Source organism: Pleuronectes platessa, chromosome 6 (genome assembly GCF_947347685.1).
Source record: "Pleuronectes platessa chromosome 6, fPlePla1.1, whole genome shotgun sequence".
In the NCBI taxonomy this organism is placed as follows: Eukaryota; Metazoa; Chordata; class Actinopteri; order Pleuronectiformes; family Pleuronectidae; genus Pleuronectes; species Pleuronectes platessa.
Genome location: NC_070631.1, coordinates 14716444 through 14860622, shown reverse-complemented (window position 1 = coordinate 14860622; position 144179 = coordinate 14716444). Strand labels below are relative to the sequence as shown.

The 144179-nt window shown below is 44.0% G+C and overlaps 5 protein-coding genes across 11 annotated transcripts; 2 read left to right on the top strand and 3 right to left on the bottom strand.

Moving 5' to 3' along the window:
- Positions 1-30594: 30594 nt before the first annotated feature.
- On the top strand, positions 30595-34987 carry LOC128442719 (PPARGC1 and ESRR induced regulator, muscle 1). Its single transcript, XM_053425289.1, has 3 exons — positions 30595-32484; positions 33892-34008; positions 34185-34987. The coding sequence occupies exons 1-3, from the start codon at positions 31212-31214 to the stop codon at positions 34319-34321; spliced, it is 1527 nt and encodes a 508-aa protein (XP_053281264.1). The 5' UTR covers positions 30595-31211; the 3' UTR covers positions 34322-34987.
- Positions 34988-35583: 596 nt separating this feature from the next.
- On the bottom strand, positions 35584-49491 carry plekhn1 (pleckstrin homology domain containing, family N member 1). The gene is made up of 16 exons (XM_053425796.1): positions 49292-49491; positions 47169-47259; positions 46898-47059; positions 45470-45550; positions 44867-44957; positions 43037-43170; positions 42365-42514; positions 41084-41164; positions 40909-40984; positions 40513-40658; positions 40071-40223; positions 38735-38971; positions 38034-38189; positions 37427-37687; positions 37128-37188; positions 35584-36381 (listed from the first exon to the last, which is right to left on the bottom strand). The coding sequence occupies exons 1-16, from the start codon at positions 49363-49365 to the stop codon at positions 36197-36199; spliced, it is 2139 nt and encodes a 712-aa protein (XP_053281771.1). The 5' UTR covers positions 49366-49491; the 3' UTR covers positions 35584-36196.
- Positions 49492-56839: 7348 nt separating this feature from the next.
- On the bottom strand, positions 56840-72154 carry klhl17 (kelch-like family member 17). 7 transcript variants are annotated; one of them, XM_053423894.1, is made up of 13 exons: positions 70974-71114; positions 69930-69999; positions 69155-69413; positions 68380-68507; positions 68036-68257; positions 63562-63678; positions 63223-63436; positions 62424-62568; positions 61979-62146; positions 61744-61832; positions 61506-61579; positions 61181-61362; positions 56840-59105 (listed from the first exon to the last, which is right to left on the bottom strand). In XM_053423894.1, exons 2-13 carry the CDS (start codon positions 69948-69950, stop codon positions 58877-58879), a joined length of 1848 nt encoding a protein of 615 aa, XP_053279869.1. In that variant the 5' UTR covers positions 69951-69999; positions 70974-71114; the 3' UTR covers positions 56840-58876. The 7 variants fall into 7 exon arrangements, with proteins under 7 accessions (XP_053279869.1, XP_053279872.1, XP_053279875.1 ...); XM_053423897.1 differs by lacking the exons at positions 69930-69999; positions 70974-71114 and adding an exon at positions 71760-72154; XM_053423900.1 differs by lacking the exons at positions 69930-69999; positions 70974-71114 and adding an exon at positions 71760-71903 and having other exon boundaries at positions 68380-68501.
- On the top strand, positions 72137-91950 carry noc2l (NOC2-like nucleolar associated transcriptional repressor). Its single transcript, XM_053423892.1, has 18 exons — positions 72137-72252; positions 72664-72801; positions 72901-73084; positions 73636-73876; positions 79211-79301; positions 79398-79476; positions 79583-79693; positions 79789-79902; positions 80698-80886; positions 81428-81567; positions 81739-81850; positions 83584-83697; positions 85377-85478; positions 85815-85958; positions 88323-88436; positions 88581-88716; positions 90866-90958; positions 91643-91950. Exons 1-18 carry the CDS (start codon positions 72233-72235, stop codon positions 91765-91767), a joined length of 2247 nt encoding a protein of 748 aa, XP_053279867.1. The 5' UTR covers positions 72137-72232; the 3' UTR covers positions 91768-91950.
- A 978-nt stretch (positions 91951-92928) lies between these two features.
- samd11 (sterile alpha motif domain containing 11) lies at positions 92929-143545 on the bottom strand. Its single transcript, XM_053423891.1, has 13 exons — positions 142341-143545; positions 141069-141160; positions 129196-129371; positions 119845-119954; positions 113115-113207; positions 109611-109775; positions 103323-103476; positions 98237-98352; positions 98046-98124; positions 96980-97770; positions 96115-96248; positions 94904-95014; positions 92929-94641 (listed from the first exon to the last, which is right to left on the bottom strand). The coding sequence occupies exons 1-13, from the start codon at positions 143041-143043 to the stop codon at positions 94378-94380; spliced, it is 2988 nt and encodes a 995-aa protein (XP_053279866.1). The 5' UTR covers positions 143044-143545; the 3' UTR covers positions 92929-94377.
- Between the last annotated feature and the right edge of the window lie 634 nt (positions 143546-144179).

Below are 144179 nucleotides of genomic sequence, written 5' to 3'. Positions count from 1 at the left end.
CATGAAAGCACTAACCTCTTTCCTGTCAGCCCTTTTTGCCGCAATTTTCTCATTGGCAAAGCTCACCGACGTGGCACATGAGCAGATCCAGACTAAATGAAATCTCCTGCTATATACCTGGACTAGAAATAATTACTTTCTTTAGGTTTTCTTTCTCCCTGACATGCAATTGTATGTTTATCTTAGAGCGCTGTGTGGATGCTCTTCTATAGGATAGTCCCCTTACTGCTGGAGCCGGCCGTGCAGCGGGAACCTGAGGAGTGTTTGGGTCAAGGAGAAAGACCAAGGGTTTTTTTGTTTGGCTTCATCTCATGATTGTATGGCCATGTATAGGACCATGAAAGAAAAGAAGCCAATTAAGTGCGGGGCGGTTTGATTTTTTTGTGCCATGTTGCAATTAGGCCCAAGCTCCAAAAAACCTCCTCAAGTACCTTTTGGGTTGTTTTGTTGTCAGGCCATATCATTAAGGCCAAAACGATCCTCCCAGGTGCTCAGTGCCTGAATATGTTGAGAGATTATGTAAAGAAAAACTGCCGTCCACAAGTGATTGGGCTCTGCAATGCTCTCGATTCGTTCACAGCCACATGAGTGGAGTCCTTAAATTCTGCCAATCAAGCCGGTTCAATTGATGGCAACCATGTTTTACAAGAAAATGGACTCCTAGCATCTGTGATGTACATTCAACCCAAGAGTCCAAACCAAGTACATTCTTAAAAAGATGCTTAAAAAATGAGAGTAATTATTTTGTACTTTTCAAAGGCACTTCAGAGTTTCTGTTGCCTTTGATGGTGCACAGACAGGAAGTGCAGTGGCTCAAAATGTCTCGTTTCATTCACAAACAAGAACCAAAGTTTTTCACCGACAGTAATTTGTCACTGTCAGTGTCCCTGTCTGCCGCTAACAAAAATATGACAATTCCTTTATTTGCTAAAGTAATGGATAAGTTTACTGATTGACATTAAGCACATACTGATAATGTTTCTTGTGTTGCACTCAGACGCAAAATTCAAGCTTTGTCAAGCAATTGGACAAAACAGGAACCATTGGAATGCATATCCGACCAATTAATGAGATACCATGACCCCATAAACTCCCCACCCTGCCACACACACACACACACACACACACAGTCAAACACTGACTCACTCGCTGCTCACATACTCTGGGAAACCGAAAGTCCGGCAGCTGCTGTCAGAGTGGGCGGTTGAGGGAGGGGTTGCTGGGGGACATGGGAAGGATTTGAGTGTGCCATGTCAATAACTTACACGAGGGCCGGGGGCCAATGGTCACTCTGTTATTAATGTGCCACCGCTCTCCTGGCATCCGACCTAAGATACATTCCTGGTGTAATGGACAGCAGATGGACGGAGGTTTCCGGGAGGACAGCTGAGAACAAGCAAACGGGATGGGGGGCAACTGTGGGGAACACCCAGCATAATCATCTGTCCAAGGTCCCGACCTGTTTCGTCCCGGCTCACTGATGAGCCCCAACTAGGAATTCATTTCCGAATGACAAGATGGGAAAATGATTATCTGCCGTCACACAGTTAATATGGTGTACTCGGGACAAGGTGGTGGTGGATTCACCTCACCCTGGGCTCTGATTTTCTCTGGTGACATTTTACTGCTGCATTCCGTGTCTTAAAGCCACCAACCATCCTGCCATGGCCCATTGTCTGTGATGATGAGAATTCATCATGATTGTTATTTTTCATGATTTTTCACTAAACATAAGTCTTAAATACAGCTTGATAAACGATTGCATTGCAACGTGCATTTTAGTTATCATCTGGAAAAACCTGGTGTAAAAACTAGTATATGCTTATGTTTTGCATGTTTTAGAAACGTATTCCTCTATCTACATGTTTGCAGAATTATTCCACTCCCTACGTAAATATGACAAAACCGTATTAACATTTGCTTGATGTCAAAAGTTGGTTAAGGGAGTAAAATAAATATCAAAAATGTTTTAATATGTATATGAAAGGCAAAGGCTAAGAGCCACTCCAGGCGGCATATTTCAACCTATAAGCAGACAGACGTTAAAGTCGAAACCGTAATCATTAACACAATCAGTCTGCAAAAGCCACTACCTGAGAAAGAAAGCACAAACACAAAGCAAGGCTGTGTCTTTAACCACTTCAATGAGCCGAAACTCTGACAACCCTCCTCCTCCTCCTCCTGAAACCTTTGAGCTTCAGTTTGGAAAACTGACCCAGAGGAGGGTAAAAAAAAAAAGAAAAAAGACCTCTGCGGTTGAACGTGATTGCCAGGAATATATTTTTTCAAAAGCACCTTCCTTCAGTGTGCATGTGTACACAAGAAGTGGGGTCTGACACACGGACCTCAGTCTTGGCAGACGACCAGCGGCCGGAGCAGCGTTGGCAGCAAGACCGTGAGAAACAGGGGGGCGACACCCAAATGTCATCACAGCTGCAAAACTGCTGAGCATAAAAGCCAAATTACAGAAATATGTAGCCCCAGGCCTCCCGACAATGAAAACAGAGTCGTGTTTGAGCGGCTGCTGCAGTGGAAGTCGTCCTGCGTTATGTTTCGTGGGATTTACTACAAGCAAAGGAACTCCAGATTCCACAGCTGCTGGCAGACATCAGGGTGCACGTGTGGGTGGTTGTGTGGAAATTCATACGGGGTCAGCCTCGCTATTATCGTGCGTTGTTATTGCTCAGCTAGCGCGGTGCCCAATGAATGTGCTGCTCACAAACTGTACGAGGGAGGGGCCAGCTCACAATTGGCTGCATTGTGCAGATATTTGTCCTAATGGCAAACATGTTTTGATTCACAGTAGCTTGAATGTCTTAATCACCAGCGGTGCGTATTATGAAGACTTCAGGGAGGAAGCAGTCATTACTTCTTGTACTGCCAGCGGATGTTTCTGTTTCATGATTAGGAGCTCATTAAACTGGGTTTGAGAGCTGTCATCGTGTTCGCAGCACCTCTTTGGAGTGGTGAGGAGGCTGTGTAAACACTGAGTGTTGGGGGATACTTGGTGCTGGACGTGTCTATTCAAACATGCTGCACTTCAAACTTTTTGTTTGTTCATGGTTGTGGGAAAAGACCCTGAAACATCTGGACACCTCAGTCAAGGCTCGACCTCAACTGACTGCGGCAGCTTTACCTCAAGCTGAACGGAAGCGTACACACTACTTTTAAAGTGCTTTGCATACTTTCAAGCACTTGCAAAAGTAACTGACATGCAAAATGGAATTTTTTTATTTTGACCACAAATAAATAAATATTGCTGTCAGAACTGAAATGTGACAATCACTCCAACAATCTAAGTGTTTGAGCTATAAAACAGAAAAGCTCTGTAGCTCAAGATAACAATTCTCCTGTGGTCCATAATTTGCATTTCATGAGGTTTGAAAAAATCTGATTCTCATCCTCAAAAGAAACGTACTCACCATCTCTTTGTGTGCGAACGGCAAAGTTAAAACAGCTACAGTCTTGCTGTTGTGTATTTATATATACACAGGTGTGTGACTGTAAGTTTGTATGTGCAAGTGTACAACAGTAACACAGCACAGGCTGGTGTTTATTTGGGCACGAAAGTGGTGCTGGGAAAGTTTGAGAGTGGCAGCAGCCAAGCCGGTGGCTGGGAGGGAGGTAGATTTGTGGTTTAGGAGGGCTGGTGGTGTCAGTGGTGCAAGCTTAAGGAGGCAGATGAAGGGATGGGATGTGCAGAGTAGAGAGAGAGACATAGAGAGAGAGAGGGAGAGAGAGAGAGAGGGAGAGAGAGAGAGAGAGAGAGAGAGAGAGAGAGAGAGAGAGAGAGAGAGAGAGAGAGAGAGAACCCGTGCTTGTGCCTTTCAAGGTGTGTTATTTGTTCAAGGCTGTCCAAACATTTACAGAGCGCTGGCAGCCCTGGAATGCAGAGGCAGGGCCGGGGCTGAGAGCAGCAGCCGTGGGAAACCGCTGCTCTCCTCAACCTCTGCAGACTCGTTCCCCCTCGGGCAGAGTGTCAACACAGACAGTGCCAGAGATGTGTGGGCCTGATAGTGACAGGTCCCATCAGCAGACGCACACACACACACACACACACACCCACAGATGCACACGTACACACACACGCGCGCAGCTCCAGCAGGCACACAGCCGGGCTCATTGCCTCGCTTGCAGAATGACACACATTAACAGACAGAGGCAGAAGCCAGAGGCAGAAGCTAGAGGCACAAGCCCTCCTACACACATGCACACAAACGCACGCACACACACACACACACACACACACACACACACACACACACACACACACACACACACGCACACACACACACACACAGGTACAATCCCTTAATTATTTCAGTCTTGTCAAAGATAAACAATGGAGCTCAATAATTAACAAATGTTAATAACCACACATAGTCTCACATGAGGTTGAGTTCTGTTCTTCATATCATGGGTCTGTTCAACTCAACCCCTCCACCTTGTTTACATCAAGCCCATGGATTGTGAGGGATCAGTGTATCTCTGAAAACAGCTTTACTTTGCATTTACTTTACTTTACTTGAAAACCTGTAGTCTTCAGCCGTAACTGAGATTGAGTGAACAAGTTTTTAAATGCAAGTCAGTAACGTCAGTAAAATCTGAGCTTCAGGCATGTTCCAAACATTAAGGAAAAGGAAATACATTTTTTTTAATTGAAATTAATAACATCCGAATTCTTCAAACCTTTCATCAATTGCACAAACACAAGTTTCAGACGTTCAAGTCTTGACGGCTCTTTAAGGAATGCAGTCGGCAACTGGTTAAACATTCACCTGTTCGTTTACCTTTAGTTCGACTGACAGTAAATATGTCTCCAGGTTGGAACACACGGTGCCAAGCATGAGAACCATGCCTTGTTGAAACCCACACCAGGAAGTGAGCTGTCTCTGAGCACTGTTGATGTGATACCCTGTGGTAAGAGCCGACTTCAGGAAACTGCCCGGGAGTTTGTGAGTTTCCCAGGTGCAGAGCCAGTTTCCTCATATCTCGGTGTACCTGTTCTCCATTCAGGGACAGCAGCCTTACCTGACATAATGCATTAGTGACTTGTTGAACCTAACACTGTTCTTCTACACTTTTTTCTGTTGTTTACAGAACAAATATGGAGGAACACTTTAGAATTGGAAAGTCAATATTCTTAAAAGTGGATTTCATGACCCTGACTTGGACTCAGACTTAAACAGACAACATGCAACCTCAGTCATCAGGGGTCTCTCACTCGAAACAACAACAAAAGACCAAGTTTTGTGACGTCGTGAAGAAGCGTGGGATCATGGGAGTTGTCTTCACCACTGACGATGCAAATCCACCTGACACAGCTCAGGCACAAATCATGTTCACGGATGATGTCATCTATTAAAGTTTTATTCGCATTAGGAAGCAAATGACAAAGAATACTCATGATCCATTAAGGGTGACCAACACAGTGGAAGGAAGGCTACCTGTGTGCCTTTCTTTCCTCGTACGTCATTTGCCCCAGAAGTTATAGCAGAGACGGGCAAAGCCACGGGTAAAAGTGGATAAGATGCAATTTAAAGCAGCCAAAATTAAATTTCCTGTTACCTTGAATACAATTGGGATTTCTCTGGGTTTGAACATTGTTGAAAATATTTTGGATAAAGTACACAAGTCAACAAGATAAACTAGGGCTTGTCGGTTCAATTTAATGAACAATTGTTACATATTCATTTAAGTGTGAAGAATTATGTTTTTGATCTTCAACAGTCCCAGCGCAGTGAGGACAGACAAGACAAACAGAAGCCTTCATTTGACTTAAGTGGCTCATTTGCCTACGTATTGGCAAAATATCCAGTGTTTGTGTTCACCAGTCGTCAGGCTGGTGCAGCAGCTGCTGAACACAACAGTGGAGATGAAGTGAACTCTTCCCAGCGCAGACGCACAAGATGCTCACATGAATGATACTTCGAGTGTGAAGGTATGACAAAGCTGAGTGAAACTTGCTCATCAGCCTCCTCCTCCTCCTCCTCCTCACATGTCTCTTTGTCCTTGTGTCTGGCACACGCACACACATGCACACACGCACACACATACACGCACACACGCTTATCAGCCTCCTCGGCCCTGCAGCCTCATACACCTGCCTGAGCTACTGGAGGAGTGTCGGGTTTCAGCGATGAGGCAACGTCCGACCAATGAGCTACGGTGAGAACAGTTCGGGAGCGTGGTGAGAACTCTCCTCCCATCTCGCCCTGGCTCTACCTGGGAATCAACACTGCCTCAGGGAGGGGCCGCCCAGCCGCCCGCTTTCTGAATGAACACCAAACAAAAAACTCTCACCAACAGGTGAGTTACACGAGTCACTGTTGGTTTTCCTCTCGTCTGTTCTGTTTTCCCTTCATTTTTTTTTCATTCATGGCAGACACACACTGCTTTGCATTTTGGCAGGAAGGTGTGGTGTGGGGGGGAGGGGGGGGGATAGAGAAACAAAACAGTCAGAGTGTGGGAACTTTTCCCTGTGCCTTTTTTCTGCTTCCAGGAGGTTTTATCAGTATTAACTCTGCTTACACAGGTATTTGTGCACCTGTGGCAGTGGATTAGTGGATCAGTTTCTTCATTGTGTGCAAAAACAAGCACCGGCAGTTATTTTTATACCAGGTTTCTGACTGAAAACACAAGTAATCCCAAGTTGAATAGTGGCAAAAGCTTAGATTTTCAAAGTGAGCTATATGTTCTGCTTTGTTTGGATAAACTGATAGAGTACATCAACGTAGAAGGTGAACAAATGCTAATAAAAATCCTGTATTCGCATTGTTTCATGAGTTTGACTTTTCGATCATCATTCATCTCCCACTTTGTAGCCACTGTTGCTCTTGCGGGATGTTTGAAAGGCTGATCTGTGTTTCTCGGCCTGTAAGAGATCCAACAAATCCAACAGTGCCTCCCTCAGTACAGAAAAGAGTAATGCCTTTCTGAAGCAACATCCAGTTACAGTCTCCGCTTCTCCTGTTTGCTTTTGACTTAGTGTGAAAACAGTTCAGGGACTTTAAACATACTCACACCTCTACAATTATTGACATTATTTTAGACAGTCTTTTCTTGTGAATGTTTTGCATATTGTTGTTTTGTTGACATCCCTTGCATTTTCTATCCGTCGTGGTAGGGGAATCCCACACTTGCGACTCTTTCTGAGGTCTCTATTTTTTTTTTTACATGTTAAAAGTTTTTGGGGGTAGTTTTTCCTCTCTCTACTCAAGGGTAGACAAGGGAACACACATTTTGGCATCAAGTGGACAGCTATGTCTTAGATGCAAATTGTGATTAATGAATATGGGCTATAAAATAAATATTCTATACATTGTTTCATTCCTCATCTACACCACACCACCTACACCAGGACACCAAGAGTAACAAAGCCACAAGAAAAGCATGCAAACTGTAAGACGACAGAACTTTCTTGCTGCGGCGCAACAGTGCAAACCTCTGCACCCCCATCCAAACCACAACACAAGTTATTACATGCAATTTATTTAGCATCAAGCTCAAAACTAAATATATGCATCGGTGGAGCTGGTTTTATTGTTCTGCTTTCAGGTTTCAGTTCATTGAATGTGAATAAATGTGCTTGCTCTAGGATTGAGTTAAATAGCGAGTGAGGACCAGCGCAGTGCAGGTTTGGCTCAGACGTATAAAGGGATCATTGGTCTGGCCGAAGTCTCATTGGCCAAAGACAACAATAAAGACAAGAAAATTGTACTTGGTCAGGTTCATAGTGGTTACACAATGCTGCACTGTATGAGCCTATTACTGCTTAATAGCATATTACTGGATAACAAAGTCCAACAGGTTATTTTTTTTAGAGAAAAAGATACGTTTCCAAATGATCTTGTAGTTTGTCCTAAACACTGGGCAGCAATGCTGCCACATACATGTCAGAATACTGAAGTAATGCTTGCATCAGCTGATTGGCTGTGAGCTCACTGGTAGCTCCCAAGTCAGCAGTGTCCAGACCAACCTTGATAATCTGAAAATTACACCAGTGCTGCTTGCTGCTGCTGGTGCTCCCTCCATCACCCTGACCTCCTCTGTATGTGTGTGATGTGCACACCAACTTAAACTCGCAGGGAAATTACAATTACTCATGAGTTATTTTGAGAAAAATAAAGAGTCAGTGTGCAAACTCTTTGCTGATTCATCTTCTCTGGGGTTTCCAGACTTTCATAAGCCATTTTCAGACACGAATTCTGGAGAATATCTGGAAAATTGGCTCAAGACGTTTTCCGAACGTTGCCTTTCACAATAAAGCTTGCAGCAGGATATTTTCCACGTAACATGCCAGGTAAAATGTTCTGAACATTAAAGCGAGTGGTGACACCAGGGAAGAACATGCAGGAGACAGGACATGATGTGTGAATTATATTGTGGATATTCTAAAAAATGTCTTGACTTCAGAATATGTCTGACAGTAGCATTAGTTAGCATTCATAACAGTCCTGCATTAAAACAACAATATAGTGCCTGTGTTGATTTGGACAAGTCACTTAAGGTACCAGTGAGAAGACCTCTGCCAGAGCTGTTCCAGAAAACCTTTTCATCACAGCCGGTGAGCACAATGATGCACGTCTGTGTGTAAGTGAACAAGTTTGTGTACGAGTGTGTGTTCATCTATGTGCTTGACAGCAGGATAGACACCTTAGTGTGAACGATAGGTCCCTCCTCTTTTACTGCAGCCCCCAGCAGAGCTGCACCATCCAGTCCACTCCCCAATAAAACCAGTAAAAGGCTGACATTGCACTTCATTTAACACTGCATGCCCTTCACTCTGCCTCCTACTTAGGCCATTGTCATCCGGAGGGACTTGGCTTTGTTGAGAGGTTCATGTTGTCCATAAACCAAAACTCCAGACAACAATGGATGGGCAGCTGTTTCCTGGGCACACGGTGTGTTTTGTGTCCGACAGGCAGGTGCTCCCTCATGATGTCATGCTGCGGGATAAAAACCTGAGCATGAGTTTCCAGGTGACTGATGTCTCTTAATGTGCGCAAACAAAATCCAGCAGTGGCTCTGTGTCCACTTTCATTTTGTTTGGGAAAATCCAAAACCATGAGGAGAGTAATAAAAATGTCAAAATGAGCAGCTGCTGACACTTTGCGGACAGTCCCTAAATGGTTTGACGGTATGAAACTAAAGTCGGGTCTCACAAAAATATCAAGACAAGACAAGGGAAAACCCCTTAAATCATCCCAGAGGTGAGTGTGTAAATGGCTCAGTTGATTTGGCCCGGTTGAGGAGGATGTGCACTCTTTAGAGGATCATTCACAGAGAGGTGTCAGGTGTTAGAGTTGGGTACTGTCAGTTCTTTGGGGCAACACTCACAGTGGCCCACAACGTCATCCCCCATGATGCCTCTGTACGGCTGAGGAGAGTCCACAGGGAGGAAGACAGGAAGTTGAGGAAATCCATCATGATCATTGGAGACAGTTTATTCTTGCCCATAAAGAAAAAAAAATTTGGCTTACAATTTTGGATAAATTACTTTTGTTTGTGTTTGCAGCTTTTCTGAAAACGTTCCTTTAATACTGCCGGTTGTAAGGACACATACACAAAGCCTATTTATTCTCCTAGTTTCAAACATCACTCCACTTTTCTTTACCTTTGCGACCTCTCTCTTCCCCTCCTTTTGTTCAGCAGGTCCACAGGAGAAACACAGAGACATGTTTGCTCTCTCTCTCATCAGAAGGGGCCGGCAGAAAGCTGGCAATAGCAATGAGCAAATATGTTTATGCAAACTCCCCCACTGAGGGGAATTGTGGGTTGTTTGTTGCCGTTTACCGGCCGAGATGGGGGATTTGAAAGTTGGCCCCCTTTTTACAACTGTTATATTTCTGTCAAGTGTGTGCGCACACGCTGGTGACAGATGGCTCTTTTGCTGCTTGTAAACTGTAACTTTTGTATCTTCCTGAGACAAACAGATAATCTCCGACTCATCCAGTTTGCGGAGAGGCAGCATCCGTCCAGTTTTTTGCAGAACATGAGTAGACTGGACAAATACTATTGTTTTTTTAAGTAGAAAAAATAAAATAAAATAAAAACAGATTTCTACAAAACAAGTGCACTGTATCTTTTTGAACATTAATGGGAAATCCCTATAGTTTTTAACCTGGGCCCAACGTGGGAGTGTAAATCAGTGGTTCTTGCAAAAACTTTTAAATCAGTCCAGTTAATCACCTCTATCAGCAGCCGCGACACAGCAGCAGTGGCTACAATGTAATCCGATGGGGCAACTGCGACAATCCACAAAATATCCACACAAAGTTCTTTTTTTCACAAATAAAATGCCATAATTGTTATTGTGCGTCAGTCTAGCATCATTTCACATGTCTTGTCCAAATATCGCTATGCGATAGCAAGATATATTTTTCACCACTACTCCACTTTAAGAGAATAAATATTATAAATGTTATACAATATTTTTCTTGACCAGGACCATAGAGTCACAACATCCTCAACTTAAACAACAGAATATGTCACTAAGCTTTGTAATCCTGATTGACTCATATTAGCACAGATGAAGATGTTTGATATCCACAGATAAAAAGTGGATGTAACTCCAGGTCTAAAAAATGAAGCCGATGCAGAAGTGTTTAAGGATGTAGGACCACCGACTACCTGCAGGAGTTGGCCCCAAGAAATCCCAGGCTCCTTAGACAAATGGAAAACACATTCACATTCACAAACACATTCGCTTCACACATGAAATACAAAATCAGTGAGAAAAATGATGACTTGCTTTGGATCTGACACGTCGCCTATCACTACATACAGTCTATGAATGCTAGGCAGAAATAACTCACATGTCACATGACTATTACAGGTCTTATTTTTCAGGAACCCATACATTTCTGAACACTGACATTAATTCAAAAATGTGCATGAAGCAGAGCATGAAGTAAAGTTATCAGTGACATAGAAGGTGGACTAAACAATCTTAAAATCCTGTGATTTGTTATTCTGGATGATTGTTATTCCCTGATTGAAAAATGAACTGTAAGAAGGGACTTTTCCCAAGAGCTCGAAAAACATGAGCTCACTGTGCGTGCACTACCTGGATTGATGGAAAAGCCAGTTTTGCAGAAATGGATGCCAATGAATTGAAGATGAAGGTGTAACTTCTGACTGCCACAATCATTAGCTGCAACACGTAAGAGCTTCAACCCTTCGGCAACATTTTGTGCTTGAGCAGAACTCTTTTACCTGACCCTAACTGGGGTCAGCTAGGCCATGCATGAGTTCAAACCCAGCTGGTTTGAACGGGGTCACTGACAGAGACTGGACAGGACAGTCTGACTGGTTCTATTGTCTGCAGGAGCAGCAGAGCAGGTCCTGACCAGTTGGCAATAGGTCCAGGTCTCCAGAGACTGAATAAACCTACTGACCTCGCTAGAACAAACGCTTTCATACAAACAACACACACACAAACACGCACGTAACCTGTCTTCACATGCCTCTCATTCTACTTTTGATTTTCCCTTCACAGACAAATGCTCAAATGAAATGTCACCAGCTGCAGCAAGATCTTTACCTTTAATTTTCTTTATGTTTGACTAATAAACATTACTCTCCTCAGAAAATCAGAAGTATAAAAGTATAGACAACTAACCCCTGCAAGCAATGACAATGTTATTTGCTTGAGAAGTGGGGGGGCTGAGTAAACCTTGTTTTACTACTTTAGGGCACAGTTTAGAACAAGTGAGAGGATCCGTATTGCACGCCTCTGCTATCTTTGTTAGTCCTCAGGGGCCAAATGAGAGAAATGTGTCACCTTTCAGTAATGTGTGATTTCACACACTCAAATTGTTTACAGGATGACAGTGTGCTAAGTAATCCATTAACAGTGACAGTGCTAAACAGATAGAAATTATACTATTACTTAATCTCAGATTTATTTGGCACCACAAAAAATACGAGTGGTTCACAGATTCAAGTTGAGGAATTTGACTTCGGTACATTTTACAGCCCGAAGTCAAGTTTTTACAAAAGCACTCTTTACAGTTTTCAGTTGAAGAAGAATTCCCCCTTTAGACCTTTATGTGTCTTTTCCTCTGTATTTCCATGTTCCCTCCCTGTCTGCCTGAAGAGGAAGTGACTTGTTGCCGCAGCACAAAAGCCTGCGCCCTAATAAAGTCAGGGGGTAGATAGGTAAAAGAAAGCTGGGTGGACCAGAGGAGAAAGCAAAGAGAAGAAGGTGTGAAAACACTCAAGGAGAACGGTTTTATGGCTCAGTGTTAATTTAAGTGATTTGAAAAAGAATCCCATATTCCTGGAGGGCAAAAAGAGACCAGGGGAGAAAACTGAGAGCAAAAAGGAAGAGGGATGCTGTAAAACAGGTGTTCTTCACTCTAATCCCGTTGATGTCGCGGAATACAGAGGTGAAATTTGCATGTGGAAAGGTCATTAAATACATATGATACTGAAAAGAAAAGGTAAAAATTTACTGCAAAGCAATAAAAGAAAGGTCACAGCTAACTTGGAGCACTCATCTTTAACATATTGTTCGAAGTGCCCCCAAAGAAACTTGGCTGGCATACTTCAACCGTGTGAGAGGGGATCAAAACAGTTTGTCCTCTGTATCTTTGTCTTTGTCGTTTCAAGGTTTCTCTTCAGCCTCACAGCTCGGCCATTTTTAAGCCAGAGCAGCCCCTCTATCTCCGGGTTTTGATCTGTGAGCCTCCTGCTGGAAGCTGAGCCCTAAAACAAAGCCCTGTTTACACTAATGGCCCACTAGGCCTTTTGCCACAGAAACAAATAGCAGTGGGGGGAAGTCAATAGAATTTAACATTTTGACATTTTTCCTCAAGCTCTCAAAACCAATATTGACCCGGCTCCCCTGCATGGCTCTTTTTAGTCCAAGACTTTGGCATACAAATCAAGCCAATGCAGCCAGAACCACAGGCAGCCAGTCGAGGGGTGAGGCCAACAATAGTCTGCCCAGGATGGGGCTCTCCCGCTGGGCAGGCAGAGTGGCCACTGTCCCTGGTCTCAAGCTGGTCCACAGAGGCCTGATGCATGAAAGAGCTCATGCTATCCCGCCCGCTTTAATGATTCCATCTGAGAGGGCCAATTGTGTCTGTACTCCAGACCCTGCTGGTGAGTGAGGTGGACAAGTACAAGGGACAGTGGGGGCGCTCATATGTGCAGAACAACCCCATAGTGCGCCAGTACTTCTCAAAGGCCAGATTACAATCAATTAGAGCCTAATGAGCGGGAAGCTGGACTTGTAACCTGTTGCAGCAGGGTGGTTGCTTAGAAAGCGCCCACTTGGCAGACACATCAATAACCTTTGAAATAGCTCCAGACTGAAACCAAGACGCTGCAGGAAGTGGCTGAGTGCGTGGCTGCCTATATCTGAGTCCCGCTTCTGTCCCTCCACTCAACCTGACTGTTGTACCACAAGGAAAGGACAGGCAGAGTGAACAAGAACACACAGAACAACATTTCTCAACAACATACTTTGAACTTTTTTAAATCTATGATTCACCTTATCCCGGACCGACATTAGCATCAGTTACCAGTGTAGAACGCTACACGGATAATCAATTACAACTGTTGCTGACCCTGTTGTGTTTGCTAACAGCTGCTGTGCTGTTAAATTCTGCATTTTACAACGATATATCTGCTTACCTGTGAAGGACACAAGCTACTCTGCGAGCAATCTGTGAAAATTCCTTTTTCCAGCGGGATGCACATGGGCAGTCAAATGGTTTGTATGAACAGTTTTTAAAGGGAACGTTCACTGAAAAGTTTAAAATCACTCATTATCTGTTCTCCACTTGCCGATGGAGGGGTGGGTGAAGTTTTTGAGTCCAAAAAACACTTCTGTAGGTTCAGGGGTAAACAGTGTTCCAGCCAAATCCAATACAATGGAAGAAGCTGGTTATCAAATCTTCAAATCTAAAGAAACAACAACAAAAACGACGTAAAATGTCTCCATACTGCTTCTCCGGTGTCATCGAGGTGTCCGTAAGCCTCAACACTCAAAATAGTGTCATTTGAACCATGTTGTAAGCCTGAATTTAGGCTTACAACATGGTGTAAATGGTGCCCACCCCTTCCATCCTCATAGTGGTGAGAAGATGATGAGTCAAAACACTCATGTGGACAGAGATCAGTTTTCAAATGTAGTAGTATAGATGCAGCCCTCATCACATAGCCATGATAATAAGCCATGTGGCAGCAGGTGGGTGAACCAAAGGCTCACACAGAGAGAGCAAACAATAAACATCAGAACCATTCAAAAACATAGCAACCAACAGGTAGTGTTCTCCTTTCTACTGTGTGTGTGTCAGCAGGCCAGCTTTCATGCATATGGGCCCGTGACTGTAAAAGAAGGATGTTAGCTTCCAGCAGAGAAAGGACAGAAAGTATGAGCATGTGCCGCGGCCCAGCAGGAGAGCTCGTCCTCAGGCCGCTCTTTACCTGTGGGCCCCTCTTTCCACGGAGCAAGTTCTATGCATGGAAGGTTGCGCCCACAGCAGGGGGACAGAGGATGGTCATATAAGAGAAGGTGAAACAGCAGGAGTAAGAAGAGACATTCTGGCCCGAGGTGAAATCCGGATGCAGCGGGGGCAAGTGAAAGCAGAGGTCCTGTAAACCTCCAGCAGCCTTCAGTCCACACGTCCCCGTTTTCAATAACAGATTGTTGCTGCAAGAAGTGAAGCTGTGTGTTTGCAGAACCGCTGGTTTGACCGAGACAAGGGGAGTGATTCAATATGATTTATGCAACTACCACTTAACATACCTCAGTTTGTTTCTATAGCATTATTGCATTTTCATATGTTCATGCAGAGACACTCACAGCGCTCGGTTCAGGTTGGGAAAAGATCTTATTTGGTTTGATACAGAATAATTCCTCACTGTCTTCATCCTTAACCATAACCAAAGTACTATTGTTGCCTCTAATCCAACCACAGACTGGTCGTGGCCAGTCTCTGTGATAATCATGCATTTTGTGTCTCTGCCATCAACCACAACCACTTCCTGGGGACTCTGCTGCTGTCAGTCAATGTAGCACCTCATTCATTGACTCAAAAACCAACATTGCCTGTCAACATAATCCAGACAGCTATTATTTTCTCCACAGCATGTACTTGCTCTTGTAGTTTAGCTGTATTATACAGAAACTATATTTATATACACCCTCTATATAAATATAGTTTCTAGGAGTCAGGATTGGCACCACTGCCAGTGGGAGATGACAAGCCAGCCGGGGCTGTATTTTTCTTTTTGTTTTACAATTCAACAGGCTACATCGACAATACGATGTTTTCGTTTTATCACTGTTGTTCAATTTACACCTTCTAATACCTAATACAGAGAAGTTTGGAAACACTGTATGTTTCCTGTTTTGATGTTGAAACTCCTGTTCTGCGTTATAGTATAAAACTGATCAAATACTGAGACCACTGGAAATGATTACTCAGTCACCCACATTTGCCTCCTGATTGGTTCTTATCAGTCACAGCCTGACATCCAGCAGTAAAGGCAAACATCGTAAACACTTACTATCATGTCCAAGAAAAACTCTAATCCTACTTTTTACCATTGTTGTTTCTCGTTCATAGTATTTTCTCTGACCCACTGCAGAGTAGACAATCTGCTTCCTGTTTACACCGGCACACTCATGCCTAGTTTTAGAACACAAACACATTTGAGTGTGAGTTGCCTTACAGATCAGCTCATGTGCAACTCGATGGATAAAGAAATACTACTTGGGTGCATACGCCTCGAGAACCTGATCCCCGATTTGACTTTTGGTTGGCCATACCTTTGACTGTGACCATTTCATACCCTCTCATCCTGTTTCCTCTCTCTCTTTTACTTTTCTCTGCTCACTAGGCAAGCAATCTACTGTATGAACAGGGTCTTAATTGACAGGCAAGAAAGATGCATGTTATGTTCTTTACTCCTCCCAAGCTAACATCAGCGTCATAGTCTCAGGAAATTTCTCAAACTGGCCCATGTTAACGTTACAGAGCCTTTTAGGAGCCATAGGAATACAACACCAACTCGTCTATCAAACGCTTTGTGCACACTTTGGTTGATGGAGCTAACATTAACTGAATATTTGCAGTAACCAAGCTGTAAACTCACTGAAAACTGACCGAGCCTGACTCATTCCTTTCAGAGGGACCATATTAAAAAAGACCTCACCCCTTTAAATCTCCGTCTCCACATGCTCACCTTCTCATGTTCTGATTGTTGTGGGAACACTCACGGGCCCCAGCTGATTATTGTAATATATGATGCTGTTGGTTTCCTCATGGCAAGCAGTTGGGCACCACCGGTCACCACTGTGCTGAAACACTTTTAATCAACCAGAACCCACTGTGAAGGGCCGAGCCCCACCCGGCTCCCCACCTGCCAAAACCGAGACATTCACCTCAGCAACCTCAAAGCGACAGCTAGAATTTAGTAATATCGTGTGGCGGTCCGGCAGCTTCTACTATAATGTACCCACTGACAGCACTAACCTCTCACAACCCTCGTACCCCATTCTAAGGTTATATTACAACACAGTGGGGGCTCTGAGAGAGTGGAGCACTGGGAAGGAGTGATTGTTTGGAAGTTTTCAGGACAAGCTGGCATTTTCCCAGGCTACAGTGGGGGTAGGCTTTCTCCCAGCATGCCACGCTCTGTGTAGTTTGATTAAAATGTTGAAGTATGCAGAGTTGCTCAAGTACATGGTCTTTATTGTCTATTGTCTTCCAACCGCCCATCACCAGAGCTGCTAGAGTCGTAAGTGCCCACACACAAAATCGTGTTCTTGTTTTGAGCCTTTGAGACTCTTGTGGGTTTTCCCACAGTTATTTTAAGAAACATAGTGTAGGCAACATTAAGCAAAGCTGCTTGTGGTGAAACATAACACCACATGCTGGAACCATAGACTCTACATAAAAATGAATGACGCGTCTCCCCATCCTCCCACCATCTAGAAATAATACTCAAATAACCCAGATATGAACTCGACCATCATGCAGATTTGGAGCCATGTTTGATCAGGGGACGGAGCCATGGTTACAAGGTCGTGCAGACACATGCGCTCAACCAATCAGGAGTCACTCTCAATCGTGACGTCTCACCCTCTTTGTAAGCAGTCCATGGTCTCAGCCCATGTTTACAGAATCTCATAACTAATGAAAACTTATCAGAAACATGAGCATTTTAACATGCATCAGTTTGTTAAAACTACCTAAAATGATAGAAACCTTCTGTGTGGAAAATGTATATCATGTGTAGTTTGACTTCATAGTTTGTTTAATTTCCTATCCACTAACATGACCTGGACTGCAGCTGGCCACCAGGTGGCAATCGATAAGTTTCGGCTTCACTTTTGGGGGGGCGTCATGTCGTCACATCTTCAGCCTATGGGTAGAGCTGACTTAATGTTTGAGTCATTGGTTTCCATGACGAAATATAGCGGATTAAAAGCATCGTTGTGTGGATCGGACAGAGACGGCACATACGTGTAAGATCACTGACTGCTGTTGAGTAGGCGTCGACCAGGATTGCAACACTGCTGCAGTCCGCTGTGGTTTAACAATCATGGAAGATTAGGTGAAAACTAGCAGTGAACCTAGAGAGAGCGGTGACATCATCGTGGCCAGCAGCAAGGCCGAAAGCTGGCAGGTGATTCTCTCTCTCCTGGCTTCTTCTCCGGCCTTACAGGAAATCACTGGTGTCAGGTGAAAGCCTTACAACAGGGATTTCTTGTTTTTTTTTTGTGTGATTTAACTTCAGGCGGGCACTATGGTGGCTCATTGATTGGCATCGTTTCCTCAAAGCACAAAGGTTCTGGCCTTCACATCTGGTCCTGATCCATTCGGAGTGAAGCTCCACAATCTTCTCCAGTGAAGTGAAAAACTGAAATAGCCCACAGGCGGATGACAACAGAGTGTACGATGTGTATGATGTACTATTTCTCCAGCATCCTCCATATACTGTCTATTCTGAATACGTTGCATCATTTATAGGTGTTGCAAATTGATCGAAGTTGAACTATTTCTTGCTTCTCTAAACTTTCAGGTTTTTTCAAACATTCATACACGGACCAGATCAAACAAACACACTGCTTTTCTGTAAAGTAAACACACTGTAGACATAAAGAGACATGAGTTAAAATGGAAATCATCAAATCTACCCATCCTTTTATTAGCTGTAGAAAATAGGGATGTACACTATATTAATATCTTTGTTATCACTATCGTATGGTACAAACTCAAAAAAACAGTGACTCCTTCACTTTTAATGATAAAGCTCAAAGGCATCTCATCACTACACTCGGCCTGTCTGTTGAAACCCGATGACATCAGGATTCTTAGCTCCTCCAGACAAGCGGTTCATCACAGTTATCAGTCGCCCTTTAATTGCATCTCTGTCATTACTTCCGGGGCAAACATCATTTGGTGAAGGAAAAACACACGGCTAGCCTGTTGGCCAGTCGACTGTTTGTCTTGGTCCCTCATAGTGGATCGGGATTATTCATTGTCATTCGCTGTGTAACATGAACATCTCTTTAATACATTACCTCATCCATGAACATTATTTGTGCCTGAGTCGGGTCATGTGAGACAACGCTGCTTCACAACCTCATCAAACCTAGGTTACTGTTATTGTTTGGATTGAGAGACCCCTAGCGACTGAAGCCACACGTTGTATGTTTAACTCCAAGTATGTAGTGTATGTGTTAACACTGTCTATAACAGTTAGTTTTACATTACACGCCGACATGGTGTGAGAGCAGCATCAGCCTGTTTGTGTCCCCCGACTGTTGGCACTGATTACCCTGCAGTGTGAATGGGCCGTGGCTGAGAGAGGTATTAGGAGCTGACGGCATTGGCAGTGTCGACCTCTGACCATTGGCTTTTGTCGGGCCTCATTAAGCCGGGGGAACGCATCAGCCAATACTTCTCATTACCCTTTCTGTTATGGCAACTACCGAGTAAATAAGCTTCAACTTCTCCGTTGTTACCTAAGCTCTCCATTTGGCCTCTGGCGTCGCACAAGTGAAGAGTCTCTTTCCTTGGAGAGCTGTTCTCCCCGAGACCCAGACGAGCACAGCAGCACTTGTCAGGGACCCACCGTATTGTGGCGTGAATGGTCTCAATGCAAATTCTCCCACACTCTCAGGCGGCGGAGGCCAGCATTCAGTGACTGGTTGTGTTAATTTAGGAGCCTTTCAGTCCTACTTGATCCACAGCCTTCTGTACCTCACTGGAAAAAGGAGTTAAAAACATCTGAAGTGTCGGCGCAAGAATGTGCCATTCAGCCTCGGAGCGACGCATCATTAACAAATGTCAGGCCACAAACAACCAGCTGTGGTTAAACAAACCCGGGAGGTAATGCTGTGCAGTTTACCTCTCTGCCGAGGTTCAGCCATTGATAACCTTATGTGCATTGAGTGCTTTCAGGGGAGAGTCACTTTAACACAGTGGGTGATCCACATCAACAGGAAGCAAACAAGCCACAGCCTTGGAAATGGAAATATGTGTCTGTTAGACCACAAATAGGTTGTTGAGTGGCGGTTTTCTCGCAGAGAGGGATGTGTGCCCTCCCTCAGTCACTCTGCCCAGTGACAAAGCTGCTAGACGGCTCAGGCTGAGGTTACTGAGGGGACGGCCCATGCTTCCAGCAACACCCACTCTCACCAGCTGGCTGACTCAGATCCAGAGGGCAGCCAGGGCACAGCGCACACAGACATGCGTTTGACTCATACTTAGCGTGTGCAGACACCAGGCCTGAGGGTGTGAGCTGCAGGGTTGCGTTCTGTGATTTACAGGCTGGTTTTGACAAGGTCGAAACCAGTGCAGTACGCCTTTTCCTTAACTGGGGAAGAGACACCCAGAGAACCCAACTTCATGATCATATTACGGCCCAAATCCAAAGACAACACGTTTACCACGGGCAGGTTTCCACTTGTGAGGCCAGCGCTTGATGTTTTCAATGTCTCTCCTTAAGCTGAACTGGCTCCTGAAAAATGATCTTAAATCCATTTTAAACCAAGATAATATAAACAAGAAATATTTTCAACTCTGTGTATATATCTGATATGACTTATGTAAGTAATAGATGTCAGTTCGTTTTTTGGCTATCAATGATACATTTTAAAATATTTATTTTGTTATTCAGTGGCAAAGAAAGTATTCAGATTCTTTCTTCCCCAAAAAAAAAAAAAAAAAAAATCTGTACACACCAGATTTGGAGCTGAGCATCTTTTAGGATCATATGTTAGATTTTTTAATGTAGCATTTACTCTGTTTACTGTGCAGTGGAAACATCTCATCAACTTGTAACTGAACACGCTGAGCTTGTTCTGGATCAGTTGCTTGGTCCAATATTCATCCTTCTCTAGCTATGTTTTTGGTCACAAACAACTCTTGTGGGGAATCTCTGGTTGTTCACTAACATGTAACAAAAAAATTGCTTTTTGGAGCTCTCCCCTTGTAAACAGCTGCCTGCAGTAGCACTGCAGGCAAAACATCAACTTAAAGGTTTTGGACTGGAAAACGATGAAAAATGAGGAGAGCTTCAGATTCAAGGATTCTTTCTCTGCAGGTTATTTTTATGTCTTTAACATTGTTTTCAATTTGTTACCTGCAGTTATTGTAGAACTACTGATTACAAACTATTTGAATAAAACTTCACAGATATTGTCAGTAAAACAGCATTGTAGGATGATTGTTGCGAATGCAATATTTCTGAAATATTGAACTTTGCGAGTCAAGATGAAGCTCATTTAAATGTATATAATGTTGGGTTATTTAATCTGTAGCGACACATTATATATTATTTCTTATTTTAATGAGACCATTTTAGGTTTATATTTTGAATGTCAAATCTTACACAGCAAGACATCCAGTAACGATCACAGGATTGGAAACACTAGGAGAGAATAAGTGGATCTATTTGTACCAAAGTGCACTCAATTTGTAGATGTACTTTTCATAGCTGCTGAGTGGACCTAAGAAAGAAATAAAACAAATTAAGGTCAGACATGTATGATTTAGCCTACATTTTACATCTTCGTGACCTATTCATTAAATTATATATTTGCAAGTCATATACAAGTGTGCTGTCACCTCTGCAAGGGTCTCACGTTAGTCCGTGGGTCGTGTGTTCTGTACTAGAAGAGACGTTCACACCAGGCCGTGGTTGTTGTCAGCATCAGGCAGTATAGTATGTTATGATAAATGAGAGGTCACAGGGCTGCTTCACACGCCGGCTGCAGTGATGACAGCACAGGAGCCCGGTTGTGTTACATGTGATGAGAGCAGCGGACGGACAGCTCTGTTTCCCAGCAGCGCTCCGCGGAGCAGTGTGGAGGCATGCATGAGATGAGAAACAACGCTGCAGTGGGATTGGTCTCACCACTTCCTATTGTTCCCCTGTCACTGATAACCCCAGTGATCCTGGCCAGAGGAAGGAAGGCCATCGCTCGCTCTGTGGTGTTGGGCTTGTCAGCTCTTTGTCCTCAGATAACTTATTAACCCACAGAGTCTGCCAAGGGAAGAATGATTCCTCACATGGCCGGCCTCATAGTTAACTCAGAGTAAACAGCTCTTCACAAATCGGTCTGTGGAGAATCAGAAATTAGAGTGAACACAAACCTGACAGGATTAAATACAAATGTTTTCACTCAATACTAGAAAATCCCCAAACAAACTGAAGAGGAGGCTTGAAGCTACACTGGAACTTTTGTTTAGACAAGATAACAACCTGGTGGGCAATTATTTTGCAGCAGGAGCAGAAAGAATGGATGAGTCTAATGTTTAGTTCGTATAAAACCAATTATGCTCATGATATCAGACCTTTGGATTATTTCCAAAGTTATTCAGGGGGAGGACGGGGATATACTTTTTAATAGTAGAGTGATTTAGTTTTTCATCCGTCTGTAACAAGAACCTTTTGGAACTAACCTGATATCTGAGGACATGTAAAAAGTTTTGATCGTGAACACCGATTCATAACAATGAAGCTGTCAAGAAGAAGTTAAACTACCAATTAATATATTTTGGACCTGAATGCATTTGTGACGCACTTCACATTCCACAAGATAGTGATTAAATAGAATCTCTATAGCAACTGTAATCCACCAGGTCTCCTTGAATCAATCAGGCTGCATCAAATTGCACATACCTAAGAACATCAGTCCCATAAACACGACTAATTTAAAGAAAGAATCAATATCCGTTATTATTTAATTTATTTAAAATGTGGAAAATGCCCTTTTTGTTGGAAATCTGTTCAGTTGTTTTCGTGTAATCCTGCTTACAAACAAACAAACCAAACAACAAACAGGCAGACGGGTGAAAACCTAAAGGGCGAATTTGATAAAAATTGTTGTTCAAAGCATAAGTTTGGAGCATTTGCGGTCTTTAACATGAACTGAGTAGACGAAGCCTGCAGGGCTGTGGATGTGGTCAGGACAGACAGAGCAGAGACGGACCGGAGTCAGTCAGGGTCACCACACACCTCAGGCACATCGCTGATCAGACGCCTCTCTGGCCTTAATTGTGCTTTGTTCAGCTCGGCTAATGTGTAGGTCTCCCTTCCTAACAATCATTTCAGCTGTTTCACTTCAAGGCTCGAAGTGGCAACAATTTGACCACAAATTGCTTTATGTGCAAAGAGTCCGACGACTGCCTGAAGGCTGGAAACCGAAAGAAGAATTTGACTTGCTGTCTGGACATCTAACAATACTTTGACACCAGCTAATGGATAATGATGTGGTTCTGTGCCTAATTAGGGTGAAGGGCAAGAAGGAACTGAAGATTGAACCAATAGGTTTAAGTGCTGGGTGTGTGAATATGGCAAAAGATGACTCTATACACCATGAAAGAATCTATTGTGCAGCTGTAAGTTATAGCTCTCAGCCAGTCGGCTGTGTTCCATATAAAAAACAACATGGCTTTCTATTCCTGAACATGTTTCAGGGAGTCTCCCATGAAAACATACAAGTAAACAGTGTTGTCAATGAGATATTGGCTTACAGATCCACCGAGACTGAACTGGATTAGACATAAAAGCTGTGAACTGACAGTGACATGATGCAGGAGGACGGCTCTGAGTTTCACACTGATGGATCCATTCACTGGCTGAGGAGAAATAAAACATCAGCCAGTAACGTTGCATGTGATGCAAGGTTTCACAATCAAGCTTTGGAAGAGAGAAGGGAGAGATGTTATCTCCAACGAGGATTGAGACATTTAGTTGTATTCTATTTTTAAATCTTCCCCTCACAGTTTTGGTTTGATTTTACCCACAAACAGCCGTCTTACTGCAGATGGGACATGTGATGAGTTAATAATATATGTGGATATGTTATCTGACTGGGTTTAGCCTGTCAGGCCATAGGGAGCTGGAGAGTTGGGAGAAGTTTAAGACTGAGAGAAAAATAAGGACACAATACTTAGGGCTGAGTCGACATGTATTTGGGCAAACGTAAAGACAAATATGATTTAATGTACTATTTTACTTTATACCATGCAGTTATTATCGTCAAAGAAACGCAATCGAACAATGGTAGAAGATAAGACAGAGAACAGCACTGTTCTATAGTGACAGGTATCCATTGTCTGTCCCCCAGACAAGCTGAGTTTACTGAGATAAATGTTTGTTTGTATCAGTTATCAGTTCCACGTTATCTGGTTTGTACTTCTTTTTTTTTTTACAGCGGGCTATCTGCATAGTTGAGAACTACAGCACACAGAGACAGGGCAAACTACATACATTAAATCAAACACATTTTAAAGCACGACGGAAGTAGCATTGAATGAACATCAACACATCTGGACCTATCGAAAAGTATTTAAGACCTTGCACATAATATATTTATGTATTTTAGAATTTTAAAGTAAAAAAAATTCTTTCAAGTGACAAAAACTTTACTTTTCGTTCCACTTCCTTTATATGACTGTTATATACCAATGACATTTCAGATTAAAAGCCCAGCAACCTGCAGAGGCACAGGTATTTCTTTTTAATAGTCGGTGTTCAGGTCAAAGCTGGGTGGAACTATAGAAACAAGTTCACCAAAGAACTTTTATATATATAAAAACTGCTGATAATGTAACGAGTCTCTGTCTATAAACGTGTCTATAAACTACCAGTAGAGAGAAACAGGTTTGACTGAAGTCAACAAGAGAAAACTCCTGTGAGTTCACTCATTTATGAGCTGATAAAACATGAAGCTTTGTGAAGACTCAACAACAGTGAAGTCAACACAACATTCAACCAGGTAATGTTGAGTGTACTTGTAGTTAGAAAATGTAGCTTGAACACTGACTGATGATAGTGGAGTACAACTTTACTTTGAACTCAAAATCGTCTTGTATGTTATTAGTATTTATATTAGTGTTGTTGTTGTTATTGTTAGTAGTAGTAGTAGTAGTAGTAGTATGGTTATTTTTATCATCATTTCTTATATTGTGCATAGATTCGTTCTCTTATTTTCTATCTATCGATCCCTCTCTTTTTATCTTTCTGTCTGTCTGTCTATTTATCTATCTATCTATCCATCCATCCATACATACATCTATCTATCTATCTATCTATCTATCTATCTATCTATCTATCTATCTATCTATCTGTGAAGCTTTATCGACTCGTTTGGTCTGAATCAGTGGTTGTTGATCGCCATCTTGTGGTCAACATCAATCATTGCACAGCAGGAAGTAATGGAGGTCGAGCCACAGTGATTGAAAAGGTGAGGACTGATCACAGTTTTGTTTGAGTAGAGAAGAGCAGTTAACAGCGTGGGTACGGTGGCTCAGAGGTTCCGTTTAAAGTTACCAGAGTCTTAACCACAGTTTATGGTCTTAACAAGGTCCTGGAGCAGCTCTGTGCACTGACACAGTATGTGTGCGTGTGCGCCTGTGCGTGTGCGTGGTCACATTTCAGGTGAGGACAATGATGTTTTGTTCGTGCCAGTGATCAAATCTCACCATTGTCACAGTGTATAATCCCTGAGAGCCTGCAGGCTCCACACCGACCATCAGCAGCCACTGATCCAGGTACAACTGATTTAACAAATGCTGAAGAGGGACGAGGCAAAATTCTGGTGTGTTTGAAATAATCGATTTCCAAAAGTAAGTCTGATCAGGCCCGTGAATCCAAAAATGTTCCTGGTAGAAAAATGAAGAAAAGAAAATGCACTTCTCCTTTATTTCAAACTGACTTAAATGTTTTCACACATTTCACACAAACTTAATTATATAAACCAACTTGTGTGAAATGTTGATGACCCTTCCTGGAAATAAATGGGATTTATCCAAGTATTTTTTTTTAAATAATTTATATTATCTACAAGCAAAGGCTACAAATTAATAATACAACACACTTGTAATAAAATAATATATCAATAAACTTGATCCATAAGTGCTGAGTCATCATGGAGTGAGATCGTTAAATATTTAATGTGCAGCTAAAGATTTCAGTGGCCATCTTTTCACTTTTGAAATGAAAGGAAATGACACATGTTGAACAAAAAAATGTGATCAACACTATAGTACACTATATACTATAGCTGACAGTTGGTTATCCTCCAGTCAGCTCCAATTACTGAAACACATTTCAACTGAAAAAGAATAGTAAAAAGCTGTGTCACACCCAAACAATAACCTCTGAATAAACCAATTAATAAGATGGATTACAGATTTATTTTAATTACAGTGTCGTTTTTAATCATTAGCTCATTGTTTTCCAGCCTCACGGTGCCTCACGTCTGGCTCGTAGAAAGTTGAGTCCACATCAACCTGTGTGGCATCTGCAGATCTGCAAACAGCCCGTGTGCTTTCCAAACACTCTTAAAATAGGCATCTTTGTCTACTGTTTTCTGTTTTTCTATCCTTTACCATAATTAAGACTTTGACACAAAAGATGCCACCAACCCAGGATGCTTGGTAACGGGACCAAACACAAACTGCTCTCTGTTCAAACATCATGTCACCGAGCTGCTCCTGAATGCGTCTGTTTACTGGGCTTTGTTTAATTGACGATGAGTTCCCGGGGCTGACATGGAAAACAATTAGGGTGAAATTCTGTCGCATTAGCTGCCGTGAAACAGCCCAACAGATTCCAATCTTAACTCCAAGAACTGACTCATAAGAGCCTAATCCTGTTGATGGAAACAAAATCCCACCCGTGTCAAAACGGCCTGCTGCCCCAGGTGCAGTGGCCACACAGGCCCTGGCTTGTCTCCCTTTATCCCAGCTGATGAATTGAGAGGACCCTCTTGGGCAAGCAGCCCAGGCTGGGGTTTGGCTAATTAGAGGCTCTTTTTTTTCTCATAAATATCTATAGTGATGAAAATGAGGCAAATAAAGGCTGTAGTTCCCGCCTGTGAAAGAAAGAGTGAGATGCAAATTCTGAATGCATAGTGACACTCGAGGAAAAAGCTCGACAAGCCGACGTTTGTCTTTGCAGATGCAATTATTTCCACACATAGCTTTTTAATGATTATAATGTTCTGCAGAACATTAAGTTAAATTTTGAAGACTCAGACATATTCACCAGTGTTTAGTCATAAGCAGTAAAAAATATAATTCAAGGTGTTTTCCTCTAAATTCCCAGTGGGAGACTTCATCGTTGATCAATACATCCAACTGCAATTAAGGCACATTAGGCATCTGTTAAGTACAGTTTAACAGTTGGTAATGAGATCAGGCCTGATAGGTTATCTCTGTCTTTTAGTGTCAGGGACATTTTGACAGCAAGGATGGTCCCGTAATCACATTGTTCTGACTAAGTCTTACTTATAGCTGTAAACAAAGGCTCAGGTCCTCCTCAGATAAGCTGCTCCGTGCCCTGGTCCCAGTCTGACATCTGTGCCCTAATGCTGCCCACAGAGCAAATATAATGTGAATATGTAAAAGCTAGGCATTACAAATATAATAAGACCAAATCACAGATTGCTTTTTCATACTTGACCTTTAATGAAAGAATGTGACAAAATAAATCTCAGGTCAATTGTCCACTTCCTTTTCGGTGCTTTCAACAAAATATTAGAAACTCCAAAAAGCATCTAGACTCATTCTGGCTTTGAGTTCAAATGTATTAATTATCTATTTCGAAAAAAATACAATTTCAGATATGATTCCCGTGTAACAGAATGAAATGGATCAGGCCTTTAGACATGTGGTTGCTCACTTGATAGTTTATGAAGTCAGAAACACGTGAGCCTTCAACACCTCAGGCTACGAGCGGAGGACACTAGTAGATTTCTCACAAGTCTGGCAAAAGCTGTTCTTATTGCTCCATAAAGTTTTATTATGAAATTATTTACTGAACTCTCCCACCAGACATGTTTTATAAAGATGAAAATACTCAAAAATTCTTAAAATGACGGTCTCTTCTCCCTCATGGAAAAATCTAAATTTAGAAATGCGTGGGCATTTGTATTTCAGAAGTTTAACTGCTAAATAAAACTCCTCCTGCTTCATTGAAAAGGTCTATTCTCGTTGTATGTACACTGTAGTTTTCAGGTTTGCTCATCAGACCTGTTGCACAGTAGATAATTTACCTCCATGTGAAGACACATTAAACTCTTGAGCTTGGCTTAAAGCAGGTGACTGTAAACTGGAACATTAAGAAAAACCCATCTTTCAATGAGGACTGGCTTGAACTAATAGTAATGAGTTAAAACTTAAACGTCCCTTTCACAAAGAAGAGCTTATTTTCATTTCTCTCCGATGACACAAACAGGATTTGTATTGTTTGTTTCCGTTCCAGATGAGTCACATGAGTCTCACATGTCGCAGCTCCAGGGTCTCCTCCCGGCGTCTGGAAAGATGGCTCCGATCCGCTGTGGACGCGTGATGTCACACCAGTGAGTTTCAGCTGACTCCCACACGCCTCATATGACCTCAATATCTGCTCCGAGGGCTGACCGATGTTTGGGCCAACAGCAGCTGCCAGGGAAGCCATTAGCTTTCAGCGCTTTACACTGAATTCATTTAATTAAATATAATGATATAAAAAGAGCTAAAGCAAATGCAGATATCATTATTATAGATTCTATAATGCATTGATCAAGTAACACAATAGTCAAAATCAATATCTTGTAACCAGGGAAAGAGCTTGCCATAGTGAAGAGTCTATTTAAAGTCGGGAAAAGTTATGCCTCTGTTGGACGGGGCTGCTGTAGAGAATACTGCGTGTACTACGTGATCAGAAGCACCGCATCTATATTTAACAAATCATGGGGCCTGCGGCGCAGCGTGCTCGTGCAAAAGAACGCCCACCAGAGGACGTAGAGCACGGTGCTGCTGAGACTCCAGTGTCCCTCACCCTCACCTCCTGTAGACCACGATCACTGAAACCTGACAGGTAGGCCACCTGAACACATGGGCTTGTACATGTACACACAGCTAGAAGGGCAGAGATTACTAATGCTTCTGTTGATTTACTGTTAAATATTTACATTTTATTGAATCAGTGGTAGTTTCAGCTTACTAGCTAGTTTAAAATGTTTTGCCTCTAACAGATTTCTTTTCAATATTATATATCATCACATTAATAGAGAGCTAAAGAAGTTGCATTTTATTTACATAATTTAATTTTATATTAAATAAAATGTAATTATTAAGCACATATTGTGTACCCTAAAAATCAGCATGGTTGTGTATTTTTTTAAATTATTTTTTATTACATGAATACCTAGATCTGCTGGTCTAGTCGTGATGGAAGTTTGGTCTTAGTGCATGTAATGTTTATTTCTTTAGCGTCCTGAGACGATCTTTTTGAATGAATTTTGTGATTCTAAAATGACCTGTAAGAAACTCAAATACTTAAAATGTGTCTTTACCTCTTTCAATTGATTTCCCAGGTTAAATTAGACGCACTCAGTGGAAATGGAAGACTTTGAATACAGCGTGGAGATCTGTGACCGCGACTGGGAATGCTTCTTTGCAGAGTGCGAGGCGTGCGACCTGCTTCCTCCGTCGTTAGCAGGGTTGGACTCTGGGATGAGTGACTTTGATGAAACAGGCTCCAAACTAAAGAGGTTTCGCAATGTCGACCTATCGTCCGGCGTTTCAGAGGCCGACCGACCCATCGACGGCCCCCCAGACTGCGAGGGCTCTCCCGTGGAGCATTACCTCAGCAAACATGGCGCCGGTGCAATGGAGAGCGTCCTGTCAGGCAGTGAGGAGGACACACACCTGCAGTCTGTCAATATATTCTTTGAAAGACTGAAAAATCTTTCAGAGACTGAGAGGCTGGCTGAGCCATGCCAAGAGAGAGCAGGAGGAAACAGAGAGGCAGCCGCGGAGGGGGAACAGTGTAGTGATGGGCACCGATCCAGGGGCGGCACTTTGCCAAAAAACATCCCCAAGTCCAACTCTCCGTCTGCCGGGGGGGAAACAGCAGTTGGTGCAGAGACGCCGAGGCCTGTCGACGCCATCAGCAAAATAAACACAAAGAAAAAAGTCGAGTCTGGCTCCAGCGTTTCCTCTGACTCTGCAGCCAGTAACTCAGTGCTCAAAACCAACATGTCAGCCAACCCTGAAACAGAGCTATTTATGAGAGAGGAGGCCTGCACACAAATACAGTGGAATCAGATTTGTGACTTACCGGAATCAGAAACACCTCACCGAGACAAAGTGATGAAGGCTCAAACGTGCACACCTCTGCAGGATACTAAGCAGGAGCATTTCTTTATAAGCCAATTCACAGAAAGTGATAAGTGCAACAAGTTATCACCGGGCAATGCAGAAATGGTGACACGCATTAAACGCAAGGAAGAACACAACCCTGTTTTTCAGGTAGACGCAACAAGCCTAAACAAATCAGCAAGCCCACAATCCTCTCCATCGGCCTCCATCAAGAGAAAGAGGAGGAAGAAGAGACGACTCAGCTTTGAGCCGGCCGACAGCGCCCATGGCTACGAGAGGCGGTTCTCAGTGAAGCCGAGCGACTCAGAGGAGGAGCAGTACTCAGGGAGAGGAGGAGCGGGTCTGTGCTTACCTGAGGATGTGGATTTATTTTATTCAAACTCACCACAAAACAAGGTTGTGTCCTCTTTATACTCCGTCTCAAGCCGTCTTCCAGTGAGGACATCTGCTAAAGAGATCAAAACAAATGATGGCTCTCATATTATATACCAACACCCATTCAGACGGGAAAGGTGTAAAGCAGCAGGCTTGGCTGAAAATCATGCAACAAATAATAAGTCAGTTACACCATGTGTCGACAATGCAATATCAGCGACAAGCAGACATGGTAATGTGGAAACAGATTCACAGCCATGCATGAAATTACAAGTTGGAGAATCAACAGAATTGAATAAACATCCTTGGTTGGCGGTTTCCGTTCTCCACGAGGCTGATGGAGCGAGTCATTCGATCAGTGGTCGTGAAAACGGGCACAATCTTAAGTGTTGTGCAGCCGAGGTCAAATCAATCACTCGCAGTATTTCACCGAGCGCAGAGTCAGATGATCGCGCCGTGGGAGTCGGCCAAAACGACAAACTATCCGAGGCTAACTCAGTCCTGGCTGCAGAGGCTGGAAACTCAGTCAGAGAGGACAGCACACCGTGTCACGGACCGGCTGAGCCCCAACAACAGCTGGAAATCGAGCGTCATGACACAGACCAGTTTAGCTCCGCTCTGGACAACACAAAACCACAGCAATTCAACACCACAGCCCGTCCATTCATACTAGAGATTTCCAGTGAGGTGACCTTACCCGATACTTTACCTTGTGTCTCTGATTTAGACATATATAATACAGAACAGCAAACAGAGCGCCCTCTGGACGTTCAGGCTTTGTCCAAATTAGCTCAATTAGCATCACAGTTAGTGTCTCCTGGGAATCCCGGCCCATCTGTGGAAATCATCAGTCAGAGAGAAATCAAATTGTCCACCTCTAAAGACTTAATAACTTCAATAAGTCCTTCAGTTATTACATCATTATCGTCCCTGCTCACAGAATCTGGAGCGTCACTCTCAAATGAAAACCTCGCAGACCTGTCTGGTAGCTTCTCTTCATCTGTCAGACAAAATGAGTCTGGAGGTCAAACAGAAAAAAAAACACTGATATTGTTTACACACGAGGACAGAGAAGCTCAATCTGGACCTAAAAGATGGTCCGAATCAAGTTACTCAACAGAATCTAAGTGGGATTCACTGGACGGAGCAGAAGAAGCTGAATGTGAACCTGAAAACGCACCAGATTCAAAACACTCAGTGTTTGCCATGTCTTCTTTTTGGAGGGAGATGGAGAAGCTGACGATAAATGACATTCTGGGTTTACGATCCGTGCCACCTCTTCCAGAAAGTCAGGAAACAGACGCGTCTGCTTTAACCGATTCAGGTTTTTTTACACAATCAGATGAGTCCAGGCTCAAACAAACCAGTGAGCACATGCCCAGTGGTCCTGATCAGGAAAAATCAGGTTCAGGTGCTGTTGTGGCAGATGATTCTTTCATTTCGAGGAGTGTTCTATGGGAGAGTGAACCTGTGCTGATGAGTCTAGGTTCAGATACTTGCACAGATAATACAATGATGACGTCTGTGAGTAACATTTCTCAACCAGTCTTCTCTGGAAATGCAAAACAGAGCCACAGAAAGATTTCCAAAACCTTAAGTGGGCACAATCTAGCTGCTCTGTATTCTGACTCATTCAGCTCCAGGTTGAAAGGCCAAACGTTACAAACCTTAGACGAAGAAGGATCAGAAAAGTTTGACTGTGTCTTTGAGGATAAGACGCCAAAGCAAGCGGACATGGATTCTCTACCTTCCTCCTGGACAGACGGCTACAGAATCTCTGTTTCCGATATTTTCCAGTACCTCTTTGGTGGTAAGCCGTCGATTCCCAGCCAACCAGCCACAGATAACGTAACCACCTTCTACTCAGATGGAACTTCTGTTTCTGAAAATTATGATCACTTTTTCTCAGAGTACGATACAGAAACCTTCTTCTGTCCTCTCATCTCAGCGGAGGATCAGACCAAAGGTGAGCAGGGGCCTATCGGTTCCTACTCACGCTCAGCTTGTAGAAATCTACAGTTCCCTGAGGCCTATGAGGGCTTCTTTGCATCCTCCTCTTCTGATGATTCTTCAGTTGAATCTGATGAAGAGGACAACTGTGGACCTGTCAGGGTGGTGACCAGGTTTACCCACAACGCAAACTCATCCCAGATATCAACGGACATTTATGACCATTTCTTCACAGACAGTGACCTGAGAGAGAACTTCTTCTGGAAAGCAACACTCTCTTTCAGGAATGTACATTTTTCGCGAATCACGGTGCAGAAGCAGACTCTCCCAAGCTCCCGAACGTCTCATGTACCTGTGAGGCAAAGTGGCAGATCCCTTCAAAGGACACTTTATCCCAGTAAAGCTCTGGGAAATCAAGACGTGATGTTTCCGGATCCACTTCTCTACCACCTGGAGGACAGGATCTCCAGACAGCAGGCGATGCAGCCTTTCAGAAATGAGGGTTTACAGACGGCTGATTCAAATCCAAGTAAGTAAAGTTTCCCACTATTATCACAGTAATGCATGAAGGTTTAAGTTAGGGTATTAGGTTTTAGCCGGCTACTGCTATAACAGTACATTTTAGATTAAGAAACAGTGGTGAAATAAGTTGTTTTTTATTATTATGTTTCTGTTTGTTCTTAGAGTGTAACTGGAATAAGGGGATAGAATAATACAAGAGTAAATGTGTAGCTCCATCAGTATAAAAGAAGAATCAAAATTCTTTAAAACTCTACATATCAGTCTAAATTGTTGGATAATTTGGCTGCAATAAAAAGGTATAAACCCTTAGTGTGGTATTTTAATTGGTAAATGGTCTCATATGGAAAACTGGAGTGGAGAAAATGTGTGATCTTATTTTACCTCGGAAGTTAAGTCCACAGCTGATTAATTCTCTGGGAACACTATTATCTAAACTAAGCTTTACAAAATTCACATTTTATGCCTTTAGAAATTAAACCATTGCATGTTGGCCAACAACAACCTTTTGTGATCAGAGTCAGCTAAGTGGTGGATTTAGACTTTAAGGTGAATAAATAACTTGTGTGACAACTCTAAATAGGATTGTATAATTATATGGACAAATTAAAGATTGGTTCAATTCCATAGTCATGCCTAGCAGACAGTTTAGTGTTAAAAGCAACGATTGCAGACACAGACAAACATACCTCTTTTTAAAAGTTTATACAAATGAAAAAAACAATTTTTTAAATAATGTACAATATTTACAGTATGCAGTGAAGCTTCACGTGGGTAGTCGTAGTGTAAGATATGTCGTAGTGTTAGATATGTGATCCACTCGGTCAGCTGTTCCAGTCATGACCGGGTCGGACTCTCTTACCTCAGCTGTCGGAGGACACTCACTGGGCTGCGCTGGTGAAAGTAGAGAGGAATGGTTGTACGTGATAATTTGACTCCACTCAATGATTGTCTTCTCTAAGCTGCCACCGGAGCACCCTTATTTATTAGTCTAGCTTTGAAGGGATATGTCATCATCACATGGCGTCCGTATGGGTTCCCACACTGAGCTTTAATTAAGATAATAACACTCGGCATCATGACATGGCCTCTAATGATTCACACTTGTCTACGAGGATTATCTTCAAGGCCACGAGTCACACTTTCAAACTCCAGTAGCATCAAGCAGACGTGTGGCTGCAGACCTGGAATCTGTGAAGGATGATGGGATTTGATCGGGTCACGGTGTGACAGAACAGGAAGTCCCAACATATTACTGGGGGCTACTGCTCAGCTGTTGGGATGTTATTGCCAATTATGAAGCTCCGGAGCGCCCATTTGACACCTCTGTTGACCTGACGCTCTCCTTCTGTGAACTGCCTGTGTATGATCAAATAAAAAGATTCACAACACTATCTGTGATCCTCTGTCTCTCAAGGGCTGGATTCCTTGCTCCTGCCACTCCGACAGTCAGACATGTGTCTGGTTTGTATCGCCTTTGCTTCGTGGGTACTGAAGACCGCAAACCCACAAGTTGGAGATGCCTGGAAAGCTGGTATGCTTGTTCATACGTAGCAGTAATTTAGTTTCATATAACTGAAAGCCCGCATATGCGGCTTTTTTAAAGACTGAAATTACACAGTAGTCGCTTTTTTTGTCATTGTGTATTTGTGTTCATTCTTTGATAAGTAACACAATGACTCACTTTTTCGTTGTATTTTACTTTCACAGTTCTGTTGGCAAACGTAAGTGCTCTGTCAGCAATCCGATACCTGCGTAAGTACGTCAAGATGGAGGCGGCCGCCAGCGAGAAGGAATTACTCTGCTCTCGATACACGTCACCAGTGAAATTATCAATTTTCCCATGAATCCTGGATCTGAGTCACTGCAGGACCTAGATCCATGGAGGAATATGACACATGTTTTAATGTGCTGCTCCGTGATTGCACTGTAACTCCTTTATTAACCCAAGTTTCACTGACGCCTTCATAGAATGGAAAGAGTTTCGTTTAATAACAGCTGTTTTGCTTCGGCAGGGCGAGATGACACATGTGTTTTTATCAGACAGGAGACTTTACAGGTTCGAGACAATTGTAAATAAGGTTTCAGTGAGTGAGATTAGCAGCAAAGCTCGGCTGAGCTGACGATGTTTGATGAACTTGTGATAAATGGATTAACTTGAATCCCTGAAAAATAATATTTAAATGGAGCTGTTGGAGCATGTTTTGTTTCCACTAGTTTTATGTAGCAGCTGATTTGATCCAAAGTCACTGTGTTGACTATTTCATGATATGAATGAGATCATATCTGTTGCAACATTTCCCACTGTAACAGAACCCCCATAGTTGTTATTGTGTAATTGTTTGGGAGCTGTATTCTTTGCCAGAGTTCTTATGAATTTTATGAAGGGCATTTGATTTTCATGAGAGATGATTCATAGAAGACTCTACAGTATTTTATCTAAGTTGCTCTGTGAGCTGTTCATATTTCGTGGATCGACATCAGTTTGACAACATTAAATTGAATTGTGTGCATTGTGTCTGTTGTCATTCCTCAGACTATTCCTGGATGTGCAGCTTTCCAAACACTAGAGGGCAGCACAAGCTCACGTGATAATATGAATTGGATCAGCTGAGTGAGCTGCAGTTTCTAAGTAATTAATAATAATACAATTTGCCCTAGAAATCTAGTGTAGTTCAAAATACGTAGTTTGATATAATACATTATGATAAACTTATTCAGTATAATTTTCAAGGATTGAGCGGAGATCTTTCTTGACTAATAATAATATATTTTTCTCCAGTAGATGGCGTGGTGGAGCTATAAAATACATTGAGTCATACTGTCACAGTATTTTCATACAAACACTCAGCTGATTGGATTTTTATGAAGTTTCCATGCAGTTCACTGACAGTGACCAATTTTGTCTTTTAAAGCCCAGAAAGGGAGATAATCCTGCTTCAATGATATCTTGTTGGTTATTCACATCATTTCATTTCATCAGTTTCACTCATCAGCTTTTTCTTGTTTCGAAAGTGCGAATATATGCAGTAGTATACTGTATTGACTGTAATATACATAAAACAGATTTAACAGTCCCATAACAATAAGAATAAACAGATACACAGGATTAAATTATACTTTTATTGCCAAATATAAATAAACACCTCAAACAAAAATGGAAAAGAGGAAGCCATACAGTTATCAGTACCATGCTGTAGTGACAGCAGCACCTTTAAGGCAGTCCGTTAAACCCACATCTATTTGTCTTGATAATGTATCATACTAAAATAATATATGTACAACATTTACAAAAATATACATCCTGTACAATAACAAGCCCTCTTGGAATGCTTTTTATAGCTTTCAGCTCAAACAAAAAGACATTTAACAGCATGTTTGAAAATACTTAAATAATTAAAAACAGTCAGTTCTTGCTCTCGTCTGAAAGCTTTAGTGCAACCAGCTGTCTTCTCTGTTGAATGCTACATCACAAACAGACAGCTGAAGTACGAGTCTGTCACTTTCACAATATTTTTATTTAGCCTGCTGCTTTGCATGCTTGCACTCATCGTCCGCCTGCTCAGCTGCACTACATCCGACAGCGCAGGTCCCTTGATCTGCCGGCTCACACTGTACACAGCAGGAGCAGCACAGGCTGTGCCGGTTGGCTTTTATTATCCCTCCGATAGAGATCTGTTGTTTGCACACGTCCAGACGAGTGGCCCGGCTATTGTTTTGTTTTATGACCATCTTTGCTGGGTCGCCATGGCACCAAGGCCTCTGGCCCCATAGTCTAATCCTGTCCAGTGTGTCGAAATTCCAGACGTTGGCTGATTCATTCCAGTATCACAGTCGTCCTCCCAAATGTTGTCATAGTCCATTTCCTGGTCATCTGGTTCTGTTGGTTCGAGGTACGAGTGGTGATCTATAGAAGCGAGAGAAGATTCCCAGGCTTTTAGTTCTGAACAATGAAAGACAAAACATCGCCTTGACTGAATCAACTTGGACATAGCTCCAAGGCACTTATGGTGTCATTGGCTTTATTCCAACGTGTAAACAGTCAAACTGCCGAGGTAACATGCCACTGCTACTCCACCTTCATTCTTTCTAAAGGTACAGCCACATGCAGCCTGACAGATAAAACCACTTGTTATATCATAGCGTGGCTAAGCCTTAACTTAAAGTCAATTCTAGTTTTGTTTTCATAAATGACTAAATAACCTGTAGAAACCTGCCCGTCACATTGCACAGTGTTCTCTTAATTCCATCAAATGGAATTGAGAGCCACAATGGCTGTAATGGTATCGGCTCATTTGTGTGTTTCCTGCACTTTCAGTTCCGTAACTTTTGACCTTCTGTCTAGCTGCTGACAGACCAGAGGGTTAAATCATTCCAGAGCGTCTGCAGTGTTTAATTTAAGGTATAAGGGAGTGTGAGCTATGTTGTGTGTCCTTGCTGGTGCTTAGGAAGGCAGCAGACAGTGTTGACTTTCACAACTGACACTTGTGGGGAAATACGATGCTGCAGTGTTTGCTATGATTTGAAGGAGCGCTCGCCGCTGCTCAATAGATTTTATGCAGCCGTTTAATGAAAACATACAGTCGACACACGTGTGCACTAATACACACAAACAGAAGAATGTTTTATCAGGTGCATGCCTTCAGTTGTTACCTGGTGAGTAGCTGTAAGGCATCTGAGAGGTGTTCCTCGAAGAGCTCGACGGGAGAATCATCTGTCGACAGAAGAGAAAGGGCGAGAAAGTTACTTCCTGTGATCAACTAAAACAAACATTCTCATATTTCGTGAAAATATCAAAGAATGTTTCACATATGGCCCCAGATCAAATAACACCTGCTGAACAAGTGAATAAACTTGCTCTGCTACCACACAGAGCTCCATCGCTGCTCTTTGCACCTCCACATTCCAGGAACAGGAGCGTCCTGAGAGATGAGTACTGTCATATTTCTCACCTGCTCTTGCATTCGGCCGGGCACGGGCAGGAGCTTTAGCCTGGAGACGGCCTCGGCTCTCTGCTCCGCGTGGCTTGGAGGACCTTCCATATCCAGGCTCAGAGCCTGTCCCTGGGAGTTGGTCAGAACCAGGCTTCTCCTGCCGCGCTTGCCCATGGGAGGGGTGTGGAGCTGGAAGGAGGGCGGTGGGAGCTGCTGCTGCTGCTGCTGGTGGTGGAGGTGGTGGCTGTGGGGTTGAATTGGCTCTTGCCAGCTCTCCTCCTTCAATAAAATTAATAACATTTTGATTTAGTAATGATGGTGAATCTTGTTATTAAGAAATTACTTTTGAATTATTTAAGTGTGTGACAAATTTGATGTGACCAGAAACTAGCAAATATAATAAACTTAATTCTTAAAGATAAACACAGTTCAGTGATTAATTTGAATATACAAACCCAGAATAAATAATTGCTGGTTGTTATTAAGTCTCTACACTAACAGTGACTGATCATTCTTACTTTTTCACTGAAGTGTGTCTGTGTGTGTGTGTGTGCGATGCTTGATATCAGAGAAGCTGTGCAGGTGTAAATTGAACCTATGGATCCAGTATCATTGACCCACTTACCAATGGCATGGCCTCATCCAGGGAGTAGATTTCGGGACTGCAGGGCTCGTCGTACAGCGGCGATAGGGGCTGTCGGGGAGCGCACATGTCCGAGTGGCGCTGTGGGCCGTTCAGGGAGTAGCTCAGGGACGTTTGAGGTGTGCTCCAGCTGTTCGACTGATCACAAAAGGTTTCGGACAGACAGAGGCAGGAGTTAGTTTAAAACACCGGCTGATGAGAGGAATATCAATCACTTAGTTCCCATCGTCTCATCTGACTTTCTATCACATGCTCTTCAGATTCACATGAGCCAATAACACAAACCAGATCCGATTACCTAGTAGAGGATTTGGACTGATGCCAGTCCCTGATCTGCAGCAGTGCTATGTGTTGTCTCATAAATCAACCGTCAGCTGTCAGTGTTGTGTATAAAACTCTTAACTGCCATACGTAATGCACGGATGTTCCATCAGTGACTGTTTACTGATTGGTGGCTTTGTTCTTCGTAATTAAATGTAATAGAGGTCTCATTTTTGCACCATCACATAAATTATTCTTTCAGCGTCGATTCTGCACTATTATCTCATTTGTTAACACATATCATGACCCCTCTCGTCCTCCAGCTCGAATCTATTTTAGTAGCTGCACACATGACGTGTAAAATAAGTCAACGGTCTCTGAGGGAATATTCGGTTATCGAGTTAGACGCCAGACTGAATTACCTTGACAAGTGGGGCTTTCTCCAGCCGCTGCGGGCTGACACGGTGCAGGGCAGAGTACGGCGTGCTGTAGACCTGAGACGCCACCGAGCTCTCGGCAGGCTGGAGGTAGGAGTTGTGCTGCGGTGAGGAGTAGCGCAGGGACAAAGGTCGTAGGTCACGCTCGGGCCTGGTGTGGGAAGACATGCTGTTGTTCCTGCTGCCCAGGCGGGCGGTCTCGGCTGAGGAGGGACGGCTGTACTGTACGGAGAACAAACACAACCAGGGCAAGAGTCAGCCAAGAGTCATAGCCAGGGCTGGGATGTATATTCGTTACAGTACTTAAGTAAATTTTTCAAGTACCTGTACTCACATGGTTCTATTTTCAGTTACTTTCTACTTTTACTCACATATACCAGCAAATATACCGTATGTGCTTTATAAATAATCAATAACAGGAGGATTTGGTACATAGATCCAATCAGATAATTAGAATCCGCCCCTTGCTACAGCAGCATTACTGGTGATGAAGAAACACCTGTAACACCGCCTAGATTCAGCCATTAGAACTGACAATAAGTTTTCAGGAGCATCTGAAGTTTTCTTTATAAATAAGTAGTCTGTACTATTCTATCAAACTGAATAGACAGTAGGCTCAGTTAATGATGTAGTGGACTGCTGCATTAGTGAAGAAGACTTGTACTTTTAATACTATTAAGTATATTTAAAAACAAGTCTTACTTTTACTTGAGTTAAAAAGTGAATGTGGTGTAGTATATTTTTATCAATCTATATTATAAATTTATTGATTTATAAGGTTAGTGTAAAATGTTTTACGACACAGATAGAGTCCGAGATTTTAACCAGTGAGTATTTGTAGAGCAAATGTATTAAACAGTTTCTCCTGTTGCATCATTGTTCTTTATCTTCATTTTGTGTTTTTGGAGAAAAGAGTCTATCAATTTAATAGGGTGAGTGGTGGTTCAGCTGAACAACAACTTGTCTTCTGGGCATTGAGCCCTCGCCTCGCTCAGCTAATTGAGTGGGCTAGTCGACCTACACAGCGAGAGTCTCAGTTCTTCTTAAACATCTTTGCTGAATCAGACTTTATTGGCCGTTATATGGCCTGAGGATTCCCTATTCCTCCTCTGTGGGTGCAACAGGAGCCTTTAGGTGTCTTGACCTCACTTAATAATTAACTTTGTGAAGGGAATGTGTTGCTGCTCAGCTCCACCAAAACAAACATTCGTTCTATGTCTAAAGCTAAATCCTTCCACATTTATATCTGTGCTAAGATTGTACTGTGCATTAATTAGTCCAAGAACAGTTGAACGTGAGAATTGACACATGGCTGACTTACGCAGAGCGGTTCAGCATATCCTGGGGTGAGAGGGTTGTCTTCATGAATGGGTAGCTGCAGGTTGTGGAGCCCACGTCCACTTGTTGACTGGCTGAACTTAAGGGACTCACTCCGTCCTTGGCTGTTTCCACTCCACCGGTCGAATGAGGGAGCCTAGAAATAATTGGAGCAAGAAATTCAACATTTAAATAAAGATGTTTTTGACCAAGAACAAACTTGACAAATGTAGTTATTGTAAATCATATCATAGTTATGGTGATTTATAAAAAGAGTATGTGTCCTCTTTCACTTCTACTCATACTTGAACCCTCACATGTCCCTGCAGGTTCACAAACCAAGTGTAGATAGCTTCCTTGATAGTTATGGTTCATCAACAGTTGTGAACAATGTAATAGTTTGCGGTCCGTGAAAGGAAGGGGGGGGGGGGGGGGGGGGGTCTCACCTCTCTTGCCGTCGGGGTGTAGATGATGTCATACACAGGGGGCGGGGGGGTGAGAACAGGCACGTCAGCAGCTTTGAAATGCTGGATCCAGTCGCAGAACGTGGTCATATCCAGACACGAAATCACTATGGGGTTGATGAGCTTCCCTGGGAAGAGAGGAGCGGGGGGGGGACACAAAGACTGTCATTCGGTCCAGTCGCTCGCTGGAATGTGCTATAGTCAGAATGTCATTCACTGGGGATAAAACCAGCTCATTCATAGAGGGGTTATACTCTGTGACGCTGGTAGACCCATGCAAAAGGCCACTTAACATAAAGCTTGCATAAGAACACACACTCATTTAAATTCCCCTTGACATGTCCGGAGTAGAGCAGCTCACTGATTCACTCTATTTACCTTCGATCATAAAGGTGTTGGGCTTGACGTCTTGGCAGGGTGTGGTCACAGTAATCATGTTGAGTGGAAGTTTCCCCTGTAATCATAATGACTGTTAGACCCAATACACAGACATAATAATGGATACGCTTCATGCACACACCTCAGGATATTAGTAAGTGTAGGAGAGTGGTACCTTGTAAAAGAGCCCATCGTTCTCCTCTGATAGGATGATGAGGGTCGCCGGGTACATCACCAGGAGTCTGTCACTCTGTTCCTGTCGACACAAGATAAAAGCTGATATAGTGAGTTACGTGTGTCAGGACCAGTCAACCATTTGTTTACATATTCCCATAATAAAATGTCAACACCATTATGACGGATGATTCCTTGGTGGAGATGTCTGGTTCTCCCTTCAGGTGCTCAGAAAAGGTTTGGCACATTAAACTCAAAGAGAATCTAAATCATACTAAAGCTTAAATTTAACTCTCATATAAGTATCTCTGAAAAGTTCTCTTGATTCCATGTTGTATAGGAGCGAATGGCACCAAGTCCTTTAATATGAATGTAAGAAAATAATCTCCAGTCATTCTGCCCGGGTGAGAAAATAACTATGAATAACACGAAGCACAGAGGCGACCGTGAGACCCAAGGCAAACATAGAAAAAAACGCCAGTGTTTATCCTTTAATACTCTGCTGAGAGGCACAGTTTGAATCCCAGTGAGAGCTTCAGTCCGGCCGGTCGGGGGGGCATTTAAAGGTGCGGCAGACGAGCAGTTTATGTTTCCTCTCCCTCGCGGAAGGTGTGTCTGGACAGACAGCTGACATTCCAGCTGTGAGGTGAGTTGAGTCACTGGGAGCCTGGCGAACGGCTCTCACACAACCGGGGCCCTAAATCTCACTCACTCGGGCCCATATGAGAATTAATTACAGATAACCGTGCATGCTGTGTCATGACTCCTGTTTTTACTGGCTGCTATGCGAAGCCTTATCAACATTATTTATTTGTGCTCATGTCTGATCTGGTTAGCACAGAGTTGTGTTTTCTTCACAGGCTAGTTGCAGGTGTCTCACAGTGTTATGCACCTCGATAGAAAAAGAAAGAAACCAGAGTTACATCTGCAGCAGAGGCACCCTGTTGCCAAAAATATGGACTCCACCCATTCAGTCACTCCTCACACTGTGTTAAGGTAATGTGTGTGTTGCGCAATTGAAGAACTGTGAGTCACCTGGATTTTGAGCTGATGTTATTGAGGTTTTTAAATGTGAAAAATTCCCAGAGTACGAAACCATGTATCACTACAGGCGGCTGTAGTCAGGAGTCAATGTGGGACAACAAACTACCAATCACGTTCTCGCCTCTACCCGTGGCTCAACTGCACATTCCCATAAATAGTAAAGAACCCAGATCATGGGTTTTATCTCTGCGTGACCAGAAATGATGATTCACTCTGATGAACAGCGGTGACGTCGTACCTGACAGGGCAGGTGCTGCAGCCGGACTTTGGTGACATAGGTGATGGGGCCCAGGCTGTCTCGCTGGGAGCCCTCCCACTCGTAGATGGGCTCTCTGTTGATGGAGTTCCTCAGCTCCTCTCTGCCCTCGGGAGCCTTGTCTTGGTTCAGCTACAGAACGTACACAGGGGGAAAACAGAAGTCACGAAGAATCGTCAGCAATGTAGATATTAACATTCCTCTGACCCTAAGCAAATTTAAGAGTTGAATGTTTGTCCATAGAAAACGCGTCCCAGCTAAGGCTCACACAAACATTGTCAGTTCAGCTATTTCCTCGTGACACACTTTGGTTCATGTGTTTCATCAGCCGTTTCCCCACCTGTGGGTGTGGAGTCAACCCTGTGCAGATGTGATTTTGATATTGACTGTGATGTGGTCAAGGCCACTCCTTAGTATCCAGGCCTCAGGGAGAGCCAGCAGTGACCTACCTGACTCATCAGATCTACACGCTCACACACATCCTGTTTTCAGGAGCGGCTGAAGCCAAACCACTTTCTTGGCTAATCCACCAGGTGGGTTAAAAGATGATGACCACATTCTGTTGCAGCACGAAAGCCACTTTTTTATGCAGCTTGATATAATATAACAGGTTATTTCGAGGTAGGTGGCAATCGAACGTTTTGTCCAACTTACCTTCACTCTGGTGAAGTTTTCGATTGTAGTTGCAGTGCCTCCATTTGCCTCGATGTTTTCTCTCAGAAGGCCAAACCACAGGTCCAGCTCGTCTTGGTTGGCACAGTAGACAACTATGGAGTTGAGGCTGACACCTGCAGGGTGCAAAGGTCACAAGGTCAAAAAGGAAAGTGGCTTTTGGGAATTTTTCTCTCCAAGACTTTCTTTCAGGGAAATCGCTGACGCAGTGGTTAATCATTAACCGTGAGTCCACCCGTCGCGTTCTTGGCTGTTTAGCACAAGTTATTTAATAAATGTTAACACATGTTGAAGTGAGTAAACCACATGTAAGACCTACTGCGAGAAGATCCAACGTCTGACCTGCGTCATCTGGTATGTAAAAGTCAGAGCAGTCTCTCCCCCCCTCACAGTGTTTACTCAGGAGGAATGACCAGGGTCTGGGATGAAAAGAGCTGGAATCTCGTTCTATCTATCAGTCCCACACATACCACAGATAACCAGTACAGATAGTCTGTTTCACTCCAGCCCCTTGGCTTTGTGTGCTAATTCTCTGGAGAAGGCCCACTGACTGCTCCTGAAGACCTTGACCACCATGTGCTCCCCGAGTTCAAACAAGACGAGTGAAGGGAAAACTCTCAGGACTGGCAGCACATAGTCCGACATTTGCTACTCTGTCAGTTTATAGACATTATTCACTATTGTTAAAGGTAATTAAGTCTCATTATCTAACTTTCACAGCAACATAAATTCAAACTGTGTAAAGCCTTACAGAGATTTTTAGAGACCGTCTCGTGCTGTGTTTGCTACGTCACCCGTAAACTCACCAACACCACTTCACCCTAAAGCTGAATCATATTTCCGCAGCGCTCTCGGAGGAAAGCACTTGGTGAGAACCCTCACTTGACTCAGACGCTTGACACGCTTCCGCTACATATTTCCTGTCCGCGGTGAATCCCATAAAGCAAATCAAAGTCCACACTGCAACAACAGCTGGAACACAATACCACAAAATAACAAGCTTGATCCGGGGAAGTCGGATGAGTGTCAACATTGTGAATGTGGAGACGGTTCAGATGTCAGTCCGATAGAAACCATAATCAAATGCAAACAAAGAAACCGTCTACTCTTCGTGATAGGCACTTTTCACATTTGTTTTTATTCTGTAGTTTTGCATTAGTCCCTGGCAAGAACCCCGGCATCACATTTCTACTTAATGAAAAGAAATCGAGCCTCAGACTGTTTTCGTCTACCAAGAGTTCAAAAGCTAAGTGGCATTTCCACCGGGCATTAACCGGAGCAGTTTTTGGAATGTGCCATAGATTATGTGCAGTGACAAGGCTAAGAGCGGTAGCCGGGCTTTTCTGCCCGACAGCTGGGCTCACTGAAGTGCACCTGTCGTCTAACAAGCAGGGTCTTAAGGGCTGCTTTGGCCCCCTGACCCAGGGTGAAGGGGGCCCGGCTCTAGTTAGTCTTGGGGTTGAGTGGAGGTGAAGGGGGTCGCAGCACCTTTGAATCTCTGGAATGTGACAACATACAAAATGCTGCAGCTTGGAAAAAGCGTGTGATTTTTTTCCGTGAGCCGATTTTTCTACTTTGATCCATAACTTAAAACACAGCATTAAAAATGTTGACAACTGCTCTAATTCATCCTCTGTCTTTTGGTTTTGAAGTCTGGCGTTTGACACCATGCTGGGTTTGTTAATCAATCAGCCTGAGTGATTGATTAGATAAAGTCAGCACAACCAATAAAAGTCCATACAGATGATTATGACATTCCAGGGCTCGGTGCCAACAAACACTTGTTTCCTCTCCGCTGGAGTCGAAACTTACCGTTTATTTGAAAGGCGAATTCCTGGGGTTGACTGTGGTTGCAGTTCTGCTGCAGGTTACAGATGGAGAGTTCTTTCAACGGAAGAGTTCCCTGAACACAAGACAACAAAAGGTTCAGTCACGTTTCTTTGCACAAAAACAATCTCTCATTCTCTCAGTAAAAGCGTTCACTGCAACATTTCCTTTTCCAATTACTCCATTTGAGCCAACTGTTCAGCTCTTAATTGTATTATTCACCTTGAATCCCAGCATACTTTGCATTTGCCATCCTCTAAAGTGAATGCTAACTTATCCTGTATAAAGTATCACAGCTGTCTCTTCTTGACAAGAAGGTAAGCCGACAACAGACACAGTAAAATGATGATTAATGGCGGCTCACGCTTTACACATGGTGAAGCAACTTAATCATACTTTCTGTTTACAAACAATCTGCTGACTGGAAGGGTACACATGTCGAAAGGTACGATTATGTAAAGTAGAAATCTGCCCCAAAGAAAGTTTAATGAAATAAATCCTGGGAATGGTCATAAGGACAGATAAAGCGAAGCATTTGAAGGATCAGTCGTGAACATTGTGATATTGTCTAAGTGAAAGCAAACTCACCTGGTATGTTAGTCCGGTTGTGTTGTTAGAGAGAAAGTGAAGGTGCGTCTGGAAGAGATCCAGGTAACAATCATGTATATCCTGCAGAGATAATAGAGAACGTCATAAAATGTCCTGTCTAAGAAGTAATACACTGTAAGAAAACTACAATCCTCATATTACAGAGCCATCACGTTTCACCTACTCTGTGTTCAGGTTTCAAAACACACACAGGAGCTGATTTAACATGAAACAGCCCGAATTGGAAAACTGAGAATCGGTAGAATCAGCTGGTTTAGTGTTGAGGAAATGAACCCTCACACATACAGGCACATGTCTGGACGCCCATGATCTTCAGCAATGTGTCTTTTCCTGATGTTGGTCTCAGATGAGAATCATTTAATCTTAAGATCGATTGTTTTTAAGGTTTCTCACTTCCTGTATTTATTACCTCGACAAGGGGAGTTAGGTTTTGTGTGCGTCTGTTTGTTTGTTTGTTTGTTTGTTTGTTTGTTAATCAGATGCTGTATGATGCGTGGAAGGACTCATTAAACTGTGTTGCAGATCTGGATCAATGGATCTTGATGAAAAAATCCGGCATAGCTGAAATGGATCTAGTTAATTTAAATGTATTTCCTTAAGCTGACTGCCATTTCAATTCCTTATTCATACCACGGGGAACTGTTTTTAAGCACTTGTGTTTGTATCAAAAGTCTCACACAAATTGAGTCATCGGTTGATCAGAATGTCTTGTTCCTGTATCACCTGCCGATTCATGGAGCGCCTACGGGAGATGTTCTGATTTAGCAGAAAGGACAAGGATTTCCGGGAAGGTGTGTCTTCTTTGAGCGTAAAATGTGATTTTAAAGTAACTCGTTTAGCAATCGTCTTCGTCGCTTGTCAACACTTTGGACAGTCATGCCTCCTCTCTGGAGTTCTTCTAGGTTGCACACTTTGTGTTCTTTTGGCATCATGACGCCCTTCCGTCCAGCACTCTTTCCTTTCTACTTTTTGACAGAGCTGTTGTGTCACAGCTTTGATGAATTGCAGTTCCCACAGTGCGCAGACGGGCCGTCCTCTATCAGTCCCTGGGATCAGAGGAACTCTCTCTCTCTCTCTCTCTACCCTGAGGTTTTCTCTGGGAGATGTTTCACAACTGTAGCAGTAGCGAGCATGTCCAAACACAGGCTGCGGCCCGCTTCGTGGAAAACCGATTGGATTATTCACTGCCTGCCACTACGTCAATCTACAGCGAGTTTCAGTTCGTCTGTCCGGTTATTCTGGGGGGGGGGGGGGGGGTTGACACTCACGCTGATCACATGGATGACTGGCACGATGTGTCATCGTAGGCTTGGTCATTGTTTCAGACCTCATTAACCACAATGAGGATTGTGCAGCATGAGTTTTGTTTTCCTTTCGTCATTAAAAAGTCGTTTTGGTTTGGCTCACCTGGCACTGGAGGAAGCGGAAGCGGACTTTGGAGCTGTGAATCATGCGTCCGTAGTTCTTCACATTGATGCTGCTCTTCTTCCAGCCGCTGGCCGGGTCGTAAGGAAACGGAGGATTCCATTTGATGTTGTCTATTGACTGCAGATCTTTGTGGCACATTTCCTGCAACCATCATAATGTCAGTAGAAAATAAACAGACATATATTGAACTTCTCTCTGTTATGAGTATGAGTTTCAGGTTAGTCTACTGCGGGCTGAGGGAGGGTCTTACCTTCCCGGGGGTGACAGTGCACAGGATATTGATGATGCTGTTGGACTTCTCCTGCCCCTCCTGGGGATAATTTTTGCGAAACAGGCGGCTGCTGCTCAAAAAAAGGAAACACCACGTGTTACCACTCACACTGCTGTGTTTACCAGCTATTCATTGTTTGCTGTTCAGCTAAATCCCCAACGGCAGTCATCGGGAGCATTTCCCGTACTTGTCAGTTGACCGTCACCCACTGTTATCAGACACAGAGTAGAACTTAACACACCCGTCTTTGCTCAGACTGTTTTGCATTTCAAGTTCAGTGGCAGAGACTTTGTTTTCTGTTTTTCTGTTCTTTACCTTCACTGAGGAGGTTATGTTTTCACCCCTGTCTTTTTGTTTCATGATTGGTTCGTATGTTTGTTTGCGGGCAAAATCACATGAAAACAACTGAAAGGATTTATATGAAATGAAGTCTGTGGTATAAGTCAGGGAAGAAGCCATTGTGAGATGTGGCATTTTTCAAATTTTTGCTATTTCCCATAGCATAATTCTTCTTGGTAAAAACAGGCAGATTTAGGGGACTTATATCTTTGAATGTGTGAAATTTGGTAAAGCTTGATTACATTTTAGGGGACTTTACTCTAGTGCCACTCCACTACAGTGGGTAAATAACTTTGAATTGTGTTTTTTTTTTTTGTCTCACATAATGTACAGTGAATCCACCAGAGACCCTTCCTTTGTCCTCGGCCCATCAATGCCAACCATTTAAATGATAAGAACAATCGGCTCTTATGTTTCTTAAATTAAGGATGTGCATAGGAAAATCAGCATTCAATGTCCCTCTTTGTTTTGCATGACCCTCATCTGTTACCATTAGTGTCACGTCTCTATGAGGAAGCTCCCCCACTGCAACGATAAGACTGTGGGACTGCTCTTACATTCTCAGCTTGCAGTTTATCTGCTTATCTGCACACATGTGTACCAGTGTCCTCGGTGCAACAACGCCGGCGTTTGTTTTCACGGTGGGAATCAAGGTCTGTCTCCTCAGGAAGTCCATGTCCAGCATCGATCACTGACAAGTGTTCGGTGACTGATACTATTCTACCACGTCCCTGTTTAACTTGTTCTCACGTACACATATTAATAACGTGCACACTGATGCAATCTGCTGCTGCTACGTGAAAGAGGAATGTACATAATAGATAGGTAGTTGACTTACACACCCAACATTCTCCAAATCGCTGCTGTTGTATTCAATGCACCTCACTCCCCTTTCTCTGAAGGGAATACCTGACCCCGGCCTGATTCAGCAACACAAAGAGCGAGGAGGGTGCACAGGAAGCAGGAACACTGAATGCATTGTTCCTGTGCCGAACCATCAATCCCACTGGGAAGGTGTCTAAGCCGGAGTGGATGTTTCTGTTTTTTTTTGCCCTGTCTCTTTTTTGTATTTGAAAATGAAGCGCAACATGACACATTCTATCAAACCAGACCCTGAATCATCACACAGGACAGATGTTCTGTAGCAGAGGTTAATCAGCATCAGATGTGCTGGTCCCGCAGAGTGGGCCGCGCCAATCGTAACATGCCCGGGCAAATAATCCCAACGGATTCAAGAAAACCAGATCAGAAATCACTAAGCATGTCTGTCATTTCCTGTATTTAATGCCTTCATATCAGATCACTACACGCCATCAGGTGCCATAAACCCAACGGTTTCTTTTATGGAGTGCAATTGCCCATGTGTGATCGTGATAATGATTGGGGGGTCAGCTCCGGACTTTGGGGGGGAAACCAGAGTGACTTGACAGCTGGCAGATCATCTTCAGAGGGATGCAAAGAGGAGGCAAATGGTAACTGGATCATCGACACCGTTGCCCAGACAGGCAGCACTCAGGCACCACTCAGGCACGACACCCAGACTATGCTGCACAACCATATGATCCTGACAACCCGGCGTCACAAAATTCACAACCTACATTTAACCCCGCTGCTCAAACCCCGAGAAATACCAGGAATTCCTTCTGTCTGAAACACAGAGTCTGAAATAACAAACGGCCGTCAAGGGCAGGACATGTGCTCTGAGGGAGCCGGCTGAGGCGAGTACAGTAAGAATCCCCAGGACAGGTTGTGATAGTTCTTACCTGTTTCTGCGAATGAAGCTTTTACTGGAGAATCTGAAGTTGTGCTGGGGGACACATGACAGGCTGCTCCCCATGCTGCTCTGCTCTGTGAGGCTTCTGCTGCTGCTGCTCTGTAGACAAATGACTCCTGTGATGGAAGAGTGTTATCCAGTAGTGCAGTGTGTGTTTGTGTGTGTGCTCCCGGCTGAAGTCAGACTTGTACTGAGGGAGAAGTGGGCAGGGCAGAGAAGTGAGACCGGTGAGAGAGTGTGTGCGTAACAGGGGTGGAGTTTGGGGCTGTGTCAAAGATAGTGGGTGTGTGTGTGTGTGTGTGTGTGTGTGTGTGTGTGTGTGTGTGTTGAATAACCAGTAGGACTCACACCTTCTCTGAGTTGCCTCTGTCTGTTAAATCAATCCCAACAACAGAGACCAGGGGTGTGGGGGGTGTTCAGGGAGAAGTGTGCCATTTCACACCTTCCAGGGGCCAAATGGGCCTCATCGTTGTTTGACCGCTGCACTGAGTGGTCACTAAACATGGATGGTGTGTGTCAATCAAAGGCAAGACGGGAGCTTCCATTGGCATGTCCAGACATGAAAAATGCCTGCAGACTGTTTATTATTGACTCACATGCTCTAACTCAACTAAACTCAAGTGTCATCTGGAAACATCAAGTATCTAGGAAACTTTATATTTCACAATTCTAATGGACCTATTGATTTGGAAAGTAAAACTGCGTAGATGTTAAAAATAGCCCAAAGCTCCCTGTGATATTGAAACTGAGAAAGATAATTCATTTTAAGGGTATCACACTATTAGATCGTTCCTTCTTTTCTTTGAGACATATTCTTCTTTAGCATTCTATCACATTTTGGGCGGTCGTCTGTCACAGGGGTCGGAAGTCAGGATGGTTTAAACTGCACGTATGTGTGTGTGTATTCAAATGCTCTATTTTCCACAAGGCTATGGGTTTATGCAAACATGTCTAGTTTGCATGTAAGGTGTTTGTTTGTAAATGAGATATCTGCCATGTAAAAAGTGAAAGTCAACAAAACTAAATTGTTGAGGCGCAATTTTAATTTCAGGGTTTTATCTTTATTTATTATCTTGCCAATATAGTGTAAAGTTCATTATACAGAAACCATTCCCATGAAGACATTTAAGGAAATTCTTTTTTTAAAGTATTTGTTTTACAGCATGGAAGGCTCACACTAGTTTCCCGGCTTGTTTACCTTAAATGATCAGAAACAAGTGGCCTTATCAGTCAGACGGAGTCAAACCCTCATGATGGCCTTGTGTTTGCTCATTAATTAGGTCACTGTCTGTGTCGAGCTGCTGCGCTCTATAGTCATCATTCACGAGAACGTGTGCCGCTCGCTGCCAACCTGATCAACCAGGTTGTTCGAACGGATCCACCCGAGGCAGCAACAGACATCATCCTGTTCGAGGCCTGTAGACTGTAGACTTCAGGAGAGTGATTGTTCTTCACTCTGTGGGATTGTTCTTCGTTTGATTGAGCCCACTACTCACAAAACGGTCCAGCAGCTTAATCAATGAAGAAAACTGATTGAATTACATGTGATTTAAATTAAAGTAAATCATGGATCTAATCCTAAACCAATCCTTGGTAACGAGCCAGACTTGTTCTTCAGAATACACAAGTAAATATGTAATATGTAACTTGTGACAAACTCAAACTATAACTGATGTGTAGATGAAAGAAACAACATGGCGTATACAATTTAGGTCATAGAAATCATTAGGAGGAGAAAAATATCTCTATCATCATTAATCATTTATCTCCTCTCGATTAAACAAGGGAATGTTCAAAATGAGAAAACATTTTGATAGTAAGCTAATTAACAAGATCCCCCCCAAAAAATTATTCTGGTGGTACTTAAACATTTTAAATAATAATAATAAGAAAAATACTGAAAATAATAATATAATAATAACAATAATACACTTTATTTATTTAGCACTTTTCAAAACACAGGGTGAAATGACACAAGCAATTGAAAAACTGATTCAATTTCCAGAAATCCTTAATCAATGAAGCGTGGACCATGCGCAAATTTTTTTGGGTCCACATATTAAACCTCTTTATGAGACAGTAGGTACTATCAAGGATCCTGGGTTTAGAAAAGCTTTTTAACCTAATCCATTAGATGGGATTATTACTCTCAGGAAACTGACACTAATTATTTTCTCTAATACAGGACAATGCTAATAATGCACACACTCCTCTGTAATGTACTATGCTTTTACACAGGGTAAATATGTTTAATTTATGTGACTTAGGTAAAAGGGACCTCTGAATCACTATTGTCCTTGTAGCCATTTGAGGACTTTATGTGTATTATATCTCATTTGGATCCATTGACAGTAATTTGATGCTTTTACTCAGTAATCTAACTGACTACAGTATGGTCCCTGTAATTCAACCCATGATGTCATCATTTGAAAACAGGTTTCTTGTCTGGCTGTGGATCATCACTGAAAAAGCAATAAAATGAACTTGATAATACACGTAGCCGACACGATGACTCATGTCTCTTTCCCAGTATTCCATGAGGAAGGCAGCTAAGAAAAAACCTGCCAGGGATTCTCTACTGTGATGACAATCCAGTTTCAGTTAGTGGTTTCAGAAGAAATACATCATCCAGTCGTGACAAAGATTAACATCTTGGATCCAGTCCGATCTCAAGAAATGCAACAAAGGTTTTACAAGCAAGTAACAGTGCACGAGTTCCAAAACCCGGAGTGGGGAAATCTTTCCCTAAAATTTAGCTCAGTCCTGCACACACCTCCACCAAAGCCAGGTACTTCCCTTAAACTGCCAAATTGCACTAAATTGCACACACTCAAAGATAAATGTTTAAAAACGCCCTATCTCGCAATATTAAAGAAACACCAAGTTTTGTTGTAATCTGTCTTCTTGTTGTTTGTTACTCGTGCTTACAAACAAACAAACAAACTAACTAACCTAGGTGTGACATAACATAAAGTGAAAAGAGAATAAAATATTAGGTATTATAAACCTCATCATGTAAATATATTTCCCCCCATGACAAGAGTGAAACATCTCAACAGATATTGCATTAATTTGCCTGGATATGCATTCATTCATTCAGTGTTCTCGTAGGATGAATCTTGTTTTCTGTCACTCAACAGAAACTTAATTCACGAAAACTACTTAAACTAATGAATGAAACTTCCCTTAACTTTAGTGTTTCCTCTTTGAGAGGTGCTACAAGGGTGAGATGGTAAATATATATACAAAAAGCTAATGTAACTGATTATACTGTATATATTTAGCATTTACTCACATGCTGTGTGCAAGCACATCACCATTCATCTTCAGTTTATAGTATCTACGTAAATATAAAATTATGCTATAAGTAATTCATTATGTTAACATTACTCAATTACAATGGTTCACTTAAATAGAGTCGTGTGGAAGTCAGATTGTTTAAATCTTATCGTGTACTTGACCTGTGTTGAAAGTACAACCTCAGTCTGAAGGCAGTTTCTTGAAGTCCATGTGGTCTCACAAAATTTCAACCATGTTTAGGAGTGACTTATATGTGATGACCCCCCCACACACACAACCCACCACCACAGCTTTTAAGGGTGACTGTTGTTATATGTGGTCGAACTCCTCACATGGGATTATACAAACCAGCTTCTGCCAACGTTTTACAGGGCACCATTGAGGAAAGGAGACTTGAGTTTCAACAGTAGGGAATGTGCCTGCTGTCGCTCTGTGGGTAAGTTCACTACAGTAGATCTCACTCCCACAGTTTCTTGTCATATTACTCAACGGGAAAAGGGAAATACCAGGTACATTTGCCAAAACCAACAGCAGACAAACAGGCCATTCATTTCCCCATCACGTTTTATATGGTGGAACCGACGATTCCTGAATGAGCTGTTTCCTAACAATGACCCACATGGTCATTAAAAATAATGACTTTATTTTTTGGTATGTTCCAGTTTCAGCCTTTGCTCCCAAAATAATAAACATGTCATCCAGCCACTCAGACCATTTACAACTGAACTGGTATAGATTATACTTCATATTCCCCTAAAGTTGAACCCACCTGTTTTGTTTCATGAGATGAGAAGAAACCTCAAATCTATTTTCATAAAGCCCTTCCCTCCCTGTATGCCGGGTTGAACTTTGGCTCTCCCTGAGAAGTCACTCGCTTGTGTTTATCCAGACTCAGCGGGTGAGAGCGGCGGTGCTAAAGTCACACCCCGGGCCACTAAAGCGGAGTCTGGCTACGAGGCCCCCAACATCAGGTGTCCAACGAAGACTCCGACGTGCCAAAGTTCTCACACGACCACCGTAGAGGATTCTTAATTGGACCTCGGCCCCACTTTGAAGACAAGATCAGTCAAAGTCAGTCCGAATGTTTCAGTTTCTAAATTCGCCAGATGCCTGTTTTTGACACAGACTTTTATTAAGTCTATGTGATTTATATTTAAGATTACTTTTATCAAGAGGTAACAAATATGCACATTGGAATTTTTTTATGACTTTTTGTATTATTTACTTTCTATTTTTTCCCCCAATATCTTAACTTGCATGGAAAGAAACGGATAGTAAGTCAATGGACAGTTACAATCTTATGCAGCTCAGAAACTGAAAGAAATCGTAAAAGGTTTGTTAACAAGTTAAAAATTAAGCTTTATACTTTTATCAATCATATGAATTTGATTCAAAACTAGTTTATTTGTTTTACTGTTCTTTTTATCTTTAATTGTCCTATCCAACAATTTATCTGTAACTATCTATCAAACATTCTGAATATATTCTTAAATAGTTTTGTAAGGATTTTCAACCTCTTTCAAAGCTGATAAACAATATTGAATTGTTATGGAGAAGAAGTTGAAGTTTTCTTTAGGAGAGAATTCATGAAATTATATTTAAGAATTATCATAACCTCAAGTGCTGTTACTACCTTATTGTATCATGCAACATCTGAATGTTGTTAACCTAAAGCGATGGCCACTAACGTTTCTTTGGAGACAGGTTAGGACAGAATCAAATCAAAATTTCTTCATATTGATAAAACTTCTTGTGCAATTTTAACAACAAATATACAACTGCAAGCTGTTAAGTAATTTCTGAACGTTATTTCACAAGCTTAAAATATGAATGACCCATGAATGGGAGAGATGCCCTTTGAAATCAGACGTTGTAAACATGGACTGAGATACTTGATGTAGTTAAAAGGACACAGTTAAACATTTACAACAAAATGCCTGTTGGATAATCACTGGGAACTCCTGGGCAAGAACATTTCTGTTGACATTTCTTTGCTTAAGTCTCTTTTCTTTTATTTAGGCTGTGTCTCCGCACAGGTCCCACTAAAAGGTCCCCCGCGATAATCACCAGCTCACTGTCTGTTTCTGAGATTTATCTCTGAAGGCACTGATACAGTAGATAGCCACAACACACAGCCTGTGTGTCTCTGGATTACTATTCATGTCCGGTTTTGTGGGGCAAGAGTAATTTCTCTCAGACATAGATTCTGAATATATTGGGAATGAATGAGTCACTGTGTTATGGTAAGTTGTGATTGTATAAGCATCAGGTGATCTAAAGATGATTGGTCCACATCAGAGGTTTCGTAAGTCTCGTTGGTGTTTCCTCTTATTACAAAGCTTGGAAAAAAGCGACCCCTCACTCCACTGTAGATTAGCTGAATTTCTGGATTTCCATGCGATCATGATGATTATTATGTCCCTCTGGTCTGCTCCCATAGACAACCATTTCATACACAAGCTGTAAGGAGAATAGCATAAAAAATTGTGTGATAATTTAAGAACCGCACAAGATTCCAATAACCTGAACAAGAGCTTTATTGGTGAAAGTCATGTGTTACCTTTTACGATTAAATATAATCCCTGGCTGAAAATATGCTGGTGTAGTTGAATTTAAAAGATGGTTAATGTTCATTTATTTCAACTCATTTGTGTAGCTAGCTAATGAACTGTGATGTGCAGTAATTTATATTGTTCATATTGCTCTGCAAAGTGCTCCTGTGTTTGGTTTAGACTTCCATTTTTATTTCTGATAAAGAGTTTTGATGGGGTTGACGAATTTTCCATTACAAGCCGGCTCTTATCTGAAGTAGCATGTCGGGAAGTGTTTGCCTCTCGTAGGTGCAGCGGTGCAGCTGACACTTCAGCCCCTCCACAGAGAGTGACAGCATCTCCATGGCCCGATAAGGGCTGTGCAGCGGCTGACACCAGGGGAAAGGGGAGAGGCTCCAGTAGGAGGAACTGCCCCCCCCCCTAGCCTCCCTCACCCCGGGATCAGCTGCAGCAGCTCCTCAGGAGTGACTACACTCATATGGACAAGCTGTAAACTCATTAGCATCCTCATGGCAGCAGAGGTGACTCGCAGCTCGAGCACTTAGTGACGCACAATCACAGAAGATGGTCAGACATTCCAGACCATCCAGAGCCCTCTTTGCACACGTTCAGGGATGCTCCTGACAAAATCATTTTACTTTCATACACTCGTTCCTCTCATGCTTGATATGTGGCTGTGAAATTTGAGAACATTGACAGTGGTCGGCTTGAATTCATGTTTATAACATTGGCTGCAAATGGTAACACATGATTCATCCACTAAACTTCTCACACCGCTGTGCATACAGTATGTTCCAGAATAAATGAGTAAATGGCTTCATGCATTGTTGTGCTATCAACCATCTTGGGAGCGTCATATCTAACTTCCAAAAAAACAACTTGGCACCTTGTCTATTGTAACCAACGTGAATTCATCTCATTCTACTTAACTTCCTGTCAACTTCCAAGAAGCAGGTGATCCCTGCATCATCAAATCACTCTGACATTATATTTTTAGTAAAAGATCAACAAACAACTGCAGCTCTCTGTAGTCTTTTTACATTTGTATGTCACTCTGGCATATTTCACAAGTTTCATTGCTCAGTTTATGGTTGTACTTTCTGTTCATCAACTGGTAAAATTAGTAACATCTCTAGGGAATCGAAAATGAAGACAGAGGTTGCAGATCCACTTGCATGTGTACATTTTGTGTGTATGTGCACAGACGATGTGATGTCCTGTTAAACCAGCTGTGTGCAGTCGTAGCCCATTTCCCATCATTCAAAGCTGCAGTATTTTGCTGTGTTTCCTGTATTAGTCCTGTTTGTATTGAGAGTGGGAGTTCATAGGTTCGAGTGCATGCAGCGGCCGCCACAGGTGTGAATGCCATGCAACTGAGGTCAAGAAGGGTAAAGTGAGAGTGTTCAGCTGTCTGCTTGGATCACTGTGAAAGAGGAGTATGTTGGGAAGGTACCAAGCAACAGTGTTTAGTGAGCCTAGCAACAAACACTGTTACCGACATGGCTTTCAGTGTGCGCATGTGTTTTTATGTGTTTTCATTGGGCATTTAACTGCATCTCTAATCCAGAGTGACCTGTAGTGAGAGGCTTGCAGTGGAGAGATATTTCATTTAAAGGATATACTTTCAAATGTTTCACCGATCAGTATATGCGTGTGTGTGTGCTTGTGTATTCAAAGTCATCAAGTTATCACATCTGGAAACAACTTTATTTCTTTTTTACAGTGTGTAGTATTGCTCCATTTCATCATAGTGCAAAATTCAATATTTTAAAGTTGCTCATAAATAACAAACATAAATAAACGAGTATCACCACATTAAACACAAACTAAAAAAGTAACAGATACATTGAAATTGCACATCCATAACTTTAGCTATCTTTTTTTTTAAATTTACAGTTGAATCAGCAGGATTGAGGCCAAAGTCTTGTGTGGTTTTGTTCACCTTTTGTCTTTAAGTCTGTCTCAAGGTGACTTTACAGAATCACGGCATCTCCATAAGACCATCACAGCCCCGATTCTACTGGGTCCACTCTAACACATAGATGTCCAAAGTAAACAGATCCAGATCAACAAAATCCTTCAAAATAAGGACAAAATAAAAGGCAACTTCCTAGAAGTCTGGAATTAAAAGATCACTGCGCTACACATGAACTGAGCTGACCCCAGGTATTGACTCTTAACTGAGACAAGACTCAATGTGATCCATTTATTTTAGAAATTTCAAGTTCCGTGGTGATTATTGGAAATCACTGGTAGAATAACCGGTTCTATAGCCAGTGTAGTTGTTGTTAATTATACAGTTGTTTGTAGTTCAACTTGGATCTATTTAAAAAATGAGGTAATAAAACAAGACACTACACTTGAAGGAGTGTAGAGGGAAATATGACAGCACCAAGTGTCGACCACATGACTCTTTCTGGTCAAGTGTTGGTATACTGAAGATAAACCACAGTAGTACTCACTGTGTTATGCATATTAAGCTGTCACATGTGCAGTGATTATATCACGCTCTGTGTCTTTTTAAATGCAATAGAGACGCAGGATTAAATAAAACATAGTCTTTTCACTGACTGGTCAATAGGTTTGCAGGCAAATTAAGCTTTTTGCACAAATGTAGTAAACATATGTTGCGGTGTGAGATCATGCTTGTGGCAGTGAAGAAACATTAAGAAATGCAAATGAAATCCTGCATATCAAAATGCAGCTCTCAGTCCTCTCAGGAGAAACCCAAAAATACCTCACACCGACATTCTCTTTGTCATTTCCATTGATGGTTTGCACATCACACACATAAATTAATATATTAGTAACACTCTTAAATAGGCATAGGTCTGATCTGTGTCCTTCTATAAGCATCTTTAAAAACTGAATATATTATCATTTATACATTTTATGAATAAATACACTTCAATATAGTTGTTCTGTTTTTGGATGAAAAAAGGATCCAACCTCATTTGCAGAACTGAGGGTGGAGCTTCTCTGCACGCTGGTTTCCATGCTCTCTTGCAGTGTGGGAAGGGTTTAGAGCATGGCCTGTGACTGCCACCTAGTGTGGCATGGCAGCACTACAACATTTTATCCTCCCGTAGGGAGTCGATGCCAGTACGTAGACATGCATGGTTTCACCAATCGAACGTTACATTCCAAAAGTAAAATCATTCTGTTTCTCTTTTTTTATACATTTTACAAATCCATCTAAATAAAAATCTTGCAGAAGACGGCAACATCAAACCCAAAACATTTACGTCACACATGACAGAAGTACCAAAAAAAACAGGAGCTTGAGGAAAGAGCGGTCAAAGTTCACACATCTTGATCCAGGAATATCTTGAAGAGAGAGGGAGCTGGTATCTTTATGGTGGAGCTGTACCATGGACATTCAGGCATCCAGAGTCCATTACGGAATTACTAGCACTTGGTAAAAATTTGCCAGAGTGGTTTAACCATTTTCAGAGATTCTGATTAAGAATTCCTGATTGATGTTGCACGTTTTAACGACATGGTCAGCAAATCTTTACCACGAGTGCCACTAATTATTGATGGTACTGTATTAACCGAACCAGGCATTTCCCCTTTTTCTTTTACATCATCCCATCCATTTACCTGTCCACTCCCATCCTCCGCTCCTCCTCACCATCTCAAACCGAGCAGTTGCGCCTCTTCCCAGAGCCAGCCTGGGCTGTAGCAGCAGAGGCTGAGCTCAGCCAAGTGATGACCCCGTGTCAAAGACTGGTGGAGGAAACCGAGAGGGTTGGTGAGGAGGGCGGTGGGAAGTTCAGCAGCTCCAGCACGGCCACGCCCACGCTACTGCGCCGTGTGAACATGCAGGAGGCCGCGACCCACTTGTTGCTGCGCGGGTTGTACTTCTCAATGGAGTTGAGACTGGAACTGCCATCGTTGCCTCCCACTGCGTATAACCAGCCGTCCATAGACACCAGGTCATGGGTGCTCCTGGAAACAGAAAATTCAATCTGGTTATACAAATATATAAATTCTCCATGTATTCTACAGCCTTACTGCAAATGATTAAAAAGACATTTCAGTTGGTCCATCTGAAGTGAAAAATAATCTCAATGTTTTCCATTTCATTTAGATTATTCTTCATTCATCACAGTCCAAAAATATGCAGATTAAGGTTAGGTATTGGAGACTCTAAATTGTCCTTATGTGTGAATGTGTTCTGTGGTACACTGGCGACCTAGGGTGTACCACGCCTCTCGCCTGGAATTGGCTCCTCCACCCGCTGCGACCCTCAAAGGACTAGTGGTATAGATAATCGATGGGTAGACGTATAACAGAATGCGAGTCGACATTTGTGCTTGGTGACTGACACTGAATGCATTATCTGCTTGGAATTACTTTCATAATGTGATATTCTACTGAAAAAGAGATTGTGACAGAAATATTCTAAAATTAGATGTATGAGTCATACAAGTGGAACAATGACATATGAACCTCTCATACAGTTTGAGACCAAAAGGAAGTACCAATTAGATTTGAACTTAAATATAGAAGAGGGTCATTGGAAGTTGGGAGAGACAATAAAACGGAACATTTTCTTTATCTGTCATCAACCGTGATTTATTGTTTTTCCAATATTTTTACATCAGCTTGTGCCAAATGTGTTTTGAGAGCGACAAGTGAGCGGTGAACACAGTGTGATGTTTGGTCTGTGTAAATTGAGCCTCTCAGCAACTGGATATAAAAGCACCCAAAGCCACACTGATGATTAACACATGAGTTATTTATGGGGCTGCACAGTCAACAGGATCCTGCAGAAGCCTGGAAACATCCCAGACATTAGCCCCTTTAACCCAGCCTGTTCAGGGCAGGAATGTTGCACATTTATTAGGTCTCACCATTCTGTATAAGAGGCACAGGGTGGGTCATAGACACAGAGGTGGGTAAACGTCTGGGTTAAAGGGGGAGTTGGTGTGGCGGGACACGAGTAATCATCTGTTGTGTTACCAAACGTAACACAAGAGATGATGCAATTTCATAGCATCAGAAATCGCACACTTGGTCTGCAACATACTGGGTTTGATTGGTTCAGTATAAATAAACGAATGTTTTCTTCATGGCAATATAGTGTTAAAAAAAAAAGAGACTGAGTGAGTGTGTGTGTGGCCCAGGGGAATATCTAGATTTTGCTGATGCATCATGACATCACAGACTGCCTTGTCTCCCTCTCTGATGTTGATGCTGTATCAGAGTTTGCATGCAAGCCTGCATCACTAGACAAACTTGCTTTGACAATCACCTGCGAGACAAGTTTCATCTTCTTACAAAGAGGAAAAAAGAAACTACTGTTGTAGAAAAATAAAGAATGATCGGGGCTCCCATCCGTTGAATCACAAAGATTTTCCACAGGGCAAAATTTTCACTGTAGGTGTTTTCTTATGAGAAACTCAGAAAAGACTACAGTGGTAAGGCAAGATTGGTGAATTGGAATCATAGAACCCGGTTGTCCTGATGGCTCAGGTGTGTATTACTCAATCACATTTCCTGGATCCACCCCCGCTCCTTTGTCATATGTCATCTGTCCTCACATCTTTTTGCTGACGCGCTCAAATGTACAGGTCAGATAAACAAATGCAAAAAAACTATTTTTACTAATTGAAATGAAGCAGACACTTGAAATGAGTAATGCAATTGTGTAACTTTGACACAAGGAGCCTTTGGTACAGACTGGAATAGGGCCTGCTCATTTTTTGCAGTGGTTAAACTTAGTAGCTCGGCCTAGTAGCAAGCTGCTTTCTCACCAGCTCTGGTGGCTCTGGTGGCTCTGGTCTCTACAAACATGGAACCAGTCCTCCAAACATTTATCTCTGAATGATGCTTGGATTTCTTGTGCAGTTTTGATCTAGAGTTGTAGCAGTTGAAAATGTTTTGATGCACTATTCAAAGTGGATAGACTTCATTCCAATTCTTTCCTTATCGTACTTTAACCTGCTACGAACACATACTTCTTTTAACTGCACTTGGACAGTTCTGTTCATATCAAAGTGAGTTGTTTCCAGACTAACCTGCGTATGTTCATGGGGGCCACTCCCTCCCAGGTGTTGGCCTTGGGGTTGAACCGCTCCACCGAGTTCAGGCAGCTGGTGCCGTCATTCCCTCCCGCGACATACAGCATGCCGTCCAGCACGGCCACACCGGCACTGCTGCGCCGACTCAGCATGTTGGCTATGGCTGTCCATGTGTTGCTCTGTTCATCAGATCAAGAGACAGTGGATTGGTCACATGCTCATACATTCCTCTCTAATGCCACATGTTTTCGTCTGCATTCACATTCCACACCTGGCAACAGACATCTTACTGTGATGATAAATTTAACAGCATACAACTTACCTGCGGGTCATATTTCTCCACTGTTGCGAGATGTGAGGAGCTGTCATAACCTCCTACTGCGTACAAGCTGCTATCTGGAGGGGAAAAGGGAGTAAACACTCAGAATGTAAATATTAGGATTTGAGTACCAAAAGGTACAGCTCCCCCTATATTTCAGACATTAAAATGTAGACAGTAAAATGTAAACATAAAGTTGAACAGTATGTTCACAATAATGTGTTTTTTGGCAATTTCCTACCCAGAGTTGCGACTCGGACATATCTTCTACGGGTGCTCATGGCAGCAATTGAGGTCCATGTACTAGTCAGAGGGTCATAGCGCTCAGCACTGAGAGAAGAGAAAAACACTTTCAATTCAATATAATGACTTCTCTATATAAATGAACTGTCACTAAGATCTGGTCACGAAAACACACAAACAAGCTAAAACACTGCACTAAATCACAGCTTCGTACTATCACTGTCTGTGTGTACCTGTTGAGACAGGAAGCGCCATCATAACCTCCTGCAGCGTACAGCAGGCCGTGGAGTACAGCTACACCCAAACAGCTTCGTCGTGTTCCCATGGAAACCTCAGGCTGCCAGGAGTTGGTGATGGGGTCGTAAGACTCCACAGTTGCAAGGTCTGAGGTGCCATCATACCTGAGGAGATTTGGATGTAAATTTATCAGAAAAGTCGACTTTAAAAGCTATTTTTAAAAGAGGAAAACATTTCAGTAGCTTATCCGAAGGACGCAGCTGTTTGAACCTTTGCATATCTGTCACTCAGGATTTTTTTTAATAGTCAAAACATCCGAATATACCACCTTCCAATCCTCTTTACGAAAGTCTGGTTTAGTTCATAACACAACGTTATGAATGTTTGAGTGATGAGATGGTGGCTTTGGTAGAAATCAACATCATGGTCGGCATCACTCACCCTCCAACAGCATAGAGTCTGTTGCCAATAGCTGCCACGCCCACCCGTGCCCGCCGAGTGGACATGGACGCCACCATGTGCCAGCGGTCTGTCCTGGTGTCGTAAGCCTCACAGTCTCCATGGATAGCAAACAAGCTGCCACCGCCTGGGACACACAGCAACAAAACCCCATTTTAACATCAAGCAGTGTAGCAGTTGTGGTGAAAGTGTGGCATCATTTCAGAGGGATCGTTTTTTGTTAGGTTATTTTGGCTGAGACCCAAAAAGACTCCTGGCTTAGAATTAATGGATGATGATATTCTCATAAACGGCACAAACAAGTATGTTGTAATTGCAAATTAACAGTTTTAGCCTCAAGACAAAATAAGGAACTGTACTGGAATTGCTCTGATTTAGTTGTTAGTGAATTTAGGATTATGCAATGCTTCAGCATGTAAAACATAACTACATTAAACTGACTTTCTTTTGTCAAACAACTAAACTAAAAAAGGCAATTGATATTATCACTGAGTGGAAAAACTCATCTAGATATAATCAGAAAGCAGGAAGTGGCATTCAGTGCTTGTTTCATTCAAATCTCGTGGTGAATCCGATTTTTTCGCTTTTCTTTTTGAAACACATAGTATAATGTCTACGATACATGACTAGAAGATACAATACTGCAAAGCTTCCACACAAGATCGGATATATTAATTTCACACTTTTTTATCTCCCAGCTACATAAATACTAATATTTTTAAAGTTTCTGAGTGACATGGGATGTGTCGCCAAAGGGTACACTGCTAGGTACCACACTGACCAACAGCAAAGAGCACGGGGCTGGCGCCCTCACAGCGACGCTGGCGTGTTCGGCTGTTGCTGAGGACGCCCCTCTGCTCAGGCATCAGGTGGTACTTCAGGGCCTCGATCAGCAGGTCCTTGCACTCAGAATGATGACGCACCAGCAGCTCCGTGTCAACATTGCTCATAAGAAAGTCTCGCTTCAACAGTGGCAGCCTTACACACTTCATCAGCTGACAGGGACAGAGAATGGTGGGAGGTCAATTCAGATTAAGATGGGGAAAGGGGATGTTAAGTACCTTATTGTCCAAAGTTCAGAGTTGAGACATCATGTCTGGTGAGATGGAACCAGTCTTACCCATGGTACATGTTGCCTGCGTCCATCTACATCATGTTTCACCCAACTCAACACGGACCGGTACACTTCCTCCTCAGATGGCACATTGAGATTATCACTGGAGATCAAGTCCAGGACCTGGATGAGGGAGGACAAAGCAGATTTTATAAAATATTTACATAAATGATTTTTATCAGATGTAAATCTACAGTGCCATTAATATAGCTGTAACCATCCAAAAAGCTTAACAGCAGCATTTGCTTATGAAAAAAAGGAGAGTGAAAGATCTTTTTCAATACAGGAAGAAACATGCGTTGACCCCAGACAGTGTTAGTTTCGGTATGATGTACCTGAATTTGTCTGCTGAGCTGTTGCCTCTGTTCCTTCCTCTTCTCTTCTCTCTCCCCTGACCTGATACTCTTTATCCTGACCGATTGGTGGCACTATATCTTGTCTGCATTGTTTTAAAATGGTAACAATCTAATTGAATGAATCAATGAAAAATAAAGCTAATCAAACCATTTTAGTCAGCATTTCAACTTGGACAATTCCAGCATTAATGCTTATTTGCCACTCTAAGGTATTTATGTGTGTAGTGGTGTTGTGATATATTTGAAGTTCCTATTATGTGTATGTGCGTTTCTGTGGCACGACTGAGTGCTGCAGTCCGAGTGGCTGGTTGGCACAATTCCCAGATCAACCCAAAGCTGGTAGGCCTGGGTGGGGCCAGAGCAGCCAGCTGCTGCTGCTGCTGCTGCTGCCGTCTTCTCTGGGCAGATCAGGGCAACAGTTTATAGGCTAACAGCCTCCACTAATCCACAGTCACACAGAGAAGTGCTGCTACTGCTGCTACTGCTACTGCTGCGGCCCCACCCTGCAGTCCCTTTTACGACTGCATGCATAAAAGTGTGTGTATATGTACAGATGTAAAGAAAAGGAAGACAGCATGAATGAAAAGAGGTTGATGCATGAGACACCTATGCACACAGCAATTACAATTTGCTCATCCATTGTTTTCTTCAAAATGTCACACGTGTAATGCAACATCTGCAAAGCATCACCAAAGTAAACTATAGTGAATATCCTGTCATGCTTTTCCACATCCTTCACAGAACAATGAAAGAAATATGGGGCAAATTTCACAGCTCCTTGATCTCAGAGCAGCCCGGATATAAACGCAGACAAAATGGGGGGAAAAGCAAAAAGAAATAGTAAAACAGAAGAGTGGAGACGAATAAAAGAAAATCGTCTCTTTTTAATCTGGCTTTATGCTTCTTAACTTTAATGAACTGCGCCCACACGCACATTGCAGATCCAGTCTTGAGGCTTTGGAAGCCACAGACAGAGCGGGTGAGGCTTTGTGTTTTACCCTGTGGGAGCACAGTCTCTTCAGTGCTGTGGGGATTTCTTCTTAGATAGGTAGCAAGATAAAGGGGAAGTGATGCTAGCAGCTGCTCTTCTCACCGATACTTTAATTCATACTAACCTCACATGAGCTCAACAAACATACATTCGCTTCTGTCTTCTAACTCTGCCAAGGAAGTCATGTTTTCCCCTTTCCGTTTTGTTTGTAAAAATTGTTTTATAGAGCTTTTTCAACGTGTTCACAATTTTTCCAGTGAATAATTCATGGATCTTGGTAAGAAAAATATCTAGGAAACTGATATCTATAAGCACGTGAAATTTGGTGCAGCTTGATTGAATTTAAGGGGACTGTTGGGTCTTGACTGAGTCATTCTCTCTACTGTGTGACATTCTAGTGTCTCTTTAATATAATGGGCTTTTAGATTGTATATGCTATTTTGAGGCTAATAAAATCAAAAGCATAACAAAAAATGTAATTGTAAAAAGTTAAAAAGACTTTGAAAACAACATCCTATTCATGACCACTCAGGAACTTTAACATAACTAACAAGTTAAAGGTATATTCGAAAATGTAGGGCAGTGTTGTGATACTCATACTTGAAATCATAGGCCGGTTAACCTCCTGTAAAAACTTAACATGAATCCCTTATCACCAGGCTTGTGAATAAACCTACAGTGGCAGCAGGTCCCCGTCCTGTGTGTTGGTTTTGGGTGGTGGGGCTACCACTTTGTTTACCTTTTAGCAGCCTGTGCCTTTTTGTTTCTTTAACCTTTATTTAACCGGGGCAGTTTCTCGGAAAACAATGCCTTCTTATTTTAGGAATTCTCTGGCTCACTACACACTCACTAAAAATCGGCCACTGTCTGATCTACTGGCAGCTGGGCCACTCTAGGGAGTAGCTGGTTTTCTGTGCCTTGCTCAACGCCACTTAAGCAGTTTATTCTGATAGTTTTGGGAATCCATTAAGCAACCGTTTGGCCACAACTGCTCCACTTGATGGGTCTTACTGAACTAGCTTGACTTGATCTAAAGTTAGTTGGGGGTAGAAAACCCTTACTTACACCTTAGAGAGGTAAGCAACACTGTTACTCTTATTAACAGCACAGACGCTGTGATAATGTCACTTGTTTTACCTAATTACCACATCCAGGAAAGGAACCACAGCTTTGTTGCTGCTGAGCCAAGCTCAGGAATAAGAGATAATTTGGCCAAGTTCATTTGCCAGATCAGGAGAGTTATTTATGAGGGTTACCGGGGGGCACAACCCTGCACTTTTTAATGCTGAATGTAGTTTTTTCTGAGATGAGGGACAATCTGTTTAAAGGACTTTAGTTGGTTTCATCCAACATCACAGCTAAACAAATTCAGCCTTGTGTGTGAATAGACGTACATACTGGCACAAGAACAAAGCAACAGACCTACTTCACACCACCAAGTCCCCCATGAGTTGCAACAGAGGACAGTCTGACATGGGCAACATTGGCTGGGACTTGGCTCGGCTTGTCTCCATGACAACCGCAGCATATTAAATAGATGTACCCCCGCAGCTGGATCAGCGGGGGTTACACTCGGTTCAGGGAACCTTTAGTTTGGATAGAGAATTGTGTTCAGGGTGGATGAAGAGAGGCTTCGAGACTTGGATAACGTCTGTGAAAGAATTTGAAACTACACTTTCAAACTTACGGTGCCAATCAGGACAGAATATTACGCTCTTTATCCAACTCTACCGAGATACACTTGTCATGAAATTAGTTGCATTCCTCGAGGGATATCTGTATCACAATATTGTTGTAATTACTTTTTGTTAATTGCTATAAGAAGTCTATAATAAAAAAAATGGCACAAAAGAAGAAGTATTGTCATGGTTCTGTAATTTTTAGCCCACAATTTTCCTGGGTATAACAAATCTACAATGATTAACATCCACTGGGCTTACTGGCCAATTAAAACTTGTGATTGCATGTAAACTTTCTGGAGTAATTTAAAAGTAGCATGCAGCCGTGACTCGAGGTTATCACTCCCTTCCAAAAAGAGAACAAAAAGTGTGGAGGATGTCTTTAGACACAATCTATTAGGTTGGCTGACAAAACAATATTCACGAGGAGATCATGTTGTGTTGTCGTATCACTTTTGGTTCAACTTAGCTAATTGTTAGCCATAGAAAATGGCATTGTGGAATTACTATGTTATGCTTTTTCAAATGCACACATTCAGTCCATCACTATGCTTCACTCAATACATGAATTCCCACTTCACTAATGTTAATTATGCAGGGAATTTAGGATAACATTCATATTTGCTGCATGCTTTTAGCTATTTAGCTACACATATGAACTATTGGTGATTTACTGTGAGGGGATAGATCAGTTGCTGCTAAACAAAAAAACAGGAAACCTATGAAGCAGCGTGTTTCAACAGATGTTCTGTTAGCCTGCATGGGCGTTACATAACTGAAACCTTTCACTTGACATGCAACGTCTATATCTGGAGAATGTGTCACAGACATGAAAAATAGTTGAAGACCCCACATTGGTTATAATTACATATTATGTAAATAAGTTAACAGAACTGCAGTAGTTTACGAACATTTTTTTGCACCAACACCTTTGAGATTGAATTGGTGGCAGCAACAAGAAACAGTGATTGATGCAGCTAGCTGATGTTTCTTAATGAGTGTTAAAAACACAGCATGCTGATGGGCATTTCTCTCAGGCGAGTCTGTGAGTTGAAAAAAAAATGATTTGGAAACAACTGTGCCAATAGACAAGGTTATAAAATGCTTCTCAGCATTACTCCATGTTTTCTTTTCGTTCCGTTTGTCACGAAATAAACTCAGACGAGGCCGTAACCAGAATGTTTTGTCTACCATGTTCACCATAAACATCTGGCTTTTGTCTGCAATGAGAATAGAAACAATCTTCATTCACTCCCAGGTCCAATGACTCTGCTAATTTTTGTGTAAAAGAGGTATAACAAACCCAAAAAGCAATTTCCATTAGACAGCTTTACCAACGACTGTTTATTTACAAACAACTGTTTATTTCCCATCCTGAATATGCCACCTATGTTTTCTATAAAGTACTATCTTGTAGAAGACACAGTAGGACACATTAAAAGTATCATGCTAACCTGTTTCAGTGGCAGCAGCATGAACTCTTCTGTCTTGGACACCTCCACAAAGTGCTGCAGGACATACTTGTGTGCTGACTTGAGCAGGTCACTGCAGGAGTGTGTGTCAGCAAAGCCTCGGATGCCCAGGCAGTTAGAGGGGTCCAGCTGGCTGAGGAGGAATTTACAGCAGGCGTCCCGCACCCCGATGAGCTGCAGCAGGCTTGCTGCTGGGAGCAACGTCTGGCGATTACAGGTGGAAATACATCATGAGTCTGATTGCACCTTATGGTAGATAGGGGGGGGTCAAAGCCAAAGTCTGATTCAACAATTTGTTCTATAAATCAGAAAATCATCAGCCTTACCTGCACATTTCCTTCCCCGACCACAATCTCAGCTGTGTAGGCATACTGGACTAGCTGCTCCAAAGCCTGAGAGTCGATGTCATGAAGGGTCACGTGGGTCTGCCGACTCTCTGACATCTCATCTGCATCTCACACAATGAAAGTGGTTACCATTCTCCTAGAGTTATATGCCGTAAAAGCTGACTGATATAATTGCCTCCCCGTTCAATCATACTGACACACAGCAGCTCCTAATGTATACCGGGCAGCTGCCAAATATCAGCACAGTTAATTTTTTGATGTCCATTTAATCAGTCATTTAAGGTTTCATGTTCCATCTCCTGGTAGTTTGAAGAAATCACAAACACATTATCTACAGGAGAGCTGCCATTGCCGTTTAGCTGATAGTAAAAGATCAACGGTCTCTGTGAAAATGGGACAGTAAGTGAGCGGGTCAGATGAGAGGCAGCTCTGGAGACTCATTGTTCCCTAACAAAGGTCTAGAATCGGGAGGAAATCTGAGACAAACACACACCTCATTAGACCACCTGTGCCACAGACAGGATGAAGGGGAAGGAAACGGTGATGCTGGGAGGATGAGGTGCACTCACTGCACACACAAATTGTGCTGTCATCAAACTATGAGCAACAATGCAATTGTATGTGCAGTTTAATGTCGGACGCATGAACATGATGGGCTTCATGGGCATTCAGAGATGAGAGCACAAAGTGAAGTGGAGACAGGGGATGTTTGGAGGAATATATAGACAAGCTGGACAAGATGGGCTTAACTTACTGGTAAACATAGCGTGGAAGTAGGGGCTGCAGGAGGCCAGCACCACTTTGTGCGCCTTGATTTCTTTGTTGGAGACATGGAGCACAATGTCACACAGCAGGCCACGCTGTCGCATCCTGTTCATGGACACGAATGAGTCGTGGTAGTGGCGCTTAGAGTTGTGTGAGATGCTGTGCCCATCGCGGTTGAGCAACTGCATGCCCCCCTCCATCATGGTGCCTGATGTGGCGGTCGCAGGCCTGGGCCACACTCTGGCAGACTGAAACCCCGAGAAAACCGTTTAATGCTGACGTCACCGTCCTACAAAGATGTCTTCCGTCATCAGAAAAGTCATAAGAGCTTATTCTATCTGTAGGGATGCAGGTGTTATGACAGATGTCCTGAGCAAACATTGTACCTACAGTTATTGTTATGGCATGCATCTTGACAGCTATGATGGAAATATCAGTACCATTACAAAGTGATGGCTGGCCTCATTAGTTGAGATTCAGTGTCAAAACGGATTAAATATAATTATGACAACAGAGAGAGTGTCAAACAGGAATTTTACTTAAACTCCAATCAACTCAGGCTTCTCATCCATTGAACTGTCTTGATTTATTATTGGCTACGACCTCTGACTAACAAGTCTAATTCCATGAGAATCAGCAGCCAACTCCCACCACCTTCTCATCCCAGCTGCAGTCTCTGTTAGGCAGGGTAGGAGGATGAAGCCTGAGTTTGCTTTTTTTTTCTTTATACACTCAGCTGCTTTGCTCTTGGATGGAGAACCCACTTCAGAACGTTGCATAACCATCGTCACGCAGCATCTCAGAAGTTGCAGTCAGAGGAATATTTAGGATGCTCTGAGGGAAACCGAAATAAAATAAATATCACATGCCAAAATAAATTCAAGCAAGGTACCCCCAGCTCCACTGACGAAGAGCTTACAAATAGATAATTTATCAGAATATCCTTATTCAAGCGAGTACATCCTGAAGTGGGATGTAGACAAATCTTGGGCTTCTAATTGTGATTTATTTACAATTTCAATTCACTAAACACATTTGTTAATACAAAGAAAAATCTATGCTACAGTAACTCAATATAGAGAAACAAAAAACGCTTGTAGAGGAGCGAAAAAGCTGCCTCTACAACCTTATGAGTCAAATACTGGAATATTGATCAGTTCAAAGTCTGAGACACAACAACAAATTTGTGATTGTGTTTAAGTTTCACATAAATTCTCCAGTCCAGCAGACAAATGTCTGAGGATCAGTGCATCATAATAATGTCGTCATCTGTTCAGAATCACTCTTTCAACTGAACACCTGTCCCTCAGAAGACCATCGTCTCAAATGTCACAACAGCTGTCTGGCGTTTAGCTCTGGCTCCCGTTTTCCAAAACACAATAGACCACAAACCACACCAACCATCTATGAGAGAACAACCTGCTCTCATGCCGGAGGTAATAACCCTGAGACAATGCTCAAAACTGAGACACTGATACAGGGAGGTTGGGGGCAGGCGTGACAACTCGATTTCCACAGATAAAACTAACAGAGAGAAGCACTGGTCCTGGTCATCCCAGGCTTGTCTCTTAAAATCTCCTCTCCCCTCTCTGGCTCAAAAACCTTGGCTGACATCCACACAACGCCTGAGTGGCAAACATACACATGCAACAATCTGGTTGTAATCTCTTGTCAGTGTGAGGGATGTTTCTCCTCATACATCAGCCCCCTTGTGTGATCTGAAGAACCCCCCCAACCCCCACTCCATCTATTCTGGATATCAGCAGCTATCAGCAGCTGCAGCACAGAGAATGGTTGTGTTTCTTTACCGGGGGCTGTGTCGAGATGATCCTTGGATTCAGTGTCTTCCTCCAGGTGATGGCAGATACATATGCGGCTGTCGCAGTCAGATTGGTTTGCAAAGTGGCCCCAGTGTCTGACTATCTGTCCATATTCTGACTCAGGCATACGACATATGAAGGAAGCCTCTGTTTTGTGCTGTATGGCTGTATAATGTTGACGTCAATGCAAAAAAAAACTGCATGAACGCTGACATCGGTTTGTTAAGGTGGAGCCGGAGCTACGGGATGAGAGAGAGGCATCGCTGCTCATGATGTTCAAATAAGAAGCTGCGTGGGGGGTCAGAGGTTTCCATGTTAAACACAGGAGGCTCCACGGGCGCAAATGTCAACCGTTTCCAACTGATATTTGTTTATCATGTGACGCGACGCGGGTCGACCTTAAGCGCCCCTCTTTTTTTGTCTGACCAGAGTCCGGAAGTGCGTTCGATAAACACATTTGCGCTACAGCGAGAGGCGGGGTTTGGATTAGAAGCGACATGATTGGCTAGAAGCTGAACCGTCTGCTGCTTCGGCTAGCTCCGACTGCAGAATCAAACCACCACCAACCGAACACCGCTCGACAATGTATAAAGTATATCCCTGTTTTATACTTTCGAAAGCAGTCTTTGTGTGTTTATCATTCCCCTATTCAACCATTAAATAAAATAACATTTAATTCACAGTTTCCTTGTTTTACTGTATGTATGGGCTAACTAGCTTAGCTCACGTTAGCTCTGCCGTCACAGACGAATGAAAACCAAAAGCTTAACTCACCACCAGTCGTCGTCGGTGTCGGGGTGACAGCGCCGCTCTCTTCCTGTTTGAACGTTTACCCAGCTTTGTAACTGTGCAACGTGACGGACTCACACATGAAGAAGTAAAATATGTCCTCTTCTTTTCTCCGCTGCAGCCGAGGATTTCAGTTAAAGCTCACGTGCAGCATCAAAACACTGCTTGTTCTCGCCCGCACATCTTTGACAGTGAAACTTCCAGGTTGCTGTGCTCGCCGACGTTTGATTTATCAGGCTGGCTCTATTCATATTTTGAGGGAGTAAATTCAACGCTTTCATTCATCGACATAAAGCATCATAAGCTGTTTGTAATGGGCCGAACTAACGTGTTGCTCTTGCTACGTTTTCACAAGCTTTCCTACGCTTACTGCCCATTAACCATAAAACCAATTCCTACGGTTTACACTGGTGCATTGTGGGTATTGAAGTCTCGCGGTGTCACGTTAGGAATCCAGCATGGCAGGGAAGCAGAAAAGGTGTGTGTTCACATTTCATTTACTATAACACGTTAAAGCCGCGTTTTAACGGCTGATTGTGTTTTCTTTATGATGGGAACAGTTTTGAGTCCCCTTAGTTGATTGCTGGTGTTATATAGACTCATGTTAGCTCAGCTAACATCATAAACGACCGTGTCTTAGCCACCCATGCTGTTTAAGCTAACTCAGTGCTGTGGGCTTTTAGAAGTAGTTAGCTTTATTCCAGGGGCCAGTCAGTGTACTCTTAGTAGAAAACGTTAAATACACGTCTGTAAACTGGATATATGTGGTTAGATAGCTAAAGAGCTAAGGGCTAAACTTTAAAACGTTTGAATTGGAAACTGGAGAGCATGTATCACGTATAGTTCTTCCCACATGCGGGCTAACTTATTTGAATGTTGTTTTTTGTAGAAAACTAGAAGACCTCAGTGTGGATGAGTTCCTGCTGTCAGGCTTTGACTCTGCAGATGAAGATGAAAATGAAGAAGAGACCCCCAAACAGAATGGAATCAACAAGAAGAAAGATCTGAGCTCTGCAGCTTCAGAGAAGTAAGTCAGACTCACACCGTGTCGCTGTTGTGATGGTACTAACAGCATAGCCTCCCAGGGACTGACAAGGAAATCTGTTGGTGTTTCCTTTCACTATAGTGATGATAAGAAGAAAGGTCAGGCCTCTCAGCACAAGGATCAACTGTCCAGGTTAAAGAACAAAGATCCAGAGTTCTACAAGTTCCTGCAAGAGAACGACAAAACTCTTCTCAACTTCGACGACACGGACAGCTCTGAGGATGAGGATGAGAAAAAGTACCATAGATTGCCAACTTCACTGAAGGTAGGTCAGCTGCTTGTGTGTGTGTGTTCACATCGGTCAGACCGGGTGATCCAATCACAAGTGCTCAGAATTGAAATGATAAAATGATAAATTTGTTTATGGCGACAATATCAACACCAAATTACGATTTCTTATTTCTATTCATAGTGAGTAAAATCTGTCCACATAGCAGAGCTGCGCATTTATTATACTGTTTCAGTCCATCCTGCCTCTGCTACCTCGCTGTCGCTCTCTCGCACAGTTGCTGATACAAACACATACATACAGCAACACACACTCATTGTCATCGGACTCATCTGTAAACTTAGACTTGGTAATAACAACATAATTTGACCGTGTGGAACGTAAATGTGTTTATTTGCACATATTGTAGGAAAGGGAAAATTTCGATCACAAGAGGTCACAGGAGACACATTTAGGATAAATATTAATGTTGGATGTGAATAGAGGAACATAGCTCTTTCCACTTGTGATTGGATCTCCCAGGACTGATGTTAAACCCAGGTCTGAATAGGGCCAAAGATGTTGATACTGGCATGTTTTGCATGTAGGATGCATACTCTGATGAGGACGACGAGGATGTCGAGGAGGGTCAGAAAGGTTCCAAGAAATCTAAGAAAGAGGAGGCCACCAAAGTCACGGAGAAGATGATTGAAGAGTGGAAAGCTGCGATGAAGAAGGAGCCCACGGTTCGTCTCTTCAGAGAGGTCACTCAGGCCTTTAAGGCCGCTGTAGCTACGACAAAGGGTGAAGGAGGGGGTCCGTGTCGATACAAAGTGGCAGACAGCTCAGGTAAGACCGCTCATTTCCCCTTCAAGTACTGATATGTGTGTCAAAGCCACGGCATGTTGTTATTGACGTTATTATTGTTGTATTGATGTCAAAATTCTTAATGCAATTGTAGATATACAAACACAACTCGCCAGTGGGTAACTGCGTGTTCCTGCGTTACTGTTATTAAAATTTAACAAAACAACTAGAGGACATAATAGATTTAATTTATTGCACAGAGCAACACTTGTATTGAGATCAACCAACAAAACTGATAATATACTATACAGTATTTTAGTTAGATGTATTGATAATTTTATTTTTTTTTTTTTTTTTATTTGCCTTTATTTAACCAGGTCGGTCCCGTTGAGATACAATGACCTCTTTTCCAAGGGAAGCCTGGCCAAGACAGCAGCATACAAAAAATGTCAACAGTCACAGACACACAAAAATCACATAACACAGATCAAATAAGATAAGTTCCCTGTTCCCTTAAGATAAGGCAACAGGACTAAAGCTCGGATTCCCACCAAAACAAGAACAAGTGCGGTATGAAGCCGCTCCAATTTCTCTCACACGAGTCTTCAAAGTTTCAAGGTTTATGAGCTCCTTTAACTTAAGAGTTTTTTGCAGTGCATTCCAAGCAGCAGGTGCAGCGAACTTAAAACAGTGCTTACCAAATTCAGTGTTTACTTTGGGCATAACTAATAAATAAAGCTCATTTGAACGTAAGCAGTAATTGCTCTGGGATTTAAAGATGTACTTACATAAGTAGTGGGGGAGCAGACCCAAGATAGCTTTATAAATAAAAATATGCCAATGTATAAGGCGGCGTGCTGCCAGAGATGGCCACTCAACTCGAGCATATAAGATGCAGCGGTGAGTGAGGGCTTTACAACCAGTGACAAACCTTAAGGCACCATGATATACAGTGTCTAGAGAGCGCAGACAGTTATCTGGGGCATTCATATACAAGAGATCACTGTAATCAAGTACAGGGAGGAAAGTGGTAGCAATCAACTTTTTTCTGGTAAAAAAAGAAAAACAAGATTTGTGACGGAAGAAGAATCCCAGTTTCACTCTTAATATTTTTACCAGATTTGCTACATGTGGTTTAAAAGAAAGTTGATCATCAATTAAAATGCCGAGATACTTGTAACAGTTCACAAGTTCAATTTCATACCCTTGCAATGAAAAAATGCTGGGTGGAGACACAGGCGCTTTTCTGCCATTGGAAAATATCAACAGTTTGATTTTGGCGGCATTCAAGACAAGTCTTAGTTCAATGAGCTGATTTTCCACAAGGTTAAAAGCAATTTGTAAGTTGCCAAGGGCTTCGGCAAGAGTGGTGCCACAACAGTATATAACTGTGTCATCAGCATAAAAATGAAATTTGGAATTTGGGAAGTTACTGCCCAATGTATTTACATAAATAACAAACAGAATCGGGCCAAGAACTGAGCCCTGTGGCACACCAGTAGAGACATTTAGCAGTGTGGATGAGCTGCCTTCAAAACAAACACATTGTTTTCTATTAGACAGATAATTATTAAACCAGCCAACAGCCTGCTCAGATAAACCTATATCAAGCAGGCGTTGCTTCAGAATGGAATGATCCACTGTGTCAAAGGCCTTAGAAAGGTCAACAAAGAGAGCTGTGCACACTTTCTTTTGATCCAGCCAGTCTATTATATCATTAGTGAGTTTGAGTGAGGCTGTAGTTGTGCTGTGTTGTTTCCTAAAGCCGGATTGGTATGGGGAGAGAATGTTGTTAGTATGGAGAAAATCTTTCAACTGATTGTTTACTAGACCTTCAAGGACCTTTGACAGGATGGACAACTTGGAGATGGGTCGATAATTATTCAAGCAAGTAGGGTCCCCCCCTTTCAAAAGGGGAAGGACGTAAGCGACTTTCCAAATTTCAGGAATACAATTTGTGGTGATAGTGAGGTTAAAAAGATATTGGAGCGGTTTGGCAATAAAATCAGCTGCTAACTTTAAGAAATATGGTTCCAAGTGATCTGGACCTGCAGATTTACTGATATCAAGAGAGCAAAGAGCTCTATGGACCTCTTCCACTGAAAACAACCTAAAAACAAAGGAAGGTTGACCAGCAGAGATAAGGCCTTGAGACATGTTTCCAACATCTGGGGCAGAAGACGCAATATTAAGGGCAGGCATAGCAATCGTGGAAGAAGACAGAGAGAATAAGGAGCCAGAGGCAGAAAAATGGGTATTAAAACAATCAAGTATAGTTGCCCTGTCAGTTACAGTGGTAGCATCATTAACAATACAGGGTGGGAGTTCGCTATGATTATCAGTGGCTGAGATAGATTTGATCACTTTCCAAAATTTTTTAGGGTCGTTTAAATTTTTCGTTATTGCAGAGAGATAAAAGCTAGACTTTGCTTTTTTAAAAAGAAAGGTAAAACTATTTCTGAGTTGCCTAAATATAAGTTTATCTGCCTCAGACTGTGTCTTTCTGGCCTTAGCCCAGGCAAGATTTCTATTATGCAGTAGATCGGCTAAATCGGGCGTGAACCAGGGATTATCCCTCCCCTTAACCTTATATCTTCTGAAGGGAGCATGCTTATCAAGCAGGGAAGATAAACCTTCAGAGAAAAATTGCCATGCAGTCTCTACATCATTAATTAATTCAATACGATCCCAGTTAAAATCATATAAATCACGGAAGAACGCCTGTTCAACAAAGGCCCTCATATTACGTTTTATCAAAATACGAGGTTTGGATTTTGGAACTTTGGCATTTCTGACTGCAGCAATCACACAGTGGTCACTAATATCATTTGCAAAAACACCTGACATCGAATACTTGTGCGGTACATTAGTCAAGACCAAGTCAATTAAAGATGATTTATCTGGACACTTCAAATTTGGGTGTGTGGGGCTTTCAATGAGCTGCGTAAGATTCAATGAAACACAGGAATCTTTGAAGGCATCAGAGTTAGAATTTAGCCAATCCCAATTTAGATCACCAGTTAATATTATTTCATTATAGGTCAGTTCAGCTAATAGCTGATTCAGAGAAGTTAGCGCTTCAGCAGTAGCTGATGGGGGTCTATAGCAGCCCACAACAGTGATGGAAAACCCATTTGAAATATCAAGTTTTATGGCTAAGAATTCAAACTGTTTACTGATTGATTTGGACTGCAGGACATTTACATTAAATTTTGATTTACAATAAATTGCAACCCCGCCCCCTTTCCTAGGACGGTCAGCCCTAAATACATTATACCCTTTGATGGCGATTGCTTTGTTAGAATAAGATTTACTGAGCCACGTTTCCGACAGAACAATGACATCTGCATCAGTTGATTTTGCCCAGATATGCAGCATATCAATCTTTGATGGCAGACTACGAATATTCAGATGTATTAAACCTAGCCCGGTCCTATCCTTAAATTCAGCAGGTGTGTTACAAATAGCAATGCCAGGACCAGGATTTGGCTGGATACCAGAAATCAAGAGTAAAAGAAGCAACAGAAATCTTTTCCTACTAATTTCAGGGTTGCTAGGTGTTTCTGTTTTGGAGTGTAATCTAGCATGCAACATGACAAGAGACTTATCAGACTGTAAAAAGTTTGATTCCAGGACAGAGGTGCAAACAAGACATAACCATTGTGCAAAGACAAAAGGATCCAAATAAGAATGGGTCAGCACTTGTTCACTTCGTTCACTGAGCAAGTTATTGGTTTCAGGGTTTGGAATGATTGGAGGAGAGAGCACAATACCTGATGTGCACTCCCCATGGTAGCAGGTTAACCCAGAATCCGAGAGAATCACAGTAGCGATGAGGACCATGAAAAGAGAACACATAGTACCAGCACAGAGTTCAGTCCCAAAGAGAAAACCAGGGGCAAGAAACGGTATATCCGAGCAGGATACTGAAGCGAGCCTCAGGCTGCAGAGCAGGGTGGATGAACAGGCATCAGGCTGCAGAGCAGGGTGGATGGAACAGGCCTCAGGCTGCAGAGCAGGGTAGATGGAACAGGCCTCAGGCTGCAGAGCAGGGTAGATGGAACAGGCCTCAGGCTGCAGAGCAGGGTAGATGGAACAGGCCTCAGGCTGCAGAGCAGGGTGGATGCAACAGGCCTCAGGCTGCAGAGCAGGGTGAGTGGCACAGGCCTTAAAAGCAATGCACAATGGATGAAGCGGATCCCAAGGCAGTGTACAAGAGACTGCTGTATGCTGCTGTTAGCAACAATCTCAAGCCCAACCACAGCAGCAACAGGCAGAAAGTCAATCACACCTCACAGTTCCAAGAAGCTGAGAACAGGCCACGGCTATGGCTAGCAACTCAATCCACAATCAGAAGGAACAGGCCGAAGCATAAGAGGCAGAGCAGCCTTCCAAAGCAGACAAAAACATGAATAATCCACAGACCTTTGAGAGTTGACCGTTCATCAGCACAAAAATCCTAAAAAATCCTAAAAAAATTCTAAAAAATCCCAAATAAAAACAATAAAACAAGACAGACACCTGACAGACACCTGACAGAGACAAAAGACATGCGGCCATCTTGGATTTGGACTGCCGACTGGTGATAAAGCCATATTATTGCATATTTAATAATTTAATGTTTCAATGTGAACTAGTTGTAGTTTTTTCACACCTGCGCCCACACGTACATGGGTATCTACTAAATATCCATTTAAGTAAGGGGTTTCCTCCTTTTCTCTCAGAAAAATCTGTCATGTGCTGTCAAAAGCATCTCAATGCAACAGGCTGCGATATAAGGACATTCCGCCGTTAAGCCATTGTGACCAATCTGGAGTCATAAGTATATGCTTTTTCGGAAGGCTTACAACAATGACATTTACAAATCGAAAACTCTATTTATTCTGTCTACATGTCAACACTTAAAATAATGTTTTTCAAATCTGCACCCTGTATGGATTTTTGCAGAAGCTCAGTTTTCAATAACTTAAATCAGAGTGTGCATGTTGCAGAAACCCCAACGTGCATCGGAAAAAGCTGTATGTGTGGACAGGGCCTTGTCAAAAGCTGTATAGATGTATTTAATATAATTATAATTCAGAAAACCTGATAACGTTGTAGTAAATATTATTTTTGTTTGACTCCAGTACGAACATTCTAGTGCTGAATAAAGTTAGAAATATTTTGAAAATATAGAAATATAAAAATGAAAGTACTTGATAATGTTCTGATAACGGATTTCAAACATGACACATCATGGATTGGTTAATATCTCACATTATTGAATTAAAAGCCGTGTAATTAACAATGAGATAAATACATTTTGCTTGACAGAACACAAAATGTTGAACTCCTTGTTAATATACATGAATAACCTTTTCTCTATCTGGTCTGCAGTGTTCAACACGTTGGTCCTGTTCTGTATCAGAGACATTTATGTGGCCCTGCAGAGGATGCTCAACCTGAAGCCAGACAAAGACCAGAAAAGGTATGAAGTGGATGTTTCACCTGCTGCTCTCGCATCATGTTGACAGTTAGAAAGGTTGCTCACCTCTCGTTCTGGTTTCCTCTGTTTTGTTCTCAGGCTAGTGCTTCCATCATCCAGTCCTAAGTGGCAGAAGAATCACATTGACATCAAGATGTACGTCAGTGGAGTAGTTCAGGTTTGTTTTGCTTTTACCTTCATATTGTTCATCTTCCTTTATGTCCTGAAAACATCCTTTGTTATTTTGCCTCTAACATCTCTGCTGTGTCCCTCTGCACCTGTAGCTGTTATCCTGTCTAACAGAGGCCACAGTCATCAGGGCTGTCCTGCGTCACGCCAACCAGCTCGTGCCTTATTACCTCTGCCTACCCAAACAGTGTCGCCATCTGGTTAAGGTAGGACAGAAGTCACCATAGGAGGGCTCATTGGGATAAATTCTCCTCGTGTTTTTGTATTTTTCCTTAAATTTCTTTAACGTGTTTGTATCTAGCAACTGCTGAAGCAGTGGAGCACAGGGGAGGAAACAAACAGAGTTCTCGCTTTCCTGGCCCTCAACAAAATCTGCAGACACAAGCAGGAGATGTATCTGAACCCCATTCTAAAGGTGAGCTAAATGCAGGAATTCAGGAGTTCACAGGGAACCTAGATGTTAAATAGATTTTTAAACGGGGGAATTAGATCATGCTACAATTACACTACAACACATTTGTATTTTATATGTTTTTTCCGTTTAAGGTCATTACAAACACTTCAGGCACATCAAGCCTGTATAGTGGCAAGAAAAAAACAATGACCCCTTTTGGAATTATCATATTGTATGACCGGTTTTATAATGTCAGATCTTCTAAGTTACAATAATCTATTTTAAGCAAGAACTTGATCATTGTGTTGATCTTGTCTATGCTGAAGACATCATTTAAATGCTCTGTGAAGGTTTGAAACGGTATGTGAATCTCTATTTCAAGACACGAACAACAGCTAATTGGAGTCCAGTCCGTGCAATAAGATTACTTAGTTCGTCTTTTAAAAAGACATTAATAAGTTACAGAAAGACATTTTGTGTTTAGTATTCACCAGAAGCATCTGCTGATATGAACCATGCCTCACAGGAAAGAAGTCTCAGAAGATCAGTTATTAAAAAGACGAGCCCCCTAGCTTTTCATACCAGCACAGCATGGTTAATCAATGCATGAAATATTCTAATATTTTGTGTTTTTTGCTTAAGCACAAATCTAAGTATTTGTCACTTAGATGATTGGATCAAATTGTATTAATACATAATACTGGTCATCCTCAGGCTTCACACACATTTTGTCGTCACTGTACAACCAGTCCCAAGTTGTGTTGGCTTAGATATTTTGATCTCTTCTGATTCTGGTGGTGTTCTCTCTCTTTGCAGCAAATGTACATTTCCTACGTACAGAACTGCAAGTTCACATCTCCCAATGCGCTGCCCATGATCAACTTCATGCAGCGCACTCTGACAGAGATGTACTCCCTGGACACACAGGCTTCCTACCAGCATGCCTTCATTTACATTCGACAGCTGGCCATCCACCTCCGAAACGCCATGACCATGAAGAAAAAGGTTGGTTTTTGAATGTGCGATTGAAGAGGAGTCTCTCAAAGCTTTGATACATTCTCACATTTACACATGGGGGAAGAGTGTTTTGCTACTTTATGATAACTGATTTTCTAGGTTTATTCTCATTTTGAAGCAGTGTCTGTCAAGTTGGAGCACGCGCTCTGGTGAGAGGGTTGTGTTGAGTACAGTTTGGAATAAATCAAGAAATCTTTATAGATTTGTTTTGAAAAGTCACTCATCCTAAAAACACTCTTCCTCATGTCCTCAGCGACACACCCACCTAGTCTGAAATCAATCGGACAAGTGGTTAGAGTGAGATTCCTTTATTTATTGTACGATTATTTCTTCTTTGATAAATATGTATTGACACAGCCCCTTCAGTTAAAAAGAGCACAAAGCTACTTTCTAGTCTGCTCATGCCAGCCTGATGTTTTTTTATTCTTGCTTGTTTGTACTCGTACATATAGCACAATGCAAAAAGGAGCATGTGCTAATTTTATGCATCTGTAATTAAACCACGACTCTGCTTGTGTGTGTTCTGTAGGAAACATACCAGTCAGTGTATAACTGGCAGTTTATCCACTGCCTGTACCTCTGGTGTCGTGTGCTCGGCACCCTGTACCCCAGTGATGTCCTCCAGCCTCTCATCTATCCACTCTGCCAGGTCATAATTGGAACCATCAAGTGAGTACATCCATTGTAACGTCTGTTTTTTTACTTGTACATGTAAGACAATATCCCATGATGTCAAATGTCTTCAATGCTAGAAAGTAGTATAGTTTGAACCTATCACGTTCTATACATTTTCCGAACAGCAGGGGGAGACACTGACCGCTGTTTTCTCCTCCTGAACAGATTGGTGCCCTCATCAAAGTATTACCCTCTGAGGATGCACTGTTGCAGAGCCCTCACGCTCCTGTCCAGCAGCACCAAAACATTTGTACCTGTGCTGCCTTTCCTCCTGGAGGTAAGACATGTCATCTGCAGTAACCTCCACAAGGGTCTTACAGGATCAGGGCAGCTGCAAAAGAGTTATGTAGAAGGTCAAAGTTTCAAGGAGTCGAATCTGAAGTCCTTCATATTCCATTTCACCAGTTACACCTGAAGTCCTCACACCGCTTAAGATGATGCAGAATAAACACCAGTCAGTTTGTTTTCAGTCACAAGTGGAAACAATGAAAAGGTGGAGGCGATGACATGTTCCATTTGCTGTGGAAAAAACATCAGTGGTGTATGAAATGCATTTTGGTCTCAACGGCCACAACTGAAGGCGCTCGGGAGGAAACACCTCGATGGTTACAACTCGGTGTGTGTGTGAGAGAGAGAGAGAGAGAGAGAGAGAGAGAGAAACACACCTTTCTTATCAAACCAATCGCAAGTCACCAACTGACAACCTTCTCCGGGTCAGGTGTTAAACGCGTGACTGTGTGGTCTCTGTGTGTTTTTTGTGTGCGAACGTATGTAAGTATTTATGTGTGGGGCGGTGTTGTGGCTTGCCGGAGGTGAACCGTGTGCTAGCGACAGCAACTAGCTCGGCCCGCTGGGAGTCATCTGCGTGTGTGTGGGTGCGTTTGTGTGTTTGCAGCAGTTTGACCGACCCGATAAAGGCACGGTTGTGGTTTCCACTCAGGTCCTAACATGTTGTGCAGACCACATCCTCTCTGCCTCTGGCCCACTCCCCACCTCTTTTTCCCCACGCATACACTCAGAGCCCCCCCATCCCCAACAGCAAGCTGGGTTTATTTGTGACGCATTATATTTCCTGTATTTTTTTCTCCTTTACTGTTCCCCTTGTTAAAGGCAGGCGGAGGTATGCTGCTACTGTTTTAATTAGAGCAGCAGAAGCAGCCCCTTCCTCCTGTGTCTGTGCCTGTGTGTGTTCTCGCATCTCCGAGGGGGGTGCATGATTTGGAGCTTCCTGCTTCAGTAGCTGTGTGCGTGCGTGCGTGCATGTGCGTCTGCATGTGCATGCACCAGGGTTGGCCCATGCCTTCCCACTTCCCCCCGGCTCCCCCGCAGACCGCCACCACATCCTATGTTTGTACAGACAGCACCGACCAGGAGCGTTGCTCTGCTTCACACACTGAGCACATTAACGACCACACACGCACACACATGCATATGCACGCGCACACTCAAATACACAGAGATACAGGGCGTCAGAAATAGCTTCATATACAAATACAATGCAGAAATTCACTTGTGCGCTGTGGGCAGATGTGAAAGCTAAACCGTATAGACGAGAAGCCCACACGTTGGCTTGACTGAATGTCCATACCAAAATAGAAATGTGTCATCTCTCTAACACTAATGTAAATGTCAAATGAAGTGGAAACACTAATATCAATGACTTGCTGATTACATACTGTACTGTAGTTGCTTGCTGTTCCTTGAATATAGGAAATATGGTCACAGCTTCCAATTCTGTTCAAAAGTTGTGACCTTGAATAATAAAGGAGTACAAAAGGACAAGAATGAACAAAAAAGTGTATATATATATATATATATATATATATATATATATACGATTTCTCTGTCACATGTTGCCCATGCATTTTGTATTTACTTTGTGTTCCGGTACTGCTCACTGTTCTGTTCTCTGAAAATGATGTGCTTTGCTCTCTTGTATGAACAAAGCTCATCACTTCTTAGTCATTGGATCTAAATTCAGTGCTGCTGTTTTATTCTTTATCTTTTTAGATCTTCCAACAAGTGGAATTTAACAAGAAGCCCGGACGAATGAGCAAGAAACCGATCAACTTTGCCGTCATCCTGAAGCTGAACAAAATCAACCTGATGGAGAAAGCCTACAAGGTAAATGTTCCTGTCTTTGATCCACCACCAGTGAGGACCAATTTATTTTCATAGCGATAGATTATCCTGCTTGTGTTGCTCCGTGTGTCTGTGTTGTGCTGAGAAGGAGGAGCAGCTGATCAGATGAGTGCTTCAGGTCTTAGTTAACGTTACTTTCATGTTACTCCCTGGCACTGTGTGTTAGTCTGCGTGTGTACAGGAGGGGATTGAGGGCAGCGTTGAAAGCCCCTTGTCAGGGCTCTAAAACTGGCCCGGAGTCACCACGCTCAGCGCTGCAGCCAAGAGGATTGCAGCCCGGCCTTCTGGGATAATCCCCTGCACTCCGCCTGCTAGGGCTGTTTTCACTCCAGTCACCTGGGCAGCTGCCACGAACCCCTGCCTCGCAGACATTACAAAACACACTTAGATATGACACACACGTTAGAAAAGTTTTCACAAAGGGGCAACTAAGCTTTTCTTATGATGATGTTTTCATTTGCTTTCCCCTCAATATCTATTATCTATATTATCTTTAGTAAAGGTGGAATCATAGATATATAACAGTATGTGCTTTGACTCTGCAAATAATACATATGTATTTTTTAATTGACGTTAACTTCCTGTTGCAGCTACATGGAGATTGCAAAGCTGTCATTGGTCCATTTAGGGTTCTTTGACCTGAGTTTTTTTATGGTTACATCCACAACAAGGCTGAAGTAAAGCAAAATGCTAGGACAACTACAATGCCAACAGCTATAAAAATCAAGAAAAAGCTTTTCTTTCTGCCTTCACATCTGTCTCCCAAAAATTTCAATTTTTTACCGAAAATATTTTTAGCTCGGCCAAGTCTCTCTTTGCTGCCTCTTCTTGAGTCCAATGTCAAATTGTATAAACGTGACCTCACACAATCTGCAGCATGCGTAGTTGCAATGTGAACAGTTTATCTGATCACATGGGGACAGTTGCATCAGGCAGACCAAAGCAGTCCCTTGTGGACGTAACGGCACAGGTTGGCCCCAAGTTATACTTTTCTATAAATTAGTAACACTTGTGGCCACTTATTAAAAAACAATTTACAGGCTGGCCTAATATTTTGATCAGTGTTTCTGACTGGGCACGGGAGCATGCTAAGTAATCTTTGATGTCTCTCATTTTGTAAGCCAGAGGTGACAGATTTCAAGGGACAAGCTGTGTGACAGCGAGACCATGCTCTGCCTCAAAATCTGACTGACTCTCTTCATTCAGACACCCTGTTGGTTGATTTCTGTATTGGAGGGAAAATGATCTTGTTTTGCTGTTCTCCTGTTTTGGAGCAAGTTGTAAATCCATCTCACCAGCACCTTTTTCAGTTGTAGGAAGTTATTTCTGTACATGAACTTTGATTAACTTGTACAAACATGTAGGTATCTACATGTATGTAGGAAGATGTCCTCCCCTTATTAATCCTGCCTATTGGAATCTTTTCTCTTGCTGGTAAAAAGGGCTTTAAGTTAAATCGCCGCCACAGATTTATTAGCATTGCCTAACAAGCCGTAAATGTGGGCAGGTACAGAGGTCTGGAACAGGCTCTGCTAAGATGCCTCCACTGTTCATTTTAACGAGGCTTTTCCCTCTGAATGAAGTCGCACTAGCAATGAAACCAACGATGCATTAACATTTTACACATCTGTTTTTAACCTGAGTATTGTTTGTATCTTTAGGACGGACTGATTGACCAGCTGTATGACCTGATCCTGGAATATTTCCACACTCAAGCTAGCACCATCGGCTTCCCGGAACTCGCCCTCCCCACCGTCATTCAGGTAACACACCTTGAAATGAATCCTGCAATGTACATGTGAAATAAGTTTGGTGACTTGAATTGACTTCATTTCCTCATATCCACACACTTTTACATGACACATTCTAGCATTAAAGAATTGCACCTCTGTGTAAACTCAGAAGGAAATGGTGACACTGAACATCACACTGAGCTTAATCCTTCTCTGAATGGATGACTCTGGTTCCGGTTCACGTCTCACGAGGTCGAATCTGTTCCCCTTTGGGGACACGACCACAAACCCACCTTTGCTGTGCCTGAATACACAATATGGGCGGACTTTACACTGGTCCCTTCTAACCCCCCCATGTCCCTGCAGCTGAAAGCGTTCCTGAAGGAATGCAAAGTGGCCAATTACTGCAAGCCGGTGCGCCAGCTACTGGAGAAGGTACAGGAGAACAGCAACCACATCACAGGACGGAGACAGAAGGCCGCCTTCGGAGTGGCCGATGCTACCGCTGTGGTGAGTGTGTGAGAGGGGATGTCTGCCTTGTTCTAAATCTAGCACGGCCTCTCCAGAGCTTCTTTTTCCTTTTACACTCATTTGTTTTCCTTGTCAGTTTGTCTCCTCTGTTTCCTGACATTTATTCTAGATTTTTAATTAAATGACACTCCAGGCAGATTAATAGTTGTTAACATTTGTGTTATAAGTAGTGGGCGCACAGGTTTGTAAGTTTATGGTTACGGACTAAATTAACTTTCTACTACCAAGTATCTGATTTACCAATCTTTGATCAATCAAATGATGCCAAAAACCAGGTACCTGCGATCACATCTGGGTGAGCGAGGAGAAGAGAATAAAAATAAAGAAAGGGAGCAAGATTAACGTTGCCATGTCGTCTTCCCTGCAGCTTGTTCAAGTCACAGTGAGTCAGGGCAATGAGTCCAAACCTGTCGCAATTGTGGTTACTCTTGTCAGATTCAGAATAGATAGTTGCTCATTGCGATATTCGTGAGGTGAAATGCAAAGCTCGCCACGGCAGCATGTCTAACCAGAGGAAACACCTGGTCAAAATACACAACCTTTCTAAAAGCTGATGATGGTTCAGATGGAAACCAGATAAAATCTAACAGATATCCAGAGCAAACAGTTTGATGAACGCTTCTGCTGGTGACCATCATTCATTTTTTCTCTCTAAGAATGTCAAAATACTTTGAATTTGTAAATACATTTTACTAATGTACAACAAGTCCCAGGTTTGAACAATTTAGTTTTGCATTAAATATTCTAAAATATTGATTCACTAATTTCATGCCGAGATGAGATCTCAAAACTAATAGTAAACAGAGCATAGCTCTATTCAGCACTAATAGAAGCATGAGAGATAATCAACAAAGATGACATTTGAAATGAATTAATCTGAGAAGTCTGTCCATTAATCCCTCTTATAAATCAGATCTAATGAGGAGTAGTGGGTTGTCAGTTTGCCAGCTGTAGACAAGATGATGCCAGCTGCTGTGGTGGGTTTGTTTGGTGTTCACAAATATGTTCAACAATCAGTCAGCTCCACTTGCCTTGGAGAAGGGTTATAGTTGGTAGAAATTCCGATTGATATTTTCTGGTAAATAAAAGTTATTTCGACAACAACATTATGATAATATAATAATTTCCTCACAATGTGTAGATGCTGTTTTACCTGAATGATCTCAAGATGCATCAAAAGAGCAGAGTGTACGAGTTTAAGTGTAAAGACACTTTTCTCTGGTTGATGAAAAGTAAGATTAGATTAGAACGGTTTCTTTTTTCTGTTGGACTCTGGTCCAGATGAGTTTGAGGCTGCAGTCTGTCCTGACCGCTGACCCCTACAGGCAGCGACTGATAACACCTCCCTGTCTAAACTCAAAGACAGGTTTAGAACAACCCTGTGATTATTGGAAACTCTTATGGGCCTTTGAACCAGAGGCGCCTGTGCCTTAATGAGTAGCTGTGTGTGTGTGTGCGTGCGTTTGTGTGTGTGTGTGTGTGTGTGTGTGTTAACAAAGTACAACAGACAGACAGACCGGCACTGCTGCAGCGCCAGCCCCTGTCGCCACGACTCTCTGCTCAGCGGAGGCTGTCGCCATGGCATCCACTCCCTGGCATCGTGGTGGAGGTGTCACCGCAGGCGAAAGAGAGGGGACAGCCCTGCTGCTGCTGTGTAAAAGGCCACGGCCCCCCTCTGGCCACCCACCCCCCCACTGACATGTCAACCAAACAGAGAGCTAGCCTAATTAATCCAGGTCACACTGGTGTCTGTTGTTGGTGTTTCTCCAGTGGAATTTTTTTATTGTTTTGTTTTTTGTGAGCGTAGGCTGAATTCAGAATGAGCTTTTTCATTTCATTTTTTTTTTCTCGAGCACACATGTCAGCCAACTTAATAGCCAAGTGGTAAATGTGTTAAGATAACAGGAGGCGCAGGAGACCAAGGTCTGTTCACTCTATTTGATTTGCTGGTTGGATAATATGATTTGGCCTAATCAATATCATTCACAAATACCTTTAGGGGAAGGCTGGAGAAAGGCTGCTCTCCCCCTTTCAGGCATGTTCAATCTGTCTGTTTTTCACATCTCACTCTCATCACTGTCTGTGTGTCGATCTCTTTCTCCTGGTCAATTGTTGTGCAAAATCATTTGTAGTAAGATAAGTTCAGAATCCACCTGTGAAAACTGAATAGGCCTCCATCAACAGATATTCTACCATCCTGGATCTTCATGTTTATCAAGCACTCATCTGCTTCTTATTTAACACAATGTAAAGCTCTTATTCACACCCAAACCTGTGTACATACATTCTTTATCCAAATATACAAAGATTTTAATTTAATTTAATAACCATTTTCTCTTTCAGGCGGCCTGGGAGAAGAAGGTCCAGGAGGAAGGGACTCCTCTCAGCAAGTACTACAGCCAGTGGAAGAAGCTGAGGGAGAAGGAGATCCAGCTAGAAATATCTGGCAAAGACAGGGTAACTATCCAACCAATAAAATAAATAATAATATTAATGATGAAACAGTTGTTGTATAGTGGAGCAGAGCAATTATTTGATATTCATCAGCATTATCTTGATAGGCTTGTGCTTTAATCTGTCCATCTTTGTGTTGTATTAAAGATGGAGGATCTGGACCTCCCTGAGATCAAACGTAAGAAGATTTCTGAGAAAAAAGTAGAGGACAAGAAAGAGTTCAAGGATCTGTTCCAGTCTGACAGCGATTCAGATGGAGATGAAGCACGGTTCCAAATTAAAGGTAAGCTGATTTTCAGTCGCTCTTTTCACTCACTCATGATATTGTTGTGCACATTTTTTGTGTTACTTTTGGTAAACTAGTTTATGATGTACATCCCATCTTGGCCTCCAGGGGGCTGTGTTTTGTCACAGCCTGGTTTTTCACTAAAAGCAAAGTTAAGAGGTGATGACAGAGGAGTTTGATTTTTGTCCGTTTCTGGGACAAAAGTTTGGCTTCAAGAAATCGATGACCTCAATAAATTGTTTTTTTTGTAAATATCATATTCACAAATAACAATTTATCTCATAGGGGTTAACAAGGTGCAACATCCTTTGTCCGTAACCCTCAACAAGAGTGAGGAAAAACTACCAAAACAAACCCTATTTGGGTGGGGGGGAGTGGTTTGTCAATGTTTCAAGTATTTATACAGAAGAAAATATCTGATAGAGATGAATGGAGCAGCAATTACAATTGAAATGGAGGAGGTATTGCCAGTTCTGTTAGAAAATGTGAGTAGGCATATTGAATGTCAAGCTGTCTTCTTATAATCATTGTCCATGATCAGCTGCCTTCACGATCGACGGTCCACCATCAGGATCAGCTGCTCACGACCGATCACCATCTGACCTGCAAAGTATTTGCTCTGAATTACAGACAATCCACAGAGGCCATTTTTGTAAAACAGAAACCTAAATCCCAAAACCTAACTCAAGAGAAAATCTCTTAACAGATAGTTGAGTTCTTTCTCAGCTAAGAGAAGCTGTCACCTTTCAGCTCTGTGTCTTGTCCACTCGAGGTCCCTCGCAGGTCTCAGGCAGCTGTAACCTCGCCTTTACACTCGGACGCACTCCAAGCTGAAAAAGCCTTCCCAAGGTCACAGAGGAAAGGAGTAGGCGGCAGTTTTTTTTAGATGCATCTGGACTTCATTGTAGGGAGCGTCCCCACAAACGGATGGGCAGCTGCCGGCAGGCGGGCTTCTCTAGCCCCCTCCCCAAAACACACACACCTCTTGTTCATCAACCCTCCCACCCCTTGTGCACATACATGAACTGGAACCCCCCCGACCGGAAGTACAAGCTTGGATCCCGGCGGGGTTCCTAATTCAAACCAGTCCAGTGGAACAGCCAGAGTTGACGCTCCCACTCCTCTCCCCCCCTCAACCACGCTCATTCTACTTCTCTCGCTCTCACTCTGGCCCCGTGGGCCTCAACCAGCTGCCCCCACATGTCCTCGCAGCACGTGCACACACACATGCACATCTCAATGATAGCGCACAAAGGCACACCCACCACCTTGTCGTCCAGTCTTGAAGAGCCAAAAGCTTTTGGGCAGCTCACCAAAGCTCTTTGTGGTCTCACACACTCTCGGAAAGAGGGGGAGCTCGAGAGCAGGAGACTGATGATTTAAATTGATGTGTGCGTGTGTGTTTTCTTTGGTGGTGGTGTCAGTGTGTAGAAGTAATATGTCTTCCAGGTTATTTGGGGGCAACTTCTGACATACTCCTGATATCTGCTTTGCACCTTGTGAGCAACAAAGAGTGGAAGAGAACGAGAGCGTGTTCGTCATCATTATATTCAGATAGGAAGGGAGATGTCTTGTGTTTTAATAGAAGTTGTTTGTGTGTGTGTGTGTGTGTGTGTGTTCACGGTATAGCAGACAGAGGAAACAGCTCTGGTTTGCTCCTCTCTCCTCCATGCCCTTAGCCTCTCATCACACCTCAACTTCAAAGCTCATGCACCCCATTTGTCCCTTTGGCTAGACCACACACACACACACACACACACACACACACACAATATCAGACAAGTTCTCTACTTCTCTCCAGCACACACACCGACTCTCCCGTCATCATCATCGTAGCTGTGGAACCTGCCTGTTATCTCCATTTGCTATATTTAGGCCATGAGCATAAGATGTCTGAAATTGCCAGTAGTAAACTGTCATGGGTGTTTGTGCAGCAGCAGTCGCAGCGTCTCTATAATCGTCTCTCAGTTCCATCTCAAGAGGAAATAGACACTTCCAGCTGCCTCTGATACCTGGCCCACATATAGGTGTCTCCAACGTCCTCGCACATCAGCGACGCACCAACGCAAACTTTGAAATGTCTGAACAAGGTAACACTCGACTCAATTCAATGCAGTGTAATGATTTTCATTGTCTCTCTCCTCAGGTAAAAAGAGCAGGCGTGCGACAGATGATGATGAGGATCTTGAAGACTTGTATGACATGAGCGATGAGGAAGGAATGGAGGGAGGAGACTTGGGTAAGTGTCGGACATCTGTGTCCAATGTGCAAGAATACGGGTAGCACTAACATGAATTTTCATGTTGAACATCATCATTTTCCCTGTTTATTCATTTGTTGTGTATTTACTCACTTTGGATTTAGATGAGATCATAATCATGTATCCACATACTTGTAAATATTGAAGAATCAGTCAAATGGAATAAACAAGAGATAACGTTGAGTTGATCAATAAATAATCAGCGGTATTTTAATATTTGATAAATTGTTTGACAATTGTTTTGGGCAAATATTCTGTATTTACTCAGTTTAGAGAGTCTGGTGCTCTATTACAAATATGTGTCAGTGATCTGAAATAACTGCTGTGAGGGAGAGGGGTCAGATTCATTCAGCTTCCCCAAACGTAGCACAATTCACAATAATTTTTCTTCATTTTGTTTTCATTTTTAGTTTATGAATTAAAGGATATGTTTGTTTCAACATTACCGTAAATCTCCCAAACTTGAAACTGCAAATGAATGAATAATATACCAGCTTCTTCTCTGCTGCCAACTCTCCTGAGCGATCAAGCAATATCTACATGCTGCTACAATGACACTGTTAAATCTTCATGCATAGGAGTTATCAAAATGTAACGTCCGGTAGCTGCTGGGCTTCATACATGTTCTAGCCGCTGAACAAGTGTTTCCTTTCTGTATTCCAGATGATGCTGAAGGGGATGAAAAGGAATATGAGGCTCCTCAGCCACTGTCCTCCTCCGCTCTGATAAAGCTGGCAGAGGGAGACGCGGATGTGGTGGAGGACCTGGAGCTGTCTGATGAAGACTGAGGTTCATCGCCGCTCACATGAGAGACTTTCTACTCCCTCCACTGTACCAGCCATCTATTCTCACAGTATTTCTGAACTTCTGCCGTTTTCTTTGCTTTTTATAACTTGTACAGTGCAAATGTGTTTGCGATATAATTTGATTAAGCATTGAAATTCTATTAAAAAGACAAATTCCCCACTTGATTTTTGTCTTTCCTTAGTTTCTAACTAATTGAAGCATGTACGTGCATGTTGATGCACAAGTGCACCTGCAATTAGTCATTTGTGTCCTGCGTACATGTGCACACCTGTAGGCACCCTCAGGCTTTGTGAGGACAGGCTATTTGGAGAGAGCGCCGAGCCGAGCCGAGCTAGGCTGAGCCAGGCTGGGCCGGCCAAGAAGAGGGGTACAGAGAGACGGGTGTTGAGCCCCGAGGCAGCAGTGCTGTGCCAGGCTGGCAGGGTGGTGTCTGATGCGGTGCCAAGATTCTCTGCCCAGGTGGTAGAGCAGCAACACAGGCTGGTCTGTTTCTGTGCCAGCTCCTCAAACCCCCGCCCCTCTCTCCCGACCACTGTCTTTTCTGTCTGTGTATTCACATGCTCAGACACGGCTTTCCGACGCTAACTTATCCCTATTCTCAGCTTTACTGCAGCTTTCACCCTGAACTAAAGGGGATCCTGGCCTTTTGGGTTAACAACTATCACATGTTCACCGGTGTACACCACACGGCAGAGGCAGGGGAGTAGAACTTCAACTCCACAAATTAGGATTTAAGTTTTTTTAATTAGTTTTGCCACATTTCCTCAGCAGTCGTTTTCAGATGTCCAGCCTAAAGCGAGGGGCTGTAGAAGCAGAACATAAAGCCTCAGTGTAACTTCTTGGGGGAGGAAGGGGAGTTTGATCGGGGGCACTTCCTGGTTCTGCTCCTGCTTGTGGGTGTTTTAGGAGGGTCGGGTTTATCCCCACAGGCAGGGAGGCCTTGGCCTGTAGCTGAACCTCACACTCTGACGGCTGGTGTTGACCTGAACTGCGCCCCCCGTGGTTCACCTCCCCTTCAAAAGACCACATATACTCCCTCCTGCACGCTTTTTACAGAAGAACCACAAAACACCTGAGGAGGAAAGGGCACATAGACGCTTTTCTGACACATGCACACAAATGACAGAAAGGAGAAAACAGGGGAATTTCTTTAGGATTTATTTCACCCGTGTGGTGAATAGAAAAATAGGATGAAGACAAAACATTTGAAGGGAAATCTAGAGACCATTTTTAATTCATTGCTTGTGTTGGTTTAAAAAAAAAAAAAAAAAAAATCCATAACAAAATCAAAACATTTGCATTAAGAGCTTTTGTGCCTTTCTTTTCCCTGCAACCAAGAGAGAACCAAGTAAAAGTATCTTTGGAATCCATCTGAAGGGCTAATTATAATACATATCATAATCTGCTTTATCTACTACATCAAAAGTCCTATAAATATTTTTTTCCTCATTTATATGCTGAAGTAGCATTCAAGATTGGAGCGTCTTTTAATATTACACTTAAAAAAAAATGGCAGAACAAAAGTATGAACATAAGTACCACCAAAGTTCAGCAAGTCACATTTTTCAGTAAAGAAAACCTTATTTCGTGCAACTACATTTAACAAAAAGTAAAAGTACCACGTATGTAACCTTCAGGATATTTTCATCTTAAGCATGATTCTGTACAATTTTGCATGTTTTTCCTACCTCCCACAGTAGTCAACACAAGCGTACAATGACATAAGCCGTACACACTTTTCCATTTCTCCGACATACGGTATTTTAAGTCTTTGTATGTCAGGAAATGACAGCTCCACCTAGAGTCCATCATGTGAGGCACAGGCCTAGCATTCCCCTGTTGGACCAGTCTTTTCTCTGAGACTATTAATGCAAAAAAAAAAAGAAAAAAGCAGACCCACTGTGAAACCTGGTTCCAATTCCACACATCCGGTCATCTTTGGTATTGGGACAGTGGAATGCATAGTTGCAGTGATAAAGAGGGAGCTAGTCAGATCTGTCACTGCTTAGCATATATGCTGTGACTCCAGCCTCTAAAGAGACGGCTCCACGCTGCTGTTTGGCTTCCGGAAGCGAGGGAGAGAAAAGAGAAGGGAGGCGTCTCCTTTTAATTCCTGGTCTCTGCAGGGCTTGTGGTGAGAGCAGAGATACAGACCAGAGAAAGAAAGTGAGTTAGCAGAGCTTCCTCCAGCCCAGGAAGGAAGGAAGAGTTTCCGCTAGCGTCTGACTGTCTGACTTGCAAGAATGTCGCATTTGTGGCAGGGCTTCGCTCCTCTTTTTGGCAGGCTGTCTGTGACCAGCTGTCTCCTTTTCCTCCTTTTTCTCTTCCTCTGTTCCTCTGTCGCCTCACGTGTCTCCCATCCAACCCAGTTTCTTTGGATTCTGCTCGACTGCAGCCGCTGCAGACAAACTCAGACTGATTGGTTCGCCGGCTGTGGTTCATATTGTCCAGTTGTCCTCTTATTCCAGTCCAAGTTTTTCCCATAAAATTCAGCATCAAGCTCCCAAGGTGGGGGGGGGAGTCTAGTAAAGAGAACCTAGGAGTCCATCTCTGTGGTCGAGTTCGCCCTCCTCACCCCTGCAGCTTAGCACCTACGAAGGGGTTTTGGCCTCGTATCTTCCCGCCACCGTGGAGCTGTTACCGTTTTCCTGCTTGGGGGAGGAGCACGCTGGAGTGGGACCGCTGTAGGGAGAGGAGCTGCTGCTGGTGGAGGCGGGTCGGTGGGACAGGGTCAGAGGGTGGGGCAGGGGGGTGTCCCGATCCCGGTCTGTGGGGCGCAGGGCGGCGGAAGGCGGGAAAGGGAACGCCAGGGGGAATCCAGTCATGTAGAAGAGCCTGCCGACACGACGCGCCACCTGAGGAGACGAGACCGCAAGACTGTCAGTACATCCTGTGGAGTATCACGTAATAGACTTATGTTATAAACTTTATGGTAAAGAGAGAGAGAGAGAGAGAGAGCAGAAACAGGCTGCAGTCTGTGGGGCAGGCTAGTTTAAGGGAATAATAAGCTATGCTACTCTAGACGTTTGTCTTGGTCCTACGGACAGACACACACACACACTCAGACACAGAGTCCACTTGATCAAACACACACACGCTGGTCTGTGGTGTGTGTACCTGTGAGCGGATCTTGAGCGCAGGCCCCAGCTTTAGTCCCATGGTGCTGAGCAGGTGCTCCTCAGTGAGCAGCGGCAATGTCTCTCCATCAATGGCCTGCTCCCGAAACACCTGGCGAAGACACAGCCGCTTCAGCCACAGGACCCAACACACACACACACACACTCGAAACACAAACCTGTACATCCACTCACGCAACCGACAAAACGGTGACCCTATTCCAAAATGTTACATTCCATTTTTTGAGAGGGGGGGGGGGAAGATGGTTGAATATTTTGATTGCAACCTTTTACTATAGAGATTCTGTTGATAAACGAATCCTCTCTGTCCACAGTGGCCAAAGAAATCGGTTCCTGGCCTGAGTCTTAATCTATTTAATAAATCCAGAAATCTGTGTCTGTCTGTATGTGGTTTGTATATCTCGAGAACCGTTCATCTTAATGGCCTCGCACTTGGCATGTGTATTGTTAAGGCCACAAGGAATTGTGGTTTTGAATTTCAGGCGTTTTGGTTACATGATACGTTTTCATATTAAACTTTATCAAACAGCCATCTGCAGGCCGCGACAAGTGACGTGGTCGATCGCGACTGACTCCTGCAGCCGGTCGTTACTTGCTGCAGGTCACTTTTAAGGTTTCAGAAAACTAACCAGTATCACCACCAACCAACAGCCCATAAGAACAGACACTGCACTACTGTTGGAGATAATAGGGACAAATTCCACTGTTCTTCCATGAAAACAATATTTCTGAAGATAAAGCTATTTTCTACTGAGATGTATTGTTAAGAATTAAAGTTGGTTTTCTCTACACTGAATTCAATGTGAGGATTCTCTTAACGCCACAACAAGAACGACTACATCAACTTTAAATGACTTAATGACTAAACACATCATCATGTGAGTATTGTATCTTTCTCAAAAGCTGGATGTTTCATTTTGGAACAATATTCAACTGTGCACACAAATACACGTTTCATTCACACAAAGCCCACAGGTATGGCTGCGGCTGTGAATGTGACCATTCATGTCGCCACACACATTCACAATAAACTGCTGCTGTGCTCGGTTTAGTGTTTCTTCCCTCAACAATGAGATGCCTGGAAATGCTTTATCTTGGTCACTATTGTTCTACAGTCAGCCTGCCCCCGGCCTCCATCGCCTCCTCCCTCTCTCTCCCTCCTCCCTCCCTCGCACCCGTCCACGTACTCACCTGTGTGTATTCAGCACATCCGGCCAGGCTGCTTATGAAGCCGCACACGTCCTCCACACTCCACTTGCTGATGTCCTCCGCGGGGTTAGCCGTGGCCGAGTCCTCCCCATCCATGAAAAGACCTCCCACGGAGCCTGAAAGAGCAGCAGTGGGTGAAAATGATGTGTCAATGTAAACTCTGGCTACAAAGCTGCTGTTGAGAGCGAGGATCCTGCTTCTGTTCCACATTTTGTTCTGATTCTAAATTGCCAGCTTAGCACAAGTACTGGGTTTGAAAAATATTTTGAACTGCACTTTAGAAAGAAACTGGACACTGAAACTGGTTTAGGCTTCCACAATGAATTTGAAAAGGAAAAAGATGAATTCCATAAAATGTTTAAAACGATGCATTTTTCCACAGACCAACATTAACCAAAGAAATGTTCAATAATATAAGAGATAATATCAGATCCTCACACTCATTTGCCCACCTCTATTGACCAGATTTGATTTCTGTCATTTAGCTGTTCAGGGAGGGACTTTATATAATGATAAAAATCGAGTTTAAAGTTGTTAACAGAAAGTATGAGTGTTGTGTTTGCAGTTATTGCGATATGAACAAGAAGTGTGTGTGTTTCATATGTGAACACCCAGACTCCCCCCTCCCTCTTCTCTGCCCACGTGTCTGTTCTGCTGGTGGTGTGCACGGGGGTCACACCGGGGTCAGAGGCAGGGCCCCTAACAGGGAGAGGTCTCCACACTGGAGACACGCAAACAGAGGGCGACACTAATGGGTTTCACATGTCAGTTTTCAGCCGTGCGTGTGTGTGTGTGTCTCTGTGTGTTTCTCTGTTTGTGTGTGTGTGTATGTGTTGGAGTATCTTACCCGTGTGAAAGTAAGGGTTGGCGTAGGGGAACCCAAAGGGAAACGACTGGCCGTGAAGAGCAGGCAGCGGTGGCATGAACCCAGGTGGCAGGTGGTACTTGACGTCAGCCTTGCCCAGTGCAGGGGTGAAGAGGTGACGACTGGGTGACTCTGTACCTGCTGAGCTACAGGGGGCGCTCAGCCTGCCTGAGCTCTCTCTAGGCTCCTTGGCAGTGTCACATGCCCCCCTGCTTCCAGTGTCTTTACCCCCATCCCTCTCTCTGTCCCGGGGTTTAACCATTGACTTGGCAGCGACGCTCTCCCGCCTCTCTGTGTACATCTCTGTCTCGCTGTCTGAGTCCCTCATCTCCTCATCCTGCACCTCCCTGTCTCCCTCCCTTCCTCTGTCCTCCCTTCCACCTGTGTGGTCCCCAGAACGGAACTGTATCTGGGGGCCACGGCGTAGGGCCTTCCTGGAGTCAGCGTCTGGCCCAGCAGCGGAGCTCTGAGCCTGGGTGTCTTTGGGTGTGGAGGACGCCCCTGGTTGATGCTGCTGGTGGCTGAGTGCTAGAAGGGGCGTGGAAGCCCCGTGGCGAAGCACCAGCATTGCGTTTGAACGGCGGGCCAGTTCCTCGCGGAGAGGGTGGCCCTCTGGGATGTCGTGGAGGCTCCGCAGGGCAGGGTGGTCAAGGGGCAGGCCATGAGGTAGAGCTCCAAGCGAGTCGGAGCCCAGAAGACGCTGCTGCTGCTGCTGTCGATGGTGAAGACTTTCCAACTCTTTCTGTCTCAGCAGCTCTGCTGACATCTCAAGTCTGAGGAAGAAAAACACATCGAGACTTTAACACCCATGCCATCGGTTTAAAATTGTACATTATTTTTCTACATTTAAATATTGGTTAAATGTAAATTGCTGTTTATTAAAAATTAAATATATCCAGAATTTTATTTTTGAAACAATTTAAAAAGTGGAACTTTAATGTGACAAAAAAGCCACATCTCCAAAAATGTTTGCTGTGGTTACAGTTAAAATTTTAAACGGCTTCTATAATCATCACATCCTGAAACATTAAAACACAGACACACACACCTGGCCAGATTCTGCTTCCTAAACATCTCCTGCTGCCGAGCAAAGATCTCAGCTTGAGCTGGTTGGAGGAAACCATAACCTGTGATAGAAACAAGAAAACACACACAAACTGGTGAGCAAAAAATCCCAAATGTTTTTTGGGTGCTGGGATGTGTATTAGCTATTCAACTGAGGCATCACTGATAACTCACCAGGGGCCTGGCAAAGAGCAGAAGGCATGCCCAGGAAGGGAGGCCGCAGGTGAGGTCCTAAGGCGATGTGAGGGGCCGTGGGAGGCGACAGTAGGGGCGGCGGGTGGGACAGATCTCTGCACACACAAATACACAAAGACATCATTAGGCCAAAGTTGGATTTTACTGAATATGTTAAAATGGGGGGAAAAAAGAAAAGTGGAGGTATGTATAATGCATGATGGCTTAATGACTAGTTTTAATCATTTTGTTTCCCTTCCAAGTGTGTCTCCGCTCCGTCGTTGTGAGTGTGCGCACTCTGCCACACACCAATGTATGCAGTGTATTTTTATCAGTGGAGCTCCAGAGACCCCCGTGTCGCCCCAGTGCCTCATCAGTCTTGCCACGCCACAACAAGCGCCGCTGGCCATAGCTGTACCCTGGACTGCAGCCTTTCACTTCCCCTGCCGCCACACACACACACAATATATATACACAGATAGACACATACACACAACTCTAGAGCCACACACATAATGAGAGCTGAATGCACAATGCCAGTGTGTCATGCTCCGACAGCTGGGGCGGCCCCTGTGTCTTGACCGGGGCCATGGGCTGAAGGACCTTCTAATTAACACTCATCCCTCCTCTCTCTTCTCTCCCCCTTTTACGCCCTTCTCCCGGCTTCCCTCCCTCTCTCCCTCTCGCTCTCTTGGCCGCATTGAAGCCGGTGAAAAGATGGAGCGTCCTGCAACGTCTGCTTCTGAAAAGGCCTCTCCATTATTTGCTTCGTCTTTTGTCCTCCTTAAGGGGGGAAAGGCGCCTCTCACCTTGCTCCCTCTCTCTGCATCTCTTGTTCTGACTAACCCATCTTTTTTTTTTTTTTTTTTACTCCGGTCTCTCTACTTCTCTTTGACCTCTAAATATCTGTATTGTTCGTGTCTTTCTTTTCCTCCACTTTAATTATCACCTCTCCATATTTCTCTTCTCCCTCTTCATCACTCCATTTCATCCCGTCTCTTTATACCAGCTTCTTTACATCTCTTTCACTTCCTCTCCCACTTCTCTTCTCACTTCAGTCCCGTCTCTCTTTCGATCCCTCTTTCTTTGAGTTTTTTGCTAATCGTCATGGTCAGAGGATCTGGACTCGATGATGCTGCTCGCCGGACATCCCGAGCCACAGCTGTCTCCAGGGCCTTTCTGAGTTCACTCTCCAGCTTCCCACCCACACCTCTTCCTCTTCCCCCTGCTCCCTCTCTCTCTCTTGTTTTTTTCTCCCCGCGAGCTGCTGCTGTCACACCAACCGGAGCTCAGCTGTGTGCGACTGCCACCACACAAAAGCATACATGGGAAACAAGCTGAGGAAAACAACAAAATCAAAACCAACACTGGGACGCATGCAACCGCAAATATTGTTTTGCAACCGTGTTCGAATTAGCTAGCGCCTGCATGTCTCCCACCTCACTAAATGACGAGGGAGAAGGAGGGAGAGAGAGAGGGAGGAATTGCCAAAAGGGAGGGCACACATTGGAGTGCGGAGAGGTGTGTGCGTGTGTTGGGGGGTTTGAAGCCAGTACTGAGAGGGGGAGGGGGTGAAAACCATTCATCGATCGCCTCCGCCGCTGAAATGTTAATGCTAATCGTATAACCGCTCTCTCCGGCGGTGCCTCGCACTCCAGTGGCAGCTCCAATTAATCTTGCTGCGGCGCGTGACCCCGGAGCCGCGAGCCGGGGCCCTGCTAGCCGCTGCTTATGTAATTACACCGCCCAGTGTGTAATCACCTGGCCTAATCCCTCTGGGCTAGCAATTAGCCTCGCGACGCACAGTTCCACTAGGCTACGCTGAGGCGCCCACAAAACTCAAATCCACCCTGCAATGGCTCCCGCATGCCAAACACCCATCACCCCCCCCCCCCTCTCTCTCTTCTGATATTCCATCTCTTTCTTCCCTCTCCTTACACATTGCCTACCATTGCCTGGCGTTAGCCCGCAGATGAATAACGGTCAATTAAAGCTGCATGACTGGGGCTGCCAGGCGTCTGCGCCACCATAATTAGGCCTAATCATGGGTAGTGAGGGAGACGGAGGGAGGGAGAGAGAGAGAGAGAGAGACGGAGGGAGGGAGAGAGAGAGAGAGAGAGAGAGAGAGAGAGAGAGAGAGGGAGAGAGAGAGAGAGTTTGTGTCTGACACTCCCTTCCTCCATCTCTCCCTCTTTTCCTCCTTTTATAGGAGGCAATTTTGAGGGAGGAGTGGCAGACATTAGTTGTTTTGCTCTTAGGCTCTGTGTGTGTATTTGTGTGCATGTGTGTGCTTGTGTGTGTTTTTCTTTTTGCCCTATCTCTGCATTTTGTTGGCAAACCACAAACATGCTATAAAAAGACTCGGCAAAAACACTCACCTAGTTTTTGCATGAGACTGAAAATGGGCAGATTCACAAATGCAAGGTGGGTTCATAATCATGAAAAACTGTATCACAGGAAGCCCCCCCCCCCCCCCCCACACTTCTCTCTTTTTCTCTCCTTCTCTCGCTCTCCTTCTCTCTCTCTCTTTCTCTCTCTCGCTCTCTCTCTCTCCTCTTCTTCTTCCGCCTGCAGTGAGGCCAGGGGCTCCTGGGGAATTCACTGTTGTGTGACGACCTGTCAGAGTGGCGACAGCGATGTGTGTGTGCGCATGTGTGTGTGTAAATGTGTGTGTGTGTGGCTGGCGTGCATGCGTGTGCGTGCGTGCGACAGGGCTGCCCTTAATGATGGGAGCGTGGGGGGATTAGGAGCGCCGCGCGGCCGCCTTCGGCTCCTTCTCCGCAGGAACACATTTACACAGGAAGCTCATTAAAATGGATGAGGCTCCCTCCATGCTCATTCCCTCTTCCTCTCCCCCTCTCCCCCTCTCCCGCCCTCCATCTCTCTCTCTCTCTCTCCGTCCCTTCTTTCCCTACCGCTATCTCACACTCTGTGCATCTCCTCACTCCCTATTTTTGTTCATCTCTCTCTCTCCGTCATTTCGTCCTCTCACCCTCTCCCCTCTTCATCCCCATTTTAACCTCCCATGTTTTCAACTTCCGCTCTCTCTCTCCCCCTTTCTCTTTACTTTTCTCCATCCTTCCCCTATTTGCCTTGCAGATGCTCGGTGAGCTTAGTGCCATTTAAGGCCAGACAAATGGAGCACCAGGCTCTAAGCCCATCGAGCGGCCCTAATGATTTGTTTTTAACAATGGGCCCTAATGGGCCCCAGATAATCAATGATGAGGGGTCGATGGAAAGGTGAGCCATGGAGAGCGCTAGAGAGGGGTGAGCATCTGTCTCTAGCTCACTTCCTCACTCTCATCTTTTCATTCTGTACGTTTTTACGTTTTCACTCCAATTATCTTGAATTTTCATTTCCTCCTCACTTTGGACTCATTTCACGCTCACATCTTTTTTACCCTTTTTTTGCACTTTCTGTTCGTTTTATCAGGGGGGGGGGTATAGCACATGAGATTGGGACAACACCGTATTGTTATAAACCACAATCAGTGATACAGGGTAATACGGCCAATCACGCAGTCTGCGATTCAGTACCCAAACGTGTGGGATGGAGTCCGGGATTTATCCAGGCTTGTTGTGTTCTTGCACATTAAACTGTACATTGAAGCACAAGAAGAACTCAAAGTTGCAAACTGTTCTAGAAATTTTTTCGTGCAGTTACATTAAGATCTCCTTGAATGTAAGTGACCTACTCTAGAACATGACTAAATGACCTCTGATTATGAATATGTCTCTTGACTTTTGGCCCTATGGTGAATGTGCACGTGAGAAAAAGCATATTTTTTGTATCACTAATTCTTTACCTTTTCTTTTTCTTTGCATTCTATAGTTTGGACATAAAACCAATCTTCTTCTCCCAATCATTTTGAGAGTCAAAGGGTTAAAGAGGAGGCAGGGGGCGGTAGAGGGGGAGGGAGTGAGGTGGAGATGGATTGATGGATGGATGGAATGATGGATGGAATGATGGATAGAGGGATGGCTGAGGCCTGGTTAACTCGCACCAATCCTGTGTGGCTAATTACCCGGCGTGCTGTCGGTGAACGGCCACAGCTCACTGACTACATTCACACTGCACCACTGGCCACACACGCACAAATTAGGAGACATATTCACACAAACAAACCCAGATTCAGTCCGCCTAGATGAGCACGCATGCAGACGGCCAGCTTGAGAAATGGAACAAACACAAACGAACAATCCCCCCCCCCCCCCCCCCCCCCCACATCCTCGCCTAAACACAGGCACACACTGACACACACAAACACACACACACACTGACACACACACACACACACACAAACCCACAGCCTACCAGAGCTGCACCACACAGCGCCTGGCCGTTCTGCTTCCTGCTCATATTCCCGCCCCTACCCCTCACCCCGCCACCCCCCTCTCTCTGTCTCTCACTGTCTCATACACACACACACACACACACACACGCACACACACACACAAACGCCCTCCATCCCCCCTGCTGCCGCACCGCCGGCCCATTATCGATCCCCCGCCTCTCCCCGCGCCACATAAATAATCGACAAGCAATTACCCGCCCACTCCCGCTGCCCCCGGCTTTGTTTGGGAGGCGCAGGGGCCAGCGCTGGGGGGGAGAGGAGGGAGGAAGAGCCGGGGATGCAGGCGTGCAGCTCCACAGTGGTAGCCAAGAGGTTATTGGATCCTTAGTTTAGCCATGAATTTGGAGACACACACTAACACATGTAGTCACAGGCACACACACACACACACACACACACACACACACACACACACACACACACACACACACAAACACACACACACAAACAAACACACACACACACACATACAATACAACTCATTGAAAAAGCCCAAAAACTACATCAGATCCTGTACTAGGAATGTGTGAAGAATTGGAAGAGAAGTGCAGTGGTGTAGGGATGCGAGCAGGCCTTCTTCTGTTTGTGTGTTTGTGTGTAGAGATGTGGGTGTTGGGCTTTATTAATGTTTAATAACACTGGTATTGCAAGCAGAGCATGGTTGCAGTTTGGATAGCTACCTATGACCTATTGACAGTCAAGCAAAGCCTGTGTTTGCGTCCGTAACGTACCTGTCGGTGTAATGTGCGTCCCGGTGCTGAGGCAGACCCTGCTTGCGTCTCTGGCTGGATGAGGAGGAGCTGCCCGCCGAGGGCAGGTGAGCTTCTAAGGCCACTGGATTCCTCACCGCTGCAGCCAGCGCCTCCTGACGAGCACGGAGGAGTTCTGTATGTGGAGGAAAACAGGGAAAGCACAGTGAAGGGAGAGAGACAGGGAGATAAGGGTCGATGCAGGATGAATAGTGAGAGGAAAGGAAAAGGAAAGAGAGAAGGGAAGGGATAAAAACAAATTAGAATTCACGTGCCCCCAAGATACTGACAGGAAGTTAAGAGGCAATATAAGACAGAAACTCGACCGCTAGCTTAGTTGATGGTTTCTGTTAAGTGTGTTGCACAAATGCTGTAAGTAAACTTTAAATGATTTTTTGGAAAACAGAAGAAGTGGAGAACACACAAAGTTGGTCAGGGTACTGTAGCGCTGGATGTGAGGGTGTTGCACATGGCTAATAAAAACACCGATCATTTATTTTCAAAACCCCAATTGGCTCATTCCACATTATTAATGAAAGTGATGGCGATGCATTTTCGAATCCCCATGTTACGCCCATGTACGTGTACAGACACATGCATGTAAACACTCACACCGGACAAAGATAAACAGAGCTGACGTTTTGGCAGAGGTGTAAGAAATGAGCACATCGCATTGAAAACCATGTGTCAAGGTGTGGAAGCGAGCGGACCACTTCCAGGCAAATGTGAGGAAATGAAGAGGTTGATGCTGAAAATTGAAATTAAATCAGTATGGTGTATTTGACATTTTTTTCAAAAACAGATCATCCTGACAGCATTTGGTTTTTTGTACAATCAGAGCGAGCAAAAAAGCAACTTCACACATCAGGTGAGCAACGTTTGAAACATCCCGGCCTTCACCACCACCATCCCACCTTCTTCCTTAATCTCAGCCTGCCCTCCTCTCTCAAAATTTCTGCCCTCCACCACTCGCCTTATTCCATCTTTCCCTCTCTCCGCTTGTCCCCTCTCTCCCAGCCGCCACGGCTCTCTCCCTTGCCGTCGCAGGAGAAGGAGACACCAGGAGACACGGCTTCTAATGAGAGAAAAATCCATCCTGCTCTCTCTCTCTCTGCCTCAATCTATCTACACACCCACCTCCTCCACACATACGCACACACACACACACACACACACACACACAGGCACGCACACACACACACACACACACACACACACTTTTTTAATTAGACAGATCCCTCAGGAGCTAGGGGCCATTTCCGCCGCCGGTGCGGGTGTGATGTGTGTCTGTGTGATTTAGGTGCTTGCGTATGCGTGCCTGACTGTGTGTTTCTGTGTGTGCTGAAGCAGCTGAGCGGGCGCCGGGGTGGGGGGGTGAAGCGACAGATATTAATGCGGGCTAGCTCCGGTGTATCGATCTGTTTGCTGCGCCAGGCCGCAGGGGACTCGGCTGGCGGCAGACAAGGGTGTTTGTGTCTGTGTGTGTGTATGTGTGTGAGAGGAGGGAGGAAGAGAGATAAGGGAAGGATCAGAGGGAACTGGAGACCAGGAGTGCACAAACACACACACAAACACACACACTCTCACACACACACACACACACAGACACACACACACACACACACACACACACACACAGAGTCTGTCGTACACTTGCATACATGGTGTAGGGGTGACAGGGTGGAGGCGCTGACCTCTAAGAGTTGTGGTCACAATCCCACATCACCAATTATTTTGTATGTCTGCTTCAGTTAAAGAGGCCCTCCGGTGATTTAGGGTTGCATTTCCAAAAAGTTTGGACACTTCCAAGAGACAAATTTGAAAAAGAATGAACAATCAATGCAGCGGAGCCTGAAATATTCAGGCTACATCGCAGCCAGAAAGTGACATGAGGAAGAATCCGGGTCGAGCTCCAAGAACACTGGATCTTAAACTTCCCATAACGCAGATCAATAGTGTCTTAGACGAGACCCTCCCTGCCCATGTCTTTCAAACTCCATGCATACTTTGTGTTAAAAAAACATTACTTAACTTCAGTAATTTTATGAGATATAGTGTGCCTCTGGGTTTTTCCAGGCTGGGCCACATTAGACTGAAAACAAGTTTCCACGGGCTGAGTAGTTCTTTCTGTGATTGGTAAATTGTCTCTGACCAGGGCCGTAACCAGAAGTTTAAAAATAATGAGGTCATTAGGGCAATAGGGCAGTAGGACCCCACCCACTTAAACCACACACCAAAAATGATTCACCTCCGATAAGTTCCATTTTAAATTTAAAATGAAACTTTCCACTGTTTGGTTGACTAATGTTAATTCGATTTCGATTTCTGAACCAAATCAAAGATACTGTGTCAAACAAACCAAACTTGAGTGAGTGGTATCTACAGCTCTGACTTTCAAATGTTAAATAGTTGGAGTGCTTCGTTAAACCCAGATAATTAAAGATATGTGACACTGTAGAATTTTTTTCATATTTCTCTCTTTAGTATATCTTCCAGTTTTCCTCTTATTCTCTTCTATTTTTTATCCAGTCCATATCTGTAAAGCTTCACATGACAGAGGTGCCTTATTTTGCTCTGTCTCTCCCCTGCTCCCTCTAATTCTCTTTCATCCTGCAAACTGAGGGGAGTAGGGTCACCTGGTGCTCCTCCCTTCAGTGTGTGTGTGTGTGTGTGTGTGTGTGTGTCAGAAATCCCCCTGCCTAAAACTCTTTTTGTTGCAGCTTCTAAAACACAAGGGGAGAGTTCCTGTAAGTTCCTAACTGAACATTGGACACTGACAACACATCACTTATGAGGGTTATTTTGGGAGGTCCCGTGTTTACAGCTCGGACCCATCCTGCTTATCCCTCCATTGTGCCATCCCACTTTCTCCCTGCCATCATTCCTGGAGTTGCGCCTAAATCCCCTCGGTTAAGCCGGGTTTTCCTCGGCGTGAGAATGCAGAGGAGCGCTGATGCAGCCTGGCCGGCCTTGTGATGGATTTGGTGGAGTGGCAGGTACACAAAAGCCGACATCTTTCCGCTGAGGCGCACCATACACCATAAAAGTTAAGTATCTTTTCAGGAAGAGGTATTCAACCAGTATCATTGGCTTAGCCAGCAGTACATTTGTGGCGTGTTTGTCACACTGACTGTCTGTACTTTGACCAATCACATGCTGGAGTTTCCCGGCTCTTTGGGATGATGATAAAGAGACGTTGTTGTGTACAGCTTCTAGTTTCAAATCAGACTAAATTGCACGAGACAAAACAGAAGAACGCCCCCTCCATCCCACCCCTCCCAACACTTTCATCTGGATCTCTTCCCCCACCTCTCCCTTTCTTTTCTCTCTCCTCCTTTCATCATATGAAGAGGGAGGGAAAGCCCTCCTGGCCATTTCCACAACCCCGCCACCCCTCCACCTCAACCTCCAATTTCAGACCCTCCTCCCCCTTCCCAACTCTTCTTTTGCCCATCAGGTCCAGAGAGAGCCTCTCAAACAACACCTTGCACCTACACAGTCATACACACACACACACGCACACACACAGAGTTCCTCCTCACAACCGCCTCTTTCCACGCACACACACACACACACACACTTTCATTTTCTGTGCCCTGCACTTCAAACACATGAAAGGATGCTCTGCGGGGACCGAGGCTAAAGGGAGAGTTGGAGGTGGGGGTGAGGAAAGGAGGTGGAGGAGGGGGAGGTGGGGGTATAAAAGCAGCTCTCGAGAGGTAGATGTATAGGGGAGAAAGTGGTACTGGGGGGGCTCAGTAGTGAGGGAGAAGGGGGTCACAGGGGCCCCATCGCAGTCTAGGTCAATGTCAAGGGGCTTTCGCTGAAGTGAGCCTCTCCAGAGACAACACAGCTGTCCCTGTGTGCCACTTCTTAGACTGTTAATGTTTCAAAGTGTCAGTGTCTTCACAAGCTTCGGCCACTAATTTGAGAAGGAGAGGACTTGCAGGAAGCGTCACAGAAAATGCTGTGTGCTGTGGGCACAGTGGGGAGATGGACAACTTTGCCAGGTGTGGAGGAACAGGAACATTAGCAGCAGCGAAGGCCCGGCAGTCCGGGAGCCGGTGGTAAAACCTGTGATGCTCATCATCCGCTTAGAGGATCGGACACGCACACACACGACAGTGGACGCAAACACACACGTCGCTAGAGGGGAAATTTCACCATGAAGTTGTAATTTAAAGGATAGTTGTATTGGATAGGCTGACTTAAGCGTTAATGAAATGGTAAACTTGTATATTTATTTTTCTTGATTCCTTGCTCCAGGAGAAGTTATCTTTTCCTCCCTCGTTTCCTTTGACCATTTCTCTACTCAGATTTGTTTTTACTCTTATTCCTGGTGTGTCTCTATTTGGGTATCTTCTTCTCCTGCACAGAAATTCTTCATTTAAACACAGTTCAGAAGAAGAATGCATGAGCGCGGAATAAAGGAAAGTGTGGAAACGATCAAACGATTTGGAATGTGGAAGTGTAGAAAGGGAGCGAGTCTGTGTCTGTGTTGTGCCAGAGCGTCTGCTTCATACCAAGCAAGGCTTCTGGGAAAGGAAGCCAGTGATCAGCCTGCACCCTGGGCCATAAAACCCCCACAATGCACTGCATCTTGCCTCTAACTCCTCTAAGACGCGGGGAGAAGGCAATTAAAGCATTTATAGGCTTCGCCCCCCTAGATTTGCAGCCAGCAATTAAAAATCATTACTAATCAAATAAAAATAAAAGTAGCTCAAACTACAATTCAGCCAGGGCATCGATTGGATTTATGCTACTGTGAAAGAGCTCATAAAGACGAGGAGGACTTTATGTTACATTCTTTAAGAAAATGTGTGAAATGAGTTAAAGTTTTATGGCAGGCAGAGTGAAACCAACGTAAAAACCAACGTATAAAAAACCCAAACATGGCAACTTTTCCACATCAAACTACAACTCTCTCAAACTAAAGCCAGTCAATTGTATGCATCTGTAGAAACGGAGAGGAATTGAGACACGCTGGTGGTTTGCAGAGTGTCGGGGAGATTTAGAGCCCTGGCAGGCAGCCAATGAGAACTTCCGGATCAATTGTGGCGTTGATGCATGCGAATGCCTCGTGGGTGTTAACAACGCAGGGAGCCGCGGTGGTCAGAAATCACACAGAGTGACACTTTGACACCGGGTGGGCAAGCGCCGCAAATAGAAATGTCAGCCGTCTCGCTGGCTGGGGTTTTTCCAATGGCAGCAGTGTGGCACACCTTAACATGGGACCCTGAGCACAGCGCGGCACTCTGGGGTTACCAAGCAGCACGGGTGACTTTGTGACAGGTGATAGAAGCAGACGTGTGTCTGGATTTCTTTTTTTTCTTCTTTTTTTAGAAGCTAGTGAAGTGCTCCCAAAGAAAACTCTTAGTTTGAAGTAAATCTCAAGTTACTTCAAACTAACTCTCAAGTTACTTCAACACAAAGTAAAAGAAATAAAGGAAAAGTACCTCTATGTTCTTATCATGAACCAATTCTTACTGAAAGAGTAGGAAAACTGAATTTAAAAATCAACCACGCACTGATATAGTGTACAGAGCCCACGTGGAATCATTTTATTCCGTTAGTTTGGTTTTATATTGAAATTAAGGGAGCAGACTGAGGACTTTTGTGTGGCATATGTAGATCCTGTCACCACATGGCCTGCGTCTATCTACATTTTGATTGGTTTGTAGATGGCCGTGTGTTGGCTTGTTGTCGGCTTTTGTATTCATAAACTTTTTTGAATAAAGTGCGTAGGTAAAAGTAGACCAGTTTCCATTTGAAGGGAAAAAATAAATGAACCAGTTCTCTTCCTTTATTTCATTGCCACTGTAATATATGTTTGGTACTACCAGCAAAATGAACGTCCTGGCCGCTCATGCATTATATCATCGGAATATATTTTTTTTTTTTTATCGTTGGAGGTGACGACTACTACCATTCCTTCTTCTTCTGCTGTTTATCGCTGCCTCAACTTCCTGGAATTGTTCCCAAGGGGCCGAAATATCCAAATATATATTTTCACACTGCAAACGAGCCAAACCATGTTTCAGTTGAATCTGGACCATGGACCCCCTTCTCTGGTTGAAACAAATTGAGGTCCTGACCAAGGTCTGAAGCACCTTTCACACCTGTTATTTCACTTCAGACTAAACTAAAATGTCTGACATGCCCGACCAAAAAACGTAGGTGTGAAAGTGCCCTGAGTGCACAGTCACGTAATGACAGTGGCAAACACACACACACACACACACACACACAGTACAGAGTTTGTGAACTGACCGTGGCCAGGCAGCCCCATGCTGCTCGCCAGCTGGTAGAGGCGTTGCTGCTGCTCCTCGTAGGACCCTTGTTCGCTGAGCGCTGACATCATGCGTCTGTAGTGCTCCTCAGGGCTCATGTGGCCGTGGCTGCCGCCCGCCTCCACTACCGGACTCCGGGAGTTTTCTGCGGAGAGGAAGGAGACACTTGTATTATGACTTAACTTGATTGCCAGTATCCAGCCCCATCAGGAGATGCATTCTAACGTGAAACCCAAGGCTCGGAAACTCTGTTAGGCTATTAACTCGCTTTTTAATCTAATGCTGCACGCTGACCCATCTTTTCAGCATTAAGAGTAAATAATTATTTTGTGTATTCATCCACGTCCCCATTCATCTTCAAGTCAGTCGTTATTGTCAGGAATTGGCCTCAAGCACATACTCAAATTAACTCTGAAACCAATTGTGTCTCAAAGTAACAGCCAGAGGTCACAATTTTTTTTAAATTAGAAGTTAAAAACACAAAACCCCATGTCAGTACGTCACTAAACTGAGCACAGGGCAGTGCTGTGCAGGAGCCTGGAAAACAGTTCTCTCCAAACGGACAAGAGAAGAAATAAAACTAGTGACGGTTCACTAAGTCCTCTATAGGAACCAGGTTTTATCTCATCTGAGTTCATGATTTTGATTTCTCGTAAGAAAAAAGTATTGTTAGGATAAAAACCATATATGTCCAAGGCCTTAAAACGTCCCAGAATACCATGGGGACACAGTTCCACTGAACCCATTGACATATAGCCTGCCTGGAATATCAGCCAGAAGAAATGCGTCCACGGCTCATTTATTAAGAAGTCACCACTGATGGACTGGAAGCCTCTTCGGATGAAGCCATACACATACAGGCATACATTGTTAATGGAATGGGCCTGACCCGAGCATGAACTTGCCATTTCTCTGAGAGAAAGTGCAGCAGTGTCCATGCTAACAGCTGCATGGGCTGAATGCTTATAGGAAGTCCGATACTGTTTTTGACTACGTAAACAAACGAAAAAACAAAGAACAAGAACAAGAACAGCTCAACTCATATCACTGTGCGAGTGTTTGTGCGAGCGTAGCGCTGTGCAGTGTTTAAGGTGTTGTGAAGATGATGTGGTGTATGATATCTATCTAGCTGTCAGTCACCACACTTAATCTCTCTCTCTCTCTCTGACCTCCCTCTTCTCCCCCCCTCTCTCTGTCAATAGTAACATGATCTAAGGTAAGGGTGGAGGGGGATATGGGGAGGTGGTTAGGGAGTTGGAAGAGGGAGCGAGAGGATGAGGAGGATGAGGAGGAGGAGGGAGACGCAGAGGAAAGCAGGGGTTATTTTTACCACCCTCCTTCTTATTGAAACCTGAGCCTGGCCCCGGGCAGGCGAGCAGGAGTGGCGCTGAGGAGCGGAGGTGGGGGAGGAAGCGAGCACGCAAGCATCTCTGTCTCCACCGCCAAGCTCCGGCTAATCCACCCAAGGTCCTTGAGTGTATGTGTTTGTGTGTGTCTGTGTGTGTGTTTGAGTGTGTGTTTGAGTGTGTGTGTGTGTGTTCGGCGCAGCGTCTAAAGTTTTTGCGCTCTCTGAACACAGCGGGGGGGGGGTGCCGACTTTGCAAATGAAAGAAAAGTAGGCGTCATTTACGCAGCGGCATCCAATCTCTCCGGCTCCATCCAAACGCTAACCTCGCTCCTTCTCTCTCAATCTGTTTCTCCACCTGCGTCAGACTTCAGCCGAGAGTGTGTGTGTGTCGCCACACTCGGAGGCAAAGAAAAAGTAAAGCGCATAGATAACACTAATAGGAGGAGCTCAAGGTTAAGACACAGGATCAGTAGTGTTTTCTAAATGACTTAAATACACTTTTCTGGACATCAGTCAGAAAAAACAAAACACACAAACAAACACACACAATGTCTTTGTCGCTCTTATGCAAATATGCAGCAAAATAAAAATACATATAAGACACTTGCTTTAAAAGCCAACATGCATACAACACAAAGTCAGAATAAAAAACACACAAGCCCCATTTCCCTTAAAAGGAATCCAAGCCTGAGTACAGAACAGACACAAACACAGATACACACACACACATACATATACACACACACTTACACAAAAAAAAACCATGCATCTTTCAGAAGCTGGCTTGTGTCTAAGTATGACCATAATGGTCGGGAATGAGTGCTTCGCCACACAGTGAGAGAGGGAAGAGGCTGCAGGCAGGGAGAGGCTGCCGTCGGTCAAAGGTCACCCAGAGGGAAAAGGTCAACACAGGGTTCCTGTTCAGCTCTACACAGCTCAATCTGACCTCCACATGCACTCATGCAAATAACCTCACCTATAAACATGTCCAAAATTGAATTTTCACTGATATTTCAAATAATGAGAGCTATTTATGCTTTGTATCTGTGTGCCGCTGACGTTGTTTGGCCTAAACAAGGCCTTGGAGTGTGTGTGTGTGTGTGTGTGTATGTGTGTGCGTGTAGTGATGAGGCTGGATGTGCGGTGAGTCGCCCTTGGTTTTGCCTGCTGTATAATGCATCAGTCAGGAAGTCTTCCTCAGCAGCCCAGAGGGACAGGCCTGGTGGCCGCGCCGGCTCCACACCGGGGGCCCGGTTTCACACCACATGGGGGAGATATAAATAATAGAGGACAGCGACCGGATTCCGGAGCTACAGAGGGTTTATCGTCTTGTTGTGCCCTGGCTAGGTCCTTCATAGAGAACCAATTAATTAGTTTTTATTTAGGATCCGGCTGACTGATCCTATCTGACCTAAATGGCCTATTACCTGAGATATTATACAATTTAGATATTACCGCATGTGTTGTGTTAGGAGGAAAGCAGCATGGCAGGCACCGTTATATGTAACAGTTCCCTCATTAAGAAGTCTAAAAACGTATATAATATTTTGACTTGTTTACTAACGTTGTCCAAACGGTTTTAAATGTTCAAACCCACGTTACTTAAACATTATTTGTGCCTGAGCCGCGTCATGTCGATTTTTATCAGCAATGGTGATGAGGACAACATCTCCCATAATCCTGTGCTGCCTCAAGTCAACAAACTGTCTCTAGTTAACGGCCATAGTAAGAAATGACACATTTGAAGACTGAGTTGAGGTAGAGAATAGTTCCACTCCAACATGTGTGTGTGCAAATGCAACTGTTACTGTGAGAGGCAGCAGAATGGGTTAACACGGAGAAAAGTGAGCATGTGTGTGAGGCAGTGTTTGTGTGTGTGTGTGTGTGTGTGTGTGTGTGTGTGTGTGTGTGTGTGTGTGTGTGTGTGTGTGTGTTCCCATCATCACACAAACCCTAGCACACTGACCACCAGCAGCTAAATCAATACCGCTGTATTTCTCCCTCTTCTCTACTCCGCAGCGTCCATCCTTTCTTTTTCACCATAACACTCGTTCACCAGTCTCCCCAGTCAGCGAACGCATGTCCAAGCACATCTGTGACCCCGCAACACACACGCACACGCTGCACAGGTCTTACCTTTGGGAGACACGCTACGTGACTTCTTGCTGTCAGAGGGACACTCGCTGCTGCTGTTGGGAGAGAAGCTTCTCCTCTTGCCTAGAAGGGCATCTGTATACATAAAGAGAGAGGGAGAGAGAGGGAGAGAGAGAGAGAGGAAGTTAGTAAGAGAAGACCAAAGTAAACGCCTGATAGTGCCCGCTCTGCTCTGTGTCTACCTGTGTACATGGCCGCTGCTTTGATAATGCAGGAAGCTGGAAGAGGGAGAGAGAGAGTGAAAAGGATTCAAATGAGAGGGGAGAAAAAGAGTGACAGGTGGAGAGAAAGAGAGAAACGGAGCGAGTGAAGCGAGCCACGGGCGTCTGGAGATGTGCCTGTTCTGTCAGAGATGAGAGGGGGGCCTGCACCGCCGTGGATGACAGATCTGCCCGGCACATTCGTGTGTGTGTGTGTGTGTGTGTGTGTGTGTGTGTGTGTGTGTGTGTGTGTGTGTGTGTGGGAGGGCGGGGGACACTGTCTCTCTGTGTGTCCTCCAATGTCTCTTTCCAACCGTCTGTCCTCAAGTGTTATCACCCTTTCTCTCTCTCTCTCTCTCTCTCTCTCTCTCTCTCTCTCTCTCTCTCTCTCTCTCTCTCTCTCTCTCATTTTCTCTTTTTCCAGATGTTGGCACAAAAGCCTCTGACATAACTAAAGCACATGAGAGCCTCTCAGCTGCTTGAGAAATTCCTCTCAGCCTGAATTATGTCTATATCATGTTTTTATTTTTTGTTTTTCTACCTCCGTGTCACTCCCCCCCCACCTTGTTGCACTCGTAAACACCCTTCCTTCCTCCTCTAGGTGTGCTTCCATCAGGAGTTCTCTCTCTCTCCCCTCCCATTAACACCCTCGCTGCCTCCGCCTTTACCTCCCCGCTCTCCTCCACCTCCTCCCTCGCCACCAAAGAGGAGCATCTAGCGTACAATTACCGCCTCCCCCTCCTCCTCCTCCTCCTCCTCCTCCTCCTCCCCTCTCATCCCACTCTTCCTTCCCAACCCGTCGCCTCACATCCACCCCCCTCCAACACACCTCAAATCAATACAGGCCTAATCAGAGAGGGAGGGGATCCGGAGCACACTGCACGCAGCGCCGGCAGAAAGGAAAAATCAGTGTGTCACTGCTCTCTCTCCCTCTCTGTCTTTTTTTCTTTCTTTCGTTCTCTATTTCTATCTCCGGCACCTCTGTTTTTTCTCTCCAACTCAGTTTCTTCCTCCACACAGACAGACAAGCCACAGCAGCAACTGCTTCTCTCTTTTCTCACTCTCTCTCACTTCCCTGTTCATATTTTTAGGGATGTGTGTGCGTGTGTTTTACTTTTTACTTTCCCCCTGAAGGACAACGATTCCCCTCTCTGCGAGTGTCTCTTTCAACAAAGCAATTTTTCATCATTTGCACAGCATGCATAAATAGTGCAGAGAAACAATGAACAGGGGGTTTAAAAAATTATCAACACCCGAGCAGACAGCATTTGGCGATTGCTGCCATTCGTCTGTCCTCCTGATATTGTTACCCTAGCGACTGGAGGGAGACAGGACGTAAAGTGGAGTTTGACCTTTAACCCTTTAACCCGTCACTTACATCCTCTATTCTCTCTAACAAGACACGGACAGACGTGGAGGGGGAAGAGATCCAGACAGGACTCTGAGGATTTTTGTTGTGCGGCCGAATGAGCCCCATGTTGATGAGAGGGCGAGCAAATGAGAAATGGAGGGACAGGGAGAGACAGGAGGTTCACTGATGATTCAGTGTTTGATGTTGCTTCTCAGGTCCTGAGGATATACACTCCCTATACCACCCTAAAGAGACAGTGGGACCAAAGAGGGGGGTGTTAATTGACAAGTGCACGCACACACACATTCATGCTCACGCACTGAACGGCTTAAAAATGTCTACTTCTTCAGTCGTCTCCTTTTTGATCTCTCATTCTGTGATTCTTCTATTTTAAGATCATCTTCAGTCCCTTTCTTTAACTGGTCAATACAAAAAAAACACAAAAGCTCTGCATTTGTTGTGGAATATTAACCCTGAGAGCCCCCATCAGTTTTTTCACTTCTTCTACCAATCATCCACACCCAGAGCCTATTATGATCAAACAAACACACACACGCACACACACGCACACACACACACCGAAACACATACACACACACACTCTAGTCTTCTCTCGAGCCGACCTCACTCAAGACACTCTGTCTCCTGAGCAGGTGCCCGAGGGCCAGAGATTTGAGGGCGGAAAGCTTTTAAAGCCAATTAAATGGGGCTTCTTAGAGCTCCGGCGCTCTCTTTTAAAGCCGAACCCTGAGCGTCTGCTAGCGTCTACGCTAACCCTTTTTCTTCCCACTATCACCGCTGGCAGTCAACTTTTATACCCTGGGCCTGTATTCCACATCACCTTCTTCTTCATATTGCTGAAGAATTTCGTAGTTATGGATTCAGAAGTTTTATTTTAGCTCCAAGGCTGAGGTTTTAACTGTCAAAGTGCCACTGTAATTTACTGTGCATTCATGTGGTGCCGACAAGGAGATTTCACTGTAACGCCATCTCAAGTCAGGACAATTCAGAAAGTCGGCATAAAGGTTTGTGATCATGTGCATCTCTCATAAACACGGAATAGAACTTTATATAGCACAGAGAGGTGTCAAGGTGTAGTTTAAAAGCTCCAAACATATAAGTATGACGCATTTTCAAACTCCATGTTTCTTCCACATTCTCACTCCAAAGCACATGAACACACTGAGGTCCGAATGACGACTCAGGAATTGGGAGCTTCCGAGGAGCACATGGATGCACGAACAGCACAAATAGCATGAGCTTCTATGACATGGCATATTTTTGTTGCTATTTATGGTGAACATAAGAGTGCAGGGTAACTTTTTTTAAGTTTTCCTGAACACAACAGCTTCAAGTCTCTGACTCAGTCTTCCCTCGCTAAATATTCTACTCTTTATCAGCTGTTCCTCCCACCAAAAAGTAAAGAGGGATGAGCACAGAGGGACAGAAAGAGGGAACAGCGGGACTTAAACCTTCTCCCCTTTCATGTGACACCACCGGGGTGAACCATCCGCAGGGGAGCATTCCTCTTTTTCTCCCTTGCTCTCGGATTTCCTCTCCTCCCTCAAACTTTAGCCCTCCTCCTCCTCCCCCTCCTCCTCTCTCCATCCCATGGAGCGTGGTGACAGCTCAGACAGGCAGACTCCTTAATTCCTCTCTTACTCCGTTAATCTGTCATCTTTATCAGGCTGGGGGGAGGAGGGGAGGGTATGTGAAGAAGGAAGGGGGTGGGGGGGTGACAGGCGGGGATGTGGGGGTGAGCCGCCAGCCGCAGCTCCCGATCAATCTCCACATTACAGCTGACAGAATGGTGCTAATAACTTATTGATCACCCCTCCGTGCGCCGGGGCCTCCGCCGGCCCTGAAAGCCCCTTCATTGATTGGCTTACGGGCCGATGCAGATGGGAGAGGGAGGTGGGGAGGTGGGGAGGGAGGGAGTGAGGGAGGGAGCGATGGGGAGAGAGGCGCTTCTGCTCATGCTGAGGGGAGGATGCACCACTGCCAACATGTGCAAGCGTGCACACGCAGTGGTTATTATTTATTGTTTGACTTCTTCGACTTTAAATGAATACATAAATATAAAGTTATGTCCTTTTACAGAATAGCCCTGAGAAACCCTTTTGTCATGGCAGTACAATATACATCCCTATTGACCAGTGGGATGTTTTAAAACATAAAAAAACTAAAACTTAAAGATAATATGATATCATAAGAAATCCTGATGTGTTGTCTTTCTATGATAATTATGTAATGAGGGATTGGTATTACTTTAAAAACTAATCCTCACTCAAAGTCAGTTTGAAAAAAGAAAAAACACACTAGGCTGCACATTCACACACAAGCAAACAAACATCTTAAACCAAGCATTTAAATGAAACGTAAAGGTGCACACACACACACACACACACACACCACTGCTACAGCCCTCAACCACACTCGCACCGCCAGGCTGTAACTGCCTCTGGGAGTCTGAGTGCAGGGAGCAGAGGAGAGAGAGAGGGTGGCGGTCCAAAAACACCTTATCTGCCTGTTTGAGTCTCCGGTCTGACCGCAGAGCCACAGTTTACAGTCTCCACAGGCAGCCAGACTCTCAGCGTCGGCGCCCTTGCTCTCCCACTCCCTCCCTCCCTCCCTCCCTCCCTCCCTCCCCTCCGCCTCTCATGGAGCCTCTGAATAGCCAGCAGCTGGAGAGTGAGAGAGGGAGTGAGGGAGGAAGGGGACGGGCGGCGAGGAGAGGGGAAGGAGGGAGGCAGCCCTCCTGTCTATCCCTCAGATTTAATTAACGGCCCACTCCGGCACAGAGACGACCCGGCAAGCCTGCTTCCCTTTCCTCCTGACCCACACACATACACACAAACACACACACACACACACACACACACACACACACACACACACACACACACACACACACACACACACACACACACGGAGCCATCCACCGTCATAGCTGCTGTCTGCCCTCCCCTGATACCACCACCGCACTCATTCATCTCTCTTTCCTGTCTCTCTTTCCAAATGTTTCTTCCATCACTGCATCTCTCATCTCTCTCTCTCTCTCTGTTGCTGACTTTTTGTCTCGTTCCTTTCTCTGTTCTTTAATTTCCCTCCCGTCTCAATCCCCGTCTCTCAGACTCTCTCCCTCCGCTGGTGGAGGTTATAGACTTTTGGAGGAGACGTCGAACAGGAGTGCTGAGTGGCAGAGCAGAGTAAACACAGTGTCGTAGACGGCGGGCCGTGTTTACATCTCATCCATCTCCAAGTCAAATAATCCACTACTCTAAAACTTCATAGACGTTACACCCACACGTGTGTTTGGGCACAAATTTGAACCTGTGTTGATTTTGCGTGGGCACGCATCTGCATAACTATGTGCTATTTGGTGTGTAATAGTTTGTTTGTGAATGTGTGTGCGTCTCATTTCACTGGCAGACAGAATTAGAGCCAGTGGCTGATCGGATTGGACTTGTTTACAGACACGGAGCGAGCTGCTTAGGCAGTCTGTTAAATCTCCCTGTAATGCTCAAACGGGCAGATTTTGGGTCCCTGGACTCCCTCTGGTGCAGACCCCACTGCGCTCACCCCCTCTTCTGTCACCACCCCACCACCCACCTCTTGTCTCTCTCCATTAAGACAACTACATAGGGCTTCGATTTCTCCATTAAATTCTGCGGCTGATTAGACCCGTATTTGGGGGGAAATCCTTCCCAAACCAGGACTAAGACCCTTGCTGGGGCGGCTGTTGAGCAGTCTAATACCCTGCACCTTCCACCCACCCTTCCTGATATCACAGGCACCGTATGGACAATTAATCTGGCAGACAGAGGCGATGAACACACACAGAGAGAGGGTATGGAGGTGTTGGGTCTTGCCTGATTATACCTCTTGCTGTGCCTCTGGCTAATGGGATAAGGGACAGGGTCATACCCCGGCCAGTAGTGGAGCAAAGGTGTGAGCTTAACTGATAAAAAAGGAACTAATTGATTAATTAGGAGTAAATGTATTTGTTGAGAAGTGCTGTTGATGGTGAATGTTTTCCAACTACAGCTGATTTATTTAAGATATACATTTTTCCTATAGGAAAAATTCAGCAAATCCATCCCGTCGATTATCTATACTGCATATCCTTGGTGGGCCACATGTGGAGCTGGAGCAAAACCCAGTTGATATTTGGCGAGAGGCAAGGGCCAACATACAGAGACAGACAACATTTCACACACACTTCAACAGTTAAACTAGAGTCACCAATTAACTCAATCCACATGTCTTTGGAATGAAGGAGGAAGCAAGAGTACGCGGACAAAACTCACACAAACATTAGGACAAGGCCGAGGCGGTGCTAACCACTGCTCCACCGTGCCGCAAAGTCAGCACAGCAATGAAAAGACAACAGAAGAACTAATTTATAGATCATTTCAGTCATCAAATTCCTTTTTGATGCACAACTATATGATAATGTGAAAAGTTTGTTTGGTTTGCATGTTGCCATATAACACTGCTACCATCAGTCATTCCCTGTAAGGCTGCAGTAAGCCACACAAACATACATTATGTGATGAGATAAATAGGTAAAAATAACATTTTGTGGCAGAAACATCCAGTACAGTCGGTTGATCGCTGAATATTGATATCCACAGACACCGTTTTACAACCATATGTCTTCAGCGGCTGCACAACTTCCTCACACAAGCTACTTGACAAATAGCTGTGATTAAATGCTGTCTATGCTCTGTCTGTAAGCTGCGAGAAAAGCTCTTAGCTTAGCATACACTCACCATGGTTCCTCTGCTCACATGAAAATGGATTAATGGCAAACAAAGCTATTTATTCAGAGGTAATTTAAAACAGGGGGTTTAACAAAAATCCTGGAGTGCAGCAGAGAATGTGGGCAGAACATTAAGTAATCAACTTGAGAGCGACCTTCAGGAATGAGTAATAAGCTTACGTTAAATTCCTCCAATCACACAAATTAAAGTAAATTAAATGGGGGAAATGGAGCGTTTACATGTGTTACAGGGAGATGAGAAGGCAGATGGATCATCAGCCTTGGTGCAAAGGAAGAGAGAGAGAATGGAGGAGGGGAGGGGAAGGAAAGACGACATCTGACACTTAGCCTGTGTTATACACATATGCACACTGACGGTATCACTGGGGGTCCTACCTGAGTTTCCAGGACTGGTGTTGTGGTCAGAGGCTGACTGGTCCTCGGGCATGCCGTGCTGTCTGGTGTGGTGCAGGTTGGAAATGATTGTAGAGAGGTCACTGTCACGACTGTAACGCATGCACGCACACACACACACACACACACACACACACACACACACACACAAACACGCACACACAGAGAAAAGAGAGGGGGAAGAGAGGATAAACACATTTAAAAGCGTCCCCAAACAAACTTAATTCCACGACGCAATCTAAAGCAGCAGAGCGTAAACTCATACAATTTCACACACTACTTACTGCAGAAATCCTTCATCCAGACAGACCTGTCCTCTCTGAAACACATGCCTCAACACACTCTCTGCAGCTACAAGTGGCCGTCCTGTAAAGCGTCTCTCAGCTCTGAGGTGTGTAATACACACTGACAGACTACTGCATCCAGCACTTTTGGGTCTCATCCCTACTCATCTTCCACACTAAGATGTATTAACGAACATATTCACAACTCATAAGTAGTTTAGCAGCTTAAAACATGATTATGGCTCTTTTTAAAACTGCGGCCGCCAAATGCTGTTTCACAGAAATAAGGAGAACGGATCGTTTGAAAAGAAAAATGAATCAATATTTAAGATTTAAAAATATCAGCCTTGAGCAGGTTTTCATTACAGGGAATATTATAAAACAACATAATGTTATATAACACTGTTGATAAAAAAATATGATTTTATGTTTTTATTCTTAAACACAAGGTCCTTCACAATAAAACTGTTCACTGCTCTCATGCATCCTCTCCTGCCCTTCAGCTCCCAGAGGAGGAGCAGGAGGAGGGTTAAGAGATTATATGCCCAGATCTGGTTGGATCCACTCTGCCCTTCCAAATGCTCCCCAGCCAGCCTCTCCAACTCCCCCCCACACCGGTGGACCCACGCAACTGTGTCATGGAGGCATTTCATTTTCAATCTGATTAGCATCCTGATCGCATTAAATAGCATAATGATGGGAAATAGGCGCTTAGCATTTGAGGGGAGTGTAGCAGCCGCGCAGTGCACGTGTAGTCACGGTGTAATGGCAAACAGCTTGTGTGGCAGGAGAGGTACAGGGGTGAATATTTCTCAGCTGACAGTTTGCATTTCATTTACTGTTCTTGGAATCTGTCACAACCCTAAAAATATGCAGCGTTCCGACACATTATTTGGATGGTATCAGACTCCTCGAGTGTCAGCAGAAATCTCCTTCGCAGGCCTAAAGCGGCAAGTTTATTGAAAGCAGAATCATCCACGAAGGGGGTCTGGTATGACATGGCAAAGCTCAGTTTATGGGACAAAAGCGGTGAATGGTTCTTAGCTGCCACCGCTATGACGAGGCCACACTGTTTGCGGCCGCTGGATTTGGGTTTTTACAGTCCCATGATTACAGGCTCCCGCTGTAATGTCAGGCTGCCGGTCGCCAAGCTGTTTTCCACACGCTAACAGGAAAGATGAAGGGGAGCGTATAGAGGACCTAATGCTGGCCGTGCCGGCTTCACCAGTCACCTTTCAGTCACGGCGAACCAGTGACTCAGAAAACTGTCTCAGACCAAACACTCCCCGCTAGTTGCTACGCACGGAGATGCTTGATTGGACTGTGACTGCGAACTCTTAAGACTAATGATAGACTTCTGTTTTAGAGTGTAAATTGCTCAAATTAGTAGCTTTCCCAGTCTGAGCCCAATGGTTTTCTTCAAAAGAGAAAATGAGATGCAGGGAAGGTTGTTTTTTTCATTGTGCTTCGAGTTGTATAATAATGTATCTTTGCAGATCTGCGTCACCCAGTGACCCCAAAAAAAACACACATCGCACACAGTAATATGCTCCACTGTCAGAAACTGCAGCTAAATCCATCAGTCAGCTGGCTGCGTTGTAACACTACCCTCTGTCCATCATTTAAAGTGATCGTGAAAATGCAATCCTGAACTTCTCGGAGAGGTGGTGGGGTTATTATCCCGAGGCAAAGTGGCCACTCTAAGCCATGAATGGCAAGGACATTGTTAGTGGGGTAATTAGCGCACTTCTCCTGATCTGTCCCACCTCGGCCCGGGCTAATGAGGGCCTAGTCCTGTCCCCACCCACCTCTGCCCTCCCTCTATCCCCCCTCCCTCCTCTCCTCTTTCTATGGGTGGAGGCAAGGTCATTCTCGAGCTCTGGAAGATGGAGAGGGGGGGTTGGGGATGGTGGTTAAAACCCAGTCACCTGAGTCAGCGCTCCCTAAGGAGCTCCTGAGGCCAGCCTTAGCAGGGGAGGACGGGCGCCTTAGAGAGTACGGCGGGGGTTATATTGTCGCTGTCGGGCCTGATAGCTTAGAAGGACATGAGCCGGCTTCTTATCTCCCAGGTGCACGCCGGAGACAATCATCTCATCCTCAGCTGATCCCTAAACTGGTCAATACTGCCCCTTCATCCCCGGCCACAGGACGGACGCACCGACCCAGACACTGGGACGACTAAGATGTGTCGAGGAAGAAAATTCTGTCATGGATTCTCCAACATTACTGAACATATATCTCTGTATAAGTAATTTGATTTCTGATCATTTTTTAAATTGGTGCCAAAAACAATACCCGAGTTCCAGAACTGCAAGAGATTTTCTGTATTTTCCAAAGCTCAATGCAGCTATTGTAAACAAAGACGTTTGTTTAAATGAGGGTTGGCGAACCTCGGGCCTCCAGGACAGTGAGACAATTCATAAATACAAGAGTAACACATTTCCCAGATAAATGGACAAACAACAGACAAGGCCAGTGACACATCTCTTTACACTGGGTTATCTGCAGATAGAAAATAATGCTTTGGATAAAGCTAACGCTCTTCGGTGGAGCTTGGTGCCCAACAAGCAGCTTTCATAAGACCACATTCTGACAGAGACAATGTTATGCTGGGAAGTTTTGTGTCAAGTGAGTTCATGGCTAACAGGCTGAGACATCATTCAGAAGGAGAATCTGTGAAGGAGCCCTGTAGCCTTCGCAAAGTTGGTTAAACCAGACAAAGTGAAAACGCTCCAAAGAGACAGTTTCTCTCAGAGAACCATCGCAGAGTGGATTACTGATAAAACTGACTGACACCACAAGAAAAGTCCAGTTTTCCATTCAAAAGCAGCTGTGAGCATTGTCATCATAATCCTTATATATGTATGTGTGTATTCAATACTTTAGAATGGCCCACGAAGGAGGTCATTAAAACTGAAATGGCCCTTACAGGAAAAGGTTCCCCACCCTTGGCCTAGAGTGAATATATTGTATAACATAAGTTAAAAGGTTTCCCTGATTTAGGGTCAGAAAATATCTGATCCAAGAAAAAGAAAACGAACTGAGGAATCCAACCAAGCATTCTACGCCAAGTTTTAAAACTTTTTAACACTTGATACTCACATTTCAGGAAACATCTGACCAAAATTTCTACTGCTGTTTTCTTTCAGTTCTTTCTATGACACATTTTTAAAAAACCTTATCACATTAATATGCCAGATCATTCAAGTCTATAGGCTCTTTAGTTTGTTAAGGAAAGGTTGTGCTCCCGTCTGCCATCGCAGTGCACACATGAAAAGACTCCTCTCCTGGCACCGGGAGTCAACTCGGTACAAACGACCTGCAGCGGCCTGCTGTGGCATTGGCACGTGGAGCTGAGGTGGCGGCGCTGGAGGTCACAGTGTGAGCTGGCAGAAGCTGGCAGCCCAGGCGCCCTGACGCCATGTCTCACACCACCACTGGGAAAGTGCTGACAGACGCACAGCAGGAATGTGAAGGTGGAGGTGTGGAGGGTAGAAAGAGAGAAAGAGAGAGACAGAGATGGAGGAGAGGACGCTGTGTATCATCTGGTGCTCGCAGGTTTAGCATGTACACTCCTCTGGTCTCAAGACTACAGCCCTGAACACAACCCGCTCCAAGCTGCACATGTGACCCACAGCAACATTAAAATACTACCAGGCAATATGCCATATTCAAAAACCCACAGCATTAGAAGAATAGTAATATATGGGCTTGGGCAAAGTGCTGAGTAAAAAAAGTAAAGTTTCTATGATTCCTCGCCTCAAAAATGAAATACGCCCTTTATTTAGGTAATACACATTTCTTGAGGACACATGACGTTTAATGTCGGTATATAGATCTGTTCCTTATACATTTTATGATTTGTCTGATTCCCGCAAGCAACGGAAACACAATTGCCATGCCGCTCACAGCTGGATCGAAAGGCAACCCGCAACTGGGAGCCCTGAGAGCAGAGGGTGTAATGAATAAATACCGAAATGGATACATAAATAAGTAAGAGTAGCCCGGCTTCACTTCTCCGCTGGTCCTCAGTTGTAGAGATTGACATGAGGTCGATAAGGCAGCCAAGGAGGCAGACAAGAGTATGACGGAGAAGGAATGTACTGTAAATCGGCCATGTTGAATTTAGTTTCTTTCCAGTGCTAAGCCTGTTCATCTGTCCACTGGTTCACACTTAACGAGATCTTATCACTCTCATCTCGGACATTTGGATTAAAAAAGAAATGATCAGTTATGCGATGTGATCCATTTGTGCTTTCAAAGAGCTCACTTTTATATCTTTAGCAGATTTCATGTATCGTATGAGAGGTGGCAATAAACGGTAAACATTGTGTTCTTCACATGTGGCCCTGCATGAGGAACCTTCAAGCAGAAACCAAAACCGGGTACTGAGCTGCTGCAGACCATCTTTTTGGTTAATCCTGTGTTTTGACAGGAAGTTAATAGACAAAACGCTGCTCTATGTGGGAAACAATGATCGCCCTGCTGCCGCAGCCAACGCCCAATCAACAACCAAATTGCTGTGAATCTTGTTGCCATGGTGAACGCGTGTAAACAAGGCCAAAATCTCCTGAAGCAGAAAGCTCCTCTAGAAAGCTATAAAACCTCAGAGCTCACTAATTAGTGCTTTAGGGGGAGAGCCATTTCCAGTAATTTCACACTGTCCGTGACCCTTTACTGGCATACGGCAATGACACAGTGGTTCAATAAAGCCAGAGGACAAAATGTCAACTGCAATGGACATATAGAAGCCACGTCAGTGCCGTGTGTCATTCTCTCACTGCGGTTATTGCACAAGATTGAGTCCAGAATCCCCATCAACTAAATATAGCCAGTGCTGCTACGTGAAGAAATAGTCCCTCTTTCACACAGAGGAAACAAAGCCATAGTCGCTAATCATTATAATTTATTAGAGTCTTCTGAGTGTTGATGAATGTGACCATCTTCCTTTCAAAGCTCAAAAGCTGCTTCAGTGTTTCGGTAAAGTTAAAAAAACACAAAGTTAAGCCGACAACAGTTAAAGACTATGATGAGGTCATAATTACAGACACAGTTACATTACGACCTCGTCGCTGAAGACAAATTGTCTCAGGTAAAAACCATTAACATGTTATGTTAAATTCAATATGTTGCTTGTTTCAAAAAGCTTTTCCCCTTGAGTGGATGGACACAAGACAAGATGGCCTTTCTAAAGACTCAGTGATTCGCCTCTGACGATTGAGCAGCTTGAAATGTTTATGCTTTTGTCTATAGCCACTTTTCCACTGGTCAAAAAAAATCTAACAAAGGGCAAACTCCTAAACTGGCAATGGAAAAGGTGTCAATTTGCCTATTTTTAGTGGATTTACCTGTGTAAATGTAATAACCATGTAATAACAATAATAATACGGATATAATAATAATTTCCCTATTTTGTAGATGGGGAAGTTCTAGATAGACGTACATGTGAGTGATGAGTAACAAAAGCCTCATGAGTTTTTTGGTGCAGGTTAATAATGGGTATGGTGGATTTTTTTTTTCTCTACATGGCTGCTCAGGGCTGAAAGGCAGACGTCGGCGGGCGGAACCTATAAAATCCTCGGTGGTTGTCGGGTAATTACCCAGACTCTCCGTCAGCACTTTTTGATCAAAGCCTTGTTATCTACGGCCAACTGAAACCAACACTAAGGTGGGCTTTGTTTTGCCCTTGAGTAAGACACTAAAATCCCGAGTTGCCGAGATCAAATATTTAGTGCCCAAGATGAAATCCATACATCAGTGTTAATGAATCCAAGTCGCAAAAAAACAATCTGACGTACTGGCACCGTGATAATAGAACTCCATTTTATTCCCACATTTCATTTCCTGTGTGTTTCATGGAAGCCAAACTAGACTTTGGTTTTGATACCTCAGGGAGGTATTGATACCTTGTTGTGATCATTACCACTGGGTCTGTGGCTCGGCTGCACTTCAGTCTTGAGTCCAGATGCTCTGTGCTTCTTCAGGACAAATACAGCTTTATGGCTGGCTGCGGCTCAAGAGGTAGAGAGGGTTGTCCACTAACTGAGGTCGCTGGTTCAATCCCCAGCACCTCCAGTCTGCATTCCAAAGTGCAAGATACTGAGAGCCAAACTGCCCTGACGGAATGAGTAAATGCAACTTAAACTGTTAAGCTCTTTGAGTGGTCGATACGTCTGACAAAGCCTTAAATAAATACTTTTTCCGTTTTCCGTGACGTCTATTAAAATAAAACCTGATTAAAAAAGTTAGAGATTTAAGTCCTGATGAGAAGAAAGAATTATGTAAATAACACCAGTTGACAATGACCAGCAAATTCCCTAAACCACAGCTGGTCCCCAGAACAGAAAATCGACCCTTTAATGTTAGAGACATACACGTATATTCTCTATGCACTGAAGAACTGTAGCAGAGCAGGAACTACATCCGAACTTAACCTGCTGCATGAAGCTTTATGTTAGGACAAAAAAATCCAGCTAAATGATTGAAACGTGCTGCTCACATGCGCCCATATAGATTAAGGTGCAGTTAACAGTGGGCAGGTTGCAGCAACCAAGTGGGTGTGACGCGGGGCTGCCGCCAGCCCTGATGATGTGTGGATGAGGCAGCACAGACACTCACTCACACACACATGTATACAGAGGCCCTGTATTTTTCACATCCATTGGCCAAATCCGATTTGTTAAGACCCTTCTACGACTCACTTACGAAGCTGCGGTCAATGGAAATAAGATTTCCGTGATTGGACATCCCATTATCCCGCTCGTCCAGACCTGCACTAACGGATAAAACAAGGCTGAGACAGATGCCCGCGACAGACCGCAGCAGCGGCTCCAGCGAGTCGCCGCCTTTCAAAGGGTAAAAGCTTGACATATTAGTCATAAGTGTTCTTTAAATTCATTATCATCTTAACACGCCAGCGGCACAAGTGTCAGGGGGAGGGGAAGGCTTCTCAAATGATGTTAGTGGATCCATTTTAAGCTTCACAAGTTGCCGTGCTGTCCGCCGTGTCACACCAGGTCTCGAGAGATGAAAAACATCCTCCTCGGTAATGAGGTTGCACAAGCTGCTTATACTGCAGCTGGGGAGATTCGGAGGTTAATCAATGAACAACATCTGCATCATATCTCTTCATAGCCTGTCTGATTTCTGGATCAGACAGATGTGTTTACGTTCTTGGAGAGAAATCTCAGATCGGCACAGACGCCAATTTCCCAAAATGTCCTAATTTTCTGTCTTTCCATTTGGTTTGAAGGAGGCAAATTAATATATTTCTTAAGATCCCGTTAATACTTGGTTCAACTTCTTGATAAAGCAGAGTGTTTACAGTCAATGAGAGGCAGAGATTTACCTTAATGACGGGACCTCACTGTTTGCATGTATAATTATGACCAAGTTGATTCAGTTGAATCCTCACAGACTTTTTGTGCATGCAGTCCACATTTTCATTTCAAGCCCAAATAATTCCTCCGTCCATGAATTTTAAGTCTGACAATTAGTTAAACAAACGATATGTAAATCACGGCCGTGATGGGTTTTTAAATCAAAACAACAACAGAAGACTTAGTTTGATGATGTCATGAAGCAGTGTGGGATCATGGGAGTTGTTGTCTTCGCCCAACTGCCAATTAAAATTGAATCGACACGACTCACGCGCAAATCATGTTAATGGTCGAGGCAACAAATAACAGTTTTACTCACGTTGTGCAGCAAACAGCAATGAATAATCGAGAGAGGCAACTACAAACAGGAAGGAAAAGACAACCCACTAACCGTCTAGCAGTGCCGTTTCAATTGTCATAGGTTAACAAAGCCGCGGGTGAAGCTGATATGACGCAATTACGAGGCGACAAAAATGACACGTCCTGCTTTCTCAAATATATTTTTCTTATAGACATTTTAATGAAGTGTTACTAAATATATTTATAGCAGCTAATTAATAATTCGCACTAAAATTAAAATTAAATCAAGAATTGAGAGCTTTCTGAAAACATATAAATTGTTCCAAATAAACGGAGACCAATTGCGGTTTTATTATTCTAGTGTTCAGAGATGACAAAGCCAATATTGAAACAAACATTCCGGTCAGGTAAAATACTTTCCGATAAATTAATGAAAATAACAAGCGTGAAGGATGAGGAATCAGAGGCTGTTCAGAGATGCATATTGAACTGTGAGTTTTGACAGTTGAAGTGGTTTTGAGGAGAATTTGCGACTTCTTATCATTAATTTAAGTCTCTGGCTCTCAGTCTGTTTGTGTTTTTCACTTCCTTTGCGCCCTCAGTTCTAATACCTTCTTTAATTGTTAATCGAGCCGCTAGAACAGATGCACATCAATACGGGCATCGATTCTAAAGCAATAACAGCTTATATTTTATTTTCATACTAAGGACTCTGATCAAACAGCGCTCAGAAAGCTCGGGACGAAGCAGACACTTGTGACTCAGGTGACTTGTCTTTCAAAAAAAATCCTGTCGAGACACATAGGCTGAGACTTGGCAGCGGCAACAAAACGCAGACCAACAAACCAATTAACACTTTGAAAGCTCAGCACACATCCCTCCATCAGATATCCCAAAGCAAGAGCCCTAAGTTTATTTTTGAAACACGGTTCTTTGTCTGCTCGTCTCAAAATGAGCCTTTAACACCTCAAATTATCCTAAAATCACAGTTAATGAAAATACCACACGCGCGCCTGAGGTGCCATTAAAAAAATGAGCGTGTATCCGTCTGCTTTTAGACAGGAACTGAAGAGAAGTAAACAAAACAGTGGACTTGTGACTGTTAATTATTTTTATCAGAAGCAACAGCTCAGAGGCTACAGCAGGAGATTTTTCCTCTTGGGGAGATTTTCACTTCACAATGTAAGCATCTTTACATTAAAAGCCCTTGTAATATGACAATATGCATCAACGTTAACTTAACACACAATAAAACGACAGGAAACATTAGAAGTAAACATAGGTCTGGGATACTAAGGCTGTCTGGTATAAGAATGATTTGGGATCCGGTGCAAACCAGGGCCACAGACGTCATAGAGCAGGAGCCTCACCTCTTTCTCATAATACTGTAATGCAGCTCGTCCTCTTGCTTGATGTGGGCATGATCCCCGCTGGCCCGCTCGCTGCCTTCACTGTCGTCACTGCTGAAGATGGAGGCCAGCTCCTTCTTGGGCACCCGGTTGGGGGGAAGGGGGATGGTACGTTTCTCAGCCAAGCGCCCACGGTTCTGCACGACATGGCACAAAGGAAAGAAAAAGATGTCTTAGCAACAAGATTCATTATTCCCTGGACCTTAAAGTACGAAAACATAAACACAACAGTGCTGTCTCCAGACACCTCGGGTTGTTTTGCACGTGTCTTTTTTAAGTTGTGACTCTAGTTGACTCAAGACTTCAACACAAAGGTATCTGAGTTTTATTGAGCTGTATTGATTGACTGTTTTTGTGTTGCTTTTTAAAGGCCTTCTCAAAGAACAAACGGAATCAATATTTCCAAATCAGTACTCACACCTTAGGAGATACTCCTGCAGTTAGAAGGGGGCATGTTGAAAGATGGCAATGTAACTCAATTACTCTTCCCCATCTGCATGCCGAAGTGTCCTTGGGCAAGATACTGAACCCCTAAATGCCCCCTCATATATGTCTAATGCACTAATTGTAAGTCGCTTTGGATAAAAGCGTTTGCCAAAAGTACTTTTAAAGGATAGAAATCTTAATTTTTATCAAAATAAATATTTCAACACCCTGAGTGAGCAAGCAGCCACGTCTAGCAACTTAGCTTTAGGTAACAGATAAATCATTGAAATAAGGTTAAAAGAAATAGCTGGCTACAAGGTGGGAGAAAAATTGTCTTAACAACATATTTTATGAAATGGACAGTGTAAAATAATAACAGATTCTAAATTGAATTATAGACATATATAATACAGGTTGCATAACAAATGTGAAACGCGAGTACTCTAATCGATGTACTGATATGATACCACATTTTTAAAGTCTATTAGATAAAACAGCAAGTTTCTTTTCCTGGAGATCACTTGTTCTTCACTGCTCCAAAACAGCAGTTCTGCTGAACTGCCCCAGAGCTAGCTAAAACATCAGCAATTTGGAAAATATTTTAATAAGACCGCAGCAGGGTTTAACCTGAGCCAGATCATACAGCAATAGGAATCATCACCTCCATACAGGGTTAGCAGCATACAGCTGTTAAAATACATCATATGAGGTGGTGTTTTTTTTAAATGCCATGGTATTGGATCTGTACTCTGTACTGGTCAATACATTTTGTGCTTATTTGCTTGAAAAGTGCTATCGAAATATAATTATTAGTAAAATCCAACATGGAATCGGTATCAGGAAGGGAAAACGGTATTGGAAAATTCCTGTCACTGAATAGGTACAGATCCTCAGACATGACTGTGGAGGTACATCAGACACAGAAGGTTGGGAACCACTGCAGTCATGGTCATTTAAGCAAATAACATGTTTAAAAATATTCTCGTCAAAAGTTAAACTAATTTACAAGATTAAAAAAGGTTATGAGCCAGAATAATAACACGACTGTAGCTGTAACGCTCGTGAGCCAATCTGAAGCAAAACAACTTAAACTCTAAAACTAAGACTGTTGAATGTCCTCACTTTATTCACTGAATAAATTACATAAAAAAATCCTCCAATACTTAAGTACTTCTGCAGTAATGAAGCAACTTCCCTCCCCACAAGCTGTTTGAAAAACAGTCACACCTAACTTTTTAACCTAAAACCTAACTAAAAGGGCCAGAGGTTTTTTTTTCTTTTTCCAAAGCTGACAGGAATGAGGAGTGAGAAGAAGGGAAACAGAGGAGAGTGTTGCCCTCGGGTCATTAGGAAGTGAAGCTGGGTGACCTTTAATGTGACCTGAAGAGGTCACTGCAGATTAACATGGACCTCTCACAGAGACGGGACAGGGACGGGAGAGAGGGAGGGAGGGCGAGTGGAGGAGAAGGGAATTATAGAAGAGCAAAGGAACGACAGGCGGAGGAGAAAAGTTAGCCGGGTGGATGTAAGGAGGGCAGATGTGGATTCATGCAGGAGGGAGAAGGTGAGAGCAAATACAGAAAAGAAAGAGAATGTGATGACTCAAAGTTCCACAGATGTAAGGCCTGTCCGGTGTGGAAGAGAGGACATGGATTTGAAACAATATTCCCCCTCCTCTTCCTCTCTCTCGCTCTCCCTCTAGTCTCTGCCTACATCACTGCTCTTACTCCCGGACGCCTTCGAGCCCTCCAGCTATCCCTTCCACCACACGCAACCCTGCTCTCCACCACTCCTCCCCGCTCCCTCCTTCCCTCGCTCCTTCCATCCCAGGAGGTGCAGCAGCATGAGTGGCAGACGGGGCAGGAGGAGGGATTTGGGGGCTCCTAGCCAAGAGGCAAACAGGTGCAGCCCCTCTGGAGTCTCTCAAATGGCAGACATTAAAAAGAGTTGGGGGGGGGTGGGGAGAGAGAAAGATGAAAACATCCCCCAGGATGAGCAGGCCGCATAGTTCTGCACATTTCTCCCCTTTTCTCTTTTTTTTCTCCGAGCCGTGCCAGAAAAGAGGTTTTTCCCTCCTTTCTTCTTTCCCGTCAGAGGTTTCTACAAGCTCTGCTCCGGCGTTTGAGGACAGTGGATCACATACTGATACTCCTGCTACTTCCACACGAGGCCTCGCCGTACAGGAAGGAAGTGCTCGAGCTCCAACAGGGTGTAACGGGGGGGGGGGGGACAACACTACAGAACAACAGAGCGTCGCTCTCATACGGATGCAGCCACGGTCGTGTCTATCCGACACACATCTGTTAGATACAAATCCTCCGCCTCAAGTTTCTTTCGTGCTCTCTCCGCGTTGTCAGGGAAAAAACACACAAGCACACATGCGCTACGCCATCACACACATTGTGTGCACACTCACTCACACACACACACCTGTTCCTGTTCCTTAGAATTCCCCTCCGAAGCAGGGGATTTTACTTGGAGCATGCCAGCAATATAATGTATACAAGAATAGTTTGTCTAGTCGTGACTGTAGCTGTGTGTGTGTTTGTGTAGCTGTGTGTGTGTTTGTGTGGGAGCGTGTAGACAACCACCCACATGGCCGTGACATACCCAGGCTGACAGTCCCCCTCCCCTGCCCCCCCCCCCCCCCCCCCCTCCACTCCCCCCCCGTCCTCCCGGAAAGCCCCGATCCTTTCTTTAGTGGCACTGACGCAGAACTGGGGGTGAGCTCCCACTGCTTCCGGCAACACTTCCGCAGCACGGGGGAGGGCTCTCTGAAACAAAACACGAAGCAAAACACACCCCTGGCGGCCCACGTAGGGGCGCTGAAAGGAAGGGCGCCGGAACGCTCAAGCTCGTGTGTGCACGCTCAAACACACACACGCCTCTGCGCAGAGCCGAGGCAACCTTACTGTGTGTGGTCAACCTCCTTTCAGCCATGGAAAAAAGTCTCTCATAAAAGTCCCACTAAAAGCACCTCTATGAATATTGCCTCCCACGTTTTCTGTCTGACAGTCAGGCGGCCAAGAAATATATCTGGGCTTCACATTTACAAACACACACACACAAGAAAAAAAGACACATGCGCACATGCCTGGGGACACACTGACCAACTTATTACCCAATCTAGACACACAATATAGTCTTATCAGTAGATGACAAACACATCCAGAAGACAGTCAAAGACTTTCTTCACCCAAAACTCCAAGATGAGATCAACAGCATTTTGAATTTGAAAATGCTGAAAGATTGACACTCAAAGTTTGACACTAACAGTCAGTGGTTTCTATCGTTACATAGCATAATATAGGTCAAACGGAATGAGATGTAAATACCCCTCGCTGTCCATCTTCCAATCATACAAGTTAGTCTTAAACTAGTTTATACTGTTTGTTATGGAGCAGCGGAATATGGCCACAAATTAAGGTTATGCTAAAGCTAAAGGTAAATCTGACTGGCTACTGGCTTTTATGGCAGCACTGCGAAAGCCATGTGGACCGCACAGTAGATCAGACATGTTTGTGTGTCATTTAGCAGCATTAAACAAACACTACTGGGTGGATTGCCACAGGAGTTGGTGGAAGGATGTGGTAGAGGCCAGGGAAGAACCCATTACATTTTGGTGTGCATCAGGATCAGGAGACGGATGTAGAAGTTTTTCTTTACCCCCCTCTTTCTTTAACAAAGCGAGACACTCTAGTTCAAATTCATTAAAAGCCAACCCAAAAACATCTACTGTTATCCCATTCTCTTACTTTTTCTCAAGCTGGAGTTGTTGGGGTGACCGTATATTTTGTAGCAATCAAGTGTAATGATAATGATGTTGAGGTGAAGGAGATTTGACGCAAATGTGCAAAGCTTAGCTTTTGTGAACATCCACACAATGTTCAACCTAATGTCAAGTCTCCCTAAGACGTCAGTGAAATTCAGCGCAAGGGGAAAATTGAGATTGACCAGAGTGCAGGATACAAAGTATTCTTATGGCCTCGCTAACTTTATAGAAAAAAAATCTTGAGGAATGGCAACAAGTCAAAAGTACTCTATTACGGTCTATTCACGAGCCAAAATATACTCAGAATACATTATCATTTAATAGGTAGAAATGGGTAATAGCGCTTCGACATTTGAGAAAAAAACATTAGCAATAACATGTGGTAGCTAACAAGAATGGTAGCTAACAAGAATGTTCTAATTCATTGGGGTGGTGTCCTGGAATCATAAATCCATAGCAGGGTGTTTGGTTTAAAAGCAACACAATGTTCTGACATCACACAGTCACCGTACACATGGGCCTGCAGAGGCGAGCAGAAATTAGAAGGGCAATCTAATGTTCTCTCTCTAAATTCGTGTCAGACTTTTAAACCGGCTCTTGGTGGAGAGGAGCACTAATAAGTGTGTGTGTGTGTGTGTGTGTGTGTGTGTGTGTGTGTTTTCTCCTTCTTCTTGCGTTATTTCCTGAAAGATGCAGTGCCCGGCCGCCGGCTCCAGCCAGCATTAGCGAGCACACACACACGCACGCGCGCGCACACACGCACAGACACACAGCGGTAGCCGCCCGTGACATTCCTGCAGCTGCGGCGCTCTCTCTCCCTCGCACGCGCCCCCCCAGCGATCTCCCTGGGGGACGAATGCCTAATGAGTCACGCGCCTGTCTGCCGTTACCTCGCAGCGTGTGTGTGTGTTCATGTGTGTGTATGTGTGTGTGTTCATGTGTGTATGTGTGTGTGTGTGTGTGTGTGTGTGTAGGCGGGATTGAGGGCCGAGTTGGCGCGAGCTGTAGGGGAAAGGGGGAGGGGGGATTGAGGAGATGACGGAGGGAGTGGGAGAGAGGAGGAAAAAATAAGCGAGGGGAGGTGGGGAGGTGGGGAGGGAGGGAAGGGGTGAGGCGGTCATTACCACGTTCACGTAAGCGCTCTGAAACAAGGCCAAAACAAACCATTGGTGTGTGTGTTTGAGAGAGAGAGAGAGAGAGAGAGAGAGAGAGAGAGAGAGAGAGAGAGAGAGAGAGAGAGAGAGAAAGAGAGAGAGAGAGAGAGAGAGAGAGAGAGAGAGACTCAGATTCAGTTCATCACCGAGTGCAAATTGCAAAATTCTTAACTTTGTTTAGTCTCACCCTCTTATCTCTTTTGGCTGTCCGCACAGCATGCTGGGACATTTCCACAGGTGCAACTCCGAAGGGGCGTTTTAGATTTTTCAAACTTTCGTAAAATTGAGATGGCTTAGTATGCAAACACGACGGGTATATCCTGATTACTGTAAATAATCTGATTAAAGTAATGCTTTGATTAAAGTGTGTGTTTGTGTGTGTGTATGTGTGTGTGTGTCTGTGTGTCTGTGTGTTCATGGTTTGCAGTAAGCAGATTTCCCCCAGTAACCCTCTAACAAACTTGTTATATGATCTGGCTGAGAGTCCAGACACTGTTTGTGAGGATTTGTGGAAAAAGTCTCATTAGCACCACAAAGCAATAACAAAAATAAGAAAATAAGTTACTGTTTATCGTTTATCCTTTGATTAATTCAACTTAATACAATCTCTATCACATCTAGCATGACATGAGTCTTGTGTCATGAGAGCTGTCGCTGTCATCCCAAAATAAAGTCGCCGTTTCCTTTTTTCCCCACCCTGAGCCATGACACTGTTTGTGTGTGAAAAAACACCCATTTGCATCCGCTGCACTCCCTGACCTTTGTGGTGCATGTTCAGAATCCAAACACTTACAGAAATCAGACAAAGGCACGCTACACCGTCAGAGGAAAGGAGAAACATCTAAGAAAGGCTTTATATTTTCCTAATCTGGTTATAATCAAATTATTAGTGTGTGCGTAAACACACTTACTGCAATATCTGGAGCAGCAGCAAAGATCAAGACCGGCTGTGAATACACAGATACGTAATTAAAAACATGCTGAACTCTTCTGGCATAAAATAATATAACGCTCCTATAGACACTTTCCTTCACAGAGATAGAGGAATAAACACGTTCTTCCACCGCTCACACACACACACACACACTTACTAAAGGCATGCAATAAAGTGGTATATATCATTGTGCAAAGGCAATCCCTCTCTTGTAAAAGGCTATCAGTGATAAAAGTTAAGTTGCTGCTTGTTACTGCCATTCGAATCAACATGTTTATAGGTGAATGAAGGACAATTGCAGCATAAATATCATCAACCAAGCAAAAAACATGAGCATGTTATTTTTTTATACTGGAGGGATGAACTCAGACAGGAAACAATCAAGGACACAACAAACGTGATTCTTCATTTCTCAAAAGATGTGTGTGTGTGTGTGTGTGTGTGTGTGTGTGTGTGTGTGTGTGTGTGTGTGTGTGTGTGTGGAGAACATCTCCAACCATGAGATCAGACGCCTTGTCAAGGAAACGTACTTAGCAAAATAATGTGCGTACGTGTGCGTGTGTGTTTTATGTAGTCTTTAAGCAACACTTGGTTGTTCAAGGCCGTGTGAGAGAAAGAGAAAAAAAAGTGAGAAAGCACTGTAGGGCGGACAGGCATGCGACCAAGTCCCCCTCCTCCCCACACACACACACACACACACACATTTGTACGGATGCACACACTCACACACACACACACACAGACACACGCTCTCCTGCCGTTGCAGCCCAGTGAAGCGGCACAGGGCAAGGAGGGAGGGATGGGGGGGTGGGGGGGTGGCGGCGTTAAGAAGGGGAGGGGGTGAGGTGCACAGAGGGCGAGAGATGGTGATGTGGAGGGGAAGGGGTGGGGGGGGGGGGCTGCTGTTGGGCGGCGCTGGGAGGTCAGTGGCAGTGCAGTCAAGCGTGCATGTGCGCCTCTCGCTCTCCCCTTTCCCTCTTGTTCCCTTTCCTCCTCCCATATTCCCATATTCCCTCTCTGCCTCGCTCTCTCTCTTTCTCTGTGTTGGGATTGGCCGGCTGAAGTCACCACAGCAGAGCTTTACAGGTGACCACCAGGTCTCTATCTCTCCCCTGGCAGGGGAAGTGGAGGCAAGCGCAAAGTTGAGGATGAAGAATTCATGTCAGGTTTTCTGTTGTTTTGGTCCCAACAGGAGTCAAATTTGAAACAGACCATCAATGGAATCTCCTCTCAAGTTTGACACACGTGTAATAAATCACACAAGGGCAATTCAAAATCACTCCTTGATGAGATTCAGACAAATCACACACACAAAACTACAGCTAATGGAGAAAAGGTAGCTACTGTCAACACAGTTTGGGATTTGTCCATCTTAATCATAATAAATCAATTTATCACAATATTAACATTAAAAAAAATGAGAGACAAAAACAAACTTATGTTAAGGATTGAATTCCAAATACATACCATTAATTATAATGTCTTAAAGCTAAATTACCACATTAAAAATAATCAAAAAGTGTTAAAAGATGATGGACTATACTTCCTAGTCTTGGTGGTCATATACACTCTGTGTGTGAGCTTGTCAGGCAACCGTAAGAGGAAATCACATGTTGACACACAAACACACACTCACACACACACTGATGTGATAAACCACATTCGGTTGATAGATGCTTCGACTTCATTTAGATGCCTTGTTTTTAAAAATATGTACAAATACTTAAGAAGGTCAGCGCAGCACATGCAGTACATACAAGCTAATGTATACAAACACATTCAGCCCTCTATCAGTCTGAATGACAGGGACACTAATGGTCAATTTGCTAACAACAAAGTGCTATTTAGACTATTTCACAGAATTATTAACTGGAAAACAACAAGAGCAACGATCGTGTTTTCACATGTTTGTTCACGCGCAACGGCTACTGGGTTTCTCCAAGTGACTGAGCGCCATGTTTGATCGCTTTAAAAATTGGATTTAAATAAATGCCTCTATGCAATCTCAGTTCTTAACGTCAACAAGTGTGATGCATTTTCCTTAGTCGTCTGCCACATGAAGACAAACACTTCTACTTTCTGCCTCAGCGAATGACAACACAGCATTGGACCACGTGATGCAGAGCAGCAGAAACCAGCGATTTACCACCGAAAAAGTAAAGAAGAGCACTTCAGCGTCAGATTTAGCAAGCTGTTGCGTTTAAGCTAGAGACACGAGTGTTCACCTCATCATTTTTGCAGTTTCCTTCTACATCAGGTAAAAGATTGCGATAAACATTTATGTAGAAATCGTGATCTTAATTTTAAACAAGAATATCGTGATTCTAATTGATCTAGAATGGTGCTGATCTAACGTCTGACTCAGATTCCAGTTGATATCGATCTCTATCAGCGAGATTAAGACCCACGGTGAACAAACGGCTCATTAGGGGCTCACTTAATCTCTAATTTGTCCGATACACAGAGCGATGCATTCAAAAGTGCACAAACACACTTCACGTGATCACAGCTCTGCACACTTCCGGGCCACTGACCGATTCCGGCGTCACCATGGCAACGTAACCAGAGCAACACGCATGCACGCAAACACAAAACGTACACAGCGGAAACAACAGCGTACAGTAGGTAGTTGAAATCTGAAGCCAAAGTCTATTTGTATGCTAAAGAGTGTATGTGTGTATGTTTCTGTGTGTCTGTGTGTGTGTGTGAGTGCGCGCCTGAGTGTGTGCATGTGTTTGATTCCACTTTGCAAGAGGAGCCCTTGATTGGAGGAGGTCTTTAAGAGCCGGAGGAGGGGAGTGTAATTTCCTCCCGGCCTCCGCCAGTTCCGCTGAAAAAACAGAGCAGAGGAAGCCCAGCTCTCCCTGGAGGAGACACACACGTACATACATGCACAGTCACACACACACACGCGCGCGCAAGCACACACAGTAAACAGGCAAGTCCACCCACCATCACAATGACAAATAATCCCAGACATGCACACAGAAAACGCGCACACAAACTAACATGTACTCAAGTACAAGAAAACACACACACACACACACACACATACAGAGCCAAGAATAACAGTTCAACAGGCATAAATAAGGTTCAGTACTGTAGTCCCAGTCAGAGAATAAAAAAGGGTCGAGCAACTTCAAAGGACAACTTGTGTCAATGTTCAAAAGTACCGACAGAGACAGAACTCATTTAACCACCTGATTATCACATAATAACGGGCTTCCCAGAAAGAGAACGCACCTTGACAGCTCGTCATCAGCGGCACATCAGTCATAAAACGGATTTAATTCCAGAGCGTGAAGGAACATTTATATGATCATATTCAAATTCCAAACTGTTGAGTGCAACAACGGTTCACCTCGTGTGGCGTCGTCGTGAACAGCTTGTGTCGGGGCCGACGCAGCAAATTAACTTCCACCAGTTCCGAGCAGGCAGGTGAAATGTCTTCCTGCCAGCTGCTGCACTTCTTTTCTTTTTTTTATGATCGTTTGCCTCGTGCCTATAGCGAAACAAGATCACTCAAAGTTCAGCCGTCAAACTTTCAAAATAAATGTCTGCATGAGGTAATTTGTGTCAGTGGGCAGGCATGTAGTGTGTGTGCGGGTGTGTGTGTGTGTGTGTGTGTAAGAGTGTGTGTGTGAGAGAGAGCTCATCAGTGAGGGAGTGCTGGCTGCCATGCCCTGAGGGAAGGCAGTGGGGAGAGAGGGAGACGCCAGTACAGGCCATACAAGTCCCACTGCCCTCCCTCCTCCGCCCTAACCCTCACTGCTGCCTCGCACTGAACTGCCAACATACTTTGCTCGCGTGTGTGTGAGTGTGTGTGTGTGTGTGTGTGTGTGTGTGTGTGTGTGTGTGTGTGTGTGTGTGTGTGTGGATATGTGTCACAGTGGTATTGGTGGGTTCGACTTGAAGCTTCACCAACAGACAAGGCGAGGAAGTGAGGGAGAAAAAGGCCACACCGACCTTAGTGCTCTCATCTCCCTGCTTACGTCAATAACAAAGTTTTACTGTCAAAGCTATAATTGTAAAGGAACTGTGCAAGCCCTTGCAAGCCAGGAGCCGATCACTCTGATATCTGTAATGAGCCTAAACACAAGTAAACATGCTCAGATTTTGAAACCCTCGTGTAAAAAATAAGAAAAATAAGAGCTGAGCTTTTCTGCTTTCTGTTTCCACTGCCCCCTGCCTCCCTCGGGTGACTCGTCTTGGCTGAACCCGATGTGTTGGGGTACAGGTCTTCATTCTTGGCTGTGAAAAATGTTACCTGTTTACCTGTATCACTCAAACACCTCCGGCTTATCTAAACCACCTTTGCCTTGCGTGCCTCGCACACAATAATCAGCAGTAGCCCCGCTCAGTAGCTCGCTAAGCCTCTTACACCCTTCCCTCAAGATTAGTGCTTGGGAGCGACGACAGATGCGCTTCGTGGTGATAAAAACACACACACACACACACACACACACGGAGACAACACACACACACATACAGGCTCTCACAACCTGTGTGAACAGATTTGGCGACAGAGAGCCGGCGGTGTGCTTGCTCATAACTGACACAAACACACACACGCACCAGAGCGGTGATGCCGTCTCCGTGACACACCTGCAAGGCCTCGAGGTTTGGCATCGTGCCCCTGGCCGAGCCCCGGGGGAAGCACAAGGCAAACAAAAGTTCAACAGCCAGGTGAGGAAACTGATTCAGGAGGACAGAGGAGCCGAGCCAACGAGCCAACGAGCCCTCACGTCAGGCAGCCATACTGAACAGCTCAATGGCTCCGAATAAAAAAAAAGGCTGCTTGATACTCCGCGTCTGTGAAAGGCTGAAAGTGGATTTGAGATTCATGCTGAGAAAAATTATCATCAAAGTTGACACGTGTGCCTGTAGGGGCTTCACCGTCAAGGTTACAAAGAGAGAGACAACGCTCCGATATTCTCACACACACACGCACACACACTGTTTCATGCATGTCGAGCTGGGTGACAGCACAAATATCACAATGAAATATCCGTGTGCCTACAGTCCTGCTTTCAAATAGGCTGAAATAAATCTAAATTACAGAGCAGTGTTCTGGTCTATGAGAAAAATAAAAATAATAAATTTCGATGGTCCGCAAATATCGTTACTTTTCCAACAAATCTGTTATTTTAGTTGAATAAATAAAACTAGATTTACTCGATACAGCAACCAAGTTGAAGGTGAAGGCATTAACCATTAACTTAACTTTGGAATTAAAAAAGTTCTTATAACATGCTAATTTCAGTTTATCGCGATATTATCGTACCACATACCACACCAGTCTTTTTACACTTATACATGTTATATATCTTTCCTCGTGCATCAAGCTCTTTGACGAGTTACAACCTTCAACAGTGAGAACTCTCGACGACCATGTTGACAACCCAACGTGTTTTAAATCCTACAGCAGGGAAGTCAAACACAATCTAAAATATCCTGATCCTTGTTATCACACTGTATTAACAAGTTGACAAAAAAGAGGTTGCAGCAGAGACAGCAGGTATGAAAGATGAAGAAGAAATATTCTTACCACTGGAGATGAAATTCGACAACCAGGACAATCGCAGATTGGAGGGTGCACCTGTAAGATTCCTTTTGACATGAGCGTCTTGAGACTCTTCCCTGCAGAAAGAGAAGAAAATTAGTGACTTTCAGGGAATGTGTAGAAATATGTTCAAACTCATCTCCTGCATGACACAGGATGAGTTGAAGCAACATCAACAAGCTTCAGAGAAGAGGCTGTTCCTTCAAGCCATCAACGCCAAACTTACAAAGTTTAAAAAAGAAATCTTCACAACAAAAAATGAAATGGATAACAATCAATATCTGAATACAGTATAAAAGTGGAGGAGACAGTACCTGGAATTTTCACTTTAAGTTTTTGCCATAAAGTTTAATTCTACTCATTTTTTCCTACCGATGAGGAGAGACAGCAGAGAACTGTCATCAGTCTATACAGGAATCAGCATATTGATCTATCAGGCAATCATTTTTGACCTGGGGACGACACCCCCCCCTTCCCCCCTTCCCACCTACACACACTCACACACACACACATACACACACATACACCTTAACTAGTGTCTGCTCTCCCTGAATAAACCAGCGTACGTGCGAGTGTGTTTGTGTGTGTGGCGAGTGGGTGGGTGCGCGCCTCATGCGTAATTATTGTTTAAAAATCCTGTGCCGTGAATGTCCACATGAGATATCTCGGAACGCTATCGTTGCATTGATGCTTAAAAAGAAAAAGAAAAACACCTGTAAAAAAAAAAATCTGATATATTCTTAAATATCTAGTTAAATGTTTGATCTGCTCGCACAATGGTCACGTTCAACCCTGACTTTGGTGTGAAGGAGCAAACTTAACACAACATCTCAAAAGACAGAAAATCCCTCCATGTCATAAAAGTCTCTTCACCCATGCACAAGTGCAGCTTCACTAAACGGAACCACTCATCCCATAATGATCCAAAAAAAAAAAACTGTTACACACTGAATTAACTATGTCGGTAACTTTTCACCTCGGTTCCGGCGCAGTCTACTCCATATGCCCCGGGTTTAGAGCCCGATCGCAGCCCAAACTCTGTGTCAGAGCCCCGGAGGGTTTGTGGAGGAGATTGCGCCTATTCGCATCTGTGTCCTTACGCACCGACTGCTGCTGTAACCCTTTCACTCCAAAACCCAGCACCCGACAACCAAGTTTCTACCCAGAATCGTCTGCGTGTAAAAAGTGGTTCCGAGCCGGTGGTGAGGTGTCCCTCTCTGCCCACGAACCGCGAGCACACTGCCGGTTGTTTCTTACCTTTGTGTCTAATACTCCGTTTCCAGTCTTTGGCAGTCTCCCGTCCGCTGACAAACTGGAACTCATTGGGGGTGAGCCACTCGCCCCTGTATTTAATTGAAGGTCCTTTGCTGCCTTGGCACAGTTTATTGATATAAAGCAAAGCCTTGTTTTCGCCGCACTCCACCTCGATGCACGGCTCCCCGTTGTCGAAGAAGGGCTGGAAGTCGGGGATGGAGGAGAACCTCTCCAGCATTAAGTCGTCCGTGTGGTGGTGGAGATGCTGGTGATGCAGCGCCGAGTCGTGGAGCCCCAAGTACGCGCGGTGATGGGCGAAAATGTGGTCGTAAGGCGGCGGATGCGGGGTCACCACGGGGATGGCGGTGGCATTTAAAGGGGCCAAGTATTCGGACTGGTTAAAGGCGGTCAGTGCCATGTCGTCTCCATCCAGCCGCTCCTTCTTGATGGCAGGCATGGTAGTGGGAGCCGCGGCGCGCCGAGAACAAGTGAGAAGCTGCTCGGCCGATCCAACTTGAGGGTCCTCTCCGCCTGCGAGCTGGGCTGAGCCAGACTTGGAGACGCGCCGCTTGGTTTTACGCAGAGCCGCCGCGTCGCCGTGAGACAGCGGTGTGTCGAAGTTGCCGGATAGATTCCCATTCAGTAGTTTCCAGCTCGCAGCGGCGACAGCGCTCTCCGCCAGCCTCGCAGATCCAACCTCCCACATCTAATCACACTCGCAGTGTTAATACCTGACGAGCTGAGCAGCTCTGAGCCGCGGTCATCATCATGCAACCTGCTGTGATCGTGACCGGCCGCAGCGACGCGTCCTGTTTCTTACGGCTCTGCCTTCAGGGGGGAATTAGAAGTAAAATAGTCTTTTTAACAGTCTCTGAGTGGAGCCACAGTTCTTCTATGAAATCTTTGAATTAAATAAAAAAAATCAAATTCTCAGTTACTGGGACTTTCCACGTGGCCAATCTCCCATCCAATAAAAACATATCAAATAAAAGCAAATGTACATTAAACCTCTCCTGTTAGGTTAATTAAACTAATGTGGCATTAATCATAACAAACATGAGCCAGACACATGAGGCTCGCGCTATACTGCTCCACATTTGTGGAGTAGAAAGTTTGGAACGAGTTGTTTTTAACCCCTGTGTGTGTCGTTGAAGTCACGCTGAAGTTCACAGACCCAGACCAAACAAGATTTGCACTCTCCGCCGCTTCTCAACTTGGCCCATTTAAACAGCGGAGGCTCGGCGAGAGCCCCGGAGAGCAGGGGGGACTGCGAGGGACGGCGCCTCCCGGGCCAAAGAAGAGGAAGCAGCCCTGCACACGAGGAAGTGAGCAGTCATTTTCACCCCCACATGCAGCTGGATGCAAAACCTGAGGAAAGCTCCTTTACAATATTTACAGTTTATGGAGTCAATTCATATTTCTTTTCAAGTGAAGCACTTTCGCTGAATCAAGTTCCCACCAATAATTTCCGCTTATAAAAATCCTGTCTAAAAAAAGGTCATCGCTTATCTTAAATCACACATCCGCCATAAATTAGACTCTCATCTTTAACCACATTTTCCAAAAGCAAATGAAACTTTATGACTAAAGCAGTGAGGTCTGGGCAATAAAAGATGTCAATGTTTATTGCGATATCATTTTTCGTCAATAGCAATCTAATGAAGATTCAATACCAATATAGGAGGGATGCATTGTGTAAGCAGGGGGAAGGAGTGTGATTCATAATTGATCTACCTTCAGATTTGTAAACTATTTGGCTGTTTAAGTGTTCAAATCAAATCAAATATACTTTGTACTATTGTCCCCTTGGGGAAATCGTTCTTGGGCCAAAGTGCTACAGCA

Coding starts and splice junctions, on each gene's coding strand:
- noc2l (XM_053423892.1), top strand. CDS start 72,233: ATGGCAGGGAAGCAGAAAAG. Junction 72,802..72,900: donor AGCTCTGCAGCTTCAGAGAA/GTAAGTCAGACT, acceptor CTTTCACTATAG/TGATGATAAGAAGAAAGGTC. Junction 73,877..79,210: donor CAAAGTGGCAGACAGCTCAG/GTAAGACCGCTC, acceptor TCTGGTCTGCAG/TGTTCAACACGTTGGTCCTG.
- klhl17 (XM_053423894.1), bottom strand. CDS start 69,950: ATGGTTATGCAACGTTCTGAA. Junction 68,508..69,154: donor CTTCCACGCTATGTTTACCA/GTAAGTTAAGCC, acceptor TCATTGTGTGAG/ATGCAGATGAGATGTCAGAG. Junction 62,569..63,222: donor CCCCGTGCTCTTTGCTGTTG/GTCAGTGTGGTA, acceptor TGTGTGTCCCAG/GCGGTGGCAGCTTGTTTGCT.
- plekhn1 (XM_053425796.1), bottom strand. CDS start 49,365: ATGGGGAGCAGCCTGTCATGTGTCCCCCAGCACAACTTCAGATTCTCC. Junction 47,060..47,168: donor GCACTGTCACCCCCGGGAAG/GTAAGACCCTCC, acceptor TGATGGTTGCAG/GAAATGTGCCACAAAGATCT. Junction 38,972..40,070: donor GATATGCTGAACCGCTCTGC/GTAAGTCAGCCA, acceptor TTCTCCGTACAG/TACAGCCGTCCCTCCTCAGC.
- LOC128442719 (XM_053425289.1), top strand. CDS start 31,212: ATGTCTTCTTTTTGGAGGGAGATGGAGAAGCTGACGATAAATGACATT. Junction 32,485..33,891: donor GACGGCTGATTCAAATCCAA/GTAAGTAAAGTT, acceptor CTGTCTCTCAAG/GGCTGGATTCCTTGCTCCTG. Junction 34,009..34,184: donor TGGAGATGCCTGGAAAGCTG/GTATGCTTGTTC, acceptor TTACTTTCACAG/TTCTGTTGGCAAACGTAAGT.
- samd11 (XM_053423891.1), bottom strand. CDS start 143,043: ATGTGGGAGGTTGGATCTGCGAGGCTGGCGGAGAGCGCTGTCGCCGCT. Junction 109,776..113,114: donor ACGTAGCGTGTCTCCCAAAG/GTAAGACCTGTG, acceptor TCCTCTCCGCAG/AAAACTCCCGGAGTCCGGTA. Junction 98,353..103,322: donor GACGCACATTACACCGACAG/GTACGTTACGGA, acceptor TTGTGTGTGCAG/AGATCTGTCCCACCCGCCGC.